Raw genomic sequence first — 135,176 nt, forward strand, 5'->3', positions numbered from 1 at the left:
CCCCCGGTCCCCGCCGGAGGCTGCCTTCGGAGGTGCTGGGGGGGAGGGAAGGGGTTGGGGGCAAGAGGGGGAACATCCCCAGCGCCAAAATGGGGTGGGAAAGAGAAAAGGCAGGAGCTGGGGGACAGTCAGCACCTCTCAGGTGCTCATCCGACCCCAAAGCTGCTTGAGAGCGATGGGGAAACTGAGGCACAGCTGGACAAGCTCCAGATGCACTTCTGGTGTTGGGACGGTCACAAGAACCCCCAAATTTCGGAAGGGGCTTCCTGCCGCAGTCGGATCTAACGAATCCCTTCGTTCAAATCCCCGGGCCGCGTGCTCGGCCTCAGCCGTCGCCTCGTTCGACTCAACGCCAGCGGGAATTTTCGGGCAGACGGCAGCTCCGACCCACCCCCTGCGCCAAACGCGGGGGCATCGGCCGCCGCCCGGCCCCGGGGCTCCCCAAAACCCCTCGCCCTTCCCCAGGCACCTGCGGCCGCGCTGCCCGTGCAGCCGCCGGCTGGTTTTAACCAGCTGGGGTCCCCTTTAAGCTATTTTTTAGCTGGGAGAAATTTCCTTCTCCGCCAGCGGAAAAACCGCCGCGGCCGCGTTCTCCGGCGGGGGAATTTCGGGGTTGAGCAAATCCCCGACGCTGTGGGGTGTCAGCTCCCAGGGCAGGATCCTTCCTCCCGGGATCTCACAGCTCTGGGGTGACTTTTTCCAGCTCTGATAAAATTCCGTCCTCAACCGGGGCTGGGGACGGTGTTGGGGCACACGGACCCGCGTCCCGCGGGGAGTCTCCGGTGTCTAATACTGCGGTTGAGCTCAACGCACGGCCCTGAAGGAGACGATGCCGATAATAATAAGTGATTTTGGGGGAAAAAGAAGCCCAAAAAGGCAAAGTAGCCTCATTGAACATCTCCTTTTTTTCTTAGTGGACCAATTTGCTCCTCGACATTAATGAAGTCGTCCTCCCAATTAATTCTCCGTTTGCCCCCGGGAGCCCCCGGGGTGGAAACTCATTAATTTCTCACCACTCAAAGCCCGACAGGAATAATACGGTGAATTTCTGGGCTTTTCCCCCCAAATCCCCGCATGAGATCTCCAAGTTCAGCAGCAACAGGGACCAGTGGGAGCATCCGCCCCCGCCATGGGGCCAGCAGCCTGTCTGGCCCCGCTCCCGCTGTGCCATCCCCGGGCACGGAGGGTGTGAGGATGCAGCAGCACGGGCGGAAAAATGAGAATTAAACGGCTTAATCACATTTCAAGTCTTGATTGGGTTTTTGGCTCATTAGGGAGCAGCAGCAGAGCAGACTCGGTGTTTCCCCTGTGCTGCAGACCCCCATCCTGCTGCGCCACACCACTCTCTTCCTCATGGGATGAAGGCTGGGACCTTCCTCCGGTACACCTTGCGCCATCAACCACCGCTCTGCCCCTTCACTCCAATTTTCTCACTTATTTTGGGATGAGAAGCTACAAATTGGTGTCCTCAGACCTCGGCACGTCACCATGTGCTGAGCTGATGGGGTGGGGGCAGCGGCGTCCCCAAATCCTGGGGATTTCACCTTAAAATCCCTGCCACAGCCGGGTGATTTACACCTTTCCCACACCGCTGGGACATGGCAAACGTTACTTTTCATAATTCTCCAGTGGTTCTTCTTCTCAGTTCCCCCTGGATTTTTTCAGGGGCTCAGACCGGCCTCGCCAGCAGTGCCTTAATTCGCTGACCCCGCTAACGAGGCGGGAGAAGCGCGACCCAGGCCCGGCATTTGGCATCTTATTTGCAGCTCCGCGAGCATTTTGCTCTGGAAAGCGCTCGCTCCCGGCTCCGCATCCCGACGGCGGCGTCTGTCCTTCTCTCGGGAAGATTAGCGGGGGGAGAGGAGCGGGAATAACGCCGTGCTGGCACCCAGGCGGCCCTGATTTATCTTCAATTCCATCTTCTCCTCCTCGGTCATTACCGAGCCGGCGTTCCCAGCCTCCTCTGGCAGGGCTGAGACGCCCCCTCGCTCCCCGCCGTCCTCCTGCCCCGCTGAGGCCCCCGGGGCCCGATTCCGGATTCTCGAGTGTATCCTGCCAGCTCCGTTGGTCTGGGTGTTTGCCAGTCCGGTCTCTTCACGTCACCCATCTGAAATTCCCAATTGTCCTTGCGGAGGAGAGAGCGGGCCTGGGAGGGATAAGGAGGGGGATGGATGGGGATGAGGATGGGGATGAGGATGGAGATGGGATAGGATGAGAGAAGACAGGCAGGTAGGCATTGGTTTAATGGATGCAGGCTGGCACGACATGGCACGGTATGGCACAACACAGCACAGTGGGCACTGGCCATGGGCCACCATGGGTGCAGACTGGAGCTGGGGGGACCAGGGCACCCCGGGGCTGCAGATGGACCCAGCCCAGGGTGGGGATTAGGGGAGCAGCCCACAGGACACCCCATCCCTGGCCTCAGGCACGCTGGGGAGCTCGGAGCACCCATGGGTGCTCGGTCCCACATGGGTCAGGTCTGGGTTGCAGGATGACAATGTAAAACGCTGCTCCCTGGGGGCAAAGTCGGGCGGGGTCCTGCTTTTTGGGGACAGCATCCTGGGGACACGGGGACCTTATTCCTTCCTTCGCCGGTGGCTGTCAGCCCCGCGTCCTCCCCATCCACTCTCATCCATCACCGCCGGCGCGGGCGGATGGCCGGCACAGCGCTGCCATCTGTGCCCTGCCACCTTTCCCTCTTCCCAGCCCTTTGTCTTCCAGGGAGCAAAAGGGGAAAGCAAATGAAATGAGGAGGGAGAGGATGGGGAGAGACCTGGCCAACTCGGTGCATCTCCTCCTGCCCCGAGCCAAGCGGGGCGATGCTGGGCTTTGAGATGGGGTGCCAGGCTGTGTGATGGGGTGCAGGGCCACAGGAGGGGTGCAGGATGCTGTGGTTTGGTGCAGGACCACGTGCCGGGGTGCAAGACCGTACGGTTTGGTGTGGGACCACGCAGCACACACGGGACCAGCCGTTGGCCCAGAGAGCTCGGGAGCTGCTGCCCGGAGAGCGCAAGGACCAATATTTCTCCGGACACGGCGGACAGCGAGAGGGTGCTGCCAACCGGCACGTGGCCACCACCTCGGCCAGGATCCCCTGACTGGGATCCCACCCCTCCACCCTCGCCAGTAATTTCTTTCCTTAATAATCACCCCAGGCAGCATCGTCCCTCCTGGCAACCGCTGCCACCACTGCTTGGGGAGCTCCGGGGCTGGATCTGGAGCAGGAACGTCGGAGTCCCGCTGCCATCACCTCCTCATGGCATCACCTGCCATGGGGACACCGGGCACCGTCATAGCCCTGCCAAGATGCTGCCTGCTGCTGCCTGGGCACCATGGCACTGAGTACCACCAGACCCTGGCATCGTGGCACTGGATACTGCTGGGTTCTGGCACCACCAGACCCTGGCATCCCGGTGCCAGGGAATCCCGGGGCAGGAGCTCCCAGCATCTTGGGGAGATGGAACTGGTGTCACAACCCGACGTCGCTGTGCCAGTGCAGCGCGGCTGATTGCCAATGCCTCCGACGAGCATTGCCTGTGTGCCAACGGTGGGATGGGAGCAGAGCCCGGCCCGGCACAGCCGTGTCCTGAAGGCAAATCTCATCCCAAAGAGATTTGCCGGAGTGATGGATCCGGTGAGGGAAAGGCCATGGGGATGCTGCCAGGGAGGCGCAGAACCGCTCGCAGACGGTTTTAATGCTCTGCCAAGGGGTTTCGCTTCGGAATCTGGCTTCAACGTTGGTCATAGCGAAGCAAAGCCGCTCCGACCTGCCCGGGACGTGGATTTTGTTGGGTTTATTCCTCTTCCCGCCACTCTCACTGAGGGCATGGGCACTGCTGGAGCCCCCGCCCCGGCTCCCCTCTCCTGTCCGCGTTCCAAAAGCCGGATCCCACCCTGCCCTACCGCGCTCCTTCCCGGGCTTCTCACGGGTCTTGTTTCGTGCTGTGAACGGGTTTAAGCCGGTCCTTGGCCGAGGTCTCCGGGAGTTGTCTCCCCACTGGGTGTCGGCAGGAGCCAGCGGAGCCAGCGCCACCCTCAGCATCCCGGGCTGCGCCCACTTGGAGGGATGTTGGGAATTTTCAGTTTTTCAATTTCATTTTTTCCCAGTTTTCATAAAGAAAACTGAACCCTGAGCAGAAGTTTTGCCTCCGCCCTCGGAGGGGCTGTTTTCCCCCAAATGAAACGGGACTCTCCAAGCCTTTCCCGTTCTCCTTTCCCTCCCCACCTGCACCAGCTGACTGGAGCTTTGCCCGACGTTTTCCCCCATCACAGGTGTGATTTGCTCCGAAATACATCCCAGTGCGGGAATGGCTTCCGGAACCTCGCCAGCAGGCTACCCCAGCCACCCTCCCCGGGTTTATCGGCGGGTGCTGGGAGCTGGCAGCCGGCGCGGCGGCAGGGATAACCTTGGGGCTCTGGACGTTGCAGCCATCCCTCTTCTTCCATCAAGCGTTCATTTAAGAAACATTTCACTAAATACCCGGCTGACAGCAGCAGCCCCGGGAGATTGATGCCTCCGGCGCCTCCGAGGGCTCGGTGCCAGCGGGTGACTTTAAAATGAGACACTGGCCACCCTGGGCTGCTCCCAGCCTCCGCCTGCGCTCAGCGTGAGCGGTTGGATCCCGAGGAACACTGGGGTGCCATCCCCCCCACCCCAGCATCCTCATGCTGCCCCGGGGTGAGTTATCCATGGAGTTATCCTGGGGGATCCTGTCCCCATCTCTGCCAAGTTTCCCCGTCTCTGTGAGGTTTCCCATCCCTGTGAGGGATCCCCTTCCCATTCCCATCACATTTTCTAACCCCATCCCCATCCCATCTCCAACCCCATCCCCATCCCATCTCCAACCCCATCCCATTCCCATTCCATCTCATCCCATGTCCAACCCCATCCCCATCCCTATGCCATCCACAGCTGAGGTGCATGACTGCATCCCCCCTTCACCTCCTGGTGCAAATGCAGCTCCCCAGGCAGGCACCCCCGCCCCGTGCAGGCACCCTTCCCTTGTGCATGTCCCCCCTTGATGCAAAAGCAGCCCTCGTGCAAGCACAAATCCCTCGTGCAAGCACACAGCCTGCGTGCAAGTTCTCTTCCCAGTGTGCAACACGCCCTTAGTGCAAAAGCAATTCTTGTGCAAATGCACTTTCCTCGTGCAAATCGCTCTTCCCTCGTGCACGCATACCCTCGTGCAAAAGCAATTCCCTTGTGCAAACACACTTCCCCGTGCAAATGCCCTTTTCCCTTGTGCACACACACCCTTGATGCAAAAGCATCTCTTGTGCAAACACACGTCCTCCATGCAAACGCCTTCCCCGTGTGCACACGCGCGTTCCCCATACGAGCACCCAGGAGCACCCCAGAGCACTCCGGAGCACCCCAGGCCCCCACAGCTGACCCCTGTCCTGCTCGGGGGTTCACCAGAGTCCCACCCTCCCCCCACTGACCCCCACCCCTCCACTCCTCCCCCCACTCCCTGAGGCACCCAGCGCCGGGGCAGCACCCCGGGGTGCAGGGGGGCAGCTGGGGGTGCAGAGCAGGCTGCCACGAGTTATGGGTGGGGGGAGGCCACTGGCATGTGGGACGAGGCCGGTATATCCCAGGTTGCTGCCTCAGTTTCCCCATCCACCCCTGCTTCCCCCTCCAAGGCCTTTTCCTGGCGAGTTTTGCCAGCCGGAGACGTGCACATTTTGGGTGGGCACCGAAGCAGCACCCAAACCTCCCCCCCCACACAGGGCTCCTGGCCTGGACCGCCACGGGCCACCCTGCAGCCCCTGCGCCCCAGTGGCAGCGGAGACCCCCACGTCCCACTCACAGCCCCGGCATCTCTGTGCTTCGTTCTATTTTTTGAGTGTATTCAATGGTTTGAGAGTGAAATAACGTGGAGGGTTCCCAAGTTCCTCCCCCAGGCATCCAGGGCAGGAGGAGGGCACTGGGAGAGGCACTGGGGAAACGCCGGTGGATGGGATTTGGTTTTCCTTGGGCAAAGTCATCTCATGCCAACGCCTCCCGCACCGCCACCGCCCCTCGTGAATATAATCTTGCTGAAAAGGAAAAAAATTGGAATCAAGTTTCCTTTGAAAGTGGAGGAATGGCCCAGGCTGCGGCACAGGAGGGCACAGGGCTGGCACGGGGCTGGCACAGGGCTGGCACGGGGCTGCACGGCTGCAACGCTGCCAGCGTGCGAGGCTGCAAGCGTGAGGCTGTGAGTGTGCGAGGCCCAGAGTGTGCAAACTGGGAGCGCGGGAAGCTGCAAGTGTGCAAGGCTGCAAGTGTGCAATGCAGTGAGATTGTGAGCGTGCAATGCTGTGAGTGTGCAAGGCTGCAAGTGTGCCATCTGTACACATGCAAGGCTGCAGGTGTGCCATGCCGTGAGTGTGCAAGGTTGTGAGTGTGCAAGGTTGCAAGTGTGCAATGCTGTGAGCAGGTGGGATTGCGAGCATGCACAGGTTGTGCACGTGCAAGGCTGCAAGCGGCTATGCTGCGTGTACATGGTGCTGCGAGTGTGTGGTGCTGCAAGAGTGCAATGCTGTGAGCATGTAGGGCTGCAGGTGTGCAATGCCATGAGCGTGCAATGCCGTGAGCATGCAAGGCTGCAAGTGTGCAATCTGTGTGCACACAAGGATGCAAGTGTGCGACGCTGTGAGCATGCTATGCTGCAGGTGCACAGTGCCGCAAGTGTGCGGTGCTGCAAGAGTGCAATGCTGTGAGTGCGCAATGTTGCAAGTGTGCAATGCTGCATGCATTAAAGGCTGCAAGTGTGCAATGCTGCGTGCATGCAATGCTGCGTGTGCATGGTGCTGTGAGCGTGCAGTGCTGCAAGAGTGCAATGCTGTGAGTGCACAAGGCTGCAAGTGTGCAATGCTGCACGCATTAAAGGCTGCAAGAGTGCAATGCTCTGAGCATGTGGGGCTGCAGGTGTGCAGTGTTGTTAGCGTGCAAGGCTGCAAGCGTGCGATCCTGTATGCATGCAAGGCTGCAAGCGTGCAGTGCCACAAGTGTGCAATGCAGTGTGCGCACGGTGCTGCAAGCATGCAGGGCTCTAAGTGTGCAATGCAGTGTGTGCACGGTGCTGCGAGCGCGCAGTGCCGTAAGTGTGCAGGGCTCCCGGCGTGCAGGGCCCCTCCGAGTGAGCAGGGGCCCCCCCTGTGTCGGAGGGACGAGGGGACCCCCTGCACCAGACCTGGCACCGCCTGCACGTCGCACCCCCTGTGCCGCTGCCACCAGCCTGGGCTGGGAAGAGCCGTTTTTGGCTTCGCTTTGGAGCCGAACCCCCAGCCCGGGAAATCAGCTCCCCGCCCCTGCTCCCCCCCAGCAGCCCCAAAATCTCCCCTCGTTTCCCCATCAGCGTGCCCTTGTCCAAAAATCCCCCGTCCCACCTCCATCAGCCCCGCTTAAAACCCAAAAAAAGAGGGAATAAATACCTGCCACCCACCCCCACCCCAGCCCACCCGCTCCTCCCTCGCCGGCAGCTCCGCTGCATCTCCCGGGGCTGGAGCAGATAAACCAGCGCATCCATCGTCGGGTGCATGGAGTCACAGTGGGGCCGGGGGGCACCCCGGGAGCAGCCCCCCGGGGTTGGGTCTCGCACAGTCTCGGGGGGTTCGGCACGGACGGTGGGTCGCCAAAGCCCCCACCGGCCGCCCCGGCTCAGGGCCGGCAGCTGAGCCGCGTTCCCAAAGGAGTTTTATCAGTAATTAATTAAAAAAATGAGGTCAATGCATCGTTTATTTATTCCAGGCAGGTCGGGATGAGGCAGCGTCGGGGATGGCAAATACGGGGCTCAGCCCCCCCCCCCCCCCCCCAGGAACCCCAAAAAATAGGAGGGAAAAGGGGGATCCTGCCGCAAGCGGGGACGGAGGAGCCTCAGGGGACCGGGACAGCGGGACCTCCGGAGCGATGGGGAGGGGGAAGCCACCCCCGGCCCCGCAGGGAGCTGCCGGAGGGATCCCAGGACCATGGTCGTGATTCCCATTAAAGCCTCCCCCATCGCTCACGGCGGCAGCGAAGGGGTTTCACGTGTTTTTTCCCCAAAGTATAAAAGAAAAAGACCAAACGAGTCCCAGCTCCCCCTCCTAGTGCTTCGAATTTTTATTAAAACCAAGGAGAAAAACCGTTATTTCTTCCGAGCACAACAGGAAAGCGGCTGTGCCGGGCCACGGGCACCCGCGTGGCGGCCACGCGCCGGGAGCGGATCGAGGCAGCGCGGTTTGAATTAAAAAGGGTTCGGGCCGCGATCGGCGGCACGCCGAGCCCCACGCTGAGCCGCCGGGGGGGCGGTGGGGCAGGGAAGGCCGTGGGAGGGAGGATTTGGGGGTCCCCAGGGGACGTGGGGGACACCCAGGGCAGCACCCGCCCCGTTAAAGGGCACGACTCAGTTGGAAGGGAGGTGTTTCCCCGTGGAGCGGAGGGCAGGATTTGGGATGGAGACACGAAGGGTCAGGGTATCCCCATTGCCCCCCGTGGCCGTGGTCGGGGGGGGCACCTGCTTAGGGACAGGTAGGACACCGGCAGCCCCCGGCTCAGCCCGGGCACAGCGGCATCACCCCCAGGGAGGTTTGCAGGAGCTGGGAGGTGGGGGGGGACACCCCATGTCTCAATAGGAGGTGCCAGCCCTGAGACCCCGGAGACCCCCCAGATCACAGTTTGCAGGAAAAAAAAGGTTTCATTTGGTTGGCACTAGCTGTTCTTAGCCCTTGCAGAGAGGAGGAGGAGAAGGAGACCTTCCTCCTGTCCCCAGGGAAGCAGCAAACCTAATTCCCCATAGACCGAGGGCTCCGCAGCCGCCGGAATCCCGCTCCCTGCCCGCCTGCCTTCCACCTCCGGCGGGCGCGGGGAGAGCCAGCGCCACGGCCCCTGATTTACAGCACTCCACTGGAACATGCTCTGGGTTCCTAATGGAGCTCCAGGCATCGCCGGCGCAGGGATCCGGGGCCGGCGCGTCGCTCCTGGCAGGAGAAGGCAGCCCGGAGGGATGGCATCCCTGCCAGGGGAGACCCTTGGGAACACTCCCTAGCTGCCTGCCAAGCTGGGGGGCACAACCGCAGCCCCGATCCCAGCACTAGGGGAACGCCCGGAGGGCCGAGCCAAAAAAAACTACGCTGGAAAAATAAGAAAAAGGCTGGAAAAAGGAAAAAAGAGAGGCCAGAGACAAAGATGAATGGACACTAAGCTAAAGAACATCACACAGTTTGTGGGCAGCCGGGGCCCGAGTCCATCGGCGTGCAGAGGCTGGCAGTGCCCAGCGGGGATCGAGGGGCGATGCCCGGCTCCCCGGCTGGGGCACGGCGGTGCCGGGGGAGCCGACGGGCAGGCAGCAGCGGTGCGGAGCGGAGTGGCCGGTCGCTTCCTAGAGCTCCTCGAAGAAGGCCACGCGGGACTTGGTGCTCTGTAGGGTGAGCTGCAAGAGAGCAGAGGGGGCGGCTGAAGGGGCACGGGGCTGATCCCTCCCTTCCTTCCCGAAAGGCACCCAGCTTCACCCCCCAGGGAGGGCACGGGGCTGAGCAGGAGGCCCACAGGTCCAATCAAGGTAATTAGTGCAGCTGCAGCGTGCAGGTGGCATTTGGGGAATCCGCTGGAGCCCTGACGGAACGTGCTGGTCCTGCGGCACAATAAAACCCTCGGGGTCCTGCGTGCTCCTTCCATTCCTCGCCTGGGGACGGTGGAACACACGGGGTTCCTGCGAGGCTGGAGGAGAAAGGAGCTCCAGCAGCTGAGGACAGCAGGACAACCACGCTCAGCTCTGAACCTACAGCTCGTCCACCCGCTCGGGCCAGCCGGGCACGTGCCACCCTCCGTTAGGGACCATCCTCTGCCCCACGCTCATGCCTGACCCCAAACCATCATCTGCCGTGGGATGCGCACACGTGCCCAGTTTGCCCCGTGGTGGTCCACGCACCGGCTGGCCACCACCATCTGCGTGGAGCCGGTGCCTTCTCCCAGCCCAGACCTGCTCCCTCCATCCCGCAGGAGGATGGAGCTTGAGAGCCCTCGCTCCCAGGACCGTCTCCTTGGAGCCAAAGCTCTGCAGGACTCGGAAACTCGGCCCAGAACAGTTTCCGCAGCATTTAGCGAGGCCATGGGGAAAGATAACACCCCCCTGGAGGAGCCACGACCCCATTTTCTAATGGGCCAAACGAGAGAGGTGAGGAAGGTGAGGAAGGTGAGGAAGGAATCGTGGGATTTACGGATAACCACCCGAAGGAGCGCGGTGGGAGAAGGGCCACCTTCCACCTGGCTGCTGAACCACCGCAGGGGTTTGCCAAAGGGGCCGGCTAATTGCCAAGACTTCATTTTGGCTGGATTAAGCAGCAGTGCAGCACCGGTTTTGCTGAACCAGGAATCCTCAGATCACGTTACGGCGAGTTAAGCCCCGCGACGGAGCTGCCAAGCGCTTCCCCCTCCCTGCGTCCCCCCCACGGCCTTTCCGCCGTAATTCCTTCGCAGCTCTAATGCTGCTCTGGAAAAAAAAAAAAAAAAAAAAAAAAAATCTGTATTGCAGAGGAAATTTCTGCAGGGGCTTAATACCCTTTGCTGGCAGCATCTCCTGGGCCAGGGCTGGTTCTCCTCCACCTCCTCAGCATCCCCTCCAGAGCTGGATGGAGGGTGGATGAGATGGGACAGGGGCTCCACGTGCTGCGGGCAGCTCTTCACCTCTATTTTAAGGCTGGAAAAGGGAGGAAAATAGGAGTGGGCAGCCCCAGCCTGCTGCCAGCCCCACTGACAGCTTCGTTCTGGCTCCTCCAGGAGCAATGCCACCCGGCTGGGTCGCAGCCCAGAGGATTTGGTGTGTAAAAGCGGAGCGGACGTGACGGCACGTGGCATCGCCCCTCCCTTGGAGCAGGACTGCCACCATGACCTGCCCTAAGGATGGGGACGGCGGGTCCCCCAGCAGAGAAGGGTGGTGGGCAACAGGGTGTCGCAGGGCTGGAGAGGGGTGGGTGAGGCTGAGCGGTGCCATACGTTTGCCAGGGCTCACACCCGTGCCTGTCCACCCACCACAGCCCGAAACTTTCACCCGGGGAGACCTCCAAGAGGCCAGACCCCACTAAGGAGGAACATTTACCCCCCAGCTACCTAATTCCTGACATCCCACCATCCAAGTTGTCTCTTCTGCAGACTGGATGGTGAAGAAACCATGAAGGATGGCCCGCGGTGCCGCTCCATTAAAGCACCGCAAGGGGAGATGCCCCCCAGGAAACTCAGTGCTCTGATGGAGAAAAGACAGGAGCCAGCTCCAAGCGCCGACGAGGCGGAGAGGGAAGATGTTTCCCTCAGGCTTGTAAGGGAGGTTGGACTACTTCCAGGCTGTTCCCTGCCTTCGGCTACACGCTGCTCTCCATGAATCCCCCACGTGCTTTCGCGGTCCCAGGGTACCTTGAAGCAACGCTCGGGCAGCAGCCGCCGTGCCCAAAGCTGCGCTGTCCTGAGCAAACGCTGCTGCGGTACCGGGGTAAGCGGGCGGAGGCAGAGATCCGAGGGCATCCGGCACGGGCACAAGGAGAAAGAAGAGATGCAGCCATGCTCTTTCACTGAGGGCTTTCATCTGTGACCTCTGAAGGTTCCCCAAGACACTCGATGTTGCTTTTTTTACCTATACAGGGAAACTGAGGCACAGGAAGAGCAGCCTGGCTGTGGGAGCAAAGATGGGTCACGATGAGACGTTTCCGAGAAAGCCAGGAGGGCTGGTGCAGCGCCGGCGTCTGCGCAGGAGGATTTCTTCCCATTTAGGCTCCCCGAAGAGGAGCCTCTGGCTGTCCCTTCTCCCCAGCAACCTGGAGGGCGTTAGATAAACATGGCACGAGCGGGATACGGGCACGGATGCCCCATTTCCCATTAGCAGCAGCCAGGTTATTGCTAAGACCTCGGTGGTGGCTTGGGCAGAAGAAGGGGACAGTGACTTGAGGCTGCTCTGCCTTCACGGCCCTCAGGCAAAGGCACCTCCGGCAGCACGGCGGGATCTCCGGCAGCACGGCGGGATCTCCGGCACCAGTGCGGTGGGCTCTCCGGCACCAGTGCGGTGGGCTCTCCGGCACTGGGAACCGGGGCTGCCTGGCAGCTCTCAAGCAGCCGCCTTCTCACATCCGATTACAGCCAGGCACACGAATAACCAGAGAGGAAACGAGGATCGCTCTTCACTGCACACTGACTCTCTCCCACTGATGCTCCGCTGTGCCTGGAGGGAAAACTCCTTCCCTCTCCCTTTTTCTTTCTTTTTTTCTTCTTTTTCTTGCTGTTGAGCAGCTGCAGGCAGAGCTCGGGCGAGCGCGCCCTCGATGGTGAGCACGGCCTCGACGGCGAGCACGGCACGGCTGCAGCACGACAAAGCCCGAGGGATCCGCTGGAGGATCTGCTGGAGGAAGATGGGCAGAGCCAAGGGAAGCTCCTCCGGGCCGTGAGCCCCACGGCAGCCTGACTCACCCCAGCTGGCACCGCGGGGGTACGCGGAGGTGCTGCGTAAGCCGGTGGGTGCGGGGAGCCCTGCAGCTGAGCTCGCCTCCCATGTTTTTTCGGCTGGAAAAGCAGGAGCCCCAGACAGCTCTCTGCAGGGAAATCCCACTCCTTCACGTGGGGAGCAACTGGTTTTGCTCTTTTCTGTGCCGGGACCTGAAAGGGAGAAGGAGAGCACAGCCCTGCTCCAGCCTCTCCATTGCCCACCAGGTTACTGGAGGAAAAGCCCCAGGGTGGGCTCCAGCACCTCCGCAAACTCTCCACACCCTCTGCCTCCCCTCTGCCTGGCCAGGCAAGGAGAAATAAATAAATATATTTATATACACCCGTACCGTACCGTTGTGCAGGCGAGGCAGAGTGATGAAGAGCGAGTTACATCCTCGTCAGTGCGGCGAGGGGAAAGAAAAAAAATTGATTTACAAGCAGTATTATGATAATCTCCTTCCTGCAGGAGGGAGGGTGGGCTCCACAAAGCACAACCAGAGCCATCAAAGAAAATTTAAGAGAGAGAGAGGGAGTGCAATTAAGCAGCCAGAGCTCAAATGAATCAAGAGATGGGAAAGGGAAGAGTCCCGCTCGCTACGTTCCTACACTGGCGTTCCTCTGAGCTCTGCTTTTACCCAGAGCTGCTGGACTGATTTGATTTAAGGCAAACAAACAGACAAAAGCAAGCCAATGAGTCCCTCCTCGGCAAACGCGGTTTCGGGCGGCTAACCCAATAACTGCAGGCACGTAACTTCTGCTGCCGGGGCAAACCGAATAGAGAGAAACCCCCCGGGCTCCCGGCGAGCCCACTGCAGCCAGTGCCCTCCCCATGCGCTGGAGCCAGGGCACGGGCAGGAGAAAGGGGCTGCGAATCACATCAACCTTCCTCCGTCCTCCCGCGTCCTGAGGAACAGGGAGAGGTCGAAAATTTCTCATTTCTTTGCCGTTGTTTTGTTTCTGCTGCAGCCCGGCCAGGCTGGAAGAGAGGGTGACCCGTGCCACCCGCAGCGGCACGGGGATGTCTTCCTGGGAAGGAGATCTACGGTCCCTGCCACATCATCACCCGGTGCTGCACACAGTGAATCATCCTTATCCCCTTGTTGCTCCCCTGAACGTCTTTCTCCATCCCTGCCCACTCCCTCGTCGCCACCAGCCAGGTGGACCTTTCAATTCCCACATTTCCTCTGGAACCCAAAACCTTCCTATTTTTCCCTCCGCACCCCTCGCCGTTTCTCCCTTACTCCCACGCTGCCGTTTATTCTCTCCCGAGCGCAACTCTCCCCCGGCCTCTACCGCTTTGATGAGCACGTTTAAAAGAGAGAAGATGACGTTCCATTTGAAGGAAACGCTTTTCAAAGGCTGCCACAAAAATAGCTGATAGGCCTGACGTTTCCTAGTTTCCTTTCGCTCCTTGTAAACAAGGAAAGGAGGTTGCCGTGTCCCAGTTTAGCTGCCAGGGAGTTTCACTTCCCAGATCTGAGGAGAACCAGGGCAGAAAGAAAATGAACCTGGCAGGGACGTGGCCTCGCGCACAGGAGTGATACGTGGGCAAGACCCACGTGGGATGCGGCTCCGTCTCCTCCTGACCTCACTCATCTTTTCTCCCTACGCTCACAGCTCCCGAAGGGATGGGAAACGCCGGTGCTGCTTCTCCTGGGAAGTCCCTCGCTGGTCGTGTGGCTGCTCTGCAGCATGCAGCCTTCTCCTCTCCTGGTGGGAGCGGGTTCTAGAGCGATGCCAGGGCAATGCCACAGTTCTGTGTGGGACTAAAGAGCATTTCATCCGTGTCCGGGCTGTCACAGGATCCACAGGAAAGGATGGAGTCACCTGCGTGCACCTCAGCTTGCTCTGTACCACCCAGGCTCCCTCCTTTTGCCCTTCCCAGAGTAGAAGTATTTCTTGTGCTGGTCCCTTCCCTCTGCAGGATGAAGCTCCAGAGGCACAAGAACGTTCTCCTTCCCTGAAATGGCCATGCACCTCCATCTCCCCAGCAAACCACCGGAGCAAAGTGGACCCATTTCACGCAGAGGAGTCTGCAGGTCCCAGAAAGGGAGAGGTGAGGATGGGAGACCCCAGGAGATGACAGAGACCCCATGAGATTTGTGGAAGTCCTCGAGGGACATGTTTCAGCGATCCCTAGCAAGATGCTAGCCAGGAGCAGCTGGAAAACAGGCAGAGGGAAGCCGTTTGCCCCAGCGCCAGCCTCCTGAAAACCTTCAGCCTGTCCAGATGATGAAGCAGCCTCATGACATTTGATGGTGGCACAGCAGCTTCGCACCTGCACCACGAGAGACTGAGATGGCAGTGCCCATCACTAACTCACCAGTATCCTTACGCCGCTGCAGAGGACAGACCACAGCGTATCTTGAAGGTGAGAGGAGTGAAGACAAGCCTGCAAAGTCCGCTTTGCTCAGCCTCGCCCGCCCCACCGTGCTTGGCAGCCAGGAGGTGCTCATGGCCGAAACCCGAAGGGGACGACGCTGTGTCCGTAGGAATGTGGTGGAACGCAACTGTTTGTGGTCCAATGATGGAGGAAGCCCAGACTGGTCCACTGGTGATACACAAGCAGATTTGAAGAAGTTTATCCAAACGCCAAGCGCCTCAACGATAGGAAAAAATCCCACCCTACCACAACCAGGATCATCCAGGAGAGGAGCCAGCAAGAGCCCGGGCAGCAAGAGCCCACCCCAACGTCGGCACAATCCCCATGGGCAGCAGAAGTGCCAGCTCCAAGGAGCGAGCTCAAGCCCCAGAGGAATGCTGCGGCCGAGAAAAAGCCGAGAGCCGCGCGAGAGCCTGGCAGGGAAAGGCCGAGCTCTCCCGTCGCAGGAGCAGAGTGCTGCTCAAGGACAAAGCCGCTTGTCTGGGAACAGGCGTGGAGATTTGCTCCTTGCCTAGATACTTCAAAGGGCTTAAATCACAGCAAATAAGCATGACTGTGCAAGAAGAAAGCAACTGGAATGAAAGATCCGATTGTGTTTTTGAGCAGCAGCCTGTCCTGGGAGCCTTCCTGCACCGGATGATATGAGGAAGAAGTGGGTTTTTTTCATCTCCTCCCACAGTCTAAGCGGCAAACCCTCCCGAAGCGGAGCCAGCTGGAGTCAGCAGCACCAGCCGACGGCAGAGAGCACTACGAAGAAGGGAAATCAGTTTCCAGATGAGGTGCTTGTGCTGTGCCCACGGAGCTCATAAAAAAGGATTAGCATGTTAACCACGTAATGAAACATGAAAAACTTAGCAGGCGTCTTCAAAGGCTGGCAACAAAACCCAGAGGTCACACCGCAGCACTTGCTATGCATCTGGTTTAATTATGGGGGCTCCTCCCAGGCATCCAATCTCTCCCAGCTGCTGGATCACTCTTTTCACAAACAGCCAGGGCTCCATTTCACCTCCTCGTGCTGTGGCCACAAGTGGATTTCGCCCCAATTTCACGTGCTACAGAGTTCCTCGGATGGGACAGCAGGTTTCAACCATGGCCAGCCTGCCCAGAGAGACATCCAACAGCTCCCCTAAGGTGGCAGGACCCAGACCTGCAGGGTCACCCCTTGTTTTAGCCTCTTCCCCAAGGAAACACTTAACAACGAGAGCAGCCCATCTTGGGAACACCCGCAGCCCCCTCGGAGAGGGGCTGGCAGCAGCCAGCTGGCACAGAACCCTAACTCGAGTGATTTACAGCACTGCCCACAGCCCTGAACGGGCTGGTCCATTCAAGAACGGCACGAACCTGTGCTGATGGCTTCTGGGTACCGGCCAGGGAGAAGTCTGCATCTAAAGCATCCTCCTGCCTCTGCTACAGAGCTCCAGAGGCGCTGGGAAATCGCTCCGCAGCCGGCTGTACGTGCCTGCCACGCAGGCAGGGCTGCGCGAGCCCCGGGAGTGACTCTTAACGAAAGCTTTTCCGAAGGCGCCTGCCACCGGCTTCGCCACCCGCCTTCGCCAGCGCTGCTGCGGCGGCGGCCGCGCCGTTTCCCCCCTTAGCGCTACCGCTCAACACTCGCCAAACCCCGTGGGCGTGCAGGAACCACGGTGGAGGAAAGAGCAAAAAAGCTTCCCCAAGCTCATCGTCCCGAAGGAGGGAGTCGCTGCTCCGCACACACACGCGGCCTGCGGATGGAGGGCAAATCCTCGGAGGAAAGCCGGCTCCGGAAAGAAGAGCCGTGGCGTTAGGAGAGCGGGAGTCACCGGCGCGGGGAAGGCGGCACCGCAGGCAGGAGGAGAGCGGCTCTGACAGCCGCTGTCCCCAGGCGCGGCGGTGACCAACAACGCCACCTCCAGCACCGTCACCCTGGGCCACCAGCAGCAGCAGACGCCGGCTGTCCTCAGCCGTCTGCTTTACCTGCCTGTGATCCATCTCAAACAGGCAGACGCCGACGACGTGTCCACGTGCTGCTCCGCTCGAGACGGAGGTGTGCGTTTTCAGCCTGCTAGACAGTTTTGGCAGCAAAGGGTTTGATGAGGTTTGTTTGGTGGTTGTTTTTTTTTTTTGTTTAAAATCCTCATTTTCTTTCTGCGGCAAACAAGGGGGAAGGTCCTGGTTCACTTCATTAAAGAAATCTTCAAAGGCCAACCTGCACCTCCAATAGATTGCCAGCCACCAGCAGCAGAGCAAAAACAGGCATGTTTAATTATTTAAGCATCTACGCCTGCACTCCCCCACTGATGTTGCCAACTCAACTTCTGCCAAGAAAGACGCTTCCCAGCGCGGAGGACCGAGTGCCAAAATGAATGCAGAGAGGCTGTGAACGCTACCAAGGGAGCGAGAGGCGGGCAAGGCGGCTGCCTGCGACATGCTGCACGGCTCCGCTGCGGGGACGGGCAGGGTGCTGTGCCACGGCGAGCCCGGTCTCACCGGCACCGCGCCCCGCTGCGGTGCGGCGGGAGCGTCGCAGGGGCGGCAGCGATGGGAGCGGTGCGTACGGAGCGACAGAGCGGTGCGTACGGCAGGCAAGCTCATGCATGGGTTAGTACTACAGCCGGTGATCCCATCACCCCACGCAGAGTACCTTGGAACAACCTACTTTGGAGTCTCAAATGCAGATAGGTCTTCTGCCCTGGGCTTGAGGCTAAACCAGCAAAATAAAACGAACAACAACAAAAAAATATAATAAAAATCTACTTCTACGAGTAACGTCAGGTCATTTGTGCAATCTGTACAGCTTGCCCCGAGCGCTGAAGTGATCAGCGGCTTCCTGGTGGGGCAGAGGGTTGGTGTTATTGAAGTGTTGCTAAACTGCTATCCCATTTCCAGTGTCTTGCGTTTTCCTGTCCATCCCAGCTGCAAAGACAAAAGCGCTCCTGACCTCCTGGCGGCATGAACAAAAGCAGTCTGTAATTTTATTCTGATGTGCTCCACTAACAGACTATTATTTCAAAACCTTTGCTCCTGCGGCTGAGACGCAGGAGCCGGGCAGCTTCGGTCCCCTCCTGAAGGAAGGGGACAGGACAAGACTCCAGCTTGAAAGGAATGAAGACTGACCACCCAGTCCCAATTACAGCGATGAGCCCTGACAGACATCGAAATGATTTGCCCAGCCGCCTTCTTCAAGTGAGACAAATGGGACCATCAGCTCTCTATGAACTCGTCTCAAAAGCTACTGGCAGAAGTGAAAATTGAGCTTTTTTCCATTTAAACTGAGGACTCTGAGCACGGAGACAAAACCTAAAAACTACTGGGAGCCGAAACATCTTCAGATTCTTCAATGACAAAAGGGTCTGTGAAGATTTTTACGTTCTCTGCCCTGGAAAGACAGGAACCTGAATAGCTCAAGGCTGGCACGGGGAAATGAGGAAGTGAGACCCACTAGATTAATTTTCCTGCCCCAATTCTGTGATCATAAACTCCCAGCCACGGAAGTCGGCATGACCCAATATTTTCAGATCCTTCCAGACATAACTCTCAGCTGAGGGTAGCAAAGAGATAAGGATTTGGTTTTAAAACCCGAAGCTGTTACCACAACCTGCATCCCTGCCATATAGATTTCCGAATCTTTCACAAGCACAGAAAGTCCAGGTAAAATCCTCAGCAGGTGGTTGGAATTGACCACTACATCCCACCGTACCGATTACAGATGTGCCCCCAGGCTCTCGTTACCCTGAGCCCAGCTGGGAGAACAGCAGAGCTACTAACCAAAAGGAAACGGCTGGGATGTACGAATCAAGAAGGGGGTTTGTTGTGACCTTTCAGGAGTGCCCTCCGGGCTGGCAGAGCCAGCCATCCTAACTTTTTGGCTACGTTATTCACCTCAACTGCATTTCTAGAGGCAGGTGGTTGCAGGGTCCACAGCACAGGGAGCAGACGCCTCACACAGACCCTGCTAGCGAAAGATTTTGCTGTTAGTATTTGAAGCTGCGCTACAGGTTACTCAAGAACAGATTAAAAGAGAGGAGGAGGCTTCTGGCTTTTCCTACTGAGAGCCCCTAAGTCAGGAGGATTTTTGCCCTCCTTACTCACAAGCCAAGCTCGAGACTGCTTCCTTGCAATGCCTGTAGGGAACGGCTGCACCAGGCAGGTAGGGCTTTTCCCGTTCTGGGTCACTTGGGAAGCAGATCCCTTCTAACAGCATCTCTGTATGGCTTTTGTTAAGGTTCAGCGAGACATTCGAACCTCGAGCCCTTCGCATTCCTTCACGCAGCACCGAAGAGACAAGGCTTGGTAGTGACAAATACAAACCAGGAGCCACCAGAAGCTGAAATTCTCTGCGCCCTGGTTCAAAGCAGCCGGGGAAAAAAGCCTAGATCAAACAATTTTATTATAACAACTTGTGCAAAAGCTAAACCAAACGCAAGGGTTATTTCGTTGTTGTTTCTAAAGGGTTTCATCAGGCGAGATACAAACTGGAGCCCTCTGATACCTTTTTGATAGTGTTGTGCTTGCTGTTGCCTCGGCTGGCATTCTCGTTGTGCAATATATCCAGAGCTGTCTCTCTCTCCTTCAGCTTCAGCGCCTCGATTTCTGTCTTCAGCTCGTTCAGCTGCTCCTGCAGGTGCTTGCTCTTCTCCATGTACTCTACCCTAGCACACACAAAAAAGTCCTGGGTCAGTACTGGCCACCTGCGCACGGTGACACGATACCGTGGCAGCCGCTAACGGAATTACAACAGAAAAACCTTCTCTTCATCACTTCTAGTGCGTGGAACTGACAACGTTAGTTTACAGCACACAGTAAACTACTCCGAGCAATGATCTGCTCGCTATTAAAAAGAGGACCCAGACAGCCGACCCAAGAACAAACCTGTAAATTATGTTACTATAAAAAAAATAAAGCCAAACTAGAGCTGCTGGATGATATTTATAAGTCTCCCTGTTTCCGAGGGACGCTGCACCATGAGACAGGTTCAGTCTACAAGACGGCGGTTTAAGCTGTGCCGCTCTACTCCACCGTGCCCTCTCCCAAATCCAGCTCACAAACCCAAAGGCATGAATTCTTCCAGGAAGGAAGGACCCTGATGTACTGACTTCCCACGGTTTAGGGGGATTTAGCTTGTAAACCGTGTGGGAGCGAGCACTGCCCCCAAAATATCAGGTATCATTTAGACAAACGGCATCCCTGGGAGAGAGAAAGGTCTCCCAAAATACATAAATAAAGAAAAAAACCCCAAACCCAGCCATTCTCAGGACTCGGCCCTAACTGCCTTCCACGACAAAGCATCGACTGGAGAAAAATCACACCACGTCAGCCTTCCACTTGCAATTAAACACTGAGGCCCAGGTCAAAGTACCAGCAGACTAACAAGAACCTTTTCAGAGTGGCAAAATTTGTAGCAAGGTTTATCTCGGCACCCGAGGAAGGCAAACAGACCTGGAGAAGTCAGCAAAAGCACGTTACTGCATTCAGCAGAGCCAAGCTCTTCCTGCTTAGGAGAGTGGGATGACCTAGTTAGCAACCTGGGTACAGAACCAGGAATTATCTTGTTATTTTCAGCTTCTATCTTTTTTCTTCTGGCTTTAGGAAAGGTTTTTAACCTCTGTCTCTAGCCCAGTGGTCTGTTATTTCATACACGGGCAAGAGTGCTCGCAGAGGCAAAATAAACCACCCTCTGGGATCCAGGGGTGTTTCGTTCCAGCCCCAGGAAGTTTTGGCCGGAGCACTATGGCAGAGCCCTTCTAGCTTTGATCTGCTACCCAATCGATGAACAAAGCACATTATTACTACAGAGATTAAAATCTGATCTGCTTTGATTTCTGCTCAGTTTATAACTTCGAAGGCTACACTTACACCCTCAGGAAAACACAAGATCAAAGCTCATAATCACATCCAAACTTGCTGGCGCACACTTTTTATATATCAACATGACACAGATTCCAAGAAAGAGGGGCTACAGCCCTAACACGGGACCTCAGCGCAGACTCCAGCTATCTTTACGTTCTCTGGACGTACTGCAAGTGCACAAGCACCAGCCTGCAACAGCTCAGTGCACCAGCAGTCAGCCTGCTGTTAACTCCTCCTATTTTCTAACTCTTTCTAATTCCTTCACCAATCCAAGCCCGACCAAGAGCCAGGTTAACCATACGAAGAGGAATCGACCGGTGCAGGGCTCGAGGTGCTTCTGCTCGCCTTTAAGCAGGCAGTGGAGATGCAGCTGTGACACCAGGTCCTCACCCAGAGAAATGGTCAGCCAGCAGCTACATCATTCTCTGGGCAGAGCTACTAATGAACCTAAAAGGTAAATGTGAACCTAAAAGGCTTCTTCCCCTTTCAAAGATGCTCGTCTGGAACACAAAAGTCACCTTCAGCCCTGGTGTAATTCCTCCCACTGCAACGGATGCACAAAGCCCAGCCCTGGCCCGGACCGGACGCATGCCACGTACTTCTCCTTCTCGATTTCCATCGAAAGCCTCTTCATATCCGTATCCTTGAAGTCAAAGGACAGGCTCTCGCTGATGAGGTTGAAGCTTGGCAGGTCGGTGGGCAGCGCTGTTGTATTTGAGTTCATGGACTGCTAACGAGAGAGAGGGCAAATTAATCGCTTTTGGCCACATGAGTGTTCCTATAGCAAATGTTCTGTAACATAGAGGCAAAATCAGAGCAACACCTGAGCACACAGTACCAGGTGCTACTTGCTAATGCTGTAATAAGGTCCTGATCTGCTACTCACACAGGTAACAACACAGTCTTCTTGGAGTTGGGTGCGTTCTACCTTGGAGCGATGATGAACTGGAAGGATCTCATCCTTTGCATGGGGAAAGGGGAAGGGGAGCTTGTATTCCTGATGCAGCACTACTCGCAACCTCATTTTTCTGAGGTCTCAAGCTTTCTGGAGAGTAGATTACAAGGCTCTTTTTCAGTTGATCTTCCACCACAGAAGGTGGCAAGCACTCCAAAGCGCTGCAGAAACAGAGCAGCAAACAAGCCCAGTGTCCCAAGCACCAGATCAGCCCGAAGATCCCCTTGCTCCATTCCCAATTTGCTCTTCGATTCAGAGCTATTGCTCCTCCGGGACCCTGCTTTTTGCGGTACTAAACAGGAGACAAAACACCACCTGCCTTCCAAACCTACAGACAAATAAAATGTAGGTTTTATCACTGCTGTGCCACTTAAACCAATGCCAGACAGAAGCTGCCTCTTGGGAGATATCTGACAGCTATGTAACATTAAATCAACTTTTAAAAGTGCAAGCTGGGAACAGGGGCAACGTAAGTCCTGCACTCCACTGCTCCCCACAGCGTGAGCAAAAAGCAACGTAACCCCAAGGGTTAACCTGGGATGCAATTTCACTAAGGACCATGGAAACGCACTGATACATTTTTATCTTCATGGCAATTTACAGTTCCAAGTTGGAAATGCAAAGATAACAAAGGGAATCACTCACACTGCACCTGAGCAAGGACTGGGAACTTTCTTCCTCCTGCAAAATGCTGCGCTATCCCCCCGCTGCCACACTGTCAGGCTCTCAGATTTTATCTTCCCCTAAATAAACGACCCTTGTCTCAGTCAAAAATTCTGCCACGATCTCTAATAAATGGGCTCATTACCAGTACAAGAAAAGCATCTTGACTCAAATCATCACTCTGCTCTTGCAATATGTTAGATGAGGTTGCTAGCAGTGGCACACATCAAGGATGGCACTGCGTGTGGATCTGAGTTGGAACCGCTGCCAGTGTGCTCAGCCTTCATTTTGGATACAAGAAATCCAGCCAGGCCATCCAAAAGATCACGCATTTCTCTGCTAGATGCTCCTTCTTGCTTTAAAAAATTCCCATAATGAAAACAACGTGCCCAAACCAGGATGGCAGGAGATGGTGCTGCAGAGACAGACTGCTCTGGCAGCACACACCCAAAGCTGGTGGGATGGCTCCAGGGTACCTGCCCCAACAAACAAGATCTTGAGTTTTGGCTGGCTCGTCCTTTCTCGCCCTCATTTCTTCTATTTGGTATACTCCAGGGATTGTTTGCAGCTAGGACCGCTAGCGCCGAGGTGGTGACAGATTTACTCTGCGCAATAACCTGCCTCTTCCCTCACCGCCAGCCTGGAATTCACAAACAGCCAGGGCTCGTCCCCCGCGCGCTCCTCGGCTGGACAAACCTGAGCGGGACGACAGCTCACTGACCTCGCAGAGGCGAGGCTGGAACGCAAACACCTCCTACAAGCACAAACAAGGCAGCACCCGAAACGGCACCGCCTGGCCCGGCGGGAGCCCTGCAGGTGAGTCGGACTCACACGACAAGGAAACACCATTTCTTACTCCTCTTTGCGCCGCCGCGTTAATTCCGGAGCAGTCACTGAAAGGGACAGCTGAGTACCTAAATTCCAGTCCCGAAGGAAAGGAGACAGGTCTGCCAAAGCACTTAACTGATTTAAATACTTGCACCGCATTGACATTCAAGTCCCTTCCCTGTACAGCACACGGGTGTTCGCCAAGTGCCCTTCCCACGTGAGCTTCTACCATCTCTGCTGTGCAGGGGAGCCAGGGTCATCAGAACCAGCCTGATGGCCTTCAAACAACCCTTAGCTTGTTGTTTGGGTTGTTTTTTTTTTTTAAAAAAAACCAACAGCAGTAACAGTCAAGCAGGAATTTCAGTGCTGCAATCATTAAGTCCAGATGCCAATTTGTCAGGGTTACTACAGCCACTACCTCGCCCTTCCTCAGCATCGCTCTTTCATGAAGCAACAAAAAATTGGTGGAGAAGTGAGAAAGCAGCAGCAGCCGTGAGGAGGAGCAAGGAGAGAGCAAAGAGCATGCTGAGGGCTTTCACGGGCACGGGCTTAGCATCTGGAGCAAAGCATTTCCCTGCCATCTGCAATAATCCCGGGCAAGTCTTACAACAAGGTGCAGAGATTTTTAATCCAGGGGACATGGGGTGTCAGTGGGCCACGGGATGATAAAGGGGACGCAGACCTCTTCCCTTATGTGTTTCCTCACCTGGAACTAACTGCATAACCCTGTTACTGCATTAAAGCAATTTCCTGCAGTTAATAGAGGCGAGCACCACGCTGACAGCGGTCATCCCTCCGGAGTACAGAGCGAGACAGACGATGCGGAGGAAGCACAGAGCAATTCATGTCATGAGGCTTCCCCCTCTGCTGCTGCCACTGCCTTTACTTTGCTGCTCAAGAGTTTGGGCAAGCCCAAGACAGCCACTTCCTACTTGAGGAGGATCAGCGAAGAGAAGACTGCCTTTAGCCTTGCCAGGAGTGGTACCTGAAGGGCAATGAAGGAGGCAAAGAGCTGTTGCCAAGTCAGTAAAGAATGAATTGTTCTCCCAGCCCTGACTGCCCAGACTCAGATTCACGTCTTCTTTCTCATGCATCACCTACCATTCCCATCACAAAAGCAGCTTGGGCTTCAAGGACTAAAAAGACACTGAAACAAGCTTTAAAGAATCAGGATGGGAGACTGGAAAGTTACAAGAAAAAAAAAACAAAAAACAAAACACAACTTAACTGTTTCTTGCCTTTTCTGCAAAACATCCATCCACTCCCCCTTTCCTGCTCCTGTTCTCCCAGAGGGAAGTCCTGTCTAGCTCTCAGTGCTGGGGGATGACATGGCACAAGCACTGGGACCGCAGAAAAGAACAAGCTCAACACTACACCTTCATTAAGGAAGAGAGGAGCTGGAATCCCGCACCGGTTTGGCAGAGCTGCCATTCACCTGAGGGACACCAGCCTCCCGACAGCAGCTTTCAAAACCGTTTCATCCCTTAGGCCACCCTGAGCTTGTTCCCTCCCTCGGGCTGGCTCGCCCGAACCCAGCTCTCCGAAGCGGAGCGCAGGAACAGGATCTCAGCACATCTCGCTCGTCTGCCCCCAAACGTGCACGCAGCAGAGCGATGGGAGAGGCCACAGGGGAAGGGAGAAGCCAGACCAGTGTGACAGGGGTTGGAAGGGCCAGCGAGGTGTTGTCACCTGGATATGGGCACAACGGTCACGCTTCCCTCCTCCTGGCCTTGGAAAACAACAGCCGTCGGGTCTGCGCGACAAGGTGCTCATCCCAGGGCTGTAAGAGGGGCAGGAGGAGCAGCTCCTGCACGAGAGACCCTGCCTTCTAACTGGGGAGGAAAAAAAACCATGTCCCCTTCCCTCCTGGCAGCGGACGCCGTGGCAGGGAGGCCAAGGCTCTTTAGGGAAGGGAGAGGACACAGCACCACGCGTCTGGCTGTGGCAGCTCTGCGTGGATCGCCTCCAGGCAGAGGCAGCTGGAGGGGTGGAACTGAGCTCCATGCAACCCCCCCCCCCCCCGTTAATGAGGCTTTAACTCTACGGGCAGGACCGCAGCCGGGCAGGACCGCAGCCACGCAGCTGCTCACTGGCACAGGGATTTACGCAGAAGGGCTCGCTGGTGAGCTGGGGTGCTGCCCGCGTGGCTGAGGATGGACGCAGGAACACGAGGGAACACGGACGTGTAAGGGCTGCCCAAACATCAACGCTGACGCAGCCACGCAGCAGAGCTTCAACGCGGACGCTCTACTCTGCACACAAGTTAAACCCAGAATTAAAGAACTGGTGGATCACAGAAACCTCATGACTGTAAAACGAGCACTCCAAAGCTAAGCTTCATAAAGCACTGAGGTCGCCAGCACTCGGCTGAGTGTCCCACGGCTAAGAGCACCCGACTATTTTCCATCACTGCCATTTTTAAAACCTTCTGAGCGTTTTTGCAGGGACCTTCAGAGAATTGGGATGAAAAGTTACTTCTTCTCAAGCCCTCTTCAATCTGCTCCTTAAAAGTTTCCAGAGGAGGGGGGAAGGAGCCTGCAGGTACAAATTAAAACTTCAGTACTAGATGGGTCAGTAACTCCCACGTACGTCTGTTGAGTTTATTCCTGAAGCTGCCGAGCTCTTCCCCCTTCACCCCTCAGGACATCGCGGCAGCCGAACCGGCAGCCGTGCAAGCTGCAGGGAGGGGAGCACTTGATGGGTTTTGCAGGCCCTGCAGCACCATTAGAGAAGCTGAGGAAAGGAATTGCCAGACGGATCAGAGCGATGGTCATTTAGTCTGGTGTTTCAGTCCCCGGCAGCAAGTGGGACCAGATGCTTCAAAGGAAGGTGTGAAATCTTCTTAATGGGCAATTATGGAATAATCTCCCTTCAAGGAAGTTTTTTTTCCAGCACATAGATGCACAGTGGCCAGTTTACGCCCAAAGAATGAATTCACAGGTTCTGAACAATGTTTACCCCACCTGACAAGAATAAGGACGTCCTGCATTTCATAAGTATCTCACAAGCCATTACTGAGCTGGTTGACTTCACACGTCCTAGCAAAGCGTGGCTCTGACACGTTTGTTAAATTGGTTTAAAATTCGACGCCTTGAATTCCACCAGCAGCTCCCTTGCTCTTGTAGCATAAGGCAGGGTAGGTGGGGAGGGGAAAAAAAAAAAAAAGCAAAGTGATCTTCTGCTGGATGGGGTGCCTGGATGAAAGGGGCAAGCACTGCTGAGGGCTTCCAACAGCTGCTAAGCAATGCAATGAGACAGCTCACAGCCCTCCACCGGCCAGGTGGAGATACGAGACTCCTCCAGGCTACAGAGGAGGGCATGTGCACTGGTTGGGAACTGGAAACTGCAGTACAGATCGCTCTTACTGTATAGGACGACTTGCTGGTGATCTCCAAAAGCTTCTGCTTTGCTCTTCGCTCAGACTCGCGAGCCTCCTGAAGGTCTTGCTTTAGCTGATCAGCCTCCTTCGCCCTGCAAAGAAAAACAGCAAATTGCAAATACCAGATTGAAGTTGAGAGGAATGCGAAGATGGAGAAGCAGGATTACAGTGTAGGTGCAGAATAGGTTGAGATTCATGCCACGACGAGACCTAAACTAAGAAATCATCTGAGCAAGGGAAACGTCAGAACCTCTGACACGTGGGATGTTTTAATTAGCACAAAAATCCAAGCCATAGAAGAGCAGCTGTGACATGGGCTCTGAGTGAGCCTGAGCGAGCAAGGCTGAGGGCTGGAGATGCCGAGATGCCAGAACAGGGAGAACAACTTCCAAAGTTAAGCTCAGACTTACAGCAGGAGAGGCAGTTTTCTGACCAGTAAGCCTCTACTAAGGGTTAGTTACTACAGTCAAAAAGGAAAAAGCACCCAAGACTGCTCAGCTTGCCTACTCGCAGGGCCCAACAATTTTCAAACTAGTATTTACCCTTGAGGCTCAAGGAACACCCCCGCAAGGAGAAAGCCAAAGGAAGGAAGGAAGCTTTCCCTGCTGGATTGAAATTTGAGTGGAGGCTTCACAAGACAGAGACCAAGGCAAGAAGAGATACACAAGGGCAGCGTTCGTCCAAGCAGAAGGGCTGACATGGAGCAAGCTCTCATGTGGAAAGGAGTAATCAGTTGGAAGGAAACAAGAGTGATCTTTTACTCGCTCGCTATCAAACACACCAAGGGACCTGGGCTCTGGCATCAAGAGGATGAAAACATCAGTTTTAACAAGAAGCAAGGACACCAGGAGCTAGGGAGACCTCAAGGCTAACCTGAAACAGAGACCTCGCGATGGGTAAGGAGAAGGAAAACTGAGAGGCAACTACGGGAACAGAGAGATAACAGCAAATGTAGATCTAACTTCCACAAAAGAAAACTTCCAAGTGTCATTAATGTTGTCAAATACTTTGGAGAAGGCAGTGGGTGTTTGCAGAAATCACCCAAAAGTAGAGCTGGCTTCTGCTGCTGCCGTCAGGGCGTGAGAGGTGCGGAAGGCAGAGTGCCAAGGACCACGGGACTTTCTCCCTCGCTAGCGCACGGCCCCCTTCCCTGCTGCTCTCACCACAGTATCTCGCCCAAAGAAGGCTTCAGAGAAGGGTATCCAGCTCTGATCCAGGGAAGGATCAGGGCCACCACTGCTCCACCAGCACCATTTCCTACTTGGGCAGAGCCCAGCTGTGGCAAACAGTGAGATGGAGAGAGAAATCAGCTGAGCCTTTCGCTGGGATACACACACAAGAGGCCAAGAGCTCATGGCAAACCGTTGGATGGACTAACTCAAGGCATGAGCCACTCTTTCAGCTAAGTCAGAAGGGGGTTGGAAAGCAAAGCAGAGGCAGCTGCAAGGTTGTACCCTCTGACCTCCTCTCCGACTCCTCCGCCATTTTCAGTGCCAACATCTCTGCCTCTAGCACCTTCTGTTCCATCAGTCGCTTCTCCTCCTCCGTCCGGATGGCCGTGGCTTTGATTCGCTGCATCTCCTGTTCGGCCTCAGCTGCTTTCTGAGCCAGGAGCTTGGCCTCCTCCTCCGTGATCTGAGCCTTCTCAGCCAGCAAGTCTGCTGTCTCTTCAGACCTCATCTGAGAATTAAGGCACAGTAAGCCATCAAGCGCACTGAATGTCTCCCCAAATGCGCTTACAACCCTTGGAGCAGGACCCGGAGCTGCTCCACATGGTCACCATGGCCCAGAGTCCCTCCCTCCCATGAAAGCCTGCAGCCTTCTGCAGCCAAGCCCTGGATGTGCCCAGGCTCTGTCCCAAATCATCCTCCTTTGTGCTCCTGCTGCAGCAGGCTAGGAGGATGAAATCAACTCCATCCACCCTCCTGATCGCTGTCCACCAGCAGCAGTTTGAGAATAGCCATAGGACAGTCACAGTGTGCTTCCTAAAATGCTTCAGCAGTGGAAAGAGTGAGGCACAGAAGGAACAGCTGCAGTGCCTCAGGAAACAACCTCCCAGAGACTTACCAGAGCCTCGTTGGCCATCGTTGCCTCTTCCTTTAACTGCAACAATCTTCTCTCCAGCTCGTCTCTTGTCCTCTCAGCCTCTTCTCTCATTTGCTTCTCTCGGGCCAGGCGTTGCCGTTCCATCTACAAAAAAGGGATCGAGGAAAGCGAGGAGAAATAACACACATTAGAAAGGCTTTCCATAGGATGAGAAAGGGTCACTACATGGAGGATAGAGCACTGCTGCCTCCTCTCTGCTTAGCAGCATGGGGAGCTTCACTAAACGGAGGTGATCTGTTCCACCCTGCTCCCTCGAAGAGTGCCGTTCCCAAGACAATCCCCTATCCTCTGATCAGGCTGTTACCCACAGCACTGCCCAGAGGTGATTATGGCCCCAGACAGTACCCTCCTGCACTGACTCACAGAGAGGACTCAGACAAGTAGGGTCCCAAGAGCTCCAGCTATGCCTGGAGTTTCTTACGGCAAGCTGAACAGACGGCAAGACTGGGCTTAAGGGCAGTCTGAGGGCACCTTCAAAATATCAAATATAGACACCCTGCAAAGCAGGAGTTTGAAGGACGTGGATAGCTGCTACTTTTGATCAGATATCTAAGCCAGCATGCTGGAAACTTCCCTTCCACTCATGTACAGGGGAGGTTACAAGAAGCACGACCACCTCCATCAGTTCCTAGACACAATAAACTCTCTCCCTCTGCAGGAAATAGCAATGCTTCCCCAGGAGGGGAAGATCCAAGCTATGCTGAGACAACCCACCAGAATCTGCCACCTCTTCCCAGAAGATGCTGAAAGTGTTGTGCAGACAGACCGTGCTGGAAAACTGCCTCTCTGCTAGCCAAGCACACAAAGGGAGCCATCGGGCTAATTAACACGCCGAGTTTAAGCACTTCAGTACGACAGAGGTGGGTGCTTCATAAATATCCACACTGCAGCAAGGACTCGCAGCATTGCACAGGCCACCTGCTGCGTTTAATAAGGGAAATAAGTGTGACAAGACACATTTCTCCACTCCTTGGACACCAACTGTGTTCTGAAAGCGGGATGCCCACGGCTCTAACGGCTCTGCTTCCTTCTCTTAAAGGTTCCCCTCATTAATTATCATTACGATCTGCATCCCACTCAGGACTTCCATTAACGAGAATTCCCGGTATAAAAGGACTATCTGGAACCAGTTAACAACTGTGGATCCTGGGGAGGGAGGAGACAGCAGGCAAGACAGCACGGTGGCTAGCTCGGGAGAGGGCAGCCAAGCCAAGCAGAAGCCTGACCTTTCCTGTAGAGCACAAGAGCTCTGGATTCAAGAGCTCCTGCGAAGCGATAAGCTTTTGCTCACTCTCAGTGCCCTCACCTCTCCCAGCAGCCCGACTAAGCGCAGGATCTCAGGTCTTGCTGGCGTTATTTGAACGCATCAAAAACTCGAGGATGGATCGCAGGTATGTTCGAACGATCTTACACTGCCGTCCAAGAGAACACCTGTCACTCCAGCCAGCGAGTCGGCTTTGTCGGAGGCCCATCTCAAGTGTATGTACACCAACGCACGCAGCATGGGAAATAAACAGGATGAGCTAGAGATGCGTGTACATGAGCAGGGCTACGACCTTATTGGCATCACGGAGACGTGGTGGGACGACTCCTATGACTGGAGTGTCAACATGGAGGGGTATAAGCTTTTTAGAAAGGACAGGAAGGGGAGACGAGGAGGGGGTGTCGCTCTCTACGTCAGCAACCGGCTGGAGTGCGTGGAGCTTCGCCTGGGGTCGGTGGACGAGCTGACAGAGAGCTTATGGGTCAAGATTAGAGGACGGGGACGGATAGGGGATGTTACGGTAGGAGTCTGTTACAGGCCACCTGGCCAGGAGGACAGAGCAGATGAGGCGCTTTATAGCCAGATAGGAGCAGCCTCGCGGTCACAAGCCCTGGTCCTCATGGGGGACTTCAACCACCCTGACATCTGTTGGAGAGACAATACGGCAGGGCACAGGCAGTCCAGGAGGTTCCTGGAATGCGTGGATGACAACTTCCTCCTGCAGGTGATAGAGGAGCCGACAAGGAGGGGTGCCATGCTTGACCTTGTGCTCACCAACAGGGAGGGACTGGTGGGCGATGTGAAACTTAAGGATAGCCTTGGCTGCAGTGACCACGACACAGTGGAGTTCAAGATCCATGGGGCAGCAAGGAAACCATTCAGCAAGCTCTGTACCCTAGACTTCAAGAAGGCGGACTTCGGCCTCTTGAAGCACCTGATGGGCAAAGTGCCGTGGGAGGCGGCCCTGGAGGGACAAGGGGCCCAGGAAAGTTGGTCCACATTCAAGGAGCACCTTCTCCAAGCTCAGCAGAGGTGCATCCCGACGAAGAACAAGTCGGGCAAAAAGACCAGGAGGCCGGCGTGGATGAGCAAGGAGCTCCTGGACCAACTGAAAATGAAGAGGTTAGCCTACAGAGGGTGGAAGCGGAGACAGATAGCCTGGGAGGAATACAGAGAAGCTGTAAGAGTGACCAGGGATCAAGTGAGGAAGGCTAAAGCCCTAAAGGAATTGAATTTGGCAAGGGATATAAAAAGCAACAAGAAATGCTTCTATAGGTATGTAGGGGACAAAAGGAAGTCCAAGGAGAACATAGGCCCCCTCCGGAAGGATACTGGTGCTCTGGTTACCCGGGACATAGAGAAGGCTGAGGTACTCAATGAATTTTTTGCCTCAGTCTTCACTGGTAAAGCCTCTTGTCTTACCACCCAAGCTGTGGAAAGAACTAGCAGGGACTGTGAGGATGAACCACCGCCCACTGTACTTGAAGACCAGGTTCGAGAACATCTGAGGAACTTGAAGGTGCACAAGTCCATGGGACCTGATGAGATCCATCCGCGGGTCCTGAAGGAACTGGCGGATGAAGTTGCCAAGCCACTGGCTATTGTATTCGAGAAGTCGTGGCGGTCTGGCGAGGTCCCCGATGACTGGAAGAGAGGGAACATAACCCCCATTTTTAAAAAGGGGAACAAGGAGGACCCGGGCAACTACAGACCGGTCAGCCTCACCTCTGTGCCTGGCAAGGTCATGGAGCAGATTCTCCTGGGAACCATGCTAAGGCACATGGAGAGCAAGGAGGTGGTGGGTGACAGCCAACATGGCTTCACCAAAGGCAGATCGTGCCTGACCAACTTGGTGGCCTTTTACGATGGGGTGACAACATCGGTGGACAAGGGTCGACCAACGGATGTCATCTACTTGGACTTGTGCAAAGCTTTTGACACTGTCCCGCACGACATTCTTCTCTCTAAACTAGAGAGTCATGGGTTTGATGGATGGACCACTCGGTGGATAAGGAATTGGCTCAATGGCCGCACTCAGAGAGTAGTGGTCAACGGCTCAATGTCCAAGTGGAGACCGGTCACGAGTGGCGTCCCTCAGGGGTCCGTGTTGGGCCCGGCCCTCTTCAACATCTTTGTCGGTGACGTGGACAGTGGCATGGAGTGCACCCTCAGCAAGTTCGCCGATGACACCAAGCTGTGTGGTGCCGTCGACACGCTGGAAGGGAGGGATGCCATCCAGAGGGACCTCGACAGGCTGGAGAGGTGGGCCCGTACCAACCTCATGAAGTTTAACCAGGCCAAATGCAAGGTCCTACATCTGGGTCGTGGCAATCCCAGGCATAAATACAGACTGGGTGGTGAATGGATCGACAGCAGCCCTGAGGAGAAGGACTTGGGAGTACTGGTGGACGAGAAGCTCAATATGAGCCGGCAATGTGCTCTTGCGGCCCAGAAGGCCAACCACGTCCTGGGCTGCATCAAGAGGAGCGTGGCCAGCAGGTCGAGGGAGGTGATTCTCCCCCTCTACTCTGCCCTCGTGAGACCTCACTTGGAGTACTGCGTCCAGTTCTGGAGTCCCCAACATAAGAAGGACATGGACCAGTTGGAGAGGGTCCAGAGGAGGGCCACGAAGATGATAAGAGGGCTGGAGCACCTTTCCTATGAGGACAGGCTGAAAGAGTTGGGGCTGTTCAGCCTGGAGAAGAGGAGGCTCCGGGGTGACCTTATAGCGGTCTTCCAGTACCTCAAGGGGGCCTACAGGAAAGATGGGGAGAGGCTGTTCAGGAGGGCCAGTTATGATAGGACAAGGGGTAACGGTTTTAAAATAGAGGGAGGTAGGTTCAGGTTGGATATTAGGAAAAAATTTTTTACCATGAGAGTGGTAGAACACTGGAACAGGTTGCCCAGAGAGGTGGTGGATGCTCCATCCCTGGAGACGTTCAAGGCCAGGTTGGACAAGGCCCTGAGCAACCTGATCTAGTTGGAGATATCCCTGTTCCTTGCAGGGGGGTTGGACTAGATGACCTTTGAAGGTCCCTTCCAGCCCTAACCATTCTATGATTCTATGATTCTATGAAAACTCAAAAGGTTGTAAAACCTGTCCCTGAAGCCACCAGCACTTGGACACCATGCTGCTCCTTCCAAGGAGGAACTTTTGCTCCACTAATGCCATCTCCTTACTGACCAGAGGAACGCCATGGGAAGCAAGAAACACCCCCTTCCCCAGAGGAGCTGGCCTGGTTACCCTTGTAGTGGCTCATGTCCTGTCCTCTCCTGCAGCCCCACAAGCTAGAGGAAGGAGAACTGCTTCAGGATGTGCCTGCGAGACAAGCCACATCACACCTCTGTGTCAGCTAAGCACCTCAACACCATGTCCAGCACCTTGCAGGCACCTCTGTGGACATGCTCGAATCCATTAAGCTCAGCAGTCCCTTGAGCATAAGACCCTCCTGGGCGCAAGCGACTCCTTTGGTTTCTTCTGCTGCTATCTAGCAGCTCTATGGCAAAAGGGACATTTGTATTCTAAGCACCGGTACTCGGATTAGCTGTGTGGGTTTCAGTGAGTAGAAAAGGTCTACGAGCAGAAAACAATGATTCATACAATCCAATTTGCTGATATATGCTCATCGGCTACACGCTGCTGCCTCCAAAGAGCCGTTTTCGTCGCCCGGGCTGACCTGCGGCAGACGAAGGAGGCCAGCTCCGAATTAGCATGCAGGCTGCACACCCCGAAACCTCGGCGTGCATTCCATCACCATGTAATTAGAAAATGAGGCGAAGAACTACGGCAAAGCACAGCTCCCCCTCAGCCCCTGCTTTTAATTACAAGCAACTACCCCAACATGCTACATCTTTCCAGCTACGGAGCCCAGGTGTGAACTGAGGCAGGGAAGATGCACACACACACTTGTGGGACACCTGGATCAGCTCTTCCCTCCCATCCTCCCAGTTTTGTTCCAGAGAGCTGGACTGGGGCTGCCAGGCTGCCATCAACCAACAGAGCCAAGCTGAGAATGACTGGTGAGATGGGAGCAGGCTACTAAAAAGTAACGTTCGGCTGGACCTTCCCCCAAAGCTGCTCCATGTGCTTGAGGTCATTCTGGAGACTGCTCCCTCCCAAGTCCATTTGCATTTCTGATTTTGGCTCACAATCTAGTTATATGAGATGTCTCTCACCTGCTTTCTGGCTTTCTCCTCCCTGGCCTGTGCCTTCATCTGCTGGACCTCCAAGGAGTCTGCCTTTCTCCTCCTCATGAAGAGGTCGTGGTTTCCAATACACAGCTGAAGAATCTATTCCAGTCAAGGGTGAAGAGTGGAGAGAAACAGCTGTACACATGATGACGACGAGGCGGTTTGTATTCTTGACACACAAAACCACTAGAACTGCTTTGGTTTAGTGCTTGTAAGCAGTTCCACCCGCTGATCTCAAACCCCATGAGCTCTCGTACCCATGTGAGGGGCAGAGAGCCAAGGCACAGCCTAAGTCCCATAACAAACACCAGGTCCTTGGCCATCAGCTCTTTGCAGAGACCAATCTTCTGTTTTCTGTGCAGCCAGCACAGCACAGTTCTGGCAAGTTTTATACCAGCCTCAAAAAGGTCAACATGAAACAAACTCCAACCGATTCCCTGGTTCTCACTGTCCACTTTCTTTAGTTTCAAGAACTTGCACCTTCTCCCAACTGCATGTTTAAAGCATTGAGATTAAAAGAAAGATGGAAAACCCCTTTCCATCTTGGACAAGACTCCACACAAACAGGAGGCTTATAAAAAACTTCCTTGGACATCTTCAGATGCCTGTGCTAAAGGGTTTTGAGCACCAACGTGGTTTCCCATGGTACTCGAGGAAGACAAGGAAGGTGGCAATACTAGAGGAGGGTTAGCAAAGGTACACAGAAGAATGAAAGCTCTTTTCAGCAATAAAAGCAGGTTTCTAAATTCAGATTCTTTTCTAAAGGACTGATTCACATGCCCATCTTCCATTTCACAAGTCCCAAATGACTTCTCTGGAGTCAGAGGAGCTACAACACTATGAACCTGGGTGCGGTGAATGAGGCCGCTGTCGGGAAGCTCCACTTCCCTATGGTACATGAAGTACAGGACAGCCTAAAGCCAGGACAGCGCAGTTCTCCTCCCTCTCTTAGACAGACAGGAAAAATATCCCCTTCTGCAGGGCCCTCGTGCAACTCAACACGGTGCACAGCTACTACAGAATCCGGATCAAAGCTCCTCCAGAACACGAGCTAAAGCTGGTCTTTAACACGGATTCTGAACAGAACAGCTCAAAGTAGCCCCTTCCACCCCTGCACAAGGAGAGCGTCCTCAGAGGGGATCAGCCTAGGAAAAAGTCAGGGCTGCGACTCTGATAACAGTGCGTCCCAAAACAGGGAGAATCTATGTCATGGGGCAGAATAGAAAGGATCCACAGAAGAAAAGAGGATCTGGAGCAAAGATGGGGTGACGAGAAAGTTTTACTTACTTAGTGCTTCCATCATGCAGGTCAGCTGTAACCCGAGAGCTCAGAAAGGGAGCACAAAAACAGGAGAGGGGGAAGAGGTTCTGTGAAGGAGCTGGACTTGATCTTCCCCATTCTCTTCTACAGGCTACGACCGAGTCGTAACTGCTACACCAAATTGCATCTACAGCCCAGCCAGGCCAGCACGCTCCCTCCGACTGCTCCAAGGAAAAGCCCCGAAAGAACACCGTCTCGTACTGCCTGCAGATACTACTGCTGCAGGCAATAAAAATTACTCTGTCTGTAGACTTACCAGCTTATTCACACGCAGCTTTGATGAATTGAATTTAAAAACATCGATCTTTTTGTCCAATGGCTTAATCGTAAACTGAAAAGGAAAAAATAAAGAGGGAGAGAGTTATCAGAGAGCGGTGCATTCAATAAAAACGCAGCTATAAAAGTCTTACTGAAAGCTTTGGCTCAGAGGAGGTCAGCAGTGTCAGACAAACAAGGCTGAGAGCTGTCCCCGTGGCTTTTAGCCAAGCAAGAGAACCAGTATCAAAACCAACCAAGGAGACAACTGTTCCTGTGGTCAGAAAAACCCGAGTGCCACACGGAAGCAATGAGAGTGCTGTCCACCTACAGACCACAATGCCCAATGGTTGGTGTCCTCTGCACAGCACCTTGCAGAGGGCAGAAACAGCTCAGCACCTCCCGAGGCAAGATCCTGCTCTCCTGGCAGCTGCAGTAAACAGAGAAGGTACAGCAGAAACTCATGACACTTCTGAAGGGAGGAAGAACCAGCTCTGCTGCTCGATGGATGGGCAGGTTTGCATTAGGAACACAGCAACAGGAGCTGCTGCCCTTCCCGTTGACACCTCCACTCGCGAGGGCTCCCCAAAAGGAGTTTCCAGGCGTTTTGCCCTCCAGAAGTCAGCCGTGTCACAAGACTGCTCTGCAATTCAAAATATTATTCCCTCGCTCTAACTCATATTCACTCTCCACGTGTCAACTGAACAGCTCTAACCACATCCTGGCTTTACCCTCTCCAAACAGCTTTCCCACATCGGGTCTCTCAAGAGGATATAGGTGGCATCGCCAGACTCGAGAGATTCAGTAATACAGCCCCTGGATAGACAGAGGACTCTGAACTAACAAAAGGATACTTGGAGAGATGGAGTGCTCCGCAACACCGCATTTTTCAGAAGGCATGCATATGTTCCATCACTCCCCCACACACTACAAAAATAACTGGCTGAAGAGATAGCGCCGGAGCAGGCAGTCTGTGTCCATTAAAGTGGGTCTATTTGTCAATACATTGCACTGCCTGAAAAGGGCTCGGCAGAACTCGCCCTGGCACTGTTTTGTTTTGTCAGTTGAAGTGCCAATCTTTTAAGACTTTCACACAGGCGGACGTGCGTGAACGTCCCTGCTCCGGCAGAACCCCCACCACTCACTGAAAGTAACAGCAGAAATATGCCAGGAGAGGAACTTCAGTTCCATGTAAACAGTCAAGCTTTGTTACGACGGATTAAACCCCTCCGTTGTGTCGACGTAGCTGTCATATCCAGCTATTAAGCCTGTTTACCATCACGTCAGGTCTACTTGTGGTCATCTCATTACACAGATGATTGACCTGATGGGAGGTGGCAGTCCTTTCCCCCAAGAGAAAGCTCTGTTACTGCCTTGTGTCAAGGTCTGGTTACGGAGGCTTCAATCCCCAGCTTTCCGAGGCCGTGCCCGATCAGACAGCTTCCGCCACGCTCATCTGTCACGGGCAGGAAAGCCTTCGAAAGTCACCAAGTGCTGGGCTGCTTTGTAGAATTGTGACACTCTTTATTTTTAAGGAGTAAAACAAGTGAAGAGAATTCCAGCACGGCCTTACTACTTATAAAACTTCACAAGACATGTAATAAATGCAGCTGATGAGAAACCTTTAGCTTTCACCCTGATCAATAGCATGGTTTTAATTAAGGAGTTAATTTTCTTCCTTACCATGAAGGCACAGCTGGTTGTCTTTGAGCAGCTCTCACAGACTGAAAATTGAGCAGATCGGTTTCCCCTCCGCAGCCAATTTCACTGCTATTCTCAACCAGGTTTGGTGGCCAACAATTTGGAAGATTCCTATTTACGCTCTGGATTTAATAAATATCTGTCCAATAGCGGGCTTAAATTACTCAGCTTCCTAAAAAGATTCCAGCTGTTATGCCAAGCCTGGCAGCCTGAAAATTTAAGATGATGTAATGATATGGCAAGACACAAGAGTTGTTCTCACCAGGAATACATCTCACTGTATTTCGTAACACAGTATATATACACTACTGTAATATATACAGTAAAGCAGAGATCTCAACTCCTGAACTTTGATATTTGGGCTCAGCACATCAACAGCAATTTTCTCTTTTTGAAAAAATTACAGAAAGGGTTTGAACTCTAAAATCAAACAGGAGAATAGCTCCCAGTTGACCTCCTGAACGCCCACTCCTGGAAGGTTTCAGAACAGCTTGGAATTAAGGCTTCAATTGCAGAAGCTGAGCTGCTCTTAGCTAAGCTGGTGACAGCCAAGGAGAGCAGACAGAGAAGCTAAGAGAAATAATTTTAAATCGTAATGTGTTCTAACTGCTCTCAGGGAAGAGGGGAGATGCATCCATACCTCTTTATCGCTGTACGAGATATTCCGGATCTCGTTCCACGGAAAGGAGATTTTAGGAGTCAACCTGTTGTCTGGGTCATAAATGTGAAGACCCAAGGCGTCAACTCCAAGGAGCAGCTCGGTGCCCTTTTTATTCTACGGGAGGAAAGAAAAGAGCAGAAAACCCTTTTATTCCACTCAGAGGGTCTGACATGAGCCATGGCTGGCTTCACCAACCAGCCCTGCGCAGTGACCCACCAACAATGAGAATTAAAAGAGCTTCTGCCTCCCCGGCCGCCAGCAGCGAAGCACGCTGCAGCAGGGACTCTCACCTACCCACTGCAGCCATCTCCCAGGTCTGCAGGCTCACCAGGGCTCCACTCATCCCCTTTCACAGCAACACAAAAGATGAAGACGCACACAGGAGCTACGCCGGCAAGAAAACATGACCCACAACCTACACTCACCCTAATTGCAAAATAGTTCACTCCGTACATCTCCAAATCTTGAGCTATCTTCAAATACTCCATTTCAGCTTCATCTCTGTCAGACAAAAAGAGGCCAGCGTTACGATGTGCGGTAGGATCAGCGGGGGGGATGGCTGCTCTTCCTGATCCTAAGCACACACAAGGCTCTAAAGCCCAGACTGTCTCTATCGCACAGGTCAAGCCCGTCTTTGCTGGCAGGATCAATAAAGTCCAACAGCAAATCCCACTCTGCAGCTTGCCAGCATCTTAACGGCCACGACGCCTGCCTAGCGAGACGCAGCACTTTCAAGCCATGCTTTGTCCACCTCCCAGTCCCCTAGGCGTATGCAGGAAATTCCTGCCCCTGTTTCGGATCCATCTGACTTTAGGCTTATCCCCCACTTGGGTGTATTTTACCAGCCGAGGCAGCAATACACCTCATCAGTCTGAAGCCCCACTTCTTTTCCTGGCCCAAAAGGCACCCTGATCCCCTGGGCAGGCCCTGCCTCCCTGTCCCTTGGCAGGTGGTCCCTCACTGAGCATCGCTCCTAAATCTCTAGGACCCCACCAGTGACCAGGGGACAGTGGGGCACATGCAGAGCAAAGAAAGCCCTTTGCCTTTCACGAGCCTGCTACAGAGGTGTGCTGGATCAACCCTGCTGTCAGCAGAGCTCATCCATCACCTGCCCAGGCTCCTCAAACCCTGGTGACTCTTCAGGCAAGGGGACCGATCACTCCAGCACCTGCTTACCTCGCTCTGCCTCGGTGCTCTGCGTACCAAGCCGTTATCCTTTCCTCCCACATCTCTGGAGTCATCTGGTACAGGTTTATTACCTGAGATACAGGAAAAGGCAGAGACCAGGTCATGCTGCCGCTCTTGTCACAGCCTCCTTAGCCAGCAGACAAGCCAGAAACACCCCAGCCCCAAGCAACCCCTCCCCAGGCAACTCTCATCAGGTCATGCTCAGCCCCACGATCACCCAGCACTCGCTCAACCCTCCCAAACGTGCAGCACAGGCAAGCTGTCCCCAGGCCATCACGAGGAGATGCAGGTGGGATGAAACAGCAAAAAGAAAGAAAATGTTTGCTTCTGGTTTTATTAAAATATGACAGAGATTGAACTCTCCTCCCTCAATACATCTTTTTGGATGGACTGCCTTGGTAAGGAAGCCCAAGGAGAGCAAAGGAGGGTGCACCCCGCAGCCAGTCCCACAGAGACCCTCTCTGCAAAGAGCTGTTTCACATGAAACACAACCAGACTTGGAAACCTACTCCTGTGCTCGGCTGAGCTCCTTACCCGCTTTGGAAGCAGCTCCTCTTGCGCCAAGAAGCCTCGCTTGTGGACGTTGGGGTCGTAATCGCCGTACTGGAAAGAAGCACAGACATCATGTCCACCCTGCGTTAGCAACACGGGCAAGTAAAACTCTTCACCCTTACACCTCCACCCCTCCGGGAGACAGCGAACGCAGACTGCTTACACCCTTCATGCTACAACCTGTTAGAGCAGAGAACATATGCTGCTCAGTAAATTTAAATAACCCTGTTTCCTTTGTCATTTGATTGCTAATAGAAACTAACATCCTCCTTCTACTCATGTAGAAGAGATGGAACAGAACAAAACTTCCCACCACCAGCTGACGGCCACCATCCATCCACCAGTTGGACTCGATGATCCTTGCAGTTCCCTTCCAACTGAACAACTCTGTTCTGCTCTAATTACCGTGCCCAGAAAACACTTCCTCCAATGCAGGGAAAGACTCACTCTACAGCTGAGAGGTCCTTGCTGTCCCACCAATAGTGGGACAGGGAGTCGAGATATGGACAAAGACCTGTCCCCAAAGACTGATGGACACCAGTGACCCAGGTGAGGCAGACGGCAGTTTCTCTGTTGCTGCTCACTACCCTAATGAACAAATATCAAAAAAAATTACAGGAGTTTGCCAGTCTCCTCTCAGGCAGGTGCCTGCTTTTCTGCTAGAGGGTCTGTTGCTCAACTGGGTCATGGAATCCAATTCGGATTTGTTAAGTGCATCCAGTAATTACCAGTATTTGTTTAGATTTACATCTTTTTGAGCAGCATACAAAGGGACTGAGAAATAAACCTGCTTATTAACAGATTGAAAAGCCAAGTGTCCCTGCAGTGCAGGTGAAAATGAATTTACCTCCCGTACGGCTTAAGAGGGCAGGAAACCGCCAGAAAGCAGCGCCTCAAATAACCCAGCAAGTTCAGGAGAAGAGGACGACGGATGTGAGGCACGTACACGGAACGCTGCGATTTCCCTTCGCCCGGCAAACAGGACTTCTGCAGTGCCATCACCCGGTTCCACAAGACGTGGGGACGTTTGCTCAAGTCACTCATTTTGCAAGGGAGACGGCCCTTCCCTCCCTGCTTTCCTGAAGAACCTCAGCTCAGGAAGTACAAAACGGCGACGATTTTTAAAACCAAGACCAAGACACACACGGTGGTCACGTAATACATCAAGAAGCTTTCCACATCAGCCTCCTTTTAATGCTGGCACCGTCACGTCGTACACCGAAACCAGAGCTCAGCATCAAAAGTCTACACGTACATCCTCCCCGCAGCCCAGCAAACATTTCATAGATGACAAGCGGGGATTAAAGACGCAAATATTGATCTGGAGCCAATGCAGATGCGAAGGAAGCACGCAACGAGCAACACTGACTCAGACTTCAATTAATATAACAAAACCGCCGCGGATTTCATTCGGGAGAGCGCTGAGCAGCGGCAACTGTCTGTCTTCCAAGGTCTACAGATGCTTGGAGCTCCTCAGAAAGCAGCGCATTGCAGGTACACGTCCCTTGAACCCACATCAAAAGGGAACAGCAATAAAAACGTGGCACTGGCAAAGGAAACAACTCCAATAACCTTGGAGAGGCAGAAAACAAATCATTTTTAGGTGATGAAAATGATAGTAAATAGGATTAATGCGATTATTTTCTGTTGTGATCTACTGTGGAGATCCAAGGCTAAGCATGGATTATGCGATTTTCATGTGGTGAAAAACATGGTCATGTCCCAAAGGAACATTCGTACTCAGAGGGAGTCTGGGTGAGAACGTTAATTATTCACAAGTCAAAAATCAACAACTGGCTTAAGTATTGCAGTATATGTTGGCTCAAATGATTCGGCAAACATACTTTTAAAGACCAGTTCAATTAAATTATTATTTCTAAACTGTCAGGGAATTTCAGCTCCTGTTAATTGAACTGTATGATTAATATTCATGGTTACACATGGAAATTGCCTTTTCTTCATTCATACACCTGGCTCACATCGTCCTGGATAAACACAGGCACGTTGAGCTTCAAACTGTTAACACCAAGTATTGTTGGTTTTGGGGGAAAAAAAAAAAAAAATAAAAATAAAAGAGCCCTTTGGTAGCGCTACAAGATGTGACGTGCCGAGAGGGCTGCAGCACGGCAGCGATCTGCATTTCAGGCGCAAGAAATGGAAGAACCTCCTGGACGTTACCATTTATTTTCTGCTGGGACGCAATTTTTCAGTAGATCCCCCGTCTCTCGCGGCTATTTAAAACCTGAACCGCCTCCAACATCTGAAAGCAGCGTGGGTGGTTTGAACGCAGGGCTAGAGGGGAAAGCACGTAGTAATTCCCCAAACGAAGACGGCGACATCGAAATAAATAAGCTTTCCTTTTTACGGCCCACGCGCTCACGCCGTTATCGTGGGTAGGTGTGCGACGGCAGCACAAACCAACCTGGCTGTCAATCAAACAGCTGCAAACACACCACTATGTCAGGTTATTATGCTCCTAATAAAGCAAATCAGCACATTATTAGCGAAATTACTGTGCTCAGTGGCTGCTTTCTTGTCCAGAAAGGACATTATTATCCTATTTAACTGGAAGGAGATGACCTGCAACATCTTTCTTCCCAGACGTGCTTTCAGCCTTCTCCTTTGCAGGGAAAAAAAAAAGCAGAAGAAGGGGAAATCCTGCCTGGAGGAGCAGCAAGGAAAAGCGATGTCTGATACAAATATGAAAGCACATTAGCAAAGATCAGGAAAGGCTTTCCTCTTCCACCTTCTCGCAATCTCTGTGCAGAATCAAGACGTGCAAGGTCAGGAGAACAGCTCTGACTCCGGCTGACCTCCTCCAGACGACCGAGCGTCGAGCACGTTGAGCGCGCTACTGAGCGCAAGGTCAGCGGCTGCGCTGCAAGAAGAGAAAGGGGACGACGGCACGACAGTCCTGTACCCAATTACAGCCTGTTCCCGATCCGGCGTGCAGACGCCGTCACGGCCAAGAGTTAACTGTGCTCAATATTTACCCAATGGTTTATTCATTTCAGCAACAGGAGGAGTCATCCCCTATGTATCCTCAGCTCAGCAGGTCAACGGAGAAAAAGCCGAGTAAGTGTTTACTCATGCACTCTAATAAGAGTGATGGATGTTTCACACAAATAGAAACATTTCTAAAAGCAGCTCATGTGTCCCTGGCGGATGAGCCTCTCAAACAAAATATGGTTTCATCAATATTCCCACTATGAGGAGAAAATATCTTTTTTCTAGTAAAATCAAACATTCATCATCAAAGAACACCGCTGCATTCAGACAAACCGGGTACGGACTACAGGGTTACGAGGAAGATTATACAGTAATCCAGAAAAAGCCATGGTGAAACACCAAGGACTGGATTGTTTCCAACCAGCCCAGATCAGGCCCTCTCTGGAGGCAACAGAGCCAAATCCCCCTCTGGCATTGCCAGCTGAGGTGGTCTCCCAGGCCGGAGAGCTACCCTGCTGCTTCTGAAACCGCTCAACAGTCGTGCTCCTCAAGGACAGACAGAGAGGCCAGGCCAGGCCCAGGGCATGGCCACCTGCCTGCGGTCCTGCAAGCCAACACGCCCCCCTAAATCGCATCCGGAGAGCCAGAACCGACTACGACTACGAGGCTACGGCGGTAACGTGGCTGGGCTGCCATCGGACTCCAGTCACTCTGCTTCTTTTCCAACATAAACTGGAGATTAGCTGGAAGACTTGTTAATTGAGCAGCAGTACATGTTATGTGTATACAGGGACAAATTACTTCCTCTTCTGCAAGAGCATCCCCACTTCTGAACCTCGGGCTGCTCCCTCTACCCAAGGAGTCCCTCTGCTGTGGGCTGCTGCAAGCTGTCCAAGGCTGCGTGCTCCAGACTGGCAAGCAGCGATAAATAATAACAGCTTAAATAAGCCCTCAGCAAAACACAACTGACTCTGGCTCTAGAGCTTAATTCAGCCGAGGAACGAGGGGAACTTAATGACCATTGAGTTCTTCCTCTGTCTACTAAGGCCAAACACCCAAGATCAAACCCAAGGTAAAGGGAGAAGCCAGGAAGAGCCCATTGACACTGCAATAACATCTACGTGCCAAGCTGTAGCCCTCAAAATAGAGGAGTTATCACGATGACAAGTATTCTGGGGAAGCAGCGGAGCTGTGAGTCCCGCCATTGGTTTGCCTCTGGCTACAACGGCAGGAGCAGGGAGGAGATCCAAAAAAGCACGGGCTCAGGGAATTCACCTGCTCCAGTAGGAAGCCACACTCGAGCAGGCACTGCAGCTCGTAAGCTGAGCGCTTGTTAAAGAGTCCTGGAAAGAGAAAGCAAAAGTCTGTCCAAGGTGTGAAGGCAGCCAGGAACCGGCAGTGCAGAGAAGGCAATATTGCTCGCGTAGTCCCCTCGCTTCCCAAGTTTTAACAACTTTCCCTGTCTTCCTCGGGAAGCAGGTATATCACAAAGCGCCTCCCTCCCCAGGAGCAACGTTAACCCTCCGCCAACATCCGCAAGCCCCTGGAGAATCCCCCTGTGCCTACCTTGGCTTGGACGGCGTACGAGGCCAGCAGGACAGAAGCTTCAGGGGGACAGTAGATCTTCTCATCCAAAATCTGCTTCTTCACCTGCACACAGCAGTAAAGGACACAAAACACACGTTGAGCAGAGCAGTGCAAAGCATGACTGTCACAGCAGATGGCTGCAGTTTGTTTTAACTCGAGCTGTCAACCACACAGTTAACAATTTTCCTAACACTAATTACAGTTCGGGCCCAGGAAGTCTCTGGTGGCTCGAGAGGGAAGGCTTTCACAGGCCACCTTTTGCAGACAGGTTTGTGAGAAGAGCTAAATTTATAAGTGGAAAAATGACAGAATCCATATCCCATTGCTAAAGGCAAGGGAGAGAAAAAAAGCCTTGCGTGTAAACACCGAGATAAAACCTCTTAAGGCATAAGCTATGGATTGCTACGACGTCTATAGACAGCGCTAAATTAAAAAAAGAAGTTTGCAGCCGAGTCTCTGAGCACAGGAAGGTTTTGCTCTGGGATATCCAGGCCTCATTATGAGTCAGTGCTCACCTGCGCTCCAGGCTAATTCCTCCAACGCCTCCAAGGAGAGCTGCGGGTCACCTCGTGGCAGTGCTTTTAGCAGCAGGCAAAGCCCTGCGCGCACTCCCAGGAGAGCCAACGTGCAGTTCCCCAAAGCCACAGCTTTACGTTTCCTGGCTGCTGTGCATTAAAAAATTAAACCTGTCATGTTCGATATTTTTTGGGTTTGCACACTTAATTTTCCTGAATAAAGATAGAAAAAAAAAGCATACTACTTCCCGGGAGACTTAAATGGATTGTCGCAGAGATGCAGTAACATCAATTTGAATTTATAACATGCTTTTGAGTCCTCCAAGTTGGTTACAACATAATCACAGAAGATATTCTCCTGCACTAAGATAAAAACAGGGGAGTTCGTAAGCTTATGTGTGTTCCTGTTTCCCATATGCGTTACAGGAGCCCAGGCTCCTCTTGTCATCAGAAATTCTATCAGAAAAGTCACGGTCTGCATTTGTAAAATGCAGCTTTAACTGCTTTTTCTCCTGGATTTTCCTTTTCAAAGACGCCAACGGCGTTTTCCCTCATCAAGGGTAAAAAGTCCATGGCAAATCGAACATTTAAAAATAGCCCTAAGGAGACACTAGTGCACAAGACAGACCTTGGAAATTAACAGCAACATTTTGCATTTAGAAGTCCTTTAGCTCTGAAGAACAAAGATGAACTTTGGAAGAGCGAGGGGTACCAAGAAGCTGGTGAGCTCACTCTGATACCTGTTTGAGAGGTCAGGGCACAACCAAGTCTACCATGGCATTCCCAAGAGCATCCAAATCCAGGTTGCCTCTGCTTCGGTGTAACAAAACATAAGAATGGGTGTCTTTTTTTATTTGTATCATTTATTTATGTTAGAAACTTCAACAGCTGAAACACCCCCATAGCACCTAGGGGTCTGACTAGGACCACTCTGCTCCCTGCAACAGTAGTTGGCACAACCCTTTGTCAGAAATAGTTTCAGAAAATCGATCTTGTCTGAAAGAGAGCTCCTGGGAGAGAAGCACTTCACCACCAGCCATGCAGCGCTGCTACAGCAACATCAGCTGAGCTGATTTCTCAGGACGCAAAGTTTTGAAGCGCACTTTATACATAAAAAAGAAAAAAGCCTGAAGATGTGTTCACCAGTTTCCGAATGCTTAACGTAAGGGCAGGAGTTACTGGGGCAGGTGGGACCGTGAGGTTTCCCCTTTCCTTTGCTTTTGCCATCAGTCTCCGACGGAGCTGTGCTTCTGGGATTTTTCTTCTGCTCCAGTTATTCGACGGCTGTTTTGCGAAGAGGTGACCATCGCTGCACAGCCTGAACACGAAACAGCTTGGCTGTGTTCTGCCCTGGAGGATGAAACACCCCTGCTTCCCACGACGACGCTATCACGTACAAAGGCAATTGCCATCCCTCAGCACAACCAAAATCCACACCCCGCAGCGAGGTGGACTCCCAGGCTGTGTCTGTCATTCCAGCCCACATCTGACGGATTCGTTTTCCCCAGCCACCACACGCTAATATTACAAATCACCTAATCGTTCCTGACAGCCCGTTTATGAGGTCTGCAAGTCTGGGCATCCGCAGCTGCCTCATCCAGACAAACCATCTTTGACCTATTTTAAGAAGTTTTTGTTGTTGAAGACAACTCCCTTCGGAAACGTGTGAACATTACGATGAGGATCCACACTCTGCTGACCAACTTTCTGACCCTGGAACCTTCTCGTGCTTCTGTTTATCCCGGCTCCTTCTCCCTTGGGCTGAAAACCAGCGTACTGACACGGCGCCTACCTGCAGGAAGAACAAGTGCTGTGTGATTTCCTGGACCAGTTCCTCCTCTGCATTCTCAGGGTAAAATTTGGCCAGGAAGTGAAAGGTGACGGGTTCCTCGGTCGGAACATCGTGATCCAGAACCTGTGGGATACAAGAGCCGTTCAGCTACTCCTTCCAGCTTCTTCAGTGCTCAGTCTCTTGGAGCCAAGAGACTCGGTTCCCTTCTGTTCAGATCAGCACATCTTTTGTCAGGCATTTTGGACATCTAGAGCAGACGAACCAACCTAAGTAGTTCAGATACCCCAGTTAAAAAAAGAAAAACAAACAAACATTTCTGACACTCCTAAGGATGCGAGAAAACAAACAAGGCAGAAGCAAACAGCATGCGGAATGAGACAGCCAAGGTTGACCCTGATCTGCTGCGTGCACGTTGCCTCTGCCGAACCTCGCAGAGCGATGCCATATCCTGCTACGCCACCATCCGACCTTCTCGTTGTTTCCCTGCGCTGCCTCCTCTTGCATTTCAGTGTTGCTCCTCGCTACCTTTCTATCGTGCTGGCACTGTCCAGTTCAGATTCATGTTAGTTTAAAACCTTGGCACGACACACGAGACACCCAGACCTCCCTCACAGTCTCGATTACCGTCTGGTTTTAGTGTCACATCCTTTGGATGCAACAGAACCACATCTATCGCTTCCTAACCCACCCCTCAGCAACCTAGAGGCTCACATATCTGGGAAGTGTTTCCTCCTTTATATTCATCTCCTTTTTCACTCCTCTGGTTCTCCTCCTCCCTAGCTCTTGGTACATCTCAATAATAAAACAAGCCAAGATGCAACCTCGCTTTTCCAGTTTTGTTGTTTAGGGGCATAGAAGAGAGACTTTTAGCTTTCATTCACATTACAGTCACTCTGAAGTTCAGCACCCCAGCGTGGCTGTCTCCCAAAATGCCTCAAGGGGATTCACTGTGCATGGTCTGAAGCTTCACAGCTCCAAAGGAGCTGGGGTGGGGTATCTCTGCCAGCTCTTACAGATGCCAAGCACAGAGACGAGATTTAAATACACTTCACCCAGTTCACTTCAGTACCACACATAACCCAACCTCGGCTAATCAGAGAGAGGAAAGTACATTCTCTTTCTCATTTCACATGATCTCTCAAGGGAAATTTGCTTCCAACCTTCTTGTCCATTTTGAGCCAAGCCACCGTATCCTTGATAGTGTACTGAAGCCCAAAGAACCAGGTTTCTCGGAGTCCTAGTGTCCTGCACACTAGATCGAAGAGGTCTTTCCCTTTCCACTTCACCTGCAGGAAAGCAAACAGGAAGCACAGTCAGAAAGACAGATTTCAGAACTTCATCTCTGTTCAATCACATCCATTCTTTTTTCATCTCACAATGCCTTTGAGAGTGCAGAGAAGGCATCTGGTGAGATAAGAAAACATCCTAACGAAGCACACTTTATATCCTTCCATCTGATCTCATCTGCTGATCACCAACTCCTCCCTCACTAGGAAATGGAAACGTGATTTCCCCCCCCCCCCCGCAAACAACCCTGTAAATAAAGCTCCCCGTTTCTTCCCCCTCTGGAAACCCACCAATTCAACCTGAAGGGCCCGTTCAGGGTCCTTCTGAGCCATGCACTGCTATGAGGCCCCTGTTTCCAGCACGAAATAACTCTTAACTCTCCCTTAGTGGCTTTAATGTCTCTACTTATACCCCTAGGAAGCCCTGCACAAACTCCTGTATGAGCGACAGAGATTCATAGACAAGGGTGCAACTCGTTCCTGAAAATCAGAAATTATTTTCCTACACAGAAGATCTAAGTACGAAGCGCGTCCATCCAGAGCTACCGACCCTGCACAGCTAAATGGGAAAAAGAGCTCAGAAAAAAAAAAATATCACTGAAGTCAGCAGTTCTCTCGGAGCACGTTTGGATAGAGTCAAACTCCATTTTCTGCTGAAAATGCTGGTGACAAAAGCAGCTCAGGAGCGGAGAAAATTGGTCCTGCTCAAAGACTGTGTCCTTTGAGCAATCTTGCAGCTGCATCTATGTTGTTACTGAAGTTTACTCATAAAAACAGAAGGCGTTGGGAGGCAGAAAGGTGAAGAGGGACATAAAACAGATGAATCTAATATGCCAAAGCCACTTCAGTCTTCCATCTGCCGGCGGAAACAATCGCTGGACCGAGACATACGGCCATTAGTCTAAAGCCCCAGGGCAAAAGGATCTCGGCACACTCTCTTGTCACTACAACTCAATCTTGGTGCCACCTGGACAGCATCAATATTAATGCTCAGGCATGGCAGGGACGGCTGGCGCGGGCGCCGCGCCGCTCCCGCTGTCACCCACTGCCGCCTCGTGGGCAAAGCCGTTGAGGACAAGCTTACTGCCGTTCTGCTGGCTTTGATTAAACGAGCATATCGCTATTTTCTCCCCTTCCCGGGGCGCACACATGCTGACAACCCCAGAATAGAATACAGCCGACGCTACCCTCCAAAAAACACCACCCCCGGACGGCTCGCCACAGCCTCCCCGCAATTCCTATCAAGCGCCGTCAACACCTCGAGGTCAAAACCACCAGGAGGAGCAAGTTTTGCAGTGTTGTAATTATAAAACCCTAATTTCACGCACTGAGCTAGCCTCCAGCCCCCGAGATGAGCTGCAGCTCGGCGCAGGACGGCTCAGATTGCAGCAGATCTTTTCCCCACTATTATTTTAAGAGGGAGGTTAATGCCAGGGTTCAGACAAAACAGAGCGAGACCCATTTAAACGGCTATTTCGTGCCACTTCTGCAGGCACATAAAAACAGGCTGCCATCAAAAGGCTGTTCCTTAACTAGAATTAAACTGCTTTGCATAAAGCATTACTGGCTTTTTTCCCCTCCTTTCTGCAAAGACCACATTTCAGCCTATTGCTTCAGAGGAGCGGCCGGTGCCCGCACGCACACAGCCCTGCGCCAAACCTTTCCCAGGGCAGGCGTCTCCTCCCCCGACATCGCTCCGCATCCCACGGGATTGGTGTTTTCAACAACCCCGGAGCGACCCTACCGAGTCCCCAGGGGCTGGGATTTTGGTGGGGTGGGCTCCCCGCCATACCATCCCTGCAGCTTTTCAGGCGGGCACCCAAACCGCACGCACCGCACTGCACCAGCTGGCACCATCCACAGATCTCTCCCCTGAAAACAAGCCGACAGTTAGCTTCCAAGACCAGCAGCAAGAATCAAAGCAAGAACTTTGTGTGGGTTGTTTTTCCCCCGCCCCCCTCCACAATTTTAATTTGGTGACAGGAGTATTTTAAGTGATTGCTTCTGCTGCGAGTTTTTACACCGCCGCTCTGTCACTGCACACGTAGGTTATGGCAGAAATATATATTTAACATTCCTGCCTGCACGGTGCTGAAGTCTCCAACCATAACACCGCGCAGACATCCTCCCCGTCTGTGTTGGATTACCTTCATTAAATATATAAATGGAACAGCAGCCACGTTTATTTCAACATATATGATTTCGTTCCACACCTCGGTACTTAAAATAACGATCTGCATTCAAGTGGCATCTTTCGACAGCAGAACTCCAACTGGTTTACAGACATTCAGGACCTCAGCCCTGCTGACCCTCACTTGATAGGCCTCGTATCATTAACTGCCACGTTTCCTGGCTGTAAAACACTAAAAAAGACCCCTCCAGGCATGGGGAGATGGAGAGAGCTGCTGTCCAAGGCTGGGCAGAGAACCTGGGAGAGAGTCAGGAGGGGCTGGCAGATCCCCATCCCGTCCTCTGCTCGTAACACCATTCTCCTGCTCTGCACTAAAGCGACACTTGAAGCACAAAGGCAATTTTGCAAGCTGTTATGAGCTCCTGAAACAAAACAAAGAGGCTCAGGGGAGAAAAATCCCCTCTCGGCCATATGCCAGGGAGCGGCTGGCAGGATGCTACAATAAAGCTCAATCTCCCACTAAAAAGCTACATCACGATAACCTTAATCCGACGCAGCCGCTCCTCGCAGGACGCGACCACGTCGCTTCGGGATCCTCGCTGAGCCGCAGGCATCACCTCTTCCGCTGGCAGCTCCGCGCTCTCCCCTCACTCAGCACGACGCCGGATATACTCGGCGAGTCGTCGAAGGAAGACGTGGCCGAGCTGCTTTATAAGCAGGGTAAGCGCTGCGAGGCTGTTATTCTGCAGAGCTGGAATTTATGTTCTTTACTAAGTACAGAGTGCTTACAATTTATCAGCAGAGCGTTTTAAGCAAACAGCACTAAACACTTAAAACTCAGCAGCCAGTGGCTAGAACAGAGCACTTCCAGTACGGGTTATTGGCATCATCTTTTTCTCCAGCAGAGACGTCGCGTTTGGCATCTATTAACAGGGTTTGCATTATTTATTAACCTGCACCAAGAGTAATTTCCAACTAGCAGGCAAGTGGACAATTTATTTCAGTGCAGAACCTCTCTGTCAAGTTTCACACCCGCTCCTTAGCTAACGAGTCCATAAACCAGCTGCAAAAACGAGCAGAAGGGTTATGAGAGCCCCTCGTCAGGGGGTGGCAAGGAGGGAGGCCAAGCCCTACAAAAAAAATGGGTGCCAGGGCACAAGAGGGTGCGACCACCCTGCAGACAGAAGGTTGAGCAAGGGGTCTATGAAGCAAAGCAACTGCCAAAACCACTGGCATAGGGTGACGCTTTTCTTCCAATGATGCCAAATTTAATTCACACCAGGACACCAGGGAGGTGCCCACGCTCCAGGGCACAGAACCCAGCTCTGTCAGGGGACGGTGGGCAAAGATCTCACCTCCTTGGCGTCACAAACGCAAACCACCGGAGCCTCAGCCGTTCCTGGGGTCAGGCTGGGGAATAAGAGCACAAACAAGTGACTGGAAGAGATTGAGACAGCACTCACCAGCTCAGCCCGGGCACGCTGCCTCCCAGAGCCAACCCAGCGCGACGGTCCCTTCGTACCCCACACAACGCAACCGCTCAGCAGGAGCCACGGTACTGGGTCACAGCACGACCTTGAAGAAATTACTAACATCCATAAAATATTTTACTGTACCAATTTATCCTTAAATAATGCAGAAAACGGCTTTCCACCTTAGCAGATCATTTTAGTAAGTGTTAGTTCTGTGCTAGCGACGAGAAGAGAGCACAGAGCCCCTGTTGCGATGACGTGACAGCCTAAACGACCAGGCAGACAAGGGGACCAAGCCCCAGGAGAAGGTGCTCAGCTTCCACCGTGCCTGTGATGTTATTTCCAGCTAGAAGAAAGCTTTAACAAGAGGATGTGACACCTCTGCACTGAAATGGGGAGGGAGACAGGAGAAGGGAGAGGGCAGGGGCTGAGCAGAGCATCCCTCCTCTAACCACCCAGGAAACAATAAATGGGTAGGCTGTATCTGTTCCTCATCCCTCCAGGAGACGCCCCAACAAACCGCCCACCACATTTTACAGCTGAAACAGAGATAACTTTGAGACTGCAGACCAGATTTATTTCTCCTTCTGGACTTGAACGATAACAGGAGCACCACAGACAACCATTTATTTGGATTTAAAGCCCATTTGGAGCAAATGGGGAATCAAATACGCAATATTCTTCCATTTTTTTAAAAATAAAGTGATGTCAAACACTTGGAATTGCCGATAACTGAGCCACAAGACAGGGCTGTAAAAGTTATTTTTATTTACTAATGCTACACGACAACTCGATAATGAGCTTTTAATTAAAATCTATTCCCGTTAACCACCGAGGAGGCCCAACACGCGCCCAGGCGTAACGACGCAGATGGTGCCGACGAGCACATTCCGTGGTGCCTGCCCAAGACAGAGCCAGAGCTGGGCACACGGGAGAACAAGCTGCTGCCGCTCTGGCCAGCCAGCACTGAAGCCCATGGGGGAGGTGGAGGAGACAACCACCGATGACGTCCCAACACCTCACCTCACCCCATAACTTGGGGCTGCAGCATTTAAAGGGTCAAGCAGCAGCTCCACGCAGGGGAATAAGCTCCAAGAGGCTGAGAGAAGGATCTTGATCCTGCAGGGACCTCTGGCCTTCCTGTGCCAAGGATGCACAGAGGCATAATGTCTCCTTAGGGAGAGGGCAACGGCAAGTTTACCTCCGAGCGAAGCACGGCTAAGCCACGCGTGCTGCCAAACGCCTCTCTTCCAGTCTGAAGGGCTGTTTGAGTTTCTAACAAAGTGCTGCCTCCCAGCTTCAAGTAGATTGTTTCCAGGGCTGCTTCCCTGTTCAAGCACTTTTAATTTCAAAAACCACCTACTTGAAAGCCACTGCCTGTATAAGGAAAAAAAAAAAAAAAAAAAGGGGTATTAAACAGCATCAAAACTGGAGTACACACAGCAAAAGAGAAAGATTTTGTGTCCCAAATGCCTTCCCTCCTTCCTCTTTTCATCGACACACCTCCTTTGGATCAACCCCAGAGACTGAGGACTGAGAGTGGGTTTGAACCACCTTTGGAGGGAAGCAGATAACACAGCTCCAAAGAGGCTGCGGTAGGGCCCAGGGGACCCAGAGAGCGTTTCAGATGCAGGGCGCAGGCAGGGAGAAGCCAAAGAGCATCTGTGTTCACAATAAACCTCCCGGGAACGCAGAACCCAACCACACCAAGCAAGACATCTCCGAAAAATTCATTCCCAAACAACGCTGTTGTTAATCAGCAGCATTTCTGACCGGTTTTGGCAGAAACTCCTCCAAGACACAAAGTGAGAAAACAGCCTTTACCTGCCCCATCTTACGTTTAAAGAGAGACCGGCAGCACCCAAACAGCCCAAATTCCTAAGCCCTTAGAGAGCCGACAGAGGATTGGGGCAGCCGGATGCGCTAAGGAGCCACGACACTGATTTGACAGCTGGTATCCCGACAATTTACTGAGGATCAGTTTGTAGCTGAGGGGGATTATTTCTCGCAGCTTTTTCAAATAGCTGTTACTGTTCACAGATTCGTCTTTTCCAGTTGACTTTCTGCCTGCTTGCAGCAGCTTTGCAGCGTCAAGAGAGGTCACTGCCCCTACTGGCATCGCTGAGCTGCTGCTAAACATTTCATTGTGGATGGAGGGATCTTTATAGAATTCCTTCCAAGAATTTGGCAAAGCAGAAGGAAGCTGGGAGCACTTCGCTCCCTGGTTTCCTTCTCTTGCCTCTTTATTTTGGTGCAGTGACTGGAGAGAGCTCAAAACTCAACCCCGATTTAGTGCACCAGCTCTTGCTCAAAAAATCCTTTGGCCTCAGATTTTCAGCGCCAAATCTTCACTTTCTCCTCTTTCAAAAGAGGAGCTTTTGCAGCTCAGCTACGAGACTCCCTACCTCTGTCAACAAAGAGTCTAACACTTGGCTGCATGCTCCTGAAATCGGGTCTCATCTACATGCTAGCGAACAGAAAAGCTTTACGACCAACCTCATCCAACTGGCCCTGCACCAAGTGGGGCACTGGGCTAAAAAGATCCCTTACAACCAAGATTATGGTCTGGCCAGAGAGGAAGAGCTTAAGCATTGAAGGAGTAACAGAACGAATGTTTAGACCAGCAAATATATCAGTTCGAATTCACCTCTTCTTGCTGCTTGAACGCTTAAGTTCTTTTTCTAGGTTGGTTGCAAAGCTCTTCATTTTTAACTCACGACCCACAGAAGCTGCTGCTGCCAGAGGATTAAGGCTGGGAAGCAGCTGGGCAGCTAGTTGCATCTCGGTGGAGTAACCATGCTGCAGGAGTTTCAGGCCCAAGATCACGAGCATGATGCAAAGGGCTAAAGAAAATCCACACCCTTTAGAAACGGTGCTGGGGCTCTGCAGACGCCAAGCCACTAACCCGACTGACCACTGCAAGAGGGAGAAACGGGCAAAGTCATGCACAGAACCAAAGGAAAGAGCGATGGGTTCCTCCCATCAACCAGGGAACTCGGTTCCTGGAGGAAAAAACTGCACATTGGCGTGTGCTGGGAGACCAACCTGATACAGCCACACTACGGCATTGCCGTCCTGCCGGAGGGAGAGGATGAGCGATGCCTTGGAAGACACGGCCTCAAAACCACCGTGGGGTTTTAAGATGTGATGCCAGAGATCATGGATAACCGACTACCTCACCACCAAAATCACACCACCTTTGCCACACCGACTGCTTTAACCTGGTTGGGGGCCACCGTCAGCAAGTTGCACCGCCGGGGTGGTGACGGAGAGGAAACCATCAGCCACGCAGGCCCCTGGCACCGCACCCTGAACTGCCATCAAGCCATTAGTGCAAGCACCACACCCTGGCAAGCTCTGCTTTACACCACTGCCCCCTAAACCAGCTTCCCGAATCCTTACTCGAGCAGCGTGCCGCCTGTCGCAGCATTAATCACAGGAGAACGTCGACATTCGGCGCCTTTCGACCAGATTTCTTTCTGCTGCTCTCCAAGCACAGAAAACCATGGGATGGCACGGGCTGTCAGGAAGGTGAGACAGCCAGGGATTTGTTTAACAGGGGGATTTTAAGAAGTATGCAAACATCTAGCCTTCCTCAAGATGCTATCACTTAATTAGGTACCAGGCTCAAACAGCCGCGATGGAAGGAACAGAAAGGAAGACACTCACTTCGTGCCTTCAAGATTTCCTCAAACAAATTATAAGTCTTTAAAGTGAAACCCCAACTGCGATTATTAAGCTTCATCGCCATGTTAGAAAGATTAACATTTCACTTCTATGAATTATTTTAGATTTAGGCTCAATTTAGAGACATCGTTTGCAGAGCAAACAGATGCAAAGCAGGTTTAATCTCCTAAAATACACAGCTGGGAATTTCTACGAGGCAGATTGAAAAATTAACACAGAAAAATCGAGGCGTTCCCCTAGCTACAGTGGTGTTGGTGGGGTCAGAAGAAGAGGGACCGCTGGGACAGGAGCTGGGGCTCTACAGTTTGCACCGAGCAACCTTCATTCCATCCCCGAGAGCCAGCCACCAGGTCGGAGCAGGTTACGGATTCAGATCTCTCAGCACAGACCTTGCCAGCCCCAGCTGCCCGCTGCCAGGTCTTACACCCCGCAGCCTCCACCACTTCCAGCTGCCTGGCCAGCCTCGAGGTCTCGGGCCTCCACCGTCACTGCCTTGAGGTGAGGACACCACCTCTGTCCTGCACGGCGGGGCTGGGAAGTCTGACTTGTGACAACACAGAGCACACCGCGAGAGCTCTGGAACGAAGTTTAAAGAAAAAACATCAGTTATATTAATCCTGCAGAGAAAAGGTGCTACAGCAAAGCACTGATCGCTCACACGTGTTTACCAGCAACGCAATCAATACCCAAAGGCCAGCACATATAGCATCAGCCTCCGCAGAACGGCCACGCACACCCCGGACCACTCACCGGCCGGGCATCCAGCTTCTGGAGAAGGAAAAGTAGGGAGAAAGTAACACTGCAATGTTTGGAGCAAGGCTGGTAGTGCAGAGGAAGGGCACGGAGATGAGCCGTGGCTATTTGCAATGGGGTGGAGGGAGGACAGGGGCTTCTGGAAGCAGATGGGACCGAGGGTATGACAAGATGGCACGGCAGGGTGACAAAAATCAGCCTGCTCTGCCCAGACCGCAGCCTCTCCTCCGCGGGGACCCGCAGCCCCAGCACATGGAAGAGCAGGAGGGAGCAGGAACTTCCCGCTGCTCCATCCTGCTCCAAACACTCACCTCACAGCTCCCAAGGCTCAAGCAAACCGCGCTCCCTGGGACACGAGACTCCCACACACCTCCTTCCACTGATCCTTTAAAGAGTGTTTGTCCAGCAGAGGTTTCACCCCCCGCAGCCTCCCGCTCAGCTCCGCAGTCCTCCTTCCCACCCGAGGAAGCCCACCGCATCGATGCACGCGCAGACACTCAGGCAAACATAGTGCTGCTCCCTCCTCTTCCATCTCACCCCGCCAGGGCCTCAGCCCAGCAAACCTTCAGACAGGGGCTGGATCCCTTCAGGGAGGAGCATGGTCCTCCCCAGCTCATCAACTCTCCCACCTCTTTGAACTTTCCGGTGGGGAAGCCAAGACCACCGTGGGCACAAGCTCTGCTCCTGGCTCCAGGTCCCACCGTGGGCTGCCACGATGAGGACCAAGCCAAGCTTTTCCCTGGGCCACCTTGCCTTCCCATCCCACCCCATCCCTCCCGCACAGCGGCCCCAGCGACTCAAGGCCACGGGGTGTGCCTGATCCATCTGCAACGCCAAGCGTTGGGCTTGGTGCGTTCCTGCAGAGTCAGCAAGCCAAGGAGCTTTCCCCAGAGCTGTACAACCATGGGACAAAGATGGGGTCAGAGACCCAGCCAGGGAGCTGGACTGCTTGAATAAAACTCACACCTCAAGCTGGGAACAAAACACGCCGCACCTGCACTAGCCCAACCATTTCCCTCCCCTCTGCTTAAGCACTCTGCGCTGAAGGACAATGCTTGAACACTCTGGTGCCCAGACGACACCCGAATTCCCCTGTGCATCCCTCGGCACCGGCTCTGTCGAGACACAGGAGACCTGAGCAGAACCATACAAGCACCTCGTGAGCTCCTTCCCACGCTTCCAGAAGGGCTGGAGAAGTCTATCTGCACCAGCAAGCTTTTTTTGGCAAGGACCTCTCTGAAAAGTCCCCCAGATTTTGATTCGCAGTCAAATCCCACCCGAGAGCGCTGCCTTATCGCTGCGCGAACACCCTAAATCCCAACACGAAACAAGAGCGGCCGCACCATTAAAAAAACATCAATTATTTACTTTTCGTCATATATTATTACTGGCAGCCTTGGAAAAACATGCAAGAATCGAGCCAGGACACTTCAACTCTCCTGGCAGCATAACGGTGGGAAGCTCTCACGACTACTGTCTAAAACAAATCCTGGGAAAGGCAGAAAGTTCTTCGGAGCTGACAACCCATTTCAAGAGCAAGAACATTTATGACGCCAAACGTCCCTTGGCTTCTGGGCACTGGAATTCCATCAAGGTTTGGATCAGACTAGTGAAATATAAAGCATTAAATAACAAAAGTTAAACTGAGAGAAGTGGTTTTTGACATTTCTGTGTCTAATCTCTCTACATTGTCCAAAAACGCAGCAACAACACACCAGACCCCTGGGGCCTGACACCAACCGTCACGGGAAGAACGTTTCCTAATGACCAAGGGCCCAAAATGGTAAAATATCCAAGGAAAACCAGAGACAACGGAAGCGGGAAGCAGGACACAGCCCCCAGGAACACAGTTCACCCTCGGGCCTGGGCCGGTAACTCATGGGAAGGTGAAAATGTCCTTCTGGCACGTTCGCTGAGTGCTTGGAGCGGGGCTCTCGCGGAGTCACACCTCGCCGCTTGGGATGCCGCGAGCCCCCGCCTGCTCCCGACAGCTACAAGAGGCGCCTTTAGCTGCGACGGCAAAATAAAGCTGAATTATAAAGAAAATCAGCCGGAATTATAACCGGAATAAAGCGGAATCATAACCGGAATAAAGCGGAATTAAAACCGGAATTATAACCGGAATAAAGCGGAATTATAACCGGAATAAAGCGGAATCATAACCGGAATAGAGCGGAATTATAACCGGAATAGAGCGGAATTATAACCGGAATAGAGCGGAATTATAACCGGAATAAAGTGGAATTATAACCGGAATAGAGCAGAATTACAATTGGAATAGAGCGGAATTATAACCAGAATAAAGCGGAATTATAATTGGAATAAAGCGGAATTAAAACTGGGATTATAACCGGAATAAAGGGGAATTATAACCGGAATAAAGCGGAATTATAAAAGAAATAAACTGGAATTATAACCGGAATAAAGCTGAATTATAATCGGAATAGAGCGGAATTACAATCGGAATAAAGCGGAATTAAAACCGGAATTACAGCCGGAATAGAGCGGACTGACAGACGCTCCCGTGCAGCCCCCCGAGGGCCGCTCCGTGACCGGGTGCCTCCCACGGGCGGCCGGGGAGCCCACCCAGCGCAGGCCCGAGCCCCCCCGCCCCGCCCCCGCTCCCCCGCCGGGGCCCCGGGCCGCGGCCCCGCTCCCGCCGGCGGCTCGGCCCCACAGCCGGGCCCAGACCCGCTGCCGGCGCAGGGAAGCCCCCGGGAGGACGGGAGAGGCGGCGGAAGCCGGCGGGGGTGCGGGGGGCTCGGCCCGCCTCAGCGGGGCCCCCCGCCGCGGGGGCCTCGGCGCGTCCCGCCGCCGCCGTCACCTCACAGCTGAACTCCATCTCGGCGTCCATGGTGGCGATGCGCACCGTGAAGGTCTTGGGCTGCTTCCTCTTCAGCGAGCTGAAGCTCATGCGGGACGCGATGGCCCCGGCCATGGCGGGGAAGGCGGCTCAGCGCGGCGGCAGCGCCATGGCGGTGCGGAGCGACCCGGCCCCCGCCGCTCCGCTCCGGGCCGCGCCGAGCCGCGCCCGCCCCCGCCGCCTCGCCATTGGTTCCGCACCGGTCTGGGCCCGCCCCAGCCACGCGGGTCACGGGGCGCCACAGCCAACGGTGAAGTCTGTGATGGAGGGGAGGACGCGGGAGCGGCTCTGATTGGGGAAAACGGACGCCGCTCAACGGAAAGGGGCGGGGCGAGGCGAGGCGAGGCCACCTCCCAGCGCCGTGGGAAGGAGAGGCGCGGGGTGGGGCGGTGGCGCCCCCTGGCGGCGATGTGCTCGGGGGCACTCAGGCGCATGCGTGGGAAGGGGTGGCCGGGGCGAGGACGGGCACTAGGACCCGGCAGCGGCCGGGCGCCCCGGGACCCCTCCCGCGCTGCCCACGGTGCCACGGGGTGCCCGCCGTCCGGGGGGGTCCCGGTGCCGCGGGGCCCCCGCTCCTGTGCGGTGTCACCGTTGGCCTGGGCCACCCGGCAGGAGGGGCTGTCCTTGGGTGACGTGGGGACAGGGGGTGCTGCCCCCCCCCCACCCTTGGGTGCCCCCGCGGGGACCTTCTGCTCCCGGCGGCGCGGTGGGTGCCCGTGCGAGGGGACCCGGGCGTGTCCGGGCTCGTCCCGCCCCGGGAGGGCGCTGCCCAGTTCGGCCCCGGGGCGGGTGGGGGCAGAGACTGGGAGCAGCGCCCGGGGCGGGCGGGGACGGAGGCGGGACTGGGGCCAAGACAGGGATAACGGGACCGGGAACGAGACCGGGATAACGGGACGGGACTGGGATCAGGACCGGGATAACGGGACTGGGACCGGTACCGGGATAACAGGATGGGACAGGGATCAGGACAGGGATAACGAGACTGAGACCAGTACCGGGATAACGGGATGGGACCCGGACCAGGAGCGGGACAATGGGACTGGGACCAGGACTGGGACAACGGGACGGGACTGGGAATGGGACCGGGACAACGGGACTGGGATCAGGACCGGGACAACGAGACTGGGACCGGTACCAGGATAACAGGATGGGACAGGGACCAGGACCGAGATAACGGGACTGAGACCAGTACCGGGATAACGGGACAAAACTGGGACCAGGAGCGGGACAACGGGACTGAGACTAGGACTGGGACAACGGGACCGGGGCCGGCACTGGGATAACGGGACGGGACCGAGACCCGGGGGCCAGAAACTAGGATCGCGGTATGGGACTGGGATTGGGACTGGGATTGGGATTGGAATTGGGATTGGGATTTGGATTGGGATTGGAACTGGGATTAGCGCTGGATAATGGGATGCGACTGGGAGCAGAATCAGCGCTGCGGTAACGGGACTGGGACCGGGGGATGGAGACTGGGGCCAGCACTGGGATAACGGGATGAGACCAGCATAACGGGATAGGGACCGGGATCAGCTCCGGTTAACTGGGACCAGCACAGGGACGGACCCAAACCCCGACAGGAGCGGGCGGGGGAAGGGGACCAGCGGGAGGGGAGAAGCTCCCCCCGAGCCCCCCCGTTGGCAAGATGAGCAGACCGGGGGGTTGGGGGGCGGCGGGGGCCGCTCCCCGGACGCCTGGGTCCCCTGGGGGGGGGACCCAGGCGTCCCGGGAGCGGCCCCCGCCCCACCGGCCCCAACAAGCCGGTCGCCCCCGCAGCGGGAAGAAGGGAGCCTCTGTCCCCGCGGGGACAATGGGGACATTGATGCCCCCCCCCCCGCTGCTGCCCCCGCAGGACCCCCATGGCAGACGGCGACGAGCCCCCCCGCCGAGTCCTCGCCCCCGCCGGCACCCACGGCCCGGGCACCCAGGTGGGTGGGGGGCATGGGGGGGTTATGGGGGCCCAGGGAGCTATAGGGTGCTGGGGGGGGACGACATAGGGAGCTATGGGGGCTGGGGGGGGCATAGGGGGGGTATGAGGCACCCAAAGGAGCCCAGGGGGGCTTGGGGCCTATGGGGGGGTAAAGGCGGCCATGGGGGACGGAAAGGAGCTCAAGGGGCGGGTCATGGGGAGCTTTGGGGGGGCCATGGGGGACAAAGGCACATGGGGGGGTTGCGAAGGAGCCATGGAGTCCGTGGGGACTATGGGACTCGGACGGGGGGGCATGGGGGGCACGGGAGAGCCCTGGAGAGCCGGGGGGGGGGGGGGGGCATTTTGGGGTGTACAGGTGAATTGAGGCGGGGAGGGGCATGGGGGCACAGGAGAGCCCCGTGGATCGGGGGAGGGGGGCATTTCGGGGTGTACAGGTGAATGGGTGGCAGCCCAAGGGGGCCGAGGTCGGAGAGGACCCCCCCCTTGGAGCCCCGGCTCAGGGTGAAGCCCCCGCCCAGCCCTGCCGGCCCGTGCCGCGGGTCCACGCCTTCGGGAAGGGGGGGCAGGCGCTGCGCAGGGACCCCCGCGCCCCCCCCGCTATGCGAGGCTGGCTGCACAAGCAGGTGGGGCGGGCGGGGGGAAATGGGGCGAGGGGGCAGGGGAGGTTATGGGATGGGGGATACTGGGAAGGTTATGGGGTTTGGGAGGGGGTCTGAGGTGGGGGGTGCTGGGGAGTATGGGATTTTGGGCGATGGGAGGGGGGTGGGGGTCCGTGAGATGGGAGGGTGCTGGGGGAGCCATGGAGTTTGGGGGAATTTGGAGGTGGGGGTGCTGGGGGAGTACGGGTTTTGGGCGGTCTGGAGTGGTGGGGTGCTGGGGGTTAGGGGGCTTGGGGGATTGGGAGGGGGTGGGGGTGCTGAGGGGTCATGGAGTTTGGGGATCAGAGGGAGTTGGGGGGTCGGGGGTCCTGGGGGAGGTTATGGGGTTTGGTGGGGTCTGGGGTGTTGGGGGGATTATAGAGTTTGGGGAATTAGAAGGGGCTGGGGGGGTCTGGGGCAGAAGGGGGTCCCGGAGGGGGTGATGGACTGTGGAGGGGCTCAGCCCTCGTCTCCCTCCCCCAGGACAGCTCGGGGCTGCGGCTCTGGAAGCGCCGCTGGTTTGTGCTGGTTGATCTCTGCCTCTACTACTACCGCGGTGAGGGAGATCGCGGGGAACAGGACACCCTGGGGACATGGGGACGTGGGGTCAGGGGGCGACTTGAGTGACCTGGGGACTCTGGGGCTGTTGGGGGTCCCTGGGGAGGTCAAGGATCCCGGGGGGATCAGGGGTCCCTGAGGCATTGAGGGTCCCTGGGGGGGACAGGCATGCCAGGGGGATTGGGGGACCTTGCAGTGTTTGGGCTCCCTGGGGTGCCAGGGATCCTGGGGAGATCGGGGGACCCTGCGGTGTTGGGGGTCCCTGGGGGGGACAGGGATCCCGGAGGGATCGAGGGACCTTGTGGTGTTGGGGGTCCCTGGGGGCTGAAAGGGTCCCTGAAGGGGGTCTGAGGTCTGAGAGGTGCCAGGAAGTTTGGAGGCAGCTGATGGGACTCCGAGGGGGTCCCCGGCATCCCCCCAATGCTGGGGATCTCGGGGTGCCGATGGGGTCCCTGTGGGTTCCCCCCTCCCTGAGACCCCTCTGCCCCCCAGATAGCAACGAGCAGCAAGTGCGAGGCGGCCTCCCCCTGCCCGGCTACGAGATCCGCGTCCTGCCCCCCACCCTCCGCACCCCCAGATTCCTCTTCACGGTCAGCCCCGGCCCCCTGGATCCCCGAATCCGGGGATGCTCTGAGTAGCAGGGGGTGGACAGGGCCCGGACGCCTGGGTCCGCTCCGCCATGGGTCCCCCCGTCTCCAGGCTGAGCACCCTGGGATGCGAACGTACTGCCTGGGGGCCGAGACCCCTGAGGAGCTGAACACCTGGGTCTGCGCCCTGCGCCGGAGCGCGTCGCTGCTGCCTGGGTGAGCGGGGCACCGGGAGCACGGGGGGGGGGCACCGTGGGGCTGGGGTCCATGGGCGGTATTGGGGGGGGTCTGGGTAGTTGGGAGGTTGTGATAGGTTTGGGGGATATCAGGGGGCAGGAGGTGGTTGGGGGCTTTAGCGGGGTCAGAGAGGGTTTGGGAGGTCTGGGGGGTCACGGGTTTTGGGGAGATCTAGGGGGGTTTAAACCTTTAACCCCTGTTTTCTCTCCCCCTCAGCTCCCCCTGCTCCCTCTCCCTGCAGATGCCCCAGGAACCCCAGAATGAGGGTCTCTGCTCACCCTCATTGTCTGCCCACCCCCCTGACTGGTGCTCCCTGTGCCCCCTGGGTGAGGAGCTGGGGGGCTCCCCCATGCCCCCTCCTCGCCGTCCCCCAGTCCCTCCACTGCCACCCAGCAAGGTGAGCTTGGCAGGGGAGAACTGGGGTGTGACTCCCTGGTTTAACCCTCTCCTCTCCACAGTGACTCCCAAAGCAGCTTCCTCCCACCTGTCCCGTGGCATTTGGGGACTGGGGGGGGTGGAGGTACCCCCGACCCCCATCCTGACCCCAGGTTCTCTCCAAACTGTTCTGACACCCTCTGTCCTGGGGCCTCATGGGTGCCGTGGTGCCCCTAGGAGCAGCAGCTGAGAGGTCTGGCCCGGGTGGCACCCTGATACCCCGGGGACTCTCATGCCCCACTGTGGGGGATTTGGGGGGCCCCTGTCACTCCCACCAGCAGAGTATCTGGCGGACCCAAAACACCTCAGGACAGGTCACCCCACAGGGCTATGGGGCAGGCCTGGGAGGCTATGGGGCAGAAGGGGCAACGGGGCAGGCTGGGGGGGGTATGGGGCAGGAGGGACAATGGGCAGGTTTGAGGGGGTAGGGGCAGGCTAGTGGGGCTACGGGGCAGGAGAAGCAACGGGGCAGGCTGGGGGGGCTATGGGGCAGGAGGGTCTATGGGGGGAAGCCGTGGGGCAGGACGGAGCAGCGGGTGCCCCGTGCCCTCATCGCAGGTGCCCCCACCCCAGGAGGAGGCCGCGGCCCGGGGGGCGCCCTGCGGGACGGAAAACACCCGGCGGGAGCCCACCGTGGGCGCCGCTGCCGCCCTAGCAGGTGGGTCCCGGTCCCCGCGCCCGCCCGCGGGATCCCCCGGGTCCCGCCCCATCCTGACCCCGCCTCCCCTAGGGAGGAGCCCGCGGGAGCCCCGCCCCCCTGGCGCAACGACCAACCAGCAGCTGCCTCCACTAGACGGCAGGGGGTCTGATGCTGCGGAGCAAGACGTCGCGACCAATCAAAAGCTATCCTCTCCAGCTGCCTCTTCTGATTGGCTGCTGGCATCCGAGGGCTCAGATGGGGCCCTGCCCTCCTCGGACACGGCTTCCCCGCCGGCAGCCAATGAGGCCTCGCCCTGGCGTCGGGCGGGGGCGAGTGGGCGTGGCTTGTCCCGAGAAGGTGTGGCCGGCCGCGGAGCGCGGCGGCCAATCAGAATCACCCTTCTCCAAGCCAGCTTCTGAGAGCAGGGCGGGGATTCGCCACGCCCCCTGAGAAGGGGGCGTGGTCTACCCCGAAGGGGCGGGGCTTAACCCCTTCCCCCTCCACCCCGCCCCCGTTGCGGGGGAAGATGGCGGCGGCGCGGGCGAGCGGGACCGCGGTGCTGCGGCGGCTGCGGCGGGGCGGCGGCGTCCCCGGCGGAGCGCGGTGAGCGGGGCCCGGGCTCGGGCAGCCCCGGCCCGGCCTCCCCCCGACCCTAATTCCTCCCCCCGACCCCCCCCAAGCCGTGTTCCCCCCGCCGCGGGTCGAGGGCCGCTCCCGGCGGGCGGGTTCCGGGTCTTGGCGCGGCGCCGGAGCCGGGGGGGGGGGGAGGCCCCGCTGTTAATGGCTCACTAAGCGGGGCAGCCCGGCGGGCAAAGGTCCGGCTGGCAGCGAGGCCTGGGGGAGGGGTCGTGCCCACCACCCACCCCCCACCCCGCGCCTCCGGCGCGGGGTGGGTGGTGGGCACGACCCCTCCGCTGCTCGCCTCGAGGTCTCCCCCCACCGCGGAGCCCCGTCGTTATTCCCACATTCCCTGACCAAACCGCGCTGGCACGGCTCCCTCCCCCCGAGATGAACTGAATAAAACCCAGGGAAGACCCTGCCCCCCCGACATGGACGGTGCCCCCCCCCCGGGGCGTGAGCTGGGAAGGCAGGACAGGCATTTGCTTCCCGTTTCGCTCTCCAGCCGGTTGTTCCCGTGTTTCCTCTGGACGAGGGGGTGTCGGCGGGTGCTTTCCCCCCCCAGTGCTGACCCGCTGTCTCGCAGGGGGTACTCGAGGGACGCCGAGGGCAGCTGGTTCCGCTCCCTCTTTGTGCACAAGGTGGATCCCCGCAAGGACGCCCATTCCAACCTCCTCTCCAAGAAGGAGACCAGCAACCTCTACAAGATCCAGTGTGAGTGGCTCCACGGGGAGGAAGGGGCTGGGGGGGGTGAGCACCCTGCTGTGCTGGCTCCTTCTCACATGTGGGGACCCCCCCACCCCCCCCCACCCCTGGTGCTCTGCCCCCTCCCAGGGCCTCGGCTCCCACCCTGGCGACCCCTCTCTCCTCTCTCTGCAGTTCACAACGTGAAGCCGGAGTGCCTGGATGCCTACAACAGCCTGACGTGAGCCCCGCCGTGTGCGGTGGGGGGGCTGCCCGGTGTCCCGGTGGGGTGTTGGGGTGCTGGTCTGGAGCGAGGTGGGGTGGGAGGGCTTGTGCAGAGCCCCTCGAGACTCTGGGTGGGTCTGTAGCCCTGCTCCTTGCCTCAGTTTCCCTCTCTGGGAAATGGATGTATCCTCTGGGACTGCTCCAGGTCCTGTTAGGGCAGACCCTTCTGTGCCCAGACCCCTCGTGCTGGGCTGGGGGGGGCAAACAGGGGTATCAGGAGTGTGCTGGGGTGGCTGGCTCCCCGTTCCTCCCCAGCCACCCTCCCTGTGCCCCTACAGAGAGGAGGTGCTGCCCAAGCTCCACTCGGACTCCGACTATCCCTGCGACCTGGTGGGGAACTGGAACACATGGTATGGCGAGCAGGACCAGGCAGGTGAGGACAGGCTCCCAGTGCCTCCGCTGCCGGAGGGGCTGAGAGCAAAGGCAAAGACCTCGGCTCATGCTGGGGGCTGGCTGTCACGCCAGGGGAGAGGAGTGGGAGGTGCTGGGTGGGCTTTTGGGGTGCTGCCCCCCCCCCCCTCCCCAGCCCCACGCTCTCCTTCCAGTGCACCTCTGGCGCTTTTCGGGCGGGTACCCGGCCCTCATGGACTGCATGAACAAGCTCAAACAGAACAAGGTACCACCGGGATCGGGATGAGCCATCCATGCTTTGCCCCTCGCCTCTGCCTGACCCGCCCCGGCCCGGGTCACGCTCGCCCCCACCCCGAAACCCCTGGCTGGGGCTGTCCCCAGGAGTACCTGGACTTCCGCAAGGAGAGGAGCCGGATGCTGCTGTCCCGTAGGAACCAGCTGCTCCTGGAATTCAGCTTCTGGAATGAGCCCCTGCCCCGCCAAGGACCCAACATCTACGAGCTGAGGACCTACAAGCTGAAGGTGAATGGCTGCGGGGGGCCGGCCTGCGCCTCGGGGTGGGGGTCCTGCCTGCTGTTTTAGGGGACAGCCCCTCAAATTCCTCCCTCCTTGGGGGGGAGACCCCAAGCAGGGGGAGCAGGTGGGATCTGGCTGCTAACAGTTTTTTTTTTTTCTCCTGTTTCCAGCCAGGGACCATGATCGAATGGGGCAACAACTGGTAAGCGACTGTTTTTCCGGCGTGGAAGGAGCTAAGATGGGAAAAGGTCTCCCTGGAACAAGGAGAGCCCCTTGGCTAACCACCCCCCCCCGCCCTGTTTCTCCCACTGTGTGCCAGGGCTCGGGCCATTAAGTACCGGCAGGAGAACCAGGAGGCGGTCGGTGGGTTCTTCTCCCAGATCGGGGAGCTGTACGTCGTGCACCACCTTTGGGGTAAGCGGGTTCCCCGCCACCCCCGGGGTACCCCCGCCCTGGGGGCTGGGGAGGGGGGCCCTGGGTGCCAGCTCCATCCCTTCCCCGCAGCCTACAGGGACCTGCAGTCCCGGGAGGAGACAAGGAACGCGGCCTGGAGGAAGAGGGGCTGGGATGAGAACGTGTACTACACGGGTGAGCGGGACCCCCTGCCCACGGTGGAGCCCCCCTGCCTGCACCGAGGACCCCTGTCCTCACCTCTCTCTTGCTTCCTTTTCCAGTCCCGCTGATTCGGACCATGGAGTCACGGATAATGATTCCCCTGAAGATCTCACCCCTGCAGTGAGCAGGGCGTCTGCGCCGGGGTGTCTGCCTGCCCCCTGGCCCTGCTGGGGAACGACTGGGGGTCTCTGCTCGCCCATGTCTCCCGGCTCTCCTTGCCCCCCACCCTGTTTTGGGGTGCTCTGTGGGGGATGAGAGCAGGGAGGGGTCTGCAGCCAGGGTGGGGAAGGGCGGCAGCCCCCCATCCTGCAGCAGGTCCCCAGGTGGGGCAGGGGCATGGTGCTGCCTGGGGGGGCTGGGCAGCCTGCAGAGTTGGGGGGGGCGTTGCGTGTGTGTCTTAATTATTCCTGATGGGCGCAGTGGGTGCCTTTCCCGCCGGGAGCCTGCCTGAGGGCGGGCTGTTGCCAATTAAATATTTAATATGCCAGCGCCTGGCCCTCTCTGAGGGGAGATGAGGGGGCTGGAGGTGCTCGGCCACCCTGCCATGGGGAGCAGACCCCCCACCCTGGGCAAACCCAGGGGGGCACCCTGCACCAAAAGACCCCCCTGAGATATTGGAGTCTCCCCCCAAAGCCCCTGTGCCCCCAGTGCCACTGGGGACCCTATGCCATGCCCCCCCCAAGCCGTGGGCACCCCCAGTGCCACTGGAGCACCCTCCAAAGCCCCTGTGCCCCCAGTGCCACTGGGGACCCCATACCATGCCCCCCCCAGTGCCACCAGAGCCCCCTCCCCAGCCCGCGGGGGGACCGGCTGCCCCCCGAAGCGGCTTGTCCATGGGGCGTGGTCCCGCCCCTCGCATAGACCGCGCCCCCAATCTAAACCACGCCCCCGCCCAGACCACGCCCACTGCTGCTCGCGGTCCTCCGGCCGCACTGTCCGCCAGGGGGCGCCGCTCCGCGCCGCGCTCGTTTGCGCCGCCGGCGTCATTTCCGGGCGGCGCTGGGGCGGGCGGCGCGGTGAGTGGGGGGCGCCGCCGGCCCGGGGGGGCCCGAGGCCGAGCTGAGGCGGGAGGACGGGGGGTTCCGGCGGAGCGGGGGCGTCTGCGCCCGGTGTGTGTGGGGGGGCCCGCTGGAGCGGAGGGGCTGGGGGGCTCCGGAGGAGCGAGTCCCTGGGCCCGGGGTGCTGGGGGCGTGTGGCGGGGTGGGAGCCGGGATGGGAAGGGCTGGCGGGGAGGCGGCCTGGGACTGGGGGGGCGGGGGCTCGCGGCGCTGGGAGACTGCCGGCCAAGGCCGGCTGGCGGAAGGGAGCCCGGGACAGCGCCGAGCCCAGGCAGCTTCGGCCCGCCACAGGCAGCGGTTTTGCTTCTTGTCCCCCAGTCCGTGACTGGCAGCACCATGTCGTCGGAGTCCAGCAAGAAGAGGAAACCCAAAGTGATCCGCACGGATGGGGGCCCGCAGGAGAGCAAGCGGGGCAAGGGCGATGCCGACCAGGTAGGGTGCCCGGCTGCCTCTCCCCGGCCCCACGGGCAGAGCCTGCCTGCCGCGGCCAGCTGCCTGTGTCCTCCTGCCTTAGGAAGGGCTGTTGGCACACCTGCTCCTTGCTGGCCGCCTTCTCTCCTTCGGGAAGCTGTGGGACTGTTCCCCCAGAGCCGAGCCAGCTCCTGGTGCCTCTGAAACTTCCGCTCTGAATTCCTGAACCTAATCCCGTCTGCTTCAGGAAGGACGGTGCTCAAGGAGTCACACGCTCCTCTAGAGAGGAGAGTGAGGACAAGGGAGGACTCTCCTCTAGGGAGAGTGAGGACAAGGCTGAAAGGTCCCACGGGGGTTTGCAGGTTGTCTTAAAACACTGCCGTAGGCATCAGGGTAACTTAGGTTCAACCAAAGCAGGGATAAAGATTGAAGAAGCAATCACCTTTCCAGTTTGTTGTCTGCAGTCACGTAGATAACTGGTGCAGGATGGATACCAGTTTAAATTTATAACAACGGTATAAAACACGGCCTGAACTTGCCAGGTGTTTTAATGCCTGGTGGTGTTGATGTCTGGGATCATTAACTTGAGTCCTCTCCTGTGTGTAAAGTCTCCTTGGGCATGGGATTAATGGACAGAGCCCGGAATCAAGACCCAACAGTTTGTTTCCCAGTGCCCTTTCCAGAGAAGGTAGAAGGAACAAGTGGTAGAAGGTGCTTTCTGCCTTTGCAGGACGTTAGGTACTACAGCGAGGAGTGTGAGGTGGATCTCCGTGACCCTATCAAAGACTACGAACTCTACAGAGACACGTGCCAGGAGCTTCAGAGACTGATGGCAGAAATCCAGGAGCTGAAGAGCAGAGGCATCAAGGACAATGTAAGGAGAAGCCTTTGTGCTTGATTTGACGTGTTCTGTTCTTTGACATTTTCCCTTAATCCAAGAGCAGTGGGAGCAGAAGCTGCGCTGTTTTCTGGGGAGAGTCAGGAGAATGGAACAGCCTCCCTTAAAATAAAGTAAAATATGATTTAGCCGAGACATTGGTCTTGACTGAGCTGTCGTTATGCAGACCAGGTTCTTCTAAAATGTGTCTGGGCTCCTGCTGGGTCGTGCTGATGAGTTGGGGGCTCCTGGGGAAGGAATTGAGCCCCCCTGGCTGCAGCAGGGGTGGCCGGGCTCTCACCTCTCTCTTCGTGGTGGGTCCTTAGTGCAGCGCAGAGCCCCCTGTGTGACAAGACTCGCAGGAAGTCCCTGCAGCGAAGGGGCTTTGTGGTGAGTCTTCTGCTTCAAACATCTCTCTCCCACCACTCAGGCTTCGGAGATTGATGAGCGGCGGGTTCAGAGCTGCGTGCACTTCATGACCCTGAAGAAGCTCAACCGGTTGGCTCATATTCGGCTGAAGAAAGGGAGAGATCAAACCCACGAGGTACAGCGGGGCTGGGGGGTGACGTTACAGGTCAGGATTTAGTGGGATCAGAGACGATGCTGTTTTTGCCTGGGCTGTGTGTGGATGTGGGAGAGGAATTAAACACCAGCCAGGTCATGGATTTTGAATTAGAGGTTTATCAGGAGGCTCTACCGCGGCAAAGCAGAAGCTGTAATTACAATGAATAACGAAGGAGCAGCATCTCCTCCTGTCTCAGATGGAACAGGGACTCAAGAAGCTCTGTCTCAAGAGTCTGATGTGCTGCGGGCCTGAGAAATGTGTGTACGGTTGGCCCCAAAGCTCCTTACCCAGACATCTCAGAGAGCTTTTCACAGTTTGTGAACAGTGCTCGTTTTCCATTGTACCACTGAGGAAACTGAGGCACAGGGGCAGGAGGGGACGCAGCCCGTGCGCCCCAGCAGCTCTGCCCTGTTCTGTGCCTTGTTCCCAAAACGTGCTGCCTCCAGAGCAGAATCAGTTGGATGTGATGAGCGTTTGCTTTCTCAGCCCTTGAAAATGGCGTTTACCCCCCGAAAATTGTTGCATACCCTAAAACCTGCCATCCCTAGCTGGTATCATGAGGGGAAGGTGTATTGGGGTGTGTGTGCTGGGAGGAAGGTGACAGAGCTCCATCCCGTGCTGTTGGTGTTTCAGGCAAAGCAGAAGGTCGACGCGTATCACCTGCAGCTCCAGAACTTGCTCTACGAGGTGATGCATCTGCAGAAGGAGATCACCAAATGCCTGGAGTTCAAGTGAGTTTGACTGGGAAGGAGAGGGAGCAACGGTCTGAGATGGGGTGGAGGCCTCAAATGCTGGGTATCTCTTGTGACATTGCTTGAGCCCACTGCAGGAGAAGAGCTGGTGCTCCAAATGTCACCATATGGGAGAGATGGAGTGTCCCAGAGTTCCTGTACTGGGACGTGGGGGAAGAGGCTCGTTTAGGGGAAAGGGAAGAGGGCAGCTGTTGTGACAGAGGGACAGCAGAGGAGCAAACAGGTGAATGTCGGTCAAAGACATGGCCACGCTGGTCTCTTCAAAGATTCTCTGGCCTCCATATATCAGGAGTTTTCTTCCAAAATCCACGCTTTCCATCGTGACCGTTGCGTAGGCTCTGAGCTCTATTTAGACCGATGCCTCAAACGGCACTTTGGTTAACTGTGCGGGGAAGGTGTCTCCTTTCAAGGAGACACCCTGTTCACACCTTTCTCTCCTCTGCTGCAGTTCAGCTCGCTGATCTTGTGGTAGTTCATGTAGCAGAGTGAAGCCGGGGCACGGGGTGTTGGCCTCTCTTCTTTGAGACATGGTTGAGTTCAGCTGTGCTGCAGCGTTTGCCACCCTTCCCTGACCTGATCTGTCTGTCCTTGCAGGTCGAAGCATGAGGAGATCGAACTGGTGAGCCTGGAGGAGTTTTACAAAGAGGCCCCCCCCGAAATCAGCCGACCTGCCATCACCCTGTCTGAGCCCCACCAGCAGACCCTGGCCCGCCTGGACTGGGAGCTGGAGCAGCGCAAGAGGTGGGTCAGTGGTGTCTGGGATCGGTGTTGGCCTGCTGCAGGGCAGGGCTCAGCTCTTGGCACACCCCCAGCGGGAGCTGTGCAGCTGCTGGGTGAAGCAAACGTGGGCGATAAAGGTTTTAACACCCTCTGGAAATAGCGTAGAACAAGTGACCGATTCGTGCCCTTGGCATGGAGATTCACCCTTTGCGTGGAGCTGGACTTGGTGGGATCCTTGTTTCCTAGATCAGAGAGTTTTCTTTCATGTGCCTGATGAAAGAGAGCCCTGAGGATCTTGGGGAGCAGAGATCCTCCAAACCTGTGCAAGAGATGCCCCAAACCAGTCACCGCCACTGTGCAGGAGGGGCTGCCGGGCTGGGATCACACCTTGTGCTCTGGGTGCTGGCAGCAAGGGCAGCTTGGCTCTCCAGATAAGCCCACGTGTTCTGTCACCGAGGCGGTGAACATCAGCGCCGACTCTTGAGTAACGAATTTTGTAGCTTTGTTTGCCCCCTGCCTGCCTTAGGGGTGATACTGAAGGATGGGTGGTTATGGGCTTCCAGCCAGAACCCGGTTCTGCAAGATGTGCCGCGCAGGGCAAAGCGCTCGCTGTTTTGTCTGCCACGCTGTGGTGCAAGGAGCAAAATTAAGGCAGCCTGGCTTGGTGGCACGGCCCGGTGCTGCTGCCGTTCCTGCCTGCCTGTGCTCCTAACGCCTGCCACGGCGGGGAGCTGCCTGCGCAGCGCTGGTCGCGGCTGAGCTGCGGTGGACGTGGTTGTGGTGCTGGCAGCCACCCCCCCAGCGCAGGCTCTAACCCCCCAGGTCCCTCAGCTGGTGCAGGCAGGGTCAGGTGGCTCAGCTGCCCCGCGCAAAAAGCAAACATGATGCAACATCCCGGTGTTTTGATAACAGCCAGCAGCTTTTCCAGCCAGACCAGCCTTCTGGAAAGATCAGTCTGCACGAGCAGGGCAGCTCAGCAGAGCAGACTAGCAAGAGGTGCTGCGTGGCTCCAACACCTCGTGCTTTGTCTCTCCCAGACCCTTCCCATCAAACCCAGCTGCTTTTGCCTGGTGGAAGGCACCCGTTGGTGCTGCGGCCGAAATCCTCCGGATGGCTCTGCCTGCGGCACACACAGAGGAGCGTTCGACCTGGAGATCTTTTGAGAGTTCTCCTTAAAAATGATTGCTCATTGTGAACTGTGTAGAGGGCAAAGACCAACTGAACTGAGCCCATCCCATGGTTGAATGTTGAATGGCTGAGAAGCTGTGCAATTCCCAGTCCTCACCCCACGGTATTTGGGCGTCATGGTTTAACCCAGCTGGCAAGTAAATGCCATGCAGCCACTTGCTGACCCTCCACAAGCCCTGGGGAACGGGGAAGAGAATTAAAGGGGAAAAGGGAAGGAGACTTGTAGGTTGAGATAAAAACAATTTAATAATTAAAATGAAATTTAAAGTAATAATGATAATAATAATTAAAATGTTAATATATGATAATATGTAAAATTATAGTAATATGTACAAACAAGTGATGCACAATGTAATTGCTCACCACCCTGTGACCAACACCTGTACCGTCCTGGAAAGCAATCCTGAAGCAGAGGAGTCCCAAAACCACAATCCCAGAAGATCAAGAGACCTGAAGAGAGACATCTGAAAAGAGAGGGAGAGAAAGAACTTGAGAATCAAACTTCCCGGCCAACTCTCATCTGTATACTGGGCATGACGTTGCATGGCATGGAATATTCCATTGGCCACTTTGGCCCTCAATCCGGAGTCTCAGTTCAAATCACAAGGGGAGTTGTGGACCCTGTGTCCTGGCCGTGGTCCCCCCAGCCCATTGTGCTCCTGCACACTGGCAAAACACGGGAAGCTGAAAAGTCCTTGATGTCTCAGCACCAGCTATAAACATCAGTGCACTGTCAACAGTCTTCTCGTAGCAAATCTCACTCTAAATCCAAACCACAGAGCTCTTCCAGCTACTGACAAGAAAACTAACCCTGTCCCAGCCGAAACCAGGACAGCAGGGAACACCACCGTTCGCCTCTCACCACAGTTGTGGTGGGAAATAGCCTCTTCAGCTGCCTCGGGAGCAGATGCTGGTGGTGCTTCGGGCACTTTCCGATGCCGGTGGGGTTGTTAGCGTCCGTCCATAACTGTCCCGTTATGGAGTACTAGATTTGTCTTGGACTGTTCCAAAAGATGCCTCCTGAACGATGTACGGAGATCTTTGGTGCCCTCGCTGGCTTGGGGAGCTCAGTGGAGGTGTTTGAAAGCTGGGCTACAAAACCATGTTGTGTAGGAGCCTGTTGGGGCGTATCGACCCAACACAAAAATAGTTTTCACTTGGAAACAGAAGTGTTTCAGTCCTGCAACATCAGGGCTGTTGTTCCCCCTCAGAACCAGTTCCTCTCTGCTGCGGGTGCTCTCATCCAGTGGGGAGCAGCATCCTGAGAGGAGAGTGCACGAGATCCCCAAACCGCTGCTCCCCGTGCCGTGGTGGTGGCTTGTCCTGGGCAGCACACCCAGCTTTCCCTGCTCCTGCCGAGCAAGAGGTTGCAATCAACAACGATGAGATTTAACATGTTCTCCCTAAGCACGAGTGTATCCAGGGCTCAGAGGCTCGTGGTGAACTTGGATTTTCCTGGCCTTTCTACCCCGTTACAGAGGAGCGCTTGCTAGTGCATTAAACCTCGCCTTGCGTGAGTTCAGCTCAAGAGTTGACGTGACGTGAAGCGACTCTGGTGATACGAAGTGGAAAAGTCTCTTCAGGACTTGGTGGGGTCGGCAAGGCTCCATCTGCTTGGCTGCTGCAGCACAGGCTGGTGTGGGAGTGGATCTGCTGAGGGAAGATCTGCTTGCTGTCCCTTCTCAGAGCAACGAAACTAGAGAAGGGTTTAGAGAACTTGTCCTATGAAGAGCGGCTGAGGGAGCTGGGACTGGTTGGTCTGAAGAAGAGGAGGCTCAGGGGGCACCTTCTCGCTCTCTACAATTACCTGAAAGGCAGTTGTAGGGAGATGGGGGTCGGTCTCTTCTCCCACGTTAGGAATGACAAGACAAGAGGGAATGGCCTCAAGTTACGCCAGGGAAATTTAGGTTAGATATCAGGAAGAATTTCTTTCCAGAGAGGGTTGTGAAGTATTGGAACAGGCTGCCCAGGGAGCTGGTGGAGTCCCCATCCCTGGAGGTGTTTAAAAACCGTGTGGATTTGGTGTTGAGCAACATGGTTTAGGGACCCTGACAGTGCAGGTGAACGGTTGGACTTGAAGATCTTGAAGGTCTCTTCCAACCAGACAATTCTATGAGTCTCAGAGCACAGCATGAGGCTCAGCTTCCACTTTCTCTCCCTGTTCGTTTTCTAGCTCTAATTGGTTCCTTTCTGCCTCCACTTGCCCTTGGCGTTAAGAGCAACTTGTTTGTCACTGTGTCTGAGCTCTCCTGGTTCCTGCAGTGACTTTTGTCAGGCCAGGGGAGCTGGGGCCCTTGTCCCAGGCAGGCTTTGTAGCCGTGATGTGTGGCAGTAACCGAACTCCCACCCCTAGGCTGGCAGAGAAGTACAAGGAGTGCCTGACCAGCAAGGAGAAGATCCTGAAGGAGATCGAGGTGAAGAAGGAATATCTGAGCAGCCTCCAGCCTCGCCTCAACAGCATCATGCAGGTACTTGAGCTCTGCAGGAAGGGGAGAAGCCTTCGGGGCCGAGCTGAGGTCACGCTCCGAGGGCTGTGTTAGAGAGGTGCAACACCTGGGGTAATTCTGCTTTTGGAAATGTTTTGCTCCCAGTCGGGGTGGACGAGGGTTACATCTGCCTCGTGCCGAGGCTCCTCTGGAGTCTCCTTGTTTATGTGACAGTTCTTGCAGAACTGCGGTTGGAGGAGTCCTTAAATGGGCCTTTCCCTAGAGAGCCACACGCAGTTCCAGCCCCTTGTGATTGCCTTGGGAGGGAAGAACGGGAGAAGGAACTGGGTTATTTTCAGATCCAAAAGTTTTCCAGCAAAGGAGAGCTGCCTGCCCTTCCCTGCGGGCTCACCGTGCCCGTGGCGGTGTTTAACCCTGCGCCACGGCTGCTCTGCTGGTTTCCAGTCTCCCACTTACCAGCCTGGGCTGAGCAAAGGGATGAGGAGGGCGATCTGCTGTGTTCCCAGCAATGGAAGGTGGGTTCCCTTCTTGTTCCCCCAGGCCTCCCTGCCTGTCCAGGAGTATCTCTTCATGCCTTTCGACCAGGCGCACAAGCAGTACGAGACAGCCCGACACCTCCCGCCGCCTCTCTACGTTCTCTTCGTTCAAGCCAGTGCCTACGGCCAGGCCTGCGGTGAGCGCCACTGGGGGGGTGTCACCAGCCGCGGCTGGGGGCCAGTGCTCCCCCCATGGGCCAGGTTTCACTCAAAGCACTGCTTTGAGGACACTTTGGGAGGTCCTTTTCATCCCGCCTGCTCTGCTGCCGGATTCTGCTGAGCTCAGAGCAGCGGTGGCCCCGGGGCGGGCACAATGAAGCAGCAGCATTTGAAACCTGGTTTGCTCAGCTCCCTTGCTGGAAGAACTGCTTGGAAAGCTTGCTTCCCACCTCTGCCCCCCGTCTCAAGGTCGGCAGGGACACCCCTGCAGCCTGGGAGCTGACTCGGCGCTGACACGGCCTCCCGAGAGCTGTCACCCCGTGGCGTGGGTGCTACGTTGTGCCACCCGTGGGTGATGGTGATTCCAGAGCGGGCTGTACCTCTGCTTGCGCTCGCAGAGGCCCTTCCCTGCAGCTCACCCGAGAGCCTTCATGCCCTTAGGCAGCTTGACATTTCGAGGGGCTTTCTGAAGCCTCCCTGAGTTGGGAGAGATTTCCCAGCATGGCTCAGGATCCCTCCCGGCCTGTCCGCAACTCCTTGTTGGCGTGGGCTTAGCGTAGTGTGAGAGCTGCAATCCCACCCGCTCTCACACTGCTCTGCGAGTGGGGCAGGTGGCAGAGGAGCGTGGAAGGACCACGCAGTGACACTTGGCCACACCAGGTCCCTGCTGATGAGTACCTGCAGCCCTGATGACCCAGCTCCTCACTCCCTGCTTGTACCAGCCAGACCCCAGCCCCTTTTGGCTCTTGATAAAAACTTGTCCTTCACAATTTCCAGGGACAGTCCCCCAGCATTTTCCTTCCTCTGAGCCCATCTTGCCCAGGAGCTCCAGCCCTGCAGTGGCCCTGGGGAGCCCTCTGGACAACTGCCTCTTCCCACCGACCCTTTGTTTGAGCTTCCTCTGCTGCAGGGCTCTGCCATGTGCAGCTGTGAAGCGAGAGCTTTCTGGGGCAGGGCTGCTTCTAACTGCCTTTCCCGTATGGAAGTGGGGTTCGTGGCTTAGTTTTCATGTCTCGTCTGTAGATAAGAAGCTTGTGGTGGCCATTGAGGGGAGCGTGGAGGAAGCCAAAGCCCTGTACAAGCCTCCTGAGGACTCGCAGGGTGAGTTGGGGTGGTGTTGCCACAGGCAGGGTGCCTGATGTTCTGTGCAGGCAGAGGAATGGGGCAGAGAAGCGGGTGGATTCTGGGGTGGATGCCAGAATGGCACAGTGCCTGGTGTCTGCTGCTGGCCAAAGTCCCTGGCAGCCCACCCCCTCTGTCCCCAAGTCCTCTTTCCTGAGAGATGTTCGCAGCCCCACGTCTGTTGGAGTGACCCCTGGTACGGGGAGCGTGTTCCTGTGTGCCCACATCCTGCTAGAGCCCTGCTTTTGGAGGGGTTGGTGATACTGGGGAAGCTGTGGTCTTGGAGACAGGGCTAGTGGCTCTGCTGGGTGCGGGAAAACGACCTTGTTGTGATGCTGAGCCCTACACGTCCCTCCTTACACCCGTCTCTTTGTGCAGATGATGAAAGCGACTCTGATGCAGAGGAGGAGCAGACCACGGTAAGGGATAGCGCTGTCCCCTTCTGGCTCCTCTCCCAAAACTGTATCACGTGGGCAAACCGATCTGTGCCTACTAACTGGGAGGTGCTGGGGAAGCTGGGCCCGAGACCCTGAGCTGGAGCTGGGAGCTGGGCCCTGCACGCTGTGAGTGTGTGTGGAGGTGCACTGACATTGAATCCAGCCCTTTCTTGGGAAGAGGGAGGTGCCATTTCCAGTTTGTGTCCTGAACACAGTAGAACCAGGGTACAAATCTGCCTCGCTCATGTCCCACCACAGTCACATCCCACCTGGCCGTGGCAGCCGCCTTGCAGCTCTCCAGCTGGAGCTGTTCCACTTTGTATAAATAGCCTCAGGCCGGGGAGGCTGGCTGGAGACTGTCGTCCAGCAGGGAGGGATGCTTGTCCGTCCCCTGCCATCTGCCAAAAGCGTCGAGCTGAGCCCTGCACTGAGGTTGCTCAGTGCTCCTCCGAAGTGGTGGTTAGGTCCTACAGGTTTTAGGATGCTTTTGGATGCTGGGGAGAGGCCATAGGTGCTGGCTGCCCCCACCATCAAAGTCCATGGGAGGTCTGTGCCACCACTCCCCACCACCCAGCAGCAGTGCCCGGTGTATTGGGCTGTTGCTGTGAGGAAGGATAAAGGAAAGAGCCTCAGCTTCTGCTCTTCACAGTGAGGAAGCTTTTGAGGCCACCAGGTCCTTGGCCCGTCTCACAGGGACTGGGAGCTGAAGGAAGGACAGGAACCAGAGCTGCTTCGTCCTTGCCCTGCAGCAGGGCAAGGGTTTCCTGCTCCCCTCCCTCCCCAAAGCTGCACTGTGGCCGCTGTGCCGGGGAGTTGGGGAACTAGACTGGTGGGAAGGGGAGGAAAGAGCAGTGGGAAGGAGAGTGGGGGCCAAGTGTTGCCAAGGAGCAGGAGGAGAAGGGTCTGACAGCTCTCTTTTGCCCTCCCCAGAAGCGGCGCAGGCCTACCCTGGGCGTGCAGCTGGACGACAAGCGCAAGGAGATGCTCAAGCGGCACCCCTTGTCCGTCACCGTCGACCTGAAGTGCAAGGGTAAGGGGGGTCTGGTGGCCCTCGGTCGAGAGTGCCCAAGGATGTGTGTCAGCAGGTCAGGGAGCAACCCAGCAGCAGCTTGGGGTCCTCGTGGGAAGCTCAGGATGCAGAGAGGCTTTCCTGCCCTCACCCTGCTGCCCCGGCAGGGATGAGCGCAGCCTGCCAGGGGAGGCTGAAGAAGGTGGTTTAGCAGCTCTGTCTCCCAGAGCTCCTCTCACCCACGCAGATGGGGTGACCTTACTCTGAAGCTTCCTCCCTCTATTTGGGAGCTTTTTCTCTTTTGTGGGTGGTCTTGGGCCTGACAGATACAGCCCGGCCAGTGCTGATGGGACGGCGTTGGAGGTTGCGGTGCATCGGTTGCCAATTACTCCCCATGTTGCCTCTCTGCCCCCTTTACTGTTGTCCTAGCAGGGGTCACGTACATGCCCCTCTGCAGAGTGCTCCGAGCTAGAGCAGGCAGCAATGTTGCCCCTTCTCTGTTGGCACAGATGAGAACGTGCTTCACCTGACCTTCTACTACCTGATGAACCTCAACATCATGACGGTGAAAGCCAAGGTGACCACTGCTGTTGAGATGACAACTGCCGTCAGTGCCGGGTAAGGACAGCCCCGTGGGCGCTGAGCCCGGAGCTCATCGGGCAGCGATCAACACCCTGCCCTGGTGTCCCGCCATGCTCTGTTCAGCCTGACCTGTTGGCAGAGCCAAGATGCCTTGGTGCCAAGAGCAGCATGCGGAGGCGATGTCACTCTGCTCAGCCGTAGCTCCTGGGCCCAGCGGGCTAGGGACACTCTGTGCCCAGTTGCCTGCTCCTGGCAGGTGAGGTTTTAACCTCAGTCCCTCACCTTGCCTGGCCTGAGGCACCTTAAGGGCCTTTGTGCAGAGCTGCGGTTTCAAAGTGCTGGCTTGGCTTGTCCTTTGATGGGTGGAGTTGCTCCCAAAGAGCACAGCTCCATCTCTGCCTCTGGGGGAGGACTTTCACCTTGTGCATCCTCTACCCGGCCATATCCTTCCCTTTAGCTCCAGGGCTTTGCCAGGAGCCCAGCCAGGCTGCCGCAGCCCAGGCAGCCTCCTCCTCTCCCTCTGTCATGGCAAGGCAGGGGCGGGGAGGTTGGGAACCTCTTAGGGCAGTGGTGCCAGACTTGTCAGGAGCTGGGGGAGAACCTCTCCTGCTTGTTTGATCACCCTCTTGCAGCCGAACCGCTTTCCTCCCTCCTGCAGCCTGTGCTTGGCAGCTGCTTTCACCTGCTTGCTCTGCGGGTCACCTTGTCTCGAGTGCCAGAGATGCGGCTGCGTCTCCCTGGGCTCCCCAGAGGCCGCTGGAGCCCAATTTACATGAGGAATAGCTGAAATGGCAGCTGTGGGAGCCTGCCCAGGGAGCTCCGATCAGCTGCCAGCTCTCCAGTGGCCATTCCCAGGCCAGGAGGAGGTGCCTGAGGAAGAGGGAGGTGGGAGAGGCTGGAAGCAAGTGCTGCCTCCCAGCCTGTCTCGTATGAGGCCTCCCAATCCTCTCAAGGTTCCCTTTTCCCCATAGTTACCCAAACCCCTCCGTGACCGCAGCTGGAGTCTCTCCGCAGGGTTCCCATGCAGGGTGCTCCCTCCCTGGCAGCTGCCCTTGGCTGTGTTGCCCCAAACCAGCGCGGTTCCGGCTTGAGCCAAACCCCAAATCCTTCAGCCCTTTCTGCTTGGTCGGGCTTGTGAATACAGTCAGACATGAAAAAAATTATTTCATTAAGTGGAATTCCTCTGCTTGAGCTCGTTGGGTGGCAAACAGCCATCGGGCCATGCCCTGCCTGTGCCAGTGATGTTTTCTCCGTACACACCAGCAGGTTTCGGTGTTAGTGCGCTGGAGCGAGCAGCTTCCTGGGAAACTGGGGTTTCTGTCTTCTTCACAGCCAGGGAGGAGACAGATCTCCTTTCAAAGTGGAACTAGGGGAAAGCCCTTCTGGTCTTGAAACCCAACTCATGGAGGTTGCAATCCCCTTCTCTGGGCTCGGAGCCTGTTAGTGGCTGCCCCAGAGAGACATGGAGCCCGGGCTGCTGCTGGTTAATCTCTTCCCTCTTCCCACCAGCGACCTGCTCTCCCCAGACTCCCTCCTCAACTGCCTCTATCCAGGAGACCACGGGAGGAAAACACCCAACCCGGCCAACCAGTTCCAGTTCGATAAAGTGGGGTGAGTGGGGGGCTGCCCCACACAGCTGGGGCAGCTTCATCCAGGCCATTGGCATGACTGCCTGGCTCCTGGCATGGCGCGTCCCTCCCCAGCTTGTCGGGAGGGCTCGGTGGCTGGGAAGCTGGTGTCCTGCCAGGTGGGCTCACTGGGCACGGCTTGGGGTTCAGGTGAAGAAGTACCTGCTCCCTCTGGCTGGCTCACAGGCTGGGCACTGAGGGGACAAGGAGGGGAATGGTCTGAGGTGACATAACCCTTCCTTGTTGTCCCCACAGCATCCTGACCTTGAGTGACTACGTGACAGAGCTGGGGCACCCCTACGTGTGGGTGCAGAAGCTGGGTGGCCTGCATTTCCCCAAGGATCAACCTCAGGCACGTCACACCCCCTTCCCTCTCCCCCAGAATGTCGAGCTGGGGTTTAGGGAGGTTTTAGGGGACAGTTGTCGTGTCCTGTCCCAGACCCCAGAGCTCCGGCTGGCACCAGCTGCACCAAACCACGGCGCACCCTTGGCTCAATTGGGATGTATCTGTGGAGCGGGGCCATGCCAACGTATTTTATCTCCCACGTGTGATGGTCCAAGCCCTGTTCCTGGCACTGAGCAGCGACTCGAGCATGTGCCTGTCCCCATGACTGGCTGGGGTAGCTCCTGGAGTCCCCAGTAGGGGCCCACAAACTGGCGTGAGGGTGACGGTCCCTCCTGCCCACAGCACACGGTCACTGCGGACAACTCGCTGAGTGCCAGCCACATGGAGCTGACTGTGAAGCTGCTGCGGTCGAGGCTGCAGTCCCGCCTGGCTCTCCACAAGCAGTTCGCCTCACTGGGTGAGTGCCTGGCTCCCTGCCCGGTGCCTGGGGATGAGGGGTGCAGTAACAGGGTCCTCTCACAGAGGAGAGCTGAGTGGTGTCACCTTTTAACGGTGCTGCAGACCTGCAGTGCCACCCTCAGCGTTCCCAGTTGTCTTCGGCACCAGCGGTGGTAGTGTGGCTCCAAGGGCTGCCCTGCTTTGGGTGGCAGAGGAAGTCTGTGCCCCCTCTCGATAGCCAGCACCTCTGTGGGACTGGCCATCCCTGCGCTGGGAATCGATTCGGGCCGTGGTGGGAGGTGAACCACGCACCCACGCATGCCATGCACCTGTTCAGCAGGCTGGGCATGCGCTGCCAAGGCGGTGAGCTCCAGTGGGATCGCAGCCGAGGCTTCCACTGCTCCTCTCTGGGCACCTGACGAAGGTGTCAGAAGGACAGCGATGTCCCCAGGTCCTGGTTTTGCTCCAGGTCCTGGTTTTGCTGCCACCTGGAGCATCCTCACCGCAGGACAGTGACAGAGCTCTGTCCCCAGCCCTCTTCCGCTCAGATGGCCTTGTCCTTGGTTTCAGAGCACGGCGTTGTGCCAGTCTCCAGCGAGTGCCAGCATCTCTTCCCTACCAAGATCGTCTCGCGCCTGGTGAAGTGGGCTGCCATTCCCTTTGAGGATTACGCGGTAGGCACCACGCGCGAGGCCGTGTCCCTTCCAGCTCCCACACGGCGCCGGCAGCTGCTCACTTCTCGTCTCTCCTCGCAGGAGCTGCCCTACACGAAGGATGTGGTAGAGGCCGGCTTGGCCGAAGACACTCACCTCTACTACATGGCCCTGATAGAACGGGGAACAGGTGGGCGCGTTTCCTTCCCCTGGCAGTTTCAGATTCCCACACCGGACACCCCCAGGGCAGCTTCACGGGAAATCCCTCCAGTCGGAGGCCCCGTGGGCTGCGGGTGATGGTTCTTCCCTACCCTGCACAGCCAAGCTGCAGGCTGCCGTGGTCCTGAACCCCGGTTACTCCACACTGCCACCCGTCTTCAGCCTGTGTCTGAACTGGAAAGGAGAGCGAACCGGCAGCAACGATGACAACATTCGGGTAACTCGGGGTGATGGGAGAAGAGACTGGAGAACCGCTGGCTTTTGGGAGGTGTTCCCAGTGGTTCTCTGTCCATAATAAGCAAGTTGTTGGGGTGAGCTGGGCCAGGCAGCTCGGGGACGGGCCCGTGAGACCTGCTGGATGCAGCAGCAGGTCCTGGGAGGGCAGAGCAGAGACTTAAGCCCACACCGTACTGTTCCCCCTGCCAGGCCATGGAGAGCGAGGTCAACGTCAACTACAAGGAGCTGTGGGGACCCAAACCGGGCTACCAGCTCCTCACCAACCAGCTGCAGCGCCTGTGCATGGTGCTGGACGTCTACCTGGAGACAGAGCCCCATGACACCAGCGTGGAGGGGCCCAAGGAGTTTCCCCAGGAGAAGATGTGTCTGCGCTTGGTCAGGTGAGAGCTCAGTGGCCTGGGGGGACCCTGGGGCAGTGAGGAGCTGGGTGGGCATGTGGGGGTGCTGGCAGGGACCCTGGTGGCACTGCTGTCCCCTGGAGCACAGCCTGGGCAACCTAGTGCCAGCCTTGGAGTGTCTTCTGTAGCTGCCTGTGGGGTTCTGCCCTCCATAGCAAGGCAGTGCCCCCAGACCACACCCTTTTGTTGGGTGCCATGGGCTTCCTGACCCCCATGGGTCAGCCTCTCCCTCTTCTTCTCTTCCAGGGGGCCCCTGCGCCTGAAGCCCTTCAAGTTCAACTACCCTCAGGGGTTCTTCAGCCATCGCTGAGCACCGCCAGGCTCTTCCGCCTCAGCGCTGCTCTGGGATGAGCCTCATCTTGTCCGCAGGGTGCTGCATCCCCATCCCACCATTTCAGTTTCCCAGGTTTTGGGTTTCGCTTGAAGGTTTTGTAACCGAATGGATTAAATGCTGAACTGAAGGAGAAGTGTGTGTGCTGGGGTGAGGGGCACCTGTGGGGGCTGCAGCAAGCCCTGTCCCGTGTCTCTGGGCTCTGACAGGCATCTTGCTGCTGGTACATCCCCTTGCCTGGGCCACTGCCTGCCTCCTGCCCCCCTTCCCCACCGCAGGGCCTCGGGACCGCGCAACGGAGATGGCTAAAAACCGAAATGGCTAAAAATAGCCGCTTTCCGGAACCCGCACTGCAGCCGCAGCCTGTCCTTGCCTGTGCTGGCTGCCAGCCAGCTGACTCGGCACAAACCCCGCGACGAGGGAGGGCTTCATGGCTTCCTTCCCCCTGGGCTTGGGAGGTGGTGGTGGGGATCAGAGCCATGTCCTGTGAGAGGTAGGACCTCCCAGAACCATGCGAGGAGTCGGGGCGGGAATCCCAGCACCCCGGCTCGCCCTCCTTGGGGGCTGGGATGTGGCCCCTCCCCAGCACCTCGCAGCTCCCCGCCATGGGTCCTGGCCCGCAGCCGGAGTGGCAGAGTTGGGCTCCATCTCCACTCCCAAGGTCATTGTCTCTCCTCACCCCCAGCCTCTCCACTTCTCCCCTGGGTATGATTTCTCCCCCGGGAAGGCTGTCGGGCCCTTTCCATGCAGCCCCTGCGAGTCAGCACGATGCTGCAGCGCTTGGGTTAAACCAGGCCCTGCCAGCCCCTTGGGAGCCACGCTTTAAAAAGAGGAGGAAGGGAAAAAAATTCCACTAAAATCCTTTGCGGAGCAAGGAGGGGGGCTGGCCCTGTTTGCAGTCCCTGCCCAGGCAGCCCACCAGGTCACCGAGTCCTTTGTGCCTGCCGTGGGGTGGGCTCACCCCCGGGAAGGCAGCTGGAGGTCCTGGAAAGCCCCGTGTCACCACTTCAACCCTGGGTGAGGGATCCCAGCCCCCCCAGGCCAGGCTTTTGTGCCTTCCTCCCCCATCTCTTCCTCTCCCACCCGCCCCAGACAAGAGGCCAGCGGAGCCGGGGTGTCTCCGTGAGCACTTTATTTGGTTATTGCACAGAAAGCAAACAACAGTGGGCTGAGGTTCCTCGTGCACCGCGTGCCTGTGAGCGTTCCCGCGGCGCCCGGCTTCTTCCAGCCTGGCTCACCGCTCGGAGCGACGATCGTCACCCCCAGGCCAGGGAAGGACCCTGAGGACCCCACCAGCCCCCCGTCCCAAGCAGCTAGAGCTCTGCGTTGCGCTCGTCCATCGATTGCACGCGACGTTAAATAAATGCACTTAATTGGAGAAGGGCGGGCGGTTCCCCTGGGGTCTCTTCTCCTCGGTTATAATTCCGGTGTTTAAATGTGGCACTCGGCAAACATCACGTTCTGCTGGGGAAGCGATCGGCCAAACCGCCGGGGCAGGGCAGCGAGGGGCTGCGTCTCTCACACGGACATATTGCTAAGGTAAAGCCCGGCCTAACGGGGGGTCCCCACCCCGACCCGGCCGTCAGAGGGGAGCGGAGCAGCTCCCGCACCCAGAGGTGCTCTTGGGCACCTGGGGAGCTACTCACTTCTTTCCTGGGGTGGGTGCTGGCTCCGGGGCTTTGCCCTCCTTGCTGGAGGGGGCCTCGGCCTTGGGGGGCTCTTTACTGGCTTTGGGTTCATCTTTGGGTTTCGCTTTAGCTTTGGGCTCCTCCACCTTCTCCTTCTTGGGCTCTGCCTTCTCCTTGGGCTCCTCCACCTTCTCCTTCTTGGGCTCCACCACCTTCTCCTTCTCGGGCTCCGCCACCTTCTCCTTCTTGGGCTCTGCCGCCTTCTCGTCGGCCTTTGGCTTCTCAGCCTCCTTCACAGCCACTTTGCCAACCTCCTGTTGAGGTTTTGGTGGAGCCTCCTTCTCGGCCTTCCCTTCTGCCACAGGTTTGGGGCCTGGCTTGGTGGTTTCCTTCACCTGTGGGGCCGGAGGCTCCGGCACAGCAGCCGCCTTCTCTTTGGGCTTCTCCTCCACCTTGGCTGGGACATCCTTCTTGGGAGCTTCCTCTTTCCTGCCCTCCTCAGCTCCAGGCTTGGAAGGAGCCTTTGCCTCCTTGGGCTGCTCTTCCTTCTCAGGGGCTTTTGGCTCCTTTGGAGGGGAGGGGGTGGGCTCCTTGGCCGGGGCTGCTTCCTTCTGTGGAGACTTCGCCTCCTCCTTCACAGGAGATTTGGCTTTCTCAGGGGACTTCACGGTCGGGGTCTTGGCCTCCTCCTTTGAGGGGATTGGGGCTTTCTCTGGGGACTTGACAGCCGGGGTCTTGGCCTCCTCTTTAGAGGGAGTTGGGGGTTTCTCTGGGGATTTGACAGATGGAGTTTTGACCTCCTCTTTTGATGGGGGTGCAGGTTTCTCTGGGGACTTCACAGCTGGGCTCTTGGCCTCCTCTTTCAAGGGAGTTGCAGGTTTCTCTGGGGACTTCACAGCTGGGCTCTTGGCCTCCTCTTTTGAGGGGGGTGCAGGTTTCTCTGGGGACTTCACAGCTGGGCTCTTGGCCTCCTCTTTTGAGGGGGTTGGGGGTTTCTCTGGAGACTTCACAGCTGGGCTCTTGGCCTCCTCTTTTGAGGGGGTTGGGGGCTTCTCTGGAGACTTCACAGCTGGGCTCTTGACCTCCTCTTTTGAGGGGGTTGGGGGTTTCTCTGGAGACTTCACAGCTGGGCTCTTGGCCTCCTCTTTTGAGGGGGTTGGGGGCTTCTCTGGAGACTTCACAGCTGGGCTCTTGGCCTCCTCCTTTGAGGGACTTGGTGGCTTTTCAGGGGACTTCACAGTTGGGGTTTTGGCTTCTTCCTTTGAGGGGGTTGGTGGCTTTTCTGGGGACTTGACAGCTGGAGTCTTGGCCTCCTCCTTTGAGGGGGACTCAGGTTTCTCTGGGGACTTGGCCTCCTCTTTCGCAGGAGACTTCATCTCTTCTTCTTCACCCTCTGCTTCAGCTTTTTCTTCTTCTTCCTCCTCCTCTTCAGCTTTCTCCTCTTCAGCCTCTTTCTCAGCCTCATCTTCCTCTGTGACCTCCTCAGTCACCTGGATTTCCTCTGTCTGCTCCTCCACAATCACTGTCTCTTTCTCAGATTTTTCTACCACCTTGATTTTCTCCTCACTCTTCACCTTGATGTTGGTGGTGATGCTGGGAGCCTTGGGGACCACCTCGGGGAAGGAGATCATCCCAAAGCCAGATTCGATCCGATATTCCTCCCCTTCCAAGAGCTTTCTGCCGGGAAGAGACCAGAGCAGGGCAGTCAGTGATTGCTTCTCAGCCAGCTCTCACCTCCTCCCATGACCAGGAGCTGCCAGCCAAGCCCTGCAGCTCCATCTCTCTCCCTCCTTGTCCTGCTTTCGGGGTGCCGGGTGACCCTTCCTGCTCCTACACCCTGGACTGTGTAGGTTTCCTCACCCTTCCCTCTGCAAGCCATGTGCAGGGCTGCGTCACCCAGTTGGACGTTGCCCACCAGGGTCTTGGGGTGGGAGAGTCTCTTTCTCACCAAGAAGGGCTCAGGTGTTAGCGAGGGCCCTCGAGGAGTGTCCCCAGGGACACCAGCACTAGGGGCTGGCTGAGACCTTCCCACCTTCCTCTTGCCCATCCCATACCTATAGGCAGCAATTTCAATGTCCAGGGCCATTTTGACGTTGAGAAGATCCTGGTACTCCCGGAGCTGAGCTGCCATCTCCCACTTGGTGTTCCTCAGCTCGTTGTCAAGCTGCTGGATGGTTTCCTACGGACAGGCAGAGCAACTGGTGACATGGGGGGACCAGCCCCCAGGAGCAGGGGGACTCAGAGCACTCCTAAACAGTCCCCTGGTCCCCAGAGCAGGGACTGCTCCCCAACACTGGGGTGCTCTCACAGAGGGGTCTGCCCACACCTCTCCCTGCAGACACAGGGAAGGGGACAAGTCCAGGTGATCTTTCAGTGTGTCCAGTTCCCTTAGGGGAACCAGCAGGACCCCTGCACCACCTCGAGTGAGAGCTGCACTGTGGCCCCCTGAGCCCTCGGCCCTCTCCCAGAGTTCCCTCTAGCAGGGACAAGCTGTGGAAAGGTTTCTAGGACTTGGGTGAGTCTGGTGGCCACCGAACCCCAGCCTGAGGCTGATGGGGATGGGACGTCACCCTGGGGACAGCATTTTAGTCCATGACCACCACATTGGGCAGCCCTCCGTGCTGCAGGTCCCAGCTCTGGGACACAAGACGCAGCCCAAACCTTGAGCGCACTTCAGTGGTGTCATGGGCAGCCCAAAGCCAGGCAGAGATGTGGGACAGCTCTGTCATGGGTGAGGGACACAACAGTCCGGATGCAACCTCAGGCTCTGGATACCTGATGACCAGGAGCTTGGGAAGGCCCGCTCTAGACATGACCCTGAGTGCTTGCTGCTGGTCAGCACCATCTCTGAAGCCAAAGCACCAGTGCTGCTCCTCCCCAGCAGCTGGATGGTCCCTCCCCACCACACGACAGGTTTGGGACGCTGCCCACTGTGCTGTGTTACCTGGTAGGACAGGACATCTGCATGATGGCGCTCCTCCGAGTCCTGTCTTTGTCTCTCCAGTGACTCCTGGGTCCCTTTGAGGGCTTCGAGCTCGGTGGTCTTGGACTGGAGCTGGCGGCGGTACTCGGAGATCTCCTCCTGGGCCAAGCGGATGGCATCCGTGTTCACCTTGGCAACCTCCGAGAGCTTGTCCAGCCTCACTGCAACAGGGGAAAAGGAGAAGCTGCAGAGAGGGAGGGAGGGGAGGGAGGCTGCGGTCTCCCCTTCTTGGGGAACCTCCAACCGTTTAAGACTGTGCATCCACTGCGTGCTGAGCCTCTGCAGAGCCAGCCCGGGCAGGGGCTCCCTGTGCCAACCGGCTTCGCTCCGTCTGTGCTCACACTGTGCCAGGAAGGTGAAGGTGCCCGGGCTGGGCGGGTGTTTTTGCCATCCTGGACTTTACCCGGTTCAAACCCACCCTGCGAGACCCCTTCTCCCCTCCAGCTCCTGCCACAACCCCCATGACCTATAGAGCCGCCTGCTCTCCCTGCGCCCGCCGCTGTGCCACGCCCGGCTCCGGCCGGATGCGCTGTGCTGGGGCAAGGGAGGGGGATTTGCCGCAGTGTCCCGCAGCCCCCCCGGGAGACGGGGGGCAGAGGAGGGGGACGGGGGCTGCTGCTCCGGCCGCCTCCGCCCCGCGGGGACAGCGCGCCCGTGGGTGCTGCGCCCGCCGCTGTCCAGGGTGCTGAGCGCCGCTGTCCAGGGTGCTGAGCGCCGCTGTCCAGGGTGCTGAGCGCCGCTCCCGGCACACCCATGGGTGCTGAGCCCCGGGGTACTGATCCCCGCCCCCCCTCCCGGTACCGTAGTGCCCCACCCAGCAGGGACACCGCCCGCTCCCCCCCCCCTCCCATCCGCCAGGGATGCGGCAACCCCCGCCCTGCGCTGTCATCCCCTCCTGGCCTCGCTCCAGCGGCGGGGGGTGGGAACACCGGTAGGACACCCTGCAGCATTGGGGGAGGGTCTGGCACCCCAAAAACTTGCAGGGTGCAGGGGCAGCGACCATGCCACCCTCCCCGAAACACACTACGGGGCATGGAGGGTGGGGGGGGAGGCGGGCGCCAGCGCACCCGAAGACACCGGGGAGGGGGTGGCAGGGTGGGGTCACCCTAACGCCCTCCCGGAGAGCTGGATATAGAGGGGGGTCCCTGCACCCCCCGGGGCGCGGTTGCTCTAACGCCCTCCCGGAGCACGGCACGCCGCAGCCCCGAGGAGGCGGGGGAGGGAGGGGCTACCGTCGGAGCCCCCCGCAGGGTGCGGGGCGGGGGGCACTCACCGCGGAACCACTCCTCTGCCTGCAGGGTGCTGCGGGCCGCCGTGCCCTCCAGCTGGGCGCGCAGGTCGCGGAGAGCGGCGGTGACACCGGGGCGCAGGGCGGCGGGGGGCTCGGCGGGGGCCTCTGGGCGGGCCCCGCGCAGCAGCGCTCCCACCTCGGCCCGGTGCTGCCGCCGCAGCAGCTCGGCCTCCTCCCGCAGGGCTCGGGCTCGCTCCTCCAGCGGTCCCCGCGCCCGTTCCTCCTGCGCGGAGCGCTGGGCCAGCCCGCGGGCCGCCGCCTCCAGCTCGGTTCGCTGCCGGGCTTCCTCCTCCAGCCGTCCCCGGAGCGCGGCCACGTCCTCGGCCAAGCGCGATCGCTCCAGCCGCAGCTGCCCCTTCTCGGCTCCCAACCGCAGCACCGTCCCCCGCATGTCGCGCAGCTCCCGCGCGTACAGCTCGCCCATGGCCGAGCGTCCCGCTTGCTGCTGCCGCAGCGCCTCCGCCTCCGCCGCCAGCGCCCGGTTCTGCTGCTCCAGCGCCCGCACCCGCTCGATGTAACCGGCGAAACGATCGTTCAGCACCTGCAGCAGCTCCTTCTCGTTCCGCGCCCGCGGTTCGCCGTTCAGCGAGTCCAGGCTCTCGGTGGAGGAAGCGGCCGCGCTGCCGCCCCCCGCACCCCGAGCCCGTCCCACCACCGGACCCGACCACGAGTGGAAGCCGCTGGAGGCGGCGGAGCGGGGGGGAACGCGGCCCGGCTCCTTGCGGAGCCCCCCCGGGGGGCCCAGCAGCGTCTCCAGCATCAGGCTCATGGCGACCCCCGCCCTCGCTGCGGCACTGTCGCCGCCGCCGCCCGCTTTATAGGGCTCGGTACGACCGCTCCGCCCCGCCACCGGCAACGGGGATGGGCACCGGCACCGCCCCGCGCCGCAACCCCCGCGGGTGGGAGGGGGGGGAAGGGGGGGGCACCCCACGGCCACGCCCCGGGTTGGGCTCGGGGACCCGTGATGGGGAACGGGAGCCATCGGAGAAGGGAGGGGGGACCTCCCGGGAGGAGAGCGGGACCCCCGGGAAGGGAGCCGGGACCACCCCGGGCAGGGGTGAAGGAGAGCGGGGGGGGGACACGAGAAGCCCCTTCCCACGGGTGGCGTGCCAGAGCAGGGACCCCAAAGGGGGGGGACGGGGGCTCAGAGCCCAGACCCCCCCAGTTCGTGGCTTGCCCGGGGTTCGGGTCCACCGCTGGCTGGAGGGTCCTCCGGGACCCTGCGGCGGGGTCCCCCGGGGACCCCCCGCCCCAAGCGGGCAGGAGACCCCCCCGCAGGGTCCCAGCAGAATCAGGCAGGGAGGGGGCGGGAGAAGCGGCTCCGCCAGCCCGGCTGGGAAGGGGCTTGGGGGGGTCTCCTCGCCTCGCCCCCCCCCCCCCCCCCCCCCAAAACCTGCCCTTGGGGGAGGGGGGTGGGGGTGGGGGTAGGGGTGCCTGGGGGTCCAGCCAATCAGCATGCATGGAATGCCCAGCCAATCAGCACTCGAGGACAGCCTGGCCCGTGAGCGCGCCTAGGCTAGCTGGCCAATCAGCATAGGTGTAGCCCAGCCAATCAGCACACAAAGATTTCATCCAGTCAGCAGATACCTGCAGCTCAATCAACTTGCAGATAAGCAGAGCTCAACCAATCAGCAACCGAGTACATAATCCTAGCCAATCAAAAGCTCAGACGCATAGATTCCCAACCAATCAGCAGCCAGGTACATCCAGCCCAGCCAATCAGCACTCCCGCAGCACCCTGGCGGGGCTCCCTGGGGGGGCGATGCCCACAGGCCCCCCGGTGCGCCGCAGTGCATGCTGGGACGGGGGGGGGAACACGGACCTCCCGTGCCCCAGTGCATGCTGGGACGGGGCAGCCGCGGAGGGGCCGCGGGGTCCCGGGGGGCAGCGGGGCCGCTGCAGCCCCGTCCCCGCAGGGCGCAGCCTCCCCGCCTGCCCCCCACGCTCCGCCCCATCCCCGCTGTCGCCGGCCGGTGTCCCCATTCCCGCTCCCCCGGCCCCGACCTCCGCGTCCGCTCCCGTGCCCCGCCCCGCCCCTCCCTGCCGTAGCCCCGCCCACACCCTTCTCCGCCCCGCCCCTCCCGGCTGTTAGCCCCGCCCACCCCCGCCCTCGCCCCGCCCCGGAGGTGCTCCCCCGCGCGGCGCTCACTTCCGCTGGGCCGGTGGCAGCGGGCGGCGGTAGCAGCAGGTACGGGCCGGGCCGGGGTGCGGCGGCGGGGCCGAGCCGAGCCGGGAGCCGGCGGCTGCTCCAGGCGGCCCCGCTGCACGGTCCTTACCCGGCGGCGCGGGCTGCCGGCGGGCTCCGAGCGTGCGCGCCCCGGGCCGGGCTCCGCCGCCGGCGGACTGTGCTCCGGACCGCGCCGTCCCGCCGGGCCGGGGCCCTCCCTGCCCCCCAGCGCGGCCTCCGCGCCTCGCCCGGCTCTGGCCTCTCCCCCCGCCGCAGCCCCGGGCAGCGGGGCGGCGGCACCGAGCCCTCCCCCAGCACGGTCCCCGGGCCGGGGCCGCGTCCCGCCGCCGTGGGCGCAGCCCGGTGGGTGCCGGGGCTGCGCCCCTCCCCGTGCCCTCTGTGGCTCCGTGTCGCAGCGCTGTCCGCCGGGTCTGCCCTGGCTGGGGGCGCGGGGTCGGCCCCGGATCCTGCTCCCCTCCTCCAGCCGTGCCCCCCTGCAGCGCCCAGGGGACCGTGTCCTCGCCGGCAGCCGGAGCTGCCGCCGGGCATCGCCCTGCCGGGGCTGCGGGGCACAGGACGTGCCCCTTTGGTACCTCTTGCCCGTAACAGGTACGGCTGGAGCAGCCCTGTGCCCTGGCTGGCGTGGCAGAGCCTGGAGCTGTGCGGCTCTGAGGCAGGACTCAAGAGCCAAAGGGCACACGGAGCTGCCGGGCACACTGGTCCCTGCCCTGGGTGGTTGGGGACAAGGGGAGCCTGCCCCTGCTCCCCTCCCTGCTGCCGCTTTTGGGTGGAGGAGGCCTGGCATCCCTGTGGGCAGCGGCGTGGCTCAGGGCATGGCAAGACGTGGCACCGATCCATGGGAAGAGGTCCGTACCAGGCTCTGCTGAGGCACAGAAGAGCTGGGAACTGGGCACAGACCAGACGGTGATGCACCTGCTCTGATGGCCTGTGCTCGCTGCCTCCTCCGTGGAGGTTTTAGGGGGGAAAATCCCTAAACTTGATAAAAAAGAGTCTGTAAAACAGCGTAAGGTTGAATAGGTGTCTCGGATAAGCAGTTGGTTCGCTGCCCCCCACACCTGGCGGTGGGATCATGGGCTGCTTCCCGGTGGTCAGGCTGCCAGACTGAAGGACTGGAGCTTTTCAGAGCTGTTGGTCCTTACTGGGGTCAAGCCAGGCTGGGAGCTCTGCGATGGTGGTGGGAGATGTCTGGCCTTGGAACCCTGCAGTGTTCATCCCCTGTGCCGTGGGAAGGCGTCGGTGGGGCTGATGCTGTGGGATGAAGCTCACCTGTGTGTCCGACGCCTCCAGAACAAGGTCCTCAGCATCTCTGAAGGTGCTTCGCTGGTGTTTTGGGAGGGACACCGGAGGTGGTGTCCCTGCTCAAGGTGATCTTTGGGCTTATGTTGCCTAAAATCCACCCCCGGCTCTCTGAAGCACGATGCTTCGGGCCCTGCAGAGTTGGGATCACCGCTTTGCCCGGCAGTGTGCTGTGTGGGGCACGCTCGGGGTTTTCCTGTGTTAGTGGGTTTTATTCTGTGATTATTAGTTGTTGGGCTGTGTCAGTCGTGACTCGTTTGACCTGCGTACGGCCGCTCTCGTGGCCCTTCTGCCATCTGGGCTAATTAAGGGCCAGATGCCGGCGCTTGGGGGGTTTCGGAGCGCTCAAGCGGAGCCTCGGCAAATTAATTGATCCGCCACGATTTTGGGCACCTTGCTAACGCCGCGGTGGGTCTGGCAGGGCTTTTAGCGTTTGCTTATTAAACCAGGGCACCTTAACCCATTGGTTGATGGCAGATGGACCCTCTTGGAGAGCGTGTGGGTCACCCAGTGACTTGGGTTTGCCAGAGGACGCTGCCAACCCACTGGGTTCACAGAGCATCCTCTGCGCTCGGCGCTGCCGTTAATCAGTGGCTTTTATTCTAGAAAGTGTGGGATAACTTGTGGCACTCGCTGGTTTTGGGCAGTTCCTTTTGGGGGGTATTTTTACCACTTGCTCTACGTTAGGTGGCAGCTGCAGGGTCCTGCCAGCCCTCGGGCTTTGGTGGTGCGGGTGGATTGTTTTTGTGGCAGGGCACAGCCCGGTTGGTGGATGGGATGGTCCTGGTCCTCCTGTGGGGAGGTGTGAAGGGATGAGCCGAGCTCGGGATGCAGCAGCAGGCTCACAGCCCCACATCGCTGCATGAGCTAAAACTGGCTCAAGTTAGGCCAGTCCTTAGGAAAAGTATTGTCTGCCCTTGAGAGTGTGTGTGGGGCTGGTGGGAGCCCTTGGGGCTTTGTGCCAGCTGTGGGCAGAGGTGTGGGGATGAGGTGGGAACGAGCAGGGGGGTCGGAGCTGTACCCACAGGACGGGATACGCTGCGTGACTTCGCTGCCATGAATAAGGAGGAGAAAATACTTGGGATCAGCACGAGGCTTTTTAGTTGCTGGCTGTCATACCTTCAGCTGTTCATTCTCCCCTTCCATGCTTGGGTTTTATCTTCCCCACCGGTGTCTGTGCCTGGTCTGTGGGGTTCATTCGCTGAGGCCAGGGATGTCCAGTGCTGCTGGGAGGTGTTGGGAGCCGTCACTCCCTTGTGCCTGCCTGGCCTTTTGCCTTGCCTTGAAGTTGCTTCATATCCACAGGGATAACTGTGTGAAGTCCCTACGCCTTCAGTTACCAGCCTCAATATTGAGGAGTTTTTTATTCTGCCTAAATTTGCTTTAACTGTGCTGACTTCGGGGTTTACTGGTCCCCCTCGAGCACTTTATTTGCGGCTGTGAGAGGGAGCGTTGCTGGCTGGTAGGAGTTTTCTGTAACCCTCAGCTGACCCACTGTTTTCTTGATGAGCTGTTTCCCAGAAGCTTGTGCTTTGAGATCCTGCTCCTCTCTGCCTCTCCCTCTGCTTTAGGTGCCAGCGTGCACCCCCCGATGCACGGTAGGTGCGTGTTTGTGCGGGGCTGGAGCGATGTGTCTCCCTGCGTTTGCTTCCTTCCTTCCTTCGGACCCTCCTGGAGACACACATCAGGCTGGGTAGATCCAAACTTGCTGGCAGCTGGTAAACTGCTGTTCTGGGCTGTCACAGGCTGCAGAAGGATCGGCAGGGCTACCATGAGCCCTTGTGCTGTAATAACCGGGCAGCCGCCTTGTCCTGGGCATGATTTAAACGCTGGCGTGGCACGAGGTGGCTCGTTCCTCTGGAAGAGCGGCAGCAGGAGCACTTTCCCCGCATCCCTTCCTGGGCAATGGGTCTCTACTGCTAGAAGCTGAAAAACTCCTGTTAGCGGCATCTCAGCCTTCAAGGACGGAGGAGTTGGCCTGAAACGGGGTAGTAAAAGCAGCTGGGGATCACTAACGAGTTTTCTTCTTTCACTCTCCATAAGAATGAAAGAAACAAGGAGCACCAGGGATGGCTTATTTGGTGTTGGTGTCATCCCTGGGAACCTGCTGGCAGTGCCCATCTCAGCGGGAAGCACCATGCTGCATTCACTGGTGTATTTTGGGTTTAGGAACATCTTGTTCACCCAGGATTGCTGAATTCGGGAGCCCACTGGTGTGGCAGCTGGGAGGACGGGGATGGCTGAGCTCTGTCGCGGTCCCAACTCGAGGGCCTGAGATCAAGGAGGGGGCTCGTGCCGTGCTGTGCCCCTACAGACACGTCACCCGGCAGCTCTGAAACACGAATCCTGGGAGGAACACGCTGTGTGAGCTGAGCTGTGGGAGCGCTGGCTTCTCCTTCAGCCTCAGAGTGCTTCATGAACGGCAGAAAATCCAATGTCCCAAACCTCGGTGCTTCTTCCAGCTGGGCCATGGGCTCCTTGGTGCTGCATCGCAGGAGAGAAATAGCCCCATTAAAGCTGGATCCGTCGGGGAAGGTGCCTGGAGTGACTCCGAGCAGGACCCTTCTGCCGCACATTGCTTGGATGTGGATGATGTTTTCCACCCCGAGGCGGGCTGGGGGGATGTGCAGGAAGTAGAATGACTTGATGGGATGGTGTGGGAGCCCTCGTGCCCTGGGGTAGTAGATGCAGGGTCCCAGGGAAGGTGTAGATTGCTGCTGCCGCAAAGGCTCGTCCTCAAAACGAGCCCAAGCAAAGTGTGGGTGAGCTCTGCTGCCATTTTGCTACCAGAGCCTTACAAACACTTTCGACCCCTTGAATCCGGTTTGCAAGACCGGCTTAAGATAAGTTTGGCAAGAAGATAGGGTAAAAAATTTGAGCCACCGCAAGGTCAGGGGCTTGTTGGCTTCCTTGTTTTGTTGCTACGAGTCTTGAATCCTGCTTTTTCCGAGTGCCGGTGCTGCGCCAGGCTGTCGGGAGCTGCTGCTCTGCTCATCCCCTTGCTGGGAGATCACTGAGTGCCGGGACTTTTTTCCCAGCCTGGGAAGGAGCTCGGTGGGAATTGCTTGGAGCAGGGGGAGCAAACACCTGCACCCAGCTCCCTGTGCTTTGCCACGCGATGAGCGCTTGCTGCCATCTCCCTGCCTGGTTGCTGCCATCTCCCTGCCTGCGGATGAGCCCCCGCTGCCCGTTGTTGCTTGCCGGGCGCTGAGCGAGGGCAGAGTATTTGCGACTCTCCGTAATGACCCTAAATGATCAGATTTGCCCAAATGAGATGGTCAAAGCTGTTGGCTCCAGATCTGAAACCCTCCCTCTGCTCCTGCATGCCAGAAATCTGCCTTATTTACTGTCAGGCTTCGGCGTGGGAGAGGGGACCCTTCCCCCCTTCCCCATCCATCCCTCTGCCCAGTTCAAGCTGGACAAAGTGTAGGAAGAGAGGAGGTGACACAAGAGGTGCTCTGCAGTCCCTGAACCGTTTCCTCTGCCCTCCTTAAAAGTGAAGCCAGGCAGCAGCGTTGGACCGTGCCCAAGGGCTGAGCTCGGGGGAATTCACCATCAGCAGGGCTGTGCCAGCGGCGGTCGCAGCCCAGGCCTGGCAGGCAGCCCTGCCTCGTTGCCCTTGGTTAGCCTGGGGGGACAGATGCGGTGCGGGATGCTGGGCACCCAGTTTTGGGGAGTGTTTGGAGCTTTGCTCAGCCTCTTGTCACCCTGCTCGAGGCGCTGGGTTGCTTCAAGTCCGGTCCTGCCGCTGGGGAGGTTGAGGTGTTGGTGTGGGGGGCGAGGGGTGCGCCGTAATTCTCCAGCTCGGGCTGGAGGACGAGGGGGCTGTTTGCTTTTTGGAGGCTGCTGTCGGCACCGAAGGGCTTAAAGGAGTGGGGGAGATGGGTGGCCGTCTCTGTCTCCGGAATTAGTGGGGTTTTGGGTGGCTAAACCACACGCTGCGGTACCCGGGGGCTCTGGGAAGCTGCAGGAAAGCAGCAGGCGTGATTCATGTCTCCGAGCCGGCTGCAGAAATTCCCTGGTAGGCTTCAAGTTTGCTTTCCAGGCACTTCTGCAGAGCAGGGCTGACTGCGAGCCAGGGCGGTGGAATCGGAGGGACTGCAGTAAATCCTCCTTCCTCCCTCTCTTCCAGGACGGGATCTGCAGTGAGGCGCAGGGAGCTGCTGCGGCGCAGCCTGGGAGCTCCTGCTGTTCGCTGGGGAGCCATCGGCCTCGGGGGGAAAACGGGCTCTGAATAAATCCCAGGTAACTGTCGTGTGTGACACGAGGCTGCCCGGGAAGCCCTCGGCAGGGCTGGGGTGACACGGTGACAGACTGGCCCCCTCGGGAACAGCATCGGGACTGCACTGCAATACCCAAAGTGAGTCCCAAACCAGTGCAAACAGTTTCTCTGTTACTGCCCACCAAACTGGCGCTGGCTCCGTGCTCTGCCCAGTGGGCTCAGCCCCCAGATTTTATCCAGATTTTCTTTTTATCCCTGTTGGAGATCCCTATCCAGCTTGGACAGGGAACAGAGGATGCAGTTTCTCTGGCCACATCTCCTGTGCTCGCAGGGGATTGCTGCATTTGGCTTTCAAGATGCTCATTTACATTATAAAACCATTTGCAAGCTCTTTTTTTTTTTTCCTTTTTTTTTTTTTTTTAACTTGGCTTTGCTCTCCGGGCTCCTGCCCCTCCAAACCAGCAAGGCCACTGCGGGCTTTCAAGGACGATCCTCTGGTTTCTTTGCTGTTGAATAAAAGAATTGGTGAAAGAGCAGTAAAACAAATCCCTGCTGACCTTTGAGAAGGGCTATCCACTGCCTCCGGGTCGGGCTTCCTCAGCCTGCCCGGCCGTAAATCTGCCCAAAACTGCTTGAATTATATAATACAGCCCCAAGTGCTGGGCGGGAACCTCACACCCTTTGAATTTAAAGCAACACTGCTGGAGCAGGGATGGTTTCTGGAAGGAGGCTCCTTTTGATCTCGCTGGAGTGCTTGGTCGGGCGCTGGCAGACTCGTGCCGCTCTCGGCTGCGCTGTCCCTTCGCTCCGGCGTTGCTCTGAGCCTCAGGTTTCGCTCGGTTCCTCTTCCCAGCCCAGAGCTGTTCCCTGCCTAGGTGTGAGGGAGGGCTGGGGGTGAATTTTCCCTTGAAAAGTGTTTCTTGGATGGGGAGGCACAAACCCCGGGGAAGTTCGGTGAGCCCTTGGTGCGGGGACGAGGGCTGCCCAGCCTCGCGTGGGATGGGGTGAGCAAAGCGGCTGCTGGTGAGGGAAGTGAGTCGAGGCTGGAGCCTGAGCAGGGTTGAACACTGGCGTCTTCAGCGACTGCTTTCCTCCTCCTCCTCCTCCTCCACATCCTCGTTATCGAACCAGCTGATTCCCCACTCCTCGGCAGAGCCCGCGGTGCGCTGGCGTGGCTGCGAGGTGCTCGCCCTCCCCTGGGGAATGGGCTCCTCCAGCAGCCCGGGAGTTGAGGGCTTCTCTGGCTGCTTCATCTCCTTGTGGCTCTTCCCATGAGATCCCAAGCTCTTTCCTTCTCCTGGCTTTTCCTTCCTGGAGCTCTCCGTAGCGACCTCAGCAAGGAAACTAGCAACCCTCAGGCTTTCTGGTCTGCTTCTCCTCCCAGGGAAGTGCCGCTAGCTGGAGACCACCATGACGGACTCGAAGTACTTCACCACCACGAAGAAAGGTAAGAGAGGGAGCAGGAGGGTCACACAATTTTTCCTCAAATAATCAGGCTTTTCTTGCAGCTGTATAAGCCAGACAGGGAGGGCTGTCCCTGAGGTGGGAAGCTGATGGAGGTGCCAGCTCTCGTGGGAATGCCCTGAGCCCACGTGGAATGCTGTGACTGACACCTCGCTCCGACGCAGCCGGGGGCAGCTCCTGGGCTGCACCTCGTCACCAGCCCCCTGAACCCAGACAAGGCTGTTGGGTTATTGGCTTTAGCAGCTCAGGAGCAGCTGCAGGACATGGTCCCCTGCCCTGAGCTCCCCTGGACTGGGACAGAAGCACTCGAGGTGTTTGACTTAAGTGCTTTCCAAACCAAGGAATTAATGTGGAGGAAAGCCACATGTGGCATCTTCCTCTTCAATCTGCCTGCCTGGGAGTGAGTAAAGAGCTCAGGGTGGGAGGCAATGCCCTTTGGCTCGGTGTCCAGAGCCGACGGGTTGCCCCCAGCAAGGCGCTGGGCTGGGGGCTTGCTGCCACGTGCAGAGCGGGATTTGGGAGCCACCATCTCCTGCACGGGCTTGAGCAGTTCCCAAAATCTGCCTGCGCTCACTGCCACGGGTACCGGTCGTCATCCGGGCTGCGGTGGGCTCTGCAGGTAGGGGAGGGCCTCCTAAGAGCTGTGTGTGGAGCTGGGGCTTCACTGTGTGCTGTGATAACCGCCCCACAGCCAAAAATACCGGCCGAATAAACCCCGTGTCCTGGGCTGCTCGTGCTCATCACTCCTGCAGCATCTCCTGTCCCTAAAGCCTTCTGGGGCTGGAGAAGCTGCAGGGATGCACCAACACTCTCGTCTCCATTTCCATGGATGAGAGCTGAGCCCCCAGAGTGACCCTGACCCTCAGCGAGACATTTGGGACATTAAATCCCCCTCTCCAGCTCCCGGCACCCCTGAGCAGCCGGGATGGCACAGGAGCCCTGTGATGGGAGCTGTGCTTGCTCTCCCCTGGGAGCAGCACCCAGCGGGTGGGTGCCCCATCCCCTAACCCCTGAGCTGCCCCTTTTCTCCTTCCTCCAGGGGAGATATTTGAGCTGAAAGCCGAACTGAACAGCGACAAGAAGGAGAAGAAGAAGGAGGCTGTGAAGAAGGTGATAGCGTCCATGACTGTCGGCAAAGACGTCAGGTGCGTGGCAGTGCTTTGCCTGGGACAGGCCGTGCCAGGAGGGTGCCTAAACGGCTGGTGGGCTCCTGCTTTTCCCTCGTTGCCTCCAAAGGGTTTTCGGGTGAGGACCGAGCGAGCTCCCGGCTGCAGCTATACCTCCTGCTACAGGAGGGAAATGTTTGTGTAAGCGTGGCCGTCTGGCAGGCAGGGACTTGCCTGGCTTTGGTGATAATCTGGCTAAAAGAGGATTGGTCTGGCTGCCAGATAAGTTTGTTGGGATTATTGCTGCTTCCTTCAGGTGTTACTAAAAACAAGCAGAAACCCCCTCTGAGCCTTTATGGCAGAGGGTCGGTATCTCTGCCCCGGTGGCGATAAGCCTTTTGCAGCCACTCCTATCCCAAAGGTCAGGGTTTTTTTCCCCCTCTGTGTATTTTAGGCTGCAAGAAAGTAGTTTGCTAAGCTCCCCCTCCCTGGGAGGTGCCAGGAAAGCCAGGTTTAGCCTGGGCTGAGAGCAGCCGAGGTGGGTTCTGCCAGCAGCAGGAGCTCTGCAAGGGAGCTGGCAATGTGCAATTCCCGGGATCCAGGGGGGCCCGGGTTTGATCCTTTTAGCCCGTGGCTGGGTTTGCGGTGGCGGAGAGGCTTCCAGGAGCCAAGGGACATCTGTCAGGGTGTGATAGCTCCCCTCTGATCTTGATTGCCTCTCCTAAGGTGGTTCAATAATCTAATTGGGCTGTCTGTATCTTTAATAGTCTTTATCGTCTGTGGTGAAGCAGCGTCTCGGGCATCCCGCATCTTCGGGGTGTTTAGTACTGGCTGGGGCCAGGTTTGGGAAGGGGAAGCCCCCAGCTCCGTGCAGGCAGCTTGGCAGCTCCCCTCCATCCTAGCAGAGCATCATTCTGCTGCAGGGCTCACCCTGGGGAGCGGGGCTGTTCCTCACACCCAGTCCGGGCCATTTGCTTCTCTAACGTGATGTTTTTCATGTAGGACGTGGGGTGAACGCTCACAAGTTTGCAGCAGGACAGGTTTAACATCTGCAAAAGCAGAGGATGGTTTTGGTAGGGCTAGGTGATGTTGCACCTTCTCCCAGGGTAGTGGGCACGTACTGGAGCTGGGATATAGCAGAGCCATGTGGGAGAGCTCAGTTTTGGTCTGTAAGAGGCTGTTTTGAGCTGCTGTTGGTACCGATCCCTAAAGAAAAACCTACTGAGGGTGGCAGATTTAGCCACATCTGCTGCAGGGCGGGCTCAGGTCGTGGGAGAGCCTGGGGTCTTCTGGCTTCAGGAACAGGTTGAGCTATGGCAAGGGGATGAGCGTGGACCTGGGAAGCGTGGGGTCACATAGGCAGCGGCGTCTCCTTCCCCCGGCTCAGCAGCGTGGCCGGATCCTGCCTTCACAGAGGTGCTTTGCATTTCAGCGCTCTCTTCCCCGACGTGGTGAACTGCATGCAGACAGACAACCTGGAGCTGAAGAAGCTGGTCTACCTCTACCTGATGAACTACGCCAAGAGCCAGCCAGATATGGCCATCATGGCAGTCAACACCTTCGTGAAGGTGAGAGGAGAGGCCCGCGTGCCCGAGAGCCACGCGCCGCAGCGAGTGGGCTCAGCCCACCATGTGCATCCCCGCTTTCATGCGAGACCACCGTGCTGAGCTGCTGTGTACCCCGCTCCAAAGAAGGAAGCATGGGCAGGTTTCCAAAGCCTCTCCCTTCAGGAGGAGCTGGAGCTCCCCTAGCTCTAGATAACTGAGCAAATTTGTCCAGTAATGCAGAAGAAAAACATTTTCTTGGCAGCTGTACTGTGCCACTTGCTCTGTCGGTGGCAGCTTTGGTTGTGGGCAGCTCCCGTGATCGAACTGCTGTCATGTGAGCTTTCACACTAAAGTTCCCTGCAGCTGAGAAAGCCCTCGTGATCTTCCAGTTGGAGTTGGGAACTGAGGAGCATGTTTGTCAGGAGCCGAGATACTGGCAAAGCACTTTGTGAAAAGGCCTGGTGGGCATTAGAGGGAGTTTTGGCTTTTTAGGAAGGAAAAAAAACCCCCACAATAAACCCAACAGATGCGTTTCCCAGGTGAGGTGGCCGTTCTGCAGGGTGGCAGCAGGCTTCAGGCACGTGGTGTAAGTGACGAAGATGTCAGGTTCCTGGAGGTGTGTTTGGAGTGAGAACTGATGGTGTTAAAACTTTGTGGGTGCCAGATTGCAGAACAAGAGATCAAACCTCTGTCTTGGGTGACTTGTTCTCGAGAGCCGAGTGTTAAAACCTCTAGACTTCAGGTACCCAAACGGGAATGAAGGTCCCGAAGCCACCACTGTGATTGAAGGAGAAGTGGCCCTGGAAATCTAACCTCCCTCTCTCATCCCCGCAGGACTGCGAGGACCCAAACCCTCTGATCCGGGCTCTGGCTGTGCGGACCATGGGCTGCATCCGCGTGGACAAGATCACAGAGTATCTCTGTGAGCCCCTGCGGAAGTGCCTGAAGGACGAGGACCCTTACGTGCGCAAGACGGCAGCCGTCTGCGTGGCAAAGCTCCACGACATCAACGCCCAGCTGGTGGAGGACCAGGGCTTCCTGGACACCCTTAAAGACCTCATCTCAGACTCCAACCCCATGGTGATTGATTTTTGCCTTCTCCTGTCCTCTCTTCTCTTCATCCAAATGGCAATAAATGCTCTCCCTTCATCGTCCCTTCATCTTCCCATGCTGACTCCCTTCCTCCCGTGATCCCCTTCATTCTCTTTTTCTCTCTCCCCTGGCTAACAGGCCACTTTTGGGGACAGCTCTTTGAGGGCTGCAGGCTGCATTCCTTGTCCTGTAACCCTGTCTCCCAGATGGAAGGTTTCTCCAACTCCTTGGCAGTGCGTTACTAGTCTGTTCCCAGTGGGGACGAGGCTGCCCTGGCCAGCTCGGAGCAGAAGGGAGCTGATGCTTGGCTCTGATGCCACACAGCTGATGGTTTTTGCCTCTGGTGAGGGTTTCCTAGCAGCTGGGCTTTGGCCAGCATTAGTCTCCCTGCCTTTCCCCAGGCGTGAGAAACTGTAAAACCTGCTTTCCCCAGGGTTTCTCTTCCCTCAGCCTTTGCCACTCTTCAGATCTTGCCGCAGGCGTAGCGGCGAGCCCGGGAGCTGCCGCGGAAAGTGATGGGGCTCTGCCGGAGCCGCCCGGGGAAGGGGAGCGGGCACGTGCTCCTCTGCGCTGGGCACGAGGCCAAGGCTGACTCCTGCTGAACACCACGTGCAAATCGTTGGAGATGTGGCGTGGGTGGTGGGACCGTGCTGGTGGTGATTGCTCATCTCCCGAGGATCAGCTGGTGGGGAGCGAGAAGCTGGTGCCCAGGTGTTGCTGGGATGCCAATACCGAGGACACAGCTCAGCCGCTTGCACCAGCTTTCCCCCAGGCTGTTGAGCCACCTTTGGTGTCACCTAACACGTGCCCTGTCCCCTCTGGCAGGTAGTGGCCAATGCAGTAGCGGCTCTCTCGGAAATAGCGGAGTCTCACCCGAGCAGTAACCTCCTGGACCTCAACCCCCAGTCCATCAACAAGCTGCTCACAGCCTTGAACGAGTGCACCGAGTGGGGCCAGATCTTCATCCTGGACTGCCTGGCAAACTACATGCCCAAGGATGACCGGGAAGCCCAGAGGTGAGGGAGGCTCTGGGTGCTGCAGGGCACCACAGACCAGCAGGAGTGGGGTTGGAAAGAGGGAGGGGGACAGGCAGGTGTTGACTGAAGAGCCTGACACTGCCTGTTCTCCTCTAAGATGCATCTTTATCCTCCTGTCCCTTACAATCCTGCTGCGGGAGGTGGGACAGTGGGCATCTGCTGGCCTCCGTGCCTTGGGCACAGCCATCTGGAGACTGCTGTGGTCCTGTAGCAAGCCCTGTCCCCGTGCTGGCACAGGGATTGTTCATCTTGAGCCGCTTCAAAACGTGGCCTTACCATGCAGCAAGGGACGACAGGCATTAGGGAGCTCTGGAAGGGGGTCACTGCAACAGGGTTTTGCGGGGGCTGGGAAATAACCTTCATCAGGGCATTTAAGAGCCAGTTCAGCATCTCTTGGAAAGGTCTGAAGTGCTGCTCAGCACCTTGCTCTTCTTCGTCGCTGCCAGCAGCAATGTTTAAGCAGAAAGATGAGCTGTGATCATTGTCTTTCCCTTCTACTTCCCCCTCACCCCCCGACACCTCCAGCATTTGCGAGCGGGTGACGCCCCGGCTGTCCCACGCCAACTCGGCGGTGGTGCTCTCGGCGGTGAAGGTGCTGATGAAGTTCATGGAGATGCTGTCGAAGGACCTGGATTATTACGGCACGCTGCTAAAGAAGCTGGCCCCACCGCTGGTCACCCTGCTCTCCGCAGAGCCCGAGCTGCAGTACGTGGCTCTGCGCAACATCAACCTCATCGTGCAGAAAAGGTGGGTGTCCCAGTGCAGCAGGAGGGACAACCTGACTTAAGCTTCTCCTCTTCCCTACGGGTGGTGCTTCCCAATTCTTCAAACCCTCTGACTGCAGCGGTGTTGGGGCTTTGCTGATGCAACCTGTCGTATGGGTTTTTTTTCTTCTCTGTTATTTAAAATCCAAGAGCTGAGCACAGAGGCAGGTGAGGCAACGAGCAGGGAGCTAAGCTGGGATCTCCAGGAGGGGTTTGTTTTTAATTTATTGTGTATCTGGGAGAGCAAAGGATGGAAAGGCCAAAAGCTGAGACTTTGGTTTAGTCATTAAATGTCCAGTGAGGAATTTTTCTGATATCAGCTTGGTTTTATGCAGTCGTCCTCTTTGAACAAGTGCCGAGAGTCCTTTTGTCCCTTTGCTGATCTAAAATTGCTGGTGGGCAGGAGGTGTCCGAGGCCCCACGCATGTGCCCCGAGCAGAACTGGCCAGCTGGAGAGCCACGCTCCGCAGTGACAGCCCCAGTCAGATGACTTGTCCTACCAGTTAACGCCATGGTTGTCTATTAAAAATAGCAGCAATTTCTGGGAGAAGTGGAAAGCAATTAGTGTCCCTGGGAGCGGGAGTGTGGAAGGCAGGTTGACTCCTTGGAGCTGGACCTGGCCTATCTGTTTCCCAGCTTAGAGAGAGGATGAACTGGTGAGAAAGGTCCAGCCTAGCCCTGGGGTCTGGGTTTGCATCCCTGCTCCCCCCAAGACCTCCCTTCCAACCTTGGCACGATGAACGTCCCCTGTTGCCTTGCGTCTGGTCTTTGTTTGCGGCAAGGTTGTGCTCTGTCCCCTGTGTGCCAGCGAAGGGGAGCCAAGGGACAGAGTCCGGGGGGGGTGATCACGGCGTCTTGGATTTCTTGGCATTGAACAGGCCCCCAAAACCTTGTGCTTGTGGCTGAGGAGCCTCATCCTCCTGGCCCAGAGCTGCTCGCTCTCCAGCTCTGGGTTTCCCCAGCTTATGTCCTTGGTGTCCTCAAACCTTCGGCATCTTGCTCCAGCCTTGGATGAGGAGTGATGATTCATGGCTAAGGAAGTAATGGATTTGCATGGATTCGGCCATTAGCTGGCTGCAGGGTCAGGGGAATGAATCCCTGTCCAGCTCCTGACCAGCATGCAGCTTTCTGGGGAGGACCACTCCCTTTCTGCACTCCTTTGCCTGCTGGTTGCTGCCTGGATCGGAGCCTGGAGGTGGAAGCATGCTCAGATCTTGGTGCTGCCACTAGAGAAATCGTCTGATAGCAGTATCGAGCATCCAGAAAGCTCTGGAGAAAACCATGGCTTCTGGAAGATTTTTGATGTCTCTCTTTGTGGTCAAAGTGAAGGAGCATGTGTCTCCCTTAATCGCTGCCTCTCGTTGTCCTCCAGGCCCGAGATCCTGAAACATGAGATGAAGGTGTTCTTTGTGAAGTACAATGATCCCATCTACGTCAAACTGGAGAAGTTGGACATCATGATCCGCCTGGCTTCTCAGGCCAACATCGCTCAGGTCAGGGTCTGCCAGACTCTGCTGGGTGGGCACCGAGGGGGACATGCAGGGGGCTGCAGCCCCACGGGGAGGGATTCACCCGAGAAATCCTAGACCCAGCTTTGCAGGATGGGGATGGGAGCAGCTGTACCACCCAGTCTGCTTCTGCTGGGTCACTGCCCTGCTTTTCTGGTGGCTTTTCTTGCAGCCAGACTCTCACTGTCTTGTCCCCTTCCGGCAGGTGCTGGCAGAGCTGAAGGAATACGCCACGGAGGTGGACGTGGATTTCGTAAGGAAGGCGGTTCGAGCCATTGGCCGCTGTGCCATCAAGGTGGAGGTGAGGGCTGGGTCGCTTCGGGTCCCGATGGCAGCCGTGGCTGCACAAGGCATCGCTCTCCAGCACGTGTAGGATGATCTGGAGGGCATCCTGCCCCGACAAGCTAGAGCCTTTGTGAGCCTGGGGATGAGCCACAGTTGTTCCACGGGGCACGTGCGAGGTGTGAGGAGGGTGTTTCATCCCCTTACCCGTTGCCAACGGAGCTGCTTCAGGATCCCTGCCTGCCTCGTGCTGCGCTGCAGAGCGAGCTGCCTGCAGCTGTGCCCGGTGTGTTAATGCAGCAGATGATACGGGAGGCTGGAGAGAGCTGACGCCTTAGTGAGGGCCGGGAGGCTTTGCTTCCCCTTGGGGGTGATTTGGAGGAGGAGAGGATTAAAAACCTCGCTGAGATGGTGGCTCTGCGTGGCTCGGGTACGGGCAGGCTCACAGGCGAGGTCGGGCAGCTTTCAGCCAGCCGATGCCGCTCCGGGTTTACCGCAGAGCATCCTCAATCCCACGAGACAAACAGCATGGAGCTGGCTCAGGCTTAGCCTCTCCGGCGGGGATTTATTACCACGGCATTAGCTCTCGTTTCCCGTCTCTGTTACCGCTGAGCCGTGTGGCTGTGCAGCTCCAAACTAAGGCACGGTGCTGCCGCCCCGGCAAGCCGAGGTCCGGGCTTGCTGCTGCGCTCCTGCACCCAACGGCCTGAAACACATCCCATGGGAGCAGGGAGCAAGCGGCATCGGGGGAGAGGAGGCTCTGGGAGCGTGCAAGGGGGATGAGAGGAGGAGCCAGACCTGGACTTAAAGGGTCAGGAAGGGGAGACTGAACTTGTGCATCCCCTCTTCCAGTCTGGGTTGGGTTTGGGGGAGGTATGGAGGGGGTAAGGCGGCAAGGAGGGGATGTGGGAGGAGCAGTGGAGGCTTTGGATGGGGATGTAAGAGCATCGCCACTGACTGAGCGAGTCCCTCCGACAGCAATCGGCCGAGCGCTGTGTCAGCACCCTGCTCGACCTCATCCAGACCAAAGTCAACTACGTGGTGCAGGAGGCCATCGTCGTCATCAAGGACATCTTCCGCAAGTACCCCAACAAGTGCGTGGTGGCTGCCCGTGAGCCCTGGGGCCTCGGGCGGATGCTCCTGGTCCTAGACGGGCTCTTTCTGCCCCTCTGTGCTTGAGGGGGCCCTGCAAGGACCCAGGTGTGGGTGGGGGATGGGCTGCTGCACCCTCCTGGTGGGATGTGGTTGGTGTGAAGTCACTTGGAACCTCCCTGCAGTGAAGGTGGCTTTGGGTTTTTTGCTGCTTGAGGTTGCGATCACCGGTCAGTGCTGCCCCAAGAGTTAATCTGGGGGCAGGAAAGCCATCCCCAGCCCCAGGGACATCCCCAGCCCCACGGTGGCAGTCCCAGATCTGGGGACCCAAATGGACTGGAGCTGTGAGAGACTTTGAGGCTCCTCATGTCAGCGTAAACAGTCTCTGGCTCTTAATTCAGCACTTCTGATGCTGGAGCGAGGGCGGCAGGAGGAGAGGGGAGTGTTCCGGCTGAGCTGGGATGAACAGGCGACTGCCTGATCAGGAAGTCATTACTAATAGTGGTAATAAATACTAATGAACTGAATTAGTAATGGACCAATGTGCCCGAATAGCCAGCGACTCAGGGCTGCTGCAGAGAGGACAGGGACCAGATGAGCAGGGCTGAGAAGTTAATTCAGCAGCGGGGCTGGTGAGCACAGGAACATGCGCTGGGGCCAGAGAGGGATCGGCGCGGGCAGTGTCACGCCATGGCTCTGGGGAGAGGGGACAGCCCCAGACAGTCGGCAGGGGCTCTTGCCGGTGCCCTTGGCAATGTCCTGGTTCTGCTGAGGGTGATGGGATGTGGTGTGGAGTTAGAGCGGAGCTGGGAGTTGGGTTTCTTGCTTTTGGTGAACACGCGTCCTCTCCTCGGGAAGGTACGAGAGCGTGATTGCCACCCTCTGCGAGAACCTCGACTCCCTGGATGAGCCCGAGGCCCGGGCTGCCATGATCTGGATCGTGGGAGAGTACGCCGAGCGGATCGACAACGCCGACGAGCTGCTGGAGAGCTTCCTGGAGGGCTTCCACGATGAGAGCACCCAGGTGCGGTGGGACGGGGGGACAGCCCCCCATGCAATACTGGGGTCTGGCTGCCAGCAGGACCAGCTGGTTGAGGGGTGACACTGACAAAGCTTGGGCTAGTCAGAGCGTAACGAAGCACTTTGCTTTAGCAGGGTTGTGAAGGTGTTTTTCTTGCGGGTGGTCAGGGCAGTGGTGTCCCACAGCAGCTTTGGGTGTGGAATGTGGCCCATGAAATGCCACCATGGTGGTGTCCCAAGCACCTTCTTTCCTAAATAGTTGGGAAGGACCAACTGGTCATTCCTCTGTGCCAGGGCAGGAGGAGTTGGAAAATGGAATCAGACAGCTGAAATGAGCAGAGGGACATGTTTTCCCCTTCTGCTGGGGCAGCTGAGGCCAGTAGTTTTGCCTGTGGAAATTTTTGGGGAGTTTCCATCTATGGAAACTTCCTGCAACCTCTTATGCAAAACACAATGGAACTAAGTCATGGTGAACAGCGGAAAGTCTCTAAATGCAAAACAGCAAAGTCATCAATCCTGACCACCCTGTCTTGGGTCAAAAGGGACTGTCGGAGCAGAATCGCTGCTGCTTATCCTCGGAAAAGCCAGAGGATGCTCTGGCCTTCGCCCTTGTGAGACTGTGTAACCCAGTCCCAAGATCTTGCCCAGTGACCTCTGTGTCAGCCTGTGGCTCTGACGGGCTGAGGGTGTGGGAATCGGCTTGAACCTGGCTGGGAGCCACGCAGGGTGCCCTGGCACTTGTCACCGCGTGTTTGGTCCCTTAAAAGGCAGGTTGGGGTTATGTCCCAGCAGCACATAAGGGAAAAATTCACGTCTTCTTGCACAACAGTGGTGTGAGCTGCCTGTCTGTCTCTCCCTCGACCCGATTGTCTGCCCGCAGGTTCAGCTGCAGCTGCTGACGGCCATCGTGAAGCTGTTTCTGAAGAAGCCCACTGAGACGCAGGAGCTGGTGCAGCAGGTGCTGAGCCTGGCCACGCAGGTGGGTAACGGCTTGGTAACACAGTGCCTGTGATAGGAGGCAGATGATTCTGGAAAAGCTGATAGTCAAAGTCCTGGAGAGCGCGGACACCGTCCCCCATAGCACAGGAGGCATCTCGTGCTGTTTCCCTGCCAAGGCTGGTGTGGCAGAGCAGTGTGGCCTCTGTACGGCGGAGGTGTGACATAAATAGCTTTAATTTTTATCCCGGTGATCCCTCTAATACTACAGCAAGACTCAGATGGGGCCAAGACGCCCCGAGTTGCTCTGTAGTAGCTGAAGCTTCGCCTGCCTGACGGCTTCGGCACTAACCCCCGTGCTTCCCGAAGGACTCCGACAACCCCGACCTGCGGGACCGTGGCTACATCTACTGGCGCCTGCTCTCCACCGACCCCGTGGCCGCCAAGGAGGTGGTGCTGGCGGAGAAACCCCTCATCTCCGAGGAGACGGATCTGATCGAGCCGACGCTCCTGGACGAGCTGATCTGCTACATCGGGACGCTGGCCTCCGTCTATCACAAACCTCCCAGCGCCTTCGTGGAGGGGAGCAGGGGGGTCGTGCACAAGAGCTTGCCCCCGCGAACGGGCTCGTGAGTATCTCTGCCCTCCCCGGGGTGACTCCCCGCCCTGTGCTGGGACTTCCAGGGCTGAATCCGTGTGATGGGCAGGTCGGATGCTGACCCAAGCGGCTGTGGGGCTGACACAGAGCTGGCTGTGTCCGTTGTGCTCGGAGCTGAGCTGAGGCTCCCCCTTTCCCAAGGGGAGGTTCCCCTGTAGGAGCAGGGCTGTATGGATTCAATACTGTCCTTCCAAGGCTGAAGGGGTGATCTCAGACCTAAGTAGAAGTTGATCTCCATGAGAATGCGTTGAAGCGCTGGGAGTCGTGCTGGGACAGGGTGTCTCTTTGAACGCTCGCTGCAAAGCCCGGCTGGGTGAGCTTGTCTCCAGCGGGACCTTGTTGGCTCAACTGGAGCTGCTCAGCATCATTTGTCTTTCCCTTGCTGTTCCCTCTAGGAGCGAGAGCGCCGAGAGCCCTGACACAGCCCCCTCGGGGGTGCAGGCGGCAGAGCAGCCGGCCGTCATCCCCACACAGGGCGACCTGCTGGGTGACCTGCTGAACTTGGACCTGGGCCCGCCCGTGAGCGGGCCTCCCATTGCCACCTCCTCCGTGCAGATGGGTGCCGTGGACCTCCTTGGGGGCGGCTTGGACAGCCTGGTATGTCGCATCCCCACATGCTCCTTCCCTGATGCCTGGCTGTGCTGGCAGCATCATGCTGGGTTTGGTGCTGGGTCCTGTCTGGAGCTCCTGGGGATGGTACGGGCTTGTCTGCCTGGAGACATCTGGGCTAGTCCTTTCCTTCTACAGCTGGTGAAGACAGAGGGATACAGCACCCTAATTGATCTTGTCCTCATCGGATGACAGGACTAGGGCAGGAGTTCAGGAGTTTAGTGCTCCTTGTGCCTTTTCTCTCAGTACACGAGGTCTGGGTAGATGCTCCCACTGTCTGTGCTGTGCTTCAGGGGTAACTGATCTTCCTGGGTCCCCCTCTGAACCCCACAGCTGTATGAAATGGGGATGTGCCTCCAGCTGCTGCAGGGCTGGGCTGAGATGTGCCCACTCCCAGCCTGTGAGGTGCTTTAACGGGAATCTCCTGCGCCAGGAGATCCGGATGTGACAGCTTGTCCTCCTGGGAATGCAAACTGAGAAACGATTTGGCTGCAGGGTGAGGAGGGATGGAAACCTCTGCCTGGTTGGGACCACCTGCCCCACAGGTGCTGGTGATGGTCCAGGCTCCCTGCAGGAGAAGAGTAAAAGCCAGGAGAGATCCCCAAGGGGAGGCAGCATGGCTGTCCCTTCACCTGCTGCCTCTCCTGCTCCATAATCCCCCAGGTGCTGCTCTGGCTCTTTGCTGGACTTGCAGGGTTTGGTAACGGGCTGGCACCAAATGTGGGGATGAGAGACCCCGGTCGTGCTCTGTCCCCTGGCTCCAGGGCAGCCATGGATGGACAGATGGATGTGTTGGCAGTGCAGCAGGACTAACCTCTCTTCCCTCCTCCCCTTCTCTTGTCTCTGTTGTTTTTGTCTCTTCTCTCCTGGCTTGTCTCTGCATGTGGCTGGCTCTTCTCTCCGCCTTGCCTGCTTCTGCTTGGAGATGGGGGACGAGTCGGAAGGGGTATGGATCAGCCCTTTTCTTAGCCCTCTCGACCATGCGTAGCCCCAGCACCCGTGCCCACCCCTGGCTTCCCCTGCTCCCCCCGTGCAGCCTCAGCCCTCTGTTTCGGCGTCCCAGTGACACCTTGCTTCCCTCTGGGCACAACCAGTCACCTAAACAGCTCTGGGACCACTGGAGCATCCCTACCGACTCTGGGCCCTTGCTAGCTCGAACCGATGCTTCTGGAAAGTGCCCTCGATGAGACGTTTTGCGAGACCCCTGTGCCCTTGGCGCGCTGACCCCTGCCCCTGCTGATGCTCCTTTCTTCTCTTGCAGCTGCGAAGTGATGTGGGAGGCAGCCCTGCCGTGAGTGTGCCCTCTTGCCTGAACCCCTCTCGCCCTCTGCATCCTTCTCCTCCTCTCCCCCACCCTGTTGTTCCCCCCGTAACCCACTCCCTTGTCCCCCACAGATGGGTGGCGGCGGGGGCAGTTTCGCACCAGCGCCCAGTGCTGCGATGCCCGCGAACCTGGGGGCACCCCTCGGCAGCGGCCTGGGAGATCTCTTCGACCTCACCGGTGGGGTGGGGACCCTGTCGGGATCCTATGTGGCACCCAAAACGGTGAGTGGGACAGCCGAGCTGCTGGCGAAGCTCAGGGCTGCAGCATTGAGCGGGGCAGAGCCTGCCCCCGTGCCCGCTCTGTGCTGCAGGGTCTCCCCAGGAGGAGGTGGAAGATGAACCGCCTCTTCCCAGTGTGGTAGAAAGATGGGTGAGGGTGGGGGTCTGCAGCTGGAGAGGACACTATAGCGCTTGTCTGGGCACAGGGATGTGGGGCAGAGGCAGTCTGCGTGGTCCTCTGGGTGGCATGGAGCCCTGAGCGGAGGAGAGAGCAGGGATGTGTCAGGTCACATCTCTGCCAGCCCTGGGCTTGGGGCTGAGCTGTTTCCCGGTGTGCAGGGTGAGGTTTGGAGGATTCTGCGGCAACATTGTCCCGCAGCCCAGGCTGGGGTGAGGGCCTGTGCCGACTGCGTGCGTAGCCATGAAATGCCTCTGGTTTACAAACACCCTGCACGGTTCTGCCAGGCTGGAGAGCACCGAAGGGTTCGCTTTGGGTGAAACCCCAAGGGTTTCTTGTCTCCTTAACCCAGGTCTGGCTCCCTGCCATGAAAGCCAAGGGGCTGGAGATCTCCGGCACCTTCAGCAGGCAGGTGGGCTCCATCTCCATGGACCTCGTGCTAACGAACAAAGCCCTGCAGGTCATGTCCGACTTCGCCATCCAGTTCAACCGCAACAGGTGAGATCCCTCCTGGGCTGCGTCAGCAGCGACCAGCGAAGCTGCTGCGTGACGCCTCCGAGCTCAGCCCTGGTGTAGTTGCCTGTGGAAAGGGGTGGGAGGAAGGGGCTGTGAAAGGGCTGCAGGGCTTGGGAACAGCCTCACATGATGACCTTCTCTCTCTGATGGCTGTGGTGGTGATGATCATCAAACCAAAGCCTCTAAGAAGTTGACTGAAGAGGCAGTTCCTCTGGGGTCTGACCACCATCCTGTTAATTGTCCTCCTGGTGAACCGATGCTTCCTTCTCCCTCAGAGGGTCACAACAAGGGATAGCCCTGAGGGAATGGTGTGGGAATGCTAAAAACGGGTGTGAGTCTGTGTGGGAGGAAGGGAGGAAGCTTTGGGGCTACCTGCAGGGCTACCCTGCAGCATGGAGCGGGCACTGGGGTGGGCTCTGCCCCAGGGTGGGCAGGGCTGGAGCCAGCCTGGTCCTGGACTTTGCAGGGGCAGCAAGATGAGCTGGGGTGTTCCTGGGGTCTGGGTGGAGGAAGGCAGGGAGTCCTGAGGTCAGCCCGGAGCGGGCGGGCAGTGCCCTCTGCCATCAGCTGCTGCTCACTGCCCTGACCTCCTGCTCTCCTCATGTCCGTCCAGCTTCGGCCTGGCCCCAGCAGCTCCTCTCCAGGTCCATGCGCCTCTCGCCCCCAACCAGTCCGTGGAGATCTCCCTTCCGCTGAACACCGTCGGCTCTGTCATGAAGATGGACCCTCTGAACAATCTCCAGGTGGGGAACGCCTGGGGGTCTCCTGGGCAGGGGATGCCCCAGGGTGGGTTTGCTCCCTCGGACAGGAGCCAGAAGGAGATGTGACGGCAGGAACCGTCTCTGCTGTCAGAGCTTGGTCTGACTCCGATTTGACATCCAGCTCCAAGCAGGCTGTGTCCTGCACGGAGGAGGATCCTTGCTGACAGGAGCAGAGCCGAGCCTCGGCTGAGCAGCTGCTCACCGTGTGCCAGCACAGGGGGAGATGGTGGAGCTGCAGTTCCCAAGAGGGAGCTGGGAGAGAAGGCTAAGGGAGTGCAGCCCTGGCAGCTCCCCCATTTCCCCTATATGCTGGGTACGCTGGCACTCCTGAGAGCGTGCCACCATGCGGGGCATGGATGCTGGCCTCTCCGGCTCCTTCAGGCAGCTGCCAGTCTCTCATTTCTGATGCCTGCTGGAGTGGCACAGTTCGAGAGGGTTCGGTGGTGTATGACGGGATGGGATGTTCGCTTTGGGAACCGCTCACCCGCTGTAGGTCAGAGGAGGTGTTGATGTCCCCATGTCCTTCCCGTCCCCAGGTCGCGGTGAAAAACAACATTGACGTCTTCTACTTCAGCACCCTGTACCCGCTGCACATCCTCTTCGTGGAGGACGGGAAGATGGGTGAGTTGGAGCGTGGGTGGCTGTGGCTCTTGCAAGGTCTGCTCCTCCCACGGGTCCTTAGGTGCCATCCCAGCCCCTGAAATCCTCCTGTCCACATTCCCTGGGGACAGAGCAGGAAATCAGCTGCCCCTGGCAGTCTGAAGCAGACAGGGACACTGCTGTGCCAGCATGACCACACTGTGGCTGCCTGAGGAGATGGCCTGAGCCACCTTCTAACTCCACGCTGCCAGGGAGAGCTCTCGCTTCACTCGCTGCTTATTTTGCCTTCCCTGGCACCCACCAGCCTCCTCCCCGAGGCACCATAGCTTGCTAACCCCAAAAAGCTTTCCTCTGACTTGATGAGGCTGGTTTTGGGAAGCTGCTGGAGGGGCTGGCAGCATGGCAGGCTGAGATCCCTTCAGCCACCAGTGACGTGGCAGCGTGGCCCCTGAGTTGTACCACTTTTGGGGAGCGGCCCATCTTGTAGCTCCATCACTGGGTTGGTTTCCTTCCTCGCTGCAGAGCGGCAGATGTTCCTGGCCACTTGGAAGGACATTCCCAATGAGAACGAGGCCCAGTTCCAGATCAAAGACTGTTCTCTCAACGCAGGTGGGTCCAAACCCTTTGGAAGGACCTGGCTCAGCTCACGGCTGGCCGCTGGTGACCAGCTCATCCCAGTTATCCCAGCTCAGGCTGCGGGGAGACAGGAGCTCCATCCCCCCTGTGCCCACCCCGTATCTCCAGGAAGGAACTCCTGCTTTGCTTGCCGTTGGCTAGTTGTCAAAATTTGGCTGTTTTGGAGATGTTCTGCCTGGTGGGGATGTCCCTGCTGCTGGGGACAGTTTCTGTGCCCACCCTGGGATTGGTCTCAGAGCAGAGAAGCCGATCTGGATCCTGCAGCCCGGACACTGCCCAGCCTCGCAGCAGTGTGTCCCGGCCAGCCCACAGATGGGGCAGTGGCCCCGTGCTCATGGGCAGAGCAGGCAGCTGTGGGCAGAACTGGGTTCCTAGGCCTCCTCGCTCCCTCGGATCCTGCTCCGGGAGATGTGGTGCCAAGTGGGATGTGCAAACCCCAGGTGGGGACAGCCAAGTCCTTTCAGTCCCACTGGCAGCAGTGGGCTGACCTTTGCGGAACAAAGCGGGACGGCTCCGCTTCTGAATTGAGCTCTGGGCTGTTGCCTGCTCGCTCCGGGGAGGACCTGGGAGGTGGGTTGAATAGAGCCTTTCTCCTCGCTGTGCGGGGACAGCGGGTTTTGGATGTGCTGCATCATGGGCTGGGGAGAGGGAGAGGGAGGAAGAGATGAAGCAGGAGCAGCAGCTCTCTCCTCCCGCACAGATGCCGTTAGCAGCAAGCTCCAGGGCAGCAACATCTTCACCATAGCCAAGAGGAACGTGGAGGGCCAAGACATGCTCTACCAGTCCCTGAAGCTCACCAACGGTATCTGGGTGCTGGCAGAGCTCAGGATCCAGCCCAGCAATCCCAGCTTCACGGTACGCCCCTTCCCCTGCCTGCCTCCGAAACAGCCCCGGGGCAGCTCCGAGCTGAGGCTGCTGCCCACCCTGCCTTCCCTGCCCTCTGCTCGGAGCTTGAGTCCGGCTGGGTGATCTTTTGGCACATCTGCGGCGGTGGGACCCCCTCCCTCAGCTGCTTTTGGTGCCAGCTCCCTCCCCTGTGCCAGTCCCAGCGTCCCTCTGGCCTGTGCTGGCTGGCTGGGCTCTGCAGCAACCCTCACTCTCCGCCGAGCTGCCCTCCTGGCACCGTGGTGGCAGCTAAAGGACACGGAGAGGTCCCAGCCCACCCACACATGTCCGTTAAAATAAAAACCCCCAACCCCTTCTTGGGGCATCCTTAGCTCTGCCCGTGTGCTGGGGCAGTCCAAGTGCAGCTGCAAAGAGCCTCGGAGCAGAGGTCTGTCCTCGGGTCGGGCATGAGCCATCCCGATGTCCTGCTTTCCCCGGCCCGGCCCCTTCCCCACCTTCCTCGCAGCCTTTTTTTCTTTGGGTTGGGATGAGCCGTGTCGCCTTGACTCACCTCTCTGTATCTCCGTACCCGCTGCCTGCCCGCTCTCGCCGGCCTGCCCGCTCTTGCAGGATTTGGAGGTTAGCAGACTGGTTTTTACCCTGGCTTTGGGCTGTGTCTGGCTGCTGCCTGGTTATTTCTCCCCTGAGGTTTTGACCTGCCTGCTGGCTGCCCCACCAGCCCTGCCTGTCTCTTGGCACCTCTCCCTCCCAGCGGGGCTGGTGCCGAGAGCGGAGCTTCATCAGAGGTGAACGCTTTGGAGGGTCACGGTGTTCCCACCACCCTCCTGGGTTCACTTGGGATGGGGATAACTGCAGATCCTTATCCTGGAGGGTTCCCTGCTTGGCACCGCTGCGCTGAGCTCTCCTTGCTTGCCTGCGGGTTGAGGGACAAATGGAGTTCAGAATTGTCTAATGTTTAATCTTTGAGCAAATAACCCAAAGGGGCTCGTACCGCTTAGGAGAGGACGGTGTCATAGCGGGGGGAACCGCTCACCGTCAGGTCAGACCCCAAGAGACGGAGTGCGTGCGTGCCCCTGCCTGCCCCCCTGCCCTCCCTGCCTGCGCCGCATGTGGATCTCTCCGCTCCTCATCCAGGCGGGGGGAGCACCGGCAGCCCCAGGGAGGGTGTTTTTAGGGGGCTCGGTGCCTTTTAATATCTTCTTTTTATCCAGGCGAAATAAGGAGCCGGGGGTCACCCTGTGCCCCGTGGAGGGGGGATGCTGGAGCATGCAGGGCTTTGTGCTTTGGGGCTGGTGGCTCACTGGTGTGGGCAAGGTGCCATGACCCCCTCTCCTCCTCTCTCCCTGCAGTTGTCCCTGAAATGCCGAGCGCCGGAGGTGTCCCAGTACATTTACCAAGCCTACGAAACCATCCTGAAGAACTAAGGTGCTACCGCAGCCCGTCCTCCTCCTCTCCTCCCTTTCCTGCCCGAGGAAGCGGGGCAGGACCCGTGTGCATGTCTCCTCTCCTTCCTGCCAAGGAACCAGCTCCTGGGAATCTCCCTCCAGCCCTGAGGCCCCGAAAATGGAGCCAGCGCTCCCACCTCCCGTTGGGCTGGGGTGGGTGGAGGAGGGCAGGGGTGTCCCTGCCAGTCCCTGCGTCCCTGTAGAAATCTGTGTGTGAGTAATGCGGTGTCCTCCTTGCTGGTGTTGCCCCATCAAGAGCCCTGTTTCACTCTCTGGGTCCCTCCAACTGCTTTTTCTACTGAGCCTGCTGCACTTGGGGGGCTTCTCTCCTCCTCCCCCATGTGCCCCCCACGTCCCCGCTGGCTCTGGGTCTCGTGTCTGCCCGTGGTGGTGCCTGGTGAAGGGTTCAGCACTCCTCGTCCCTGGGAATAGCACCCCGGGGCTCGCTCTGAGCCTCTTTGGTGCCGCTTGGCACCCAAAGTGCTCCATGTCCCTCCGGAGCCCTGGCTCCCTCCTTCCCCTGCGGCAGCTCCTGGCTGTCCCCGCTTTTGTCCCCTGGTCCAGGAGAGCCATGGGTGAGCCCCCAGCCCTTTGGAGAGGGTCTTTTTCCCCGTGGGAGCTGTTTCCAAAGGTCCCAGAGGGCTTGAGGATCTCAAGCCTGTACAAATCAGAGCCTGTACTTAGAAATGTGGTTAAAAAATAAAAAAAAGGGCTTATCCAGCCCCCACAGCGGGACTGGGAGGGCTCCGAGCATCAACTCGCGTGACCCTCGCCCCCTCTCTGCCCCTCAACTGGGGCAGCCGTCCCCCTCCCCAACCCGATGGCTCCTTGCTGTCACCCGTGGGTGCTGGAGAGAAGGTGCTGCCTTCCCCCATGGTGACAGTACTTGTTTTCCCCCCCTCTTCCCCCCGAAATAAAGCCATGGGTCACCCCTAACTCGAAGTGCTCGGTGCAGGAAATATCTAATATATAAAATATAAATATATTGTATGTTCACTTGGTTTAAGCGAACGTTGAATAAAGGTGACATCTGCCCCTGGAGCTGCTGTTGGAGCCGGGGGGGTACCCCAATCTCATTTCCCGAGCCATGGCCTGGTGCTCCCTAGGGAAGCAGGATGCTGTGAGCTTCCTCTCAGCAGTGCCCTGCCCTCCCCGGGAGGAGATAAGCCCTCTCCAGGGCTGGTGGCTGTGGCCTCTGGCTCTGCAAAGCCTGAAGCAGCAAACTCTGCGGTGCTGGGCACGGGGCCAGGGGAAACGGGGCCGAGTGGGTTGTGGGGACAGGATGGTCCCAGGGAAGGTCAAGTGACAGCTCTTGGCCCTGTGCTCTGCTCCTGGCACGTGAAGCTTAGTGCTGGGGGGATGCAGAGCCCTGTCCCTGTCTGTGAGTCCCTCCTGGGGCTGAGTCAGGTCCCTGGGAAGTGCAGCCGGTGCCCTGGCACCGGTGCCAGGCACCCTGCTGGGCCCTGGCACTGCTCCAAGACACCCTATTGGGCACCAGCCCTGTTCCCAGGGAAGATGTGAGGCAGGCACCTGGGGACCACAGTGGATACCCTGCTTTGGGAACCCCTAAGTCACAGCTGGATGGCTGCTACCAGCAGGTCTAAACCCCATGGCGACCCACAACCCACCCAGCCCTCGCCCACCTTGGGCAGCGGCAGAGCAGGGCCATGGTCCTGGGGTGGGCAGCTCTTGGGTGAGGACTCTTGGCTGTGGGGTGCTTTTGCTCCAGACTTTGGAGGCATGGAGGGGTCCTGAAACCAGCCGAAGAGTCCCCATGGCTGCAGTGGGATGTGGAACACCAGGGCTGACCCTACCCCAGCTCTTTCCTCCACCACCGAGACCCCCAGCCCTCCTCCCTTGGGCTTGGGGGGGGGGGGTGTCTCACATCCCTCCCATTCACCACTGGCTGCCCCTCAGCAGGCCCCAACACCCTCCTGCCCCGCCACCGCCGAGGGTCTCACACCCCCAAGACAGATGACTGGACATGGTGGGTTCAGCTCTGTTGGTCTTTACTGGCTCGGGGGAACGCGCGGGGCCAGAGGGGTGAGGGCTGCAGCGGCCTGGGCAGGGGGCTCCATGCACAGCCCCATCCCACCTTAGGGACGTCACCACAGGCTACGGACACTGCTGTGGCCGGCCAGGGGCTGGAGAGGAACAAGCCCTGCCCCAAAACACAGGTTGTGACAACAAGCTGCATGTCCCCGAGTCATTTCAGATATGGAGAGAAAAGGTAGAGGAGAAAGAGAAGAGGAAAGAGACAACGAGAAAAGAAGACAAGAGAAGGCCAAGAAGAGGTGAAGAAGGACATGGAGAAGATGCCAAGAAGAGGTGCAGGACAAGGAGAGGAGAAAAATGACATGAAAAGAAGATTTGAAGAGGAGGAGGCAGCCAAGAAGCAAGGATCACAAAAACAGACGCTTGAGGAAAGAAGGCAAGAGGAGAGTCAAAGATTAGACGAGCTGGTTCTTTTCCAGCCCTATTCCCAGGCGGGTGGGATGCAGTGCTCTGCTCCGGCCACCACCACTGTGACCACACTGTGGCCACCCCCCACCATGGAGCTGCTCCCCATGGGGACCAGTGCATGTCCAGGGCCCTTTGCACCTGGCTGAGGCTGGGGGCTCCTTGCAGAACCCAACCCCAACAGTCATCAAGTGAAGGAGTCCCGGCTCCGTGGCCACCCTGGCTCCATGGCCGTTGCCTGGCTGGGGCCTCTCCATGTGGGTGCCATCACTCGCAGCAGCTCCATGATGTCCCGGGAGGGTGCTGGGGGCTTCTCTCCACCCCGCCTGCCACCGAGCTGTGCCTCTCATGGCCACGTGTCCTCCTCCAGCCCCTCGCGCTCCCGTGGCCCCCAGGTGGGCTCCAGGAAGGAGGAGAGGACGCTCCGCAGAGCCCCCCAAGGCTCGGGGTTACCGGCGGGGGGTCGGGGGGCTGCCCCATAGCCCCGTGGAGTGGGGATCCGCGAGGGCTTCCTGTGGGGCTGCGTGTCCAGCCGGGGCTTGGCGCGGGGGCACGCAGGGACGGCCGGCTCCGCCGCGGCGGGGGCCTCCTCCAGCTCCGCCAGCTCATCCTCCCCCGGCGCCCAGTCCGTGTCGGACCCGGGGCCCCCCCGCGGCTCCCGGGCGTCCCAGGGGGCCGGGAAGCAGCTGCTCTCGTCGGAGGAGCTGGAGAGGGCCGGCCGGCGCCCCGCGTCCGCCGCGCCGGGGGCCAGGGGCGGCGGGGGGCCCGCTCCGTCGCCGCCCCGCCGGCCGTCCTCGGCGGGGAGCCCGTGTTTGCCGGAGACGTTGAGGGAGGAGGAGGAGGAGCTGGAGGAGCAGTACGCCGAGTCGGCGGGGGGCAGCGGGGCGGCGGGGGGGTTCTCCCCGTCCTCCAGCTCCTCCATCATCATCATCCGCGTGTTGGCCAGGAACTCCTCCTCCAGCCGGCGGAAGAGCTGCTGCTCCTGCCCGGGCTCCAGCCGCAGCGGGGCCCGCAGCCGCCGCGCCAGCTCCTCCACCGCCTCGGCCTCGCCGCCCCGCCGGGGGTCCCCCGCCGCCGCCCGCCCCCCGGCCCCTTCCTCCAGGGAGCAGCGGCGCGGGGCGGGCGCGGGGCTGCGGGCGGCCGGGCGGGACGGGGTCCGGCTGCGGGCGGGGCTGGCGGGCCGGGGGGGCTCTGCCCGCGCCCACGAGTGCTGCCCGTCCCGCCGGCGGCTGATGAGCAGCACGGGCTGCGGGCCGGGGGGGCCGTGGCTGCGGGCCCGCGGCGAGCCCCGCTCGGGCACCCGCGAGCGGCCGCGCTCCTCCGGGGCCGCTGCTCCGCCCGGGGAGGGGCCGGCGGGGCGGGGGGGCGGCGGGGGGACCCCCCGGCCGGGGTCCCGGCGGCGGGGGGTGCCCCCCTCCCCGGGGCCCGGGGGGCCGCTCTGCGCGGAGGAGGCCGAGGAGTCGCTGTCCCCCGAGCGGCGGCGGGCGCGGGTGGGAGCGGGGTCGCGGGACCTGGGGGGGGATGGAGAGGAAGTTAAGGGGGAAGGGGGGAGGCTGGGGGGGACGGTGAACTCCCACACTGCACCCCCTCCCCCCAGTCGCACTCCTCATTCCCTCCCATTGCCCCCCCATTATCCCCCCATTCCCTCCCCATTGCACCCCTTCAGTCGCAACCTCATTTCCCATCATTGCACCCCCCATTCCCCTCCCAGCCCTCCCCATTGCACCTCCCATTCCCCCTCATTGCCCCCCATTATTCCCCCTCCATTGCCCCCCATTGCACATCCCCCTTGCACCCCCATTCTCTCCCACTGCCCCCCAACTGCATCCTCATTCCCCCTCATTGCCCTCCCTATTATCTCCCCAATTCCCCTCCATTGCCCCTCCATTATCCCAATTCCCCCATGGTACCCCCAATTTCCTTCATTGCCCCCATTAACCCCCTAATTCCCCCATTATCCCAATTCCCCCCATTGCCCCCCCAATTTCCTTCATTGCCCCCCATTAACCCCGTAATTCCCCCATTATCCCAATTCCCCCCATTGCCCCCCCATTGCCCCCATTATCCCCCCAATTCCCCCCATTGTCCTCCATTATCCCCCTAATTCCCCCAGTTCCCCCCGTTGCCCCCCATTATCCCCCTAATTCCCCCCATTGCCCTCCATTATTCCCCCCATTGCTCCCCATTATCCCAATTCCCCCCGTTATCCCAATTTCCCCCATTGCCCCCTCATTGCCCCCCATTACCCCCCCAATTCCCCCCATTATCCCAATTCCCCCATTGCCCCCCCATTATCCCCCCAGTCCCCCCCCTTCCCCTCATTGCACCCGCCCATTGCCCCCCGCGCCGCGCCGCCATTGGGCAGCCCGCCCGCCCTCCCCGCCAATCACCACCCGGCGGGGGCGGGCGGCCCACAGGCCCCGCCCCCTCTCCTCCACCGCCTGCGCACTGCGCCTGCGCGCTGCCAGCGCGGGAAGAGCCTGTGGGGGCGAGCGGGAGGGGGGGGGCGAGCGGAAGGAACGACGACCCCCATGGCCGCCACCCCCCTACAGAACGGGCTGGCTCCCTCACAGGGAAGGTCGTCTCAGCCCCACGGCAGGCCCCAGCCCCACGGCGGGGCGAATGCCCCGCCGTGGGGCTGGGGCCTGCCGTGGGGCTGAGGCCTCTGTGGGGTTAGGCCCAGCTGTGGGGCTGAGGCCTGAGAGGCAGGCAGTCGTGTGTCCCCCCCCTCCAAGCAGCACCCATGGGTGCCCTACCTAAGCGTTCCGGCTGCCCGTGGCTCAGCGGGGCTCCTGGAAGGGCTGGCAGAGGCGGGCAGAGGGCCAGACCCCCCCCGCGGGGGCAACCCCTCCTGCCTGGCGCTGGCTGGCGGCTTCGGGATGCCCGTGTCCCCAACACCCTTCGGTTGGTGCCCACCCCGCTCGGTCTTGGTGTGGCTGCTGTCCCCCGAGGTGGGGCCGGCTGCCCGGGGGCGGCGGGGGGTGCTGGGGCTGGAGGCGCGGGAGGAGCTGCCAGGAGCTGGTTTTTGCGAGGGGAAGCTTGCGGTGCGGGGCTGGGGCAGGCGGTGAGCTGGAAATGGAGACATTGAGGTGTCAGAGGGGGCATCCCTTGCCACCCACCCCACCTTTGTGTCATGCCATCACCCCCGCGTTTTCCTGCCAGGGTTTCCCAGGCTGGGGGTTAATCACCTCAGGAACTAATTTGGCCCCAAACCCACCATTTCTCACTCCCTTGTTCCTGTTTCAGCCGGATCAGTGCCCCGAGCAGCCCAGCCCCAGGGAAAGGAGAGCCCGGAGCGGTGAAACGTGGTGAGGTGTGGGAGCACCGGGGGGGGGGGGGGGCAGGGGTTGGGGGTCCCTGGCATCCCCAGGGGCACTCACAGAGAGAGGAGCAGCGGCACGGGTCGTGCTTGTCCAGGTAATGTTCCAGTGTGTCCCAGCCACCGCCAACGCGCACCATCACATGGCTCCTCAGCACCTGCGGACAGCCCGTCACTCTGCCCGTCCCCCAGGACGTGGCTAAAAAGCCACCCCACTCCTGGGGGTGGGAGCTGTGCGCACTGGCCACAAACAGCCCTCCCAGGTCCCCGATGTGGGGCGCTCATACACAGTAAATCCAGCCCGGAGCCCACCCACCACAGGGTCCCTCAGGATGGGTCCCTACTGCTCCGAGAAGCAGGGGAAGGAGGAGAGTGGGGGGGTCCCGGCGTGGTGGTGGTGGGTGATGGGGTGAGAGACGCAGCGGCTCTTACCCGGACAAAGATGAGGGTGCTGGAGTCACCCACTTTGTATTTACCCTCGGAGACCTTGACCATGGGGAACTGGGAGGGGCAGGAGCAGCAGCCCAGGATCTCCCGCACCTGCCGGCAGAGAGGGGAGAGGTCAGTGGGGCGCAGACCCCCAGCTATAGGGCCAGCCCCTATAGATAGGTGCAGGTGGAGGGGCTGTACAGAACCCACGGAGAGGGGGGAGCCCACTTAGTCCCAGCCCGGCAGCTGCCCTCCTCCTGCCCGTGCTTGCCCCTTGCCGCAGCCCCAGGCATCGGGGAGCACCCACAGCACCCACACGCCGTGGGAGAGGGGCCCGGGGGGCTTCCCACAGCCGGCCACCCCTGAGCAGGCTGAGAACAGGCACAACTCGTTTCATCTGCTGCCAGCCTCGCCCCCTGGAGCCCACCCACTCTGGGACCCCCCAGGACACCCCGAAACTGGGAAGGACAAGGAAATCCCCCCTCCCACCCCTCGTAATCCCCAAACCACGGGGGATTTACCCCCCACCAAGCACACTGCTATGGGGCAGGGACCTCCAGCGCCCCACTGCACCCCACATCCATCATCAGAAAAGGGTTAAAACCTCTTTTCTTTTTTTGCCCCCCTGAAGCTTTAACTCATCTGGCACCAAGAAAAGGGTCTGGGGGGGGAGCCGGCCGGGGGCCCCCATGGCTGTGGGACCGTGCTGCCTGCCCGCTGCCTGCCCGCCAGCTGCCTGCTCTATCTGGGACGGCCGCCCTGCCCGCGGCCTGGCCCGGGCTGACGTCAGGGATTAGGCAGGGAGCCACGGGGGGACGCGGGGACGCGGCCACATCCTGCCCTGGCCCGGGGGGGGGACACACGCAGCACCGCCTCCCCCACCCCGAAATTTGTTGGTGTTTTCTTTTTTTTTGCCTAATTCCTCTTTTTTTTTTTTCCCAGTTCTGCCTTTCTGCCCATCACAGGGGTCCAGCCGGGGCAGGATCCGGCCGCTCCGGTTCCCATCCGGGGCAGCAGCTGGGTGGAAAGGTCAGCCTCGAGTGGGGAAACTGAGGCACGGGGTGTGTAGGGGGGGAGGCTGCAGTGAGGAGTGGGAGGGGGTCTTGACATCCGGGGGGGGGGACATGGGGACCAGCCAGGCCGGATCCGGCACCGTCAGGCTCCTCCCCGGCTCCAGCACTGCCCATAAAAGCCGATGGCGAGGAATTACGCAGCCCGGAAAAATGCAGCTGGGGTTGGCAGCACCCGGCCAGGGGGGCTGGGGGGGTGTTTGGGGAGCAACAATGAAGCAGGGGGCACCCCCTTTTGCAGTGGCACTGGCTGGAGGGGGGGGTGCAGGATGCTCCCCACGCCCCCCCACCCCCCAAGTATGGCGACTGCGGGACTTAATGAGGAATTGGGGTTTCAATTAAAAAACAGCTTTGAGCTTAGGGGGTCAGGGGAGGGCAGACCCCCCCCGTGTCCCCCCGCCCTGTCCCCCCCGTGTCGCCTCCCCGTGTCCCTGTATTAATCCACTGCCACGCGTGCAGGCTGGATCCTGCACCCAGCCTGCCTCTAATCCCTCCTGAGCCTCCTGGCCCCCCACGGTGGGGGGTGGTCCCTGCACCCCAGCTTGCAGAGGGGACCCTCCCCTCCCTCTCGACATCCCAAATTGTGGCCATGAGCAGCCGGGATGGCCCCACGTCCGTCTGTCCATCCCTGGAGACACCAGCCTCAAGGTGCTGGATCTGGGCAGGAGCAGGTTCCCAGAGTGGGGACCACCGTGTGTGTGTCCCAGCAGGGAGGGAGTGGCTGGGGCAGAGGTGGTGACACCCACGTTCCCCCTGTGATTATGGCCACGGTCACCAAAATAACCCATCCCGATGTCAGGAGGCTCCACTGGGCCAACCACGGGCCACAGAGAGCCTGGTTGGGTGGACAGAGAGGACCTCCCACAGGCCACGGAGAGCCTGGTTGGGTGGACAGAGGGGACCTCCCACAGGCCACGGAGAGCCTGGTTGGGTGGGTGGAGAAGGACATCCCATGGGCTGCAGCCAATCTGGTTGGGTGGATAGAGAGGCCCCACAGGCCACAGAGCAGCCCGTTGGGTGGACAGACAGGCCCTCCCGTGGACCACAGATCAGCCTGTTGCGTGGACAGACAGGCCCTCCCGTGGACCACAGAGCTGCCCGTTGGGTGGGCAGACAGGAACCAAGCGCAAGGCTTCCAGGGGAGCGAGTCTCACCAGCTCATCCAGGTTCTTCAGGTCGCAGAGGGTGATGGGCCGGGTCCTGCCGGGGTAGGCGAGTGCCTGGGGGTCCCGGCTCTCCTGGCGCGTGCCCAGCACGCCGGAGGCCATTTGGTCCCTCATCTCCTCCTCAATCTCCTCCTCCATCTGGATCAGCATGGGGGCCAGCATGCCAAACTTAGAGCCCCTCCTGGCCACCTCCAACAAGCAGAGGACAAAGTTCTTCTCATTCTTCTTCAGCACCAAGTCATTGGTCTCGAACATGAGGACATCCTGGATGCCGAGGTCCTGCCGGCACCACTGGATGAAGTTGGAGACGTTATCCCGGGCGATGAAGGAACCGGGCACCACATTCTTGGCTTGGAAGACAACCTCGTTCCGGGGGACGCGCATGTGGGCGGCCACCTCGGGGTGCTGCTGCTGGAAGTCCAGGGCGGTGCGGTTGACGTTGTTGGCGTGGCGGCAGAGGTGGCAGCCCGTCTCCAGGCTCTCCAGGAAGGTGTCCACCTGGATGTCCAGGTCGTAGAGGGTGTTGAACCACTCAGCCAGGTCCTCCTTCATGGCCTCCAGGTACTCCTCGCTGGAGCGGAAGGGGCGGATGCTCTTGGAGGCAGCCGATTGGATGTGGCTCGGGTCGGCCATGGTGAGCCACCTGCTGGGGGGGTCACCAGCTGCTGTTATGGGCAGACATGGGCAGGCAGCCCCCTCCCCACCCCACCCTGACCCCCCACCAGAGGCTCCTCCCCAAGCACAGTTTGGTCACCTGCTGTCCCCCGCCCTGGTGACCCCCTCCGTGCCTCAGTTTCCCCCCCCTCTCCCCTGTGGGCATGGGGGTCACCACCACCATCTCCAGAACCTGCCTGTGCCCTGCCAGCACCCACAGCACCGGCACCCTGTGTGCCCCCACCCAGTGCCCCCCCCCCCCCGTGTCCCTTCTGACCCGCCCTCCAGGTTAATGAGTCACTTGTCACCCACGCCCACCCCCCCCCCCCAGACCCCACTGTGGGGGCTGCGGTGGAGAGGACACGCCCCCCTTCCCTGCCCCCCCCCCCAAGCTGCCCAGTCATGGTGGGTGTCACCACTGTGGGAGCAGGTGCCACCCTGAGGGAGCCGGGGCCAGGGGCAGGGAGGAGCCCCCCCGGGGTGAGGGGGGGGCTGTGGGGGTCTGACCCCAGCGCTCAGCTATGGGGGGTTGGGGGGGGGGGCTACCCAGGGGGCCCCTGCACTCCCTGGCCAGGGGATGCCAGAGCTGGTGCCCCCCAACACACCCTTCTGGGACGGGGGGGGCCCAGTGCCCCCCACTGCCGCCCTCCCCCGGCATCCCCACACCCTGGGGGGGTTCTGCCGGGGGGGGTTCTACTGGGGGGGGGTGTCTATACCCGGGGGCCCCCCTTCCCGGGGGGGCGGCTTCTCCGAGGGGGGGGCCGCTTTGCCGGGGGGGGTTCTCCTGCGCGGGGGGTCCCCGCCCCGGGGGGGCGGTCGGTCGGTCTGTCTGTCTGTCCGTCTGCCGGGGCGGGGGGGTGGGAAGAGGGGCAGCACCTGCGAGGCAGATGCCGACTTGTGCGGGGGGGGGGTGGAGGAACGGACGGACGGACGGACACACGACACACGCGGGGGGGGCCACAGGGACACCCCCCCACACCCCCCACCCCCCCCCGCACTCACCGCCGGCTCCGCGCTCCGCTACCGCCGGGCCGGGCCGCGCCGCCCGCCCGCTCCGCGCTCCGGGCCGGGCCGCGGCTCCGAGCGCCGGGGGGGCCCCGCCGCCGCGCGGCCCCGCGCAGCCCCCGCCGCCATCCGCCGCCGGGCGCGGAGGGGCCGGAGCGGAGGGGAGCGGAGAACGCCCGCCTGCCCGCAGCCCCGCGCCGCCGCCGCCGCCGCTGCCGGCCGGGAAGTTGGAGGCGGCCCAGAAAGGGCCGGGACGGGAGCGGCGGGCGGGGGCGGGCGGGGACGGGCCGGCACGCGGGACACGGGCACGGCGGGGGGGGCGCGGGGGGCACGTACACCGACCCGGCGACACGCACCCCCCAGCCCGGGACCGATTTGCCCCGGGGGAGCCGCACCCGCTCCGGGGAACCCCCTCCCCCCCACCCCCCCCGCCCCGCCAAATCGGAGCAGCCCCGCCCGCGCCCGCCGCAGCGTCCCCGCACCCTGCCCCGGGACGGGCAGGATCGGGCCCTTCCCCCGCTCCCGGGAGCGAAGTCCCGTCGGAAGCGGGCCGGGGGGAGGTGGGGAAACTGAGGCACGGGGCAGCGCAGCCGCTCCCCTGCAGCGGGGGGGCGGAGTTCAGGGGGCATTTCCCCCCCCCGCCCCGAAGGTGCAGAACAGGCGGCTCCATCCCGGCGGCTCCATCCCGGGGGGGCGCGGGGCCGTGTCCCCCCCCCTCCGCCCCGGGCAGGGACGCTCTCAAGAGATGCCACCAGCGGTTCGGTTAGAAACAGCAGGAATTTTATTTAAAAAAAACCGTCACAACCATCGACATCGGTACAGTCTCGCCGCCGGCCCCGCGCTCGCGCCCATGCTCGCGCCGAGGGGGGCGCGGGGGTTTAGTTCCCGTTAAACAACCGGTTTTAAAAGGGGGGAGGGGGGAAAGGGGGGGGAAAAAAAAAAAAGATAACTCGGGACGCTACCGTTGAACTTGGTTTTAATGTTTCTCCACAAACGGTGAAAAATACTAAAGTACAGACAAGGAAGGATCATAATGTTGCGGCCAACATTATAAATATGGAATTATAAATTTAAAACATTTTTCTGGTTTAAAAAATAAATCTGGTAGTAAATGCAGCTCCGCGGGCTCCGGCTCTAGTAGGGCCGGTCTCTGCGCTCCTGGCGGTGCTCGCTCCTGTGGGTGGGGAGAGCTGGCATCAGTGGCGGTGCCCCTGGGACCCCCTGCCCGGGCCAGGGAAGGGTCCTCGCCCACCACCCACACCCAGCCTGGGTGCCTGGGCAGGGAAGGAGCAGGATCCCAGTGCCACCCCTTTCACCTTCCCTGGTGACCAAGGTTTGCCCCCTCCCCAGCGGTGCCCCGGCCCCCCCAGCCGCTCTCTGCCCACCCCTGTACCTACTTGTCCATCTTTCCCGGTCCCCCGCGCCGTCCTCTGCCTCCGCCTCCCATGGGTTCCATCAGGGGTCCCGGTGGGCCCCCGGGGCCCCCTCCTCCTCGCCGTCCGCCTCCTCCGTAGCCACCTCGATCCATACCCCGGCCTCCTCTGAATCCACCTCGGTCTCCACCGCGGCCTCCTCTGAACATGCCACCGGGTCCCCCGCGGTCCATGAGGCCACCTCCTCGCCCGCCTCTCATGCCCCCGGGGCCGCCTCTGCCGCGGTCTCCGCCTGGCAGAGAGGAAAGGCCCCTGAGAGCAGCCGGAGGGGACACGCAGCCCCTCTGGACCCTCCTCCGTCTGGTCCGACCCTGCCCCACTGAGCTTGGCACGTCCAGCTCCAGCACAAACACTGGGAGAACATCCAGGAGCTGTCGGGAACCCAGAGGGCAACCAACCCCGCAGGGCAGCATGGTGAGCACAGCAGAGCTGTGGCTAATTAAGCGGGCACTAACGAGGTGAAAGCCGTGTTTTGGGGAGCTGGAGACAGCCCCAAGGAAGGAATCCGGCAGCGTGAGGAGAGCTGGGAAGTGCTGGGGTGAGAGAGAGAGCAGAGCGCTCCCAGCCTCCATTTCCCAGCTCGAGGAGGGATGACGCCCCAGTAGCTCTTGGGGCTGGAAGCAGCTGCTCCCCGGGAGCCCTGAACCAGGCTGGGTGCGGCTCACTGGAAACCCGGGCGCCTCCGGCGCAGCTGGGAACTCTACCACACACGTACCTGGAGGGGGGAACGGGGGTGGAAGAAACCCTTCTGGTTTGGGAGCCTTGCACTGGTTGCATTCTGTTCTCCAGGCAAAGTTCTGGTTTCCACATCCCCTGGGTAAAAACACCAGTTAGCAACGACCGGGACGGTTTTCCCAGTCCTGGACCAGTGATTCCCGGGGGGCTGCCTGGCCCTTCACAGGACAGGAGATGCAGGAGCTGCGCAGCAGGACCCGGAGCAGTCGGCCGGGCTGCTGGCTCAGCCGCGTCCTCCCAGGCAGCGACACCAGCCCTGCCTGCTCCGGAGGGAAGAAAGGAACTTCCTCGGAAGGCCCAGCAAGTTATTTTGGGAAAGGCCTATTTGTCCCGGCCAGCACCTGGGACACAAGGGCCCGTCCTGCGGGCTCCGAGATGAGAGAGGGCTGTAGCCACCACGCGGCAGTGCCTATGGAGGTGCCGGGCTCACGCGGAGCTGCTGTGACGCGCGGCACAGGCAGGCAGTGCGGGATACTCACGGATTGGGACACTGCCAGTCGCCGGCTCGGTGCTGGACACTCCCGCCAGAGGGGTTTCCCCTGGATCCCCGTGGTCCTCTAGAGGAGAAGCCACCCCTGTCTCCTCCTCTGCCTCCCATCCGGCCCATGGGGCCACTCTGGCCGCCAGGTCCCCCTGGGCCACCGGGTCCCCCTGGACCTGCAAGAAAGGCTCTGTGAATCCCAGGAGGCCCTGAGCACGGCTGAATCTCTGGCTGTGCCCTTCCCTGACCACGGACGTTACCTCCGCGGAGCGGGGGAGGCATTCCCCGCTGCTCGCGTGGCGGCATCCCGCCTCGCATGCTGTTCATCGGGCCCTTCTTCCGCGCGAGGGTAACCTTGAGCTTGCTCCCCTGGAAATCCTTCCCTAGGAGGAGGAACACAACGGCAAGAGCGTCACTTTGTGCGTCCGGCACTCACCACGTCCAGGCATCGCACGCGTTTTTCCACGGGACACACAACTGCACCCACTCCTTAATCACAGGGGGAATTTTCACCTGGGTCAAAGGCAGCAGAAGGGGAAAATTCCACTCGTGGGATGAAGATAAACTCCCGCTACAGGAGGTGACAGGTGACAGAAGCCCGGGCAACTAAGGACAACCTCAACCCAAGCATCGGGCATATCTGTTCCAGTTAAAACCAGCAACTTCTTGGGGAAAAGCCTGAGCACCCAGAGCTGGCTTTAAACCACTACGATCCTCCGCGTGCCCAGGACAGAAATGCCGACTTCGGTCGGACAAGAATTGAGTTCAGCAATCCAGAACAAACCGATTCCGTCCCAAAACGCACCCCGCGTACTCACCATCAAACCACTCGACAGCTGTTTTGGCAGTGGACGGGTCATCGTAAGAGACCGTGGCGTCTCCTTTCGGTTTGCCGGTCTCTTTATCGATGTAAAGGTTTATCATGGGCTGCCCAGTCCTCTTGTTCATCTGGTGGGACAGCAAAACAGCACCTCGTGTCACAGCTCCCCACGAGCTGAGCAAGGATTCGCCCTCCTCCCATCTGCTTTCGACTCGAGACAACCCAGCCTTGTTTTGGCAACCCCGTGGCAGAGGAGATGGCCCCTCTGCCTCACCACGGGTGGCAGCTACTGCCCAAGCAACCCAACGGATGAAGGAACCGGCCCAGAGCAGCACTCTCTGGCCCAACAGGCCTCTCCCGTGTGTGCCTGGAACTGAGCCGCATCCTTGCTGGATCCTCTCCCCACCACCCCGACCCCTCACGCTGTCACATGTCCCACCCGTGCCAGACCCCCAGGGGCACGTTTCCTCCACGGCTGTAAGCGCTGGTGCTCCTGCACACCCAATCCTCGCATCACGAGGGCCAAACCCTGTCAAGGTTCTTTGGGAAAAGCTTGAACTACAGGTCAAGGCCAGGCTGCGGTCATCATCCTGCCCAACCAGCCAGCGACCTCCCAGCTCCTGGGAATGAAGGGCTAAAGGGAGACGGAGCAAGGTGGAGGCAGGGAGGAGGTGGGCAATCCCTTTCCCCTGTGCCCCACCAGCCGGAGGCCGACGCGTGTTCCTTCTCACCTTGACGACACCGCACTGTTTGAAGAAATCTGCCAGATCCTCCAGGGTCACGTTATCATTGAGTCCCTGCACGTAAACCGAACTGTTGTCCGAGTCCTCGTCTGGGTCCATGGGTGGGCCTAGGAGATAATTCACGGTGTCATGGCAGGGAGAGGAAGGCAGCGACACAACGGCACGGAGCGCTTCCGGTCACGGCAGCCCCTCGGCCACCTGCGGCTTCGTGCCAAGGGTGGCGACTCTACACCACCTCCTGCACGTGGGCAGACGGACAGACAGACACCCACACCCACCCAGTGCCAGCAGAACCGCTTTGTTATAACGGGACACATCCATGACGAGACATGAGGAAGACCTTCGCGCCCTTCAGGCTCTCCCACATGGACATCCACCCCTCCCTCGCCGCGCTAACCCCCCCCTTTTCCGCAGCGGCGTGCCCATCCTGGAAGGCTGACGCGTAACTTCCAGCCACGCCTGGGCCAGAGGAAGAAAGAGCCACACGGCGACAGGGTGGCACGAGAGGACGGGCTGGAGCGCGGCCATGCCGTGGGCTAAGGCTGCCTGAACCGAACCGCAGAGCAGCTCCGCAAAAGCTCCCCCAGTGTCCGCGGAGGACAGGGAGCATCTGATGAACACATGTGGTTTTCCACCAGTCCAGCTGTTCCAATGAATCAAGGAATAAATGAAACGGCCCGGAAGAGACCGCCAACGGCGGAGCGTCCTCACGCTCCTACGGAAGGGCATGGCGCGGGGCTACGCCTGCTCCGCCTGCAGCTCCCGTGCGGAGCGGCCGACGAGCACACCATCTTGGCAGAGTCCGAGCACAGGATCTCGGAGAGTCCCAGCAGTTATCAGCAATTACCTAAATCAAGGTCCGGTCCTTCTTCCATGTGTCCTGCCAGGCGGGAAAGAACCATAAGAAGGCGTGTTAGTGCGCGCCCTGCGGGCCGAGGAGCCGACACACACAACACTATCTACTTAAACCGCCGTTCGATGGCGCTGGTTAAACTGGAGCTGACTGGCATTGCAAAAAATCAGCAATGCCCCTTTACTCGGGGATGGGTTTGCTATTTTTAGCCGCCTTTCGAACCATTAACCACTATTACACTTCTTATTTTTTTTATTTATTTTTTTTTTAGTGCGTTACCAGGCCAATCAGTTTTACGTCCATTACTAAAAAGTTACTTTACCAAAAAAATGTCTTAAATCCAAACCATTTATTTTCCCCAAATTACAGAAGCGGTTGCTCAATTCCTCCACGTTACCCTGTGTCCTGTAACCGCATACCCCTACGCATCGCCGGCAGTACCCATTACAGTCTTGTTGCATATGTCATTTTAACCACTTAAACGAATAAAAATTACACTTTGTTCTAAAAACTGACTGCAAGTTTTTTTTTTTAATTTTTTTTTTTTTTTTTTTTTAACACTATCCATTGTAATGCTCAAAAACTTACCACCAGGCTTATTGAAGCCACCTCGCTCTCCAGCGCTGCTGGGGGGATAAACGAAGAAATGAAGGCCTTTCCCTTTACAAAGCCAGTGCCGCTCTGAGCCTCTGCGGCTCACTGGGAAGAAGGGCACTGGCTAAACATCTCCAAACAATGCATCTGTCTCTCTCTCTCTCTCATCTTGGCACTATGCCTTTCTTCAGGGCAGCTCGCTCAAAATTTCCTTTACATATAACGCAACCTCGCTTGTCTGGTTTTAGACACCACTTGGCTGTCGGTACCCTCTGCATTACTCGTCGGGTGTATTAGCAGTGCAATACTTGGCCCAAAAAAAACCCGTTTTCGAGCGTGACAAATGGAGCTTTTTGCTTCAGAGAAATCGTGGGGTCGTTCGCTGGTCAACTCCCTCCCCTCTGTGTGTCCATAAAGGTGCACCCTCAGCCTCTCGCAGCACGAGAGCGAAACGAGCCCGCGGGTCCCTGACATTAACAGTTAAAAAGGGAGGAGACAACCACACGCGATACCTACAACACAGTCCGGATGACATTTCCGCTAAAAACCTCGGTATAAAGCCATACATTCGGGTCACGACTGAATTTAACAAGTCTGTGTGGAGGGAGAACTTACAGAGTACAGCAGGGGCTCGAAGGCCTGGGGTGCAGCTTTGTGGACACAGACCAGAACGGCAGATTTCGGCACGCGCCAGCGCGAGCTGGCATGGCCGCAGCTTTCGGCGAAAGCTTTGGCTGAAGCGTTCAGCTAAGACTGCTTTCGAGCGCCGGTTCAATTAGGAAAATGCCACCTGAAAAGGATTTGGATGTTTCTTGCTCTTTTTTCGGAGAGGCAAAAGAGCTGTTTGGAAGGAGACGAGCAGAGGAGGGAGAGCACCGTCTGTTTTCTAGCAAGTATTGCACCTCTAATACCGGGAAAGAAAAACGTCGTCAATACACAGTTCCAAGCTGTTGCATGCAGCTTTGCCTCCTTTTGTTAAAGTACACACCATTTACGTAATGTCTCTCTTTTTAAACACAGACGTTTACACTTTTTAACGTTACACAATTCTAAAGTAGTATGTTATACCTCCTCTGGTTTTATTACCAAACAACAAGTAGGCAGTTACCAAAGTTACAGAAGGATTCCATTTACACAACGAATACATTTGGTTAAAAATATTCTATGTATATTTTTCCTCTCCATATGGACACCGTGTCTAGTCCCACTTTTCATTATGCTGCCGGCTGAGTACTGAGTACGGGTACTTTTTAAGTACTGAAGTGTATACAAGGCTCTCACTTTGTAACCTGTAGCATATAAATGCGACAAAGCATGTTAAAAAGTTTCCATGTTTAACAGCCAATGAAAATAGAAAATAACGGAGTCAATGAAAAAGGGCACGTTAATAACATCGAGCTCCTTACCTGCCGGAGACACTGAAATCCATCACCACAGCATGCTAAGAGGGCCGAGTTGCCCTACCCGCCCCTGGAAGGCCACCTTGTCTATGGACAGCAGAAAGTCTAGTCCATAAAGCAGGGGGCCCTTCGCAGCGGTCTAGTCAGGTGGGAATGGCTACGCACACAATTTAAGCTCGGATTAGGGTGCGAAATCGGAGACGGGATGACAAATCTTTTGCATGAGAAGCTCCGAAGGGGCTAGAAATTTGAAGATGTGATGATAGACATTTCAAGTGTCTACATCTACGTTAAACCATTAGAGATAAATACATCATGGGTGAAATCTTTATGCAGAACCGTGGAACTCTCTTCCACTCAAGCCAATTCGAGCCAGATGCGTTCCGACACAAGCCAGACTTTTTCTTCCGTTTCCATACACCGGTAGTTGTATTTCTCCGATAAAGATTTCATGCCACTTCAAATCATTTCGACAGAGCTATGCAGAATGGGACTATCGATTGCCAAACTCTGGTTGCCACTAGGCCGTAAAACACCTCCACAAGTTGCCTATCAAGGAGAAGCTGTAATTCCGGCCGCCCTGCCAAGTACCAGGGCTGGCACTGCGCATCCCACGCCACATCTCCAGTGTGCACCTAGGGACACTCTGCATAGCTCTGAACGACTGGTGTGAAGGGATGGAACACACACAAAGCTACCTCTTCCTTCTCTTAGGAGCCTTTGGGATCAGTCCTTCCTCGCAAAACAAACATCCCAGACGGGGAGACACGCTGCTGACCTGAAGGCACAGGTTTACCAAACCAGGTTTTGCCATCAGTTAAAATGGCCAAACTGATTTAGACCACCTGAAAGCTCCGAGGGGGAGCCGAGCCAGATCCCTTCACTTTCTCGGGGTCTTTCTTCACGCTCCACCCAAGCTCTAAGTGTTCTGCCCACTCAGAGTCATGGCTTCGACAGCAGCAGTCTGCCCCGGGCACAGCTCCGCGCGCTGCTGCCAAGGCGAAGAGGCTGACGGCGTAACGTGGGGCTGACACGAGGCTTCTGCCTTGTACATACCTGAACTGGCAAGGTGCCCACTACTGAGGCACAGGGAGTGACTCCTGGACCTGGCGGAAGGTTTGTGTGTGTTCGATCCAGAGCTACTGTTAAACTCCACAGAGGGTTTCACCTCTGCGTGACCACGAAGGGAGCTGAAAGTTCCAGGTTTAGCAACACCCCTAATTCCCCCCCGGGCCCAACCAGCTGCAGGACATCAAAAAAGTAGATCCTGCTCCTATTTCCCCGAGGATAATTTTGCCATGAATTAGAAGCAATGCTGCTACAGAGATGTTCCCCACAGAAGTACTGTTGGGAACGTCAACCTTTCAGTCCCTTCTTTCCATTTCAAATCCTATGGGTAAACCAGAATTAGGTAAAAGGAGAAAAGATTTGCTCTTACCCCATTCCACCGCGTCCTCCTCCCCGCCCACCTCTGCTCATGCCTCCGCGATCATATCCCCCTCTTCCCCTGCCCCGGTTATCAGGGCCGCTCATATTCCGGTTCTCTCCTGGGCCTGAAAAGCCTCCGGATTCCTGTCCGTACATGTTCATGCTGCTGGGATGGTCCTGACGGAACGAGCCTGAGGAAGTTTGGAAGAGAAATGTTAGGGAGCTGCAGACAAGGGTGGGTCGAAGCTGCCTGTCCCCTTTCTAAGCCCTTTTACCTGCCTTCAGCACCAGAACATCATTGTGACAACCATTTGCTTACAGCGACAGCGTTCGTTTGAGTAGAGCTGTGCCACATTCCTGTTTGCAGAACCGAGTTCTGGGTTCGGCCC

The 135,176-nt window shown here is 58.0% G+C and overlaps 8 protein-coding genes and 1 non-coding gene across 25 annotated transcripts in view; 5 read left to right on the forward strand and 4 right to left on the reverse strand.

Annotated features, from left to right (window-relative positions):
* Positions 1-9,328: 9,328 nt before the first annotated feature.
* Positions 9,329-58,822, reverse strand: NF2 (NF2, moesin-ezrin-radixin like (MERLIN) tumor suppressor). Of its 14 annotated transcripts, none has more exons than XM_086623569.1 (16): positions 58,702-58,822; positions 47,709-47,834; positions 46,549-46,671; positions 44,221-44,304; positions 39,688-39,756; positions 39,142-39,224; positions 38,391-38,466; positions 37,945-38,079; positions 35,605-35,679; positions 34,014-34,127; positions 28,535-28,657; positions 27,930-28,147; positions 26,454-26,559; positions 21,242-21,369; positions 19,285-19,444; positions 9,329-9,398 (listed from the first exon to the last, which is right to left on the reverse strand). In XM_086623569.1, the coding sequence occupies exons 1-16, from the start codon at positions 58,813-58,815 to the stop codon at positions 9,348-9,350; spliced, it is 1,785 nt and encodes a 594-aa protein (XP_086479695.1). In that variant the 5' UTR covers positions 58,816-58,822; the 3' UTR covers positions 9,329-9,347. The 14 variants fall into 14 exon arrangements, with proteins under 14 accessions (XP_086479695.1, XP_086479694.1, XP_086479699.1 ...); XM_086623568.1 differs by having other exon boundaries at positions 21,242-21,372; XM_086623566.1 differs by lacking the exon at positions 9,329-9,398 and adding an exon at positions 17,384-17,496 and having other exon boundaries at positions 19,269-19,444.
* A 1,780-nt stretch (positions 58,823-60,602) lies between these two features.
* LOC147527404 (uncharacterized) lies at positions 60,603-64,187 on the forward strand. Its single transcript, XM_086623716.1, has 8 exons — positions 60,603-60,671; positions 61,108-61,296; positions 61,795-61,867; positions 62,326-62,459; positions 62,569-62,672; positions 62,910-63,090; positions 63,702-63,786; positions 63,859-64,187. Exons 1-8 carry the CDS (start codon positions 60,603-60,605, stop codon positions 64,185-64,187), a joined length of 1,164 nt encoding a protein of 387 aa, XP_086479842.1.
* A 107-nt stretch (positions 64,188-64,294) lies between these two features.
* Positions 64,295-66,961, forward strand: NIPSNAP1 (nipsnap homolog 1). Its single transcript, XM_086623513.1, has 10 exons — positions 64,295-64,371; positions 64,973-65,100; positions 65,266-65,311; positions 65,634-65,728; positions 65,901-65,971; positions 66,088-66,228; positions 66,393-66,424; positions 66,542-66,636; positions 66,727-66,810; positions 66,897-66,961. Exons 1-10 carry the CDS (start codon positions 64,295-64,297, stop codon positions 66,959-66,961), a joined length of 834 nt encoding a protein of 277 aa, XP_086479639.1.
* A 1,257-nt stretch (positions 66,962-68,218) lies between these two features.
* On the forward strand, positions 68,219-83,063 carry THOC5 (THO complex subunit 5). 2 transcript variants are annotated; one of them, XM_086623283.1, is made up of 19 exons: positions 68,219-68,327; positions 69,037-69,180; positions 69,614-69,727; positions 70,382-70,479; positions 71,095-71,241; positions 74,762-74,876; positions 75,396-75,528; positions 76,574-76,651; positions 77,051-77,091; positions 78,040-78,139; positions 78,628-78,736; positions 80,210-80,311; positions 80,584-80,680; positions 80,972-81,131; positions 81,683-81,786; positions 81,868-81,955; positions 82,086-82,201; positions 82,411-82,601; positions 82,866-83,063. In XM_086623283.1, the coding sequence occupies exons 1-19, from the start codon at positions 68,232-68,234 to the stop codon at positions 82,927-82,929; spliced, it is 2,097 nt and encodes a 698-aa protein (XP_086479409.1). In that variant the 5' UTR covers positions 68,219-68,231; the 3' UTR covers positions 82,930-83,063. The 2 variants fall into 2 exon arrangements, with proteins under 2 accessions (XP_086479409.1, XP_086479410.1); XM_086623284.1 differs by having other exon boundaries at positions 81,017-81,131.
* Positions 83,064-84,592: 1,529 nt separating this feature from the next.
* On the reverse strand, positions 84,593-89,621 carry NEFH (neurofilament heavy chain). 2 transcript variants are annotated; one of them, XM_086623335.1, is made up of 5 exons: positions 88,835-89,621; positions 87,523-87,722; positions 86,633-86,757; positions 84,815-86,255; positions 84,593-84,724 (listed from the first exon to the last, which is right to left on the reverse strand). In XM_086623335.1, exons 1-5 carry the CDS (start codon positions 89,619-89,621, stop codon positions 84,593-84,595), a joined length of 2,685 nt encoding a protein of 894 aa, XP_086479461.1. The 2 variants fall into 2 exon arrangements, with proteins under 2 accessions (XP_086479461.1, XP_086479460.1); XM_086623334.1 differs by having other exon boundaries at positions 84,593-86,255.
* A 6,939-nt stretch (positions 89,622-96,560) lies between these two features.
* On the forward strand, positions 96,561-116,478 carry AP1B1 (adaptor related protein complex 1 subunit beta 1). Its single transcript, XM_086623806.1, has 23 exons — positions 96,561-96,581; positions 97,943-98,005; positions 99,062-99,167; positions 100,561-100,696; positions 101,510-101,755; positions 102,593-102,783; positions 103,330-103,551; positions 104,941-105,061; positions 105,282-105,377; positions 106,337-106,452; positions 107,309-107,474; positions 108,351-108,449; positions 108,776-109,035; positions 109,460-109,661; positions 110,599-110,619; positions 110,935-110,964; positions 111,069-111,218; positions 111,746-111,891; positions 112,523-112,652; positions 113,207-113,291; positions 113,793-113,879; positions 114,607-114,761; positions 116,102-116,478. Exons 2-23 carry the CDS (start codon positions 97,969-97,971, stop codon positions 116,174-116,176), a joined length of 2,877 nt encoding a protein of 958 aa, XP_086479932.1. The 5' UTR covers positions 96,561-96,581; positions 97,943-97,968; the 3' UTR covers positions 116,177-116,478.
* Positions 112,019-112,122, forward strand: LOC147527406 (small nucleolar RNA SNORD125). The gene has a single exon (XR_015222729.1). It is a non-coding gene; the product is annotated as a small nucleolar RNA SNORD125 (small nucleolar RNA).
* A 2,525-nt stretch (positions 116,479-119,003) lies between the features above and the next one.
* On the reverse strand, positions 119,004-125,274 carry GAS2L1 (growth arrest specific 2 like 1). The gene is made up of 5 exons (XM_086623556.1): positions 124,630-125,274; positions 122,409-122,516; positions 122,038-122,134; positions 121,414-121,726; positions 119,004-120,168 (listed from the first exon to the last, which is right to left on the reverse strand). Exons 1-5 carry the CDS (start codon positions 125,272-125,274, stop codon positions 119,004-119,006), a joined length of 2,328 nt encoding a protein of 775 aa, XP_086479682.1.
* Positions 125,275-127,390: 2,116 nt separating this feature from the next.
* Positions 127,391-135,176, reverse strand: part of EWSR1 (EWS RNA binding protein 1) — a 16,126-nt gene continuing 8,340 nt past the window's right edge. The window contains exons 5-14 of one of the 2 annotated variants that reach the window (XM_086623678.1): positions 134,798-134,978; positions 131,954-131,991; positions 131,360-131,392; positions 130,501-130,619; positions 129,768-129,897; positions 129,210-129,332; positions 128,948-129,125; positions 128,449-128,546; positions 127,698-127,965; positions 127,391-127,474 (exon numbers count right to left, since the gene is read on the reverse strand). In XM_086623678.1, coding sequence (XP_086479804.1) covers positions 127,435-127,474; positions 127,698-127,965; positions 128,449-128,546; positions 128,948-129,125; positions 129,210-129,332; positions 129,768-129,897; positions 130,501-130,619; positions 131,360-131,392; positions 131,954-131,991; positions 134,798-134,978 — 1,208 coding nt within the window. In that variant the 3' untranslated portion in view covers positions 127,391-127,434. The remainder of the gene's footprint in view (positions 127,475-127,697; positions 127,966-128,448; positions 128,547-128,947; positions 129,126-129,209; positions 129,333-129,767; positions 129,898-130,500; positions 130,620-131,359; positions 131,393-131,953; positions 131,992-134,797; positions 134,979-135,176) is intronic. The other variant, XM_086623677.1, reaches the window with a different exon arrangement.

Source organism: Tauraco erythrolophus, chromosome 19 (genome assembly GCF_009769465.1).
Source record: "Tauraco erythrolophus isolate bTauEry1 chromosome 19, bTauEry1.pri, whole genome shotgun sequence".
In the NCBI taxonomy this organism is placed as follows: Eukaryota; Metazoa; Chordata; class Aves; order Musophagiformes; family Musophagidae; genus Tauraco; species Tauraco erythrolophus.

Coding starts and splice junctions, on each gene's coding strand:
- AP1B1 (XM_086623806.1), top strand. CDS start 97,969: ATGACGGACTCGAAGTACTTCACCACCACGAAGAAAG. Junction 109,662..110,598: donor GGGGCGGCTTGGACAGCCTG/GTATGTCGCATC, acceptor TTCTGCTTGGAG/ATGGGGGACGAGTCGGAAGG. Junction 112,653..113,206: donor ACCCTCTGAACAATCTCCAG/GTGGGGAACGCC, acceptor TCCCGTCCCCAG/GTCGCGGTGAAAAACAACAT.
- NIPSNAP1 (XM_086623513.1), top strand. CDS start 64,295: ATGGCGGCGGCGCGGGCGAGCGGGACCGCGGTGCTGCGGCGGCTGCGG. Junction 64,372..64,972: donor GGCGTCCCCGGCGGAGCGCG/GTGAGCGGGGCC, acceptor GCTGTCTCGCAG/GGGGTACTCGAGGGACGCCG. Junction 65,101..65,265: donor CAACCTCTACAAGATCCAGT/GTGAGTGGCTCC, acceptor CTCTCTCTGCAG/TTCACAACGTGAAGCCGGAG.
- THOC5 (XM_086623283.1), top strand. CDS start 68,232: ATGTCGTCGGAGTCCAGCAAGAAGAGGAAACCCAAAGTGATCCGCACG. Junction 75,529..76,573: donor TGCCTACGGCCAGGCCTGCG/GTGAGCGCCACT, acceptor TCTCGTCTGTAG/ATAAGAAGCTTGTGGTGGCC. Junction 81,132..81,682: donor CAAGCAGTTCGCCTCACTGG/GTGAGTGCCTGG, acceptor CCTTGGTTTCAG/AGCACGGCGTTGTGCCAGTC.
- GAS2L1 (XM_086623556.1), bottom strand. CDS start 125,274: ATGGCCGACCCGAGCCACATCCAATCGGCTGCCTCCAAGAGCATCCGC. Junction 122,135..122,408: donor GCACCCTCATCTTTGTCCGG/GTAAGAGCCGCT, acceptor GGCTGTCCGCAG/GTGCTGAGGAGCCATGTGAT. Junction 121,727..122,037: donor GTGCCGCTGCTCCTCTCTCT/GTGAGTGCCCCT, acceptor CTCCATTTCCAG/CTCACCGCCTGCCCCAGCCC.
- NF2 (XM_086623566.1), bottom strand. CDS start 58,815: ATGGCCGGGGCCATCGCGTCCCGCATGAGCTTCAGCTCGCTGAAGAGG. Junction 38,467..39,141: donor GAGCACCGAGGCAGAGCGAG/GTAAGCAGGTGC, acceptor TTTGTCTGACAG/AGATGAAGCTGAAATGGAGT. Junction 17,497..19,268: donor AAAGGTATCAGAGGGCTCCA/GTTTGTATCTCG, acceptor TTGCTGGTTTAG/CCTCAAGCCCAGGGCAGAAG.
- LOC147527404 (XM_086623716.1), top strand. CDS start 60,603: ATGGCAGACGGCGACGAGCCCCCCCGCCGAGTCCTCGCCCCCGCCGGC. Junction 61,297..61,794: donor GAGGCTGGCTGCACAAGCAG/GTGGGGCGGGCG, acceptor TCCCTCCCCCAG/GACAGCTCGGGGCTGCGGCT. Junction 61,868..62,325: donor CTGCCTCTACTACTACCGCG/GTGAGGGAGATC, acceptor TGGGGTCCCTGT/GGGTTCCCCCCTCCCTGAGA.
- NEFH (XM_086623334.1), bottom strand. CDS start 89,621: ATGAGCCTGATGCTGGAGACGCTGCTGGGCCCCCCGGGGGGGCTCCGC. Junction 87,723..88,834: donor GGCAGAGGAGTGGTTCCGCG/GTGAGTGCCCCC, acceptor CCCCTGTTGCAG/TGAGGCTGGACAAGCTCTCG. Junction 86,758..87,522: donor CAGATGTCCTGTCCTACCAG/GTAACACAGCAC, acceptor GCCTGTCCGTAG/GAAACCATCCAGCAGCTTGA.